The sequence below is a fragment of the Plutella xylostella genome, chromosome 3 (genome assembly GCF_932276165.1).
Source record: "Plutella xylostella chromosome 3, ilPluXylo3.1, whole genome shotgun sequence".
Lineage (NCBI taxonomy): Eukaryota > Metazoa > Arthropoda > Insecta > Lepidoptera > Plutellidae > Plutella > Plutella xylostella.
In genome coordinates, this window is record NC_063983.1 from 967778 (window position 1) to 1074457 (window position 106680).

Below are 106680 nucleotides of genomic sequence, written 5' to 3' on the forward strand. Positions count from 1 at the left end.
TGAATTGAAGTCCCTGTTCATAGGTAGTATACGAGTCGGAAAATGCATTTATTGTATACTATATATACTATAGGATACTTCGATCGAACGTCGGATAGTTTCTGGTAAAAGTTTCACAATAAGTACTACAAAGTGATACCAGCTTACCTCCAAAGTCTGATCGAAATGCATAATAATAATATTGAGTCAAGTCGCAGATAAACTATGTATTAAATAGTTTATTTGCATCTTGACTCAATATTATTATCATGCATTTTGATTTTCATAGTGTATATAATAAAAATACAAAATGTTATAAAAATTCAGGCCGCGCGACGTGGGTGAGCACGATGCAAAACTTTTGTCACATCTATGCGTGACTTGCGCCCCGTGCTAGCCCTGCAAGACGCACGACAAGACAAAGGAGTTTTGTCGCTCGCCGTGCTACGTACGTACCTACCCAGTACCCAATGGTCTTTGCTACTACAAGCAACGTTGAATAAACAATGAGGCAATCTCTAAGTCACCGCTCTAAGTTGCTTGTGCAATCTAAGTTGGTCCGCTTGGAAAGCGATTTGACCCGCGGCGTCCTAATTAATAATAAGAGATGCGAAGCTAAGCGCCGCGAGACAAACATTCTGAAAGCGAAAGCTGTTTGTAGTTTCTGAAACCTAAAATATAGATAGATAAATAGATAATTCTTTATTGCACACAAACACAGAAATTACAATAGAATATGCACAACATAGACGGTACAAATGGCGGCCTTATTACTAAGAGTAATTTCTTCCAGACTACCTCGGAGGAGAGAAACTATACAAGAAAAGGGGAAAGTGCAAAAAATTACAAACAGAACATAGGCCTATACAAGGAGGAAAATTACAAATCTATACCTAGTAGGTAATATAGTATTACCTACAAGATATCCTACTAATATTATAAGGCGAATGTTTGTGAGTATGTGCGTATGTTTGTTACTTCTTAACATCAAACCGGCTGAACCGGCTTAATGAAATTTGGTATGGAGTTAGCTGACAACCAGGATTTTAACACATAAACTACTTTTTAAGGTGAAGCAAAGCTCGCGGTAACAGCTAGTAAGTAACTAAATGTATATGACTGAATGTTACCATAGCCAACTTCCACTAACTAACTTCACCCATCAATTGTTCAATATTTGATTACACGATCATTAATCAATCATTGTCTTGTGTAGATTATTTGTTGTGATATTTATAGCTACCATTTGTATGATGTACTATGACATTTATGTCGTGTGTCATGTGTCATCATCACGTCATCATCAATTTGTTGCCTTAAAGTATACCTACAGTGCCACAAACTTATCTGTTCCGGTGACAGCTCACATAAATGTCTAATATTTCTTAATTCTATAAGATTTTAGTTTTGCTCGTATTGTTAATTCGCTCTTGTGGTGTTAATAAACCCATCTAATCTTTTACAATATACAATTCATTAGTAAGTAATGAGATATGGATCAATTTAGTTCGCTCTCACCGGAACAGATAAGTTTGTCGCACTGTAAACGGCCGGAAGCGGTATTCTTAGTTGTATTGTGTCATAGATTGCTAAATACAATAGTTCTTTACTTAGGTGGTGTAGATGGTTACATCCACCATTTCATGATAACGATTGAGTCCAGTTAATTGATTTAAAAATGTAGTTTTGCTATTGGGCTGTGTGTTTATATCTGTTATAAATATGTCGGAGGCGGGGGTGGAGCATGTGCACGTTCCTGGGGTGGCTGGGTGTCAGGATTGTCCGACATCGTGTTTCGTAGGCGTAGGAATGGCGATTATAAGAAAAGTCACTTTACATAATCACTTCGTTTAATTATCGCACAGTTACACAACACAATAACACTTAGCAATCACACAGCAAGCCAATACACAGAAAGGGTAACGTAATGTCACTAAGTAAGAGAAACGCGGGACAGTTCCTAGACGTGTGCGCAGAACGACGGTCAAGTACAGACTGACTCGACTCTACGTCGTCCCCCATCATCTAGACTCCGTCGAGCGCCACTAGAGGCGCTGGCGTTCCCAATGTCACTTGTTTCGCAGAGACTCCGCTAGGTGGCGCGACAGTTGACGTCCGTTTCCGACACGGCCATCCTGCTGGCACACGCCCTCGTGTGTCATTCTGTGAAAGAAACATTTTCTGAGAGTAACCCGCTCGGCCAATCTTCCTGACATTTAAAAAAAAACAAACTAAAAGTCTCTCTCTGTCTCTGTCATCTCTCATCTTTCATGAAAACTGAGTTTGGCAGAATCAAACTTTATGTAATCAACAGTATCAGCACTAACACAAATTTACACACAGACACAACTAGTACACGTCAAATCTTATGTACCTAGGTAACTTTCATCAGTTTGCCATGTACCAATCACAGACAAAAATATCATCACAATGAGTTATTCTGATACACCATTCGACTTCATTCGAGTAATCACCTATCACCACGGTTAATCCAAACCGAACTCAAAGACGCACCTCCACCTCATGTGGATTGCACGCGTGTATCACACGCTACGGTCACACAAGACCACGGTTAATCCAAACCGAACTCAAAGACGCATCTCCACCTCATGTGGATTGCACGCGTGTATCACACGCTACGGTCACACAAGACCACGACTACAACCAGAGCCTTACACGAGCACGAGCTCTACATCCACTCTCTCTCTTACCTCGGTTCAGCTACTGGTTAAGTCGAATTAATACGGTCAATAGTAACCACTCGAATCCACCCAAACTCAATCTTCATCATTCTCTACATAGTCTACATCATCGTCAATACTGATTGGTATATCGCTCGCTGGCATCTTTCTTAACCTATCGTGAGCATATTTGTAAGTTCGTTTTGAATTTAAAGCCTTTAGTCGATAACGATCACCATCTAATACCTCGATTACTTTAAAAGGACCTTTAAATTTTGCATCTAGTTTAGTTTGATTTCGCTCTTTATTTTCTAGCAAAACAAAATCACCAATCTCAAAATTCACTACTTTAGCCTTAGTTCTATCAAAACGAGTCTTATCGTAGTCAGCACTCCTCTGAATATTCTCTGACGCAGTTTCGCGAACGCTTTCAATATTGACTTCGTTATCAACCTCACTACACATCAACGACAACGGTCTTGCGACTTTACCGATAAGTATCTCCAGTGGTGGAGCCTTTGTAACGCGGTTCAAGGTACAATTAATTGCAAGTTGTACTTCACCTAGAGCATCTTGCCATGATTTGTTGCCACTGGTCGCTACTGCAATCAACATCGATGCGGCGTTTGTCTGCCAACGCTGCGACACGGCTATCATGTCATCTCACACGTCCTTGTGTGAGTTATCTGGAAAGAAAGAAAAACAACCGCAGTAACTGAATTTTACTCGGCCAGTCCTGACCTAGTCAGGGAAGAAAGCAGTGGGCTGATGAACTCTGCATTCATCACACTGATGAACTATGAAGCTTTAACTTGAACAGTATCAGACAAAACAAATCAATACTCGAAAGCTAATCCACTATCTTTAACTCTGTACTAAAGAAAAACACGGATCAGGATCTGATTACCAATGGTCCTTGCTCATTTGTCCGGCAACCTTCATCCGGTTACCCAAGTACTCATCACGAATGCACACCTCCATCCGGTGTCATTCCAGTGCCTCCATCCGGCACTCACTAACACTTCCATCCAGTGTTAGTCTGCTACTACCACTTCCATCCACTGGCATTAAACAATTGAGCAAGACACACCACAGAAACACACAATTCAATCGATTGCTTCATCATTACTTAGCATAAAAAAGATCATGATTAAAAAATAGGGAATCAACTTTCGGAGATTTACCTAATGAGGTCATGGACGCATGTTCATAACCCTACTTAACTTAAGCTCAGGATTTTGATCAACCTCCATGTCATAACCTTTTTTTTATTTTTAAAGTCAACAGGTCTGGCAACCCGACAGATTATCAGTTCCAGGACTCGAACCTCGAAAATAATTCCACGGTCACACTAACCTCATCCACGTAATGAAACATCTAGCCTCTAAACTTTGAAACTACAGTCATAGTTTAAACGAAAACAGCTCACCAGATTAATGCAACATCCCAGCAGGCGCGCTCACTACGCACAGATCGACCCTCTTCTCCTTGGCTGCACCGGATCCACTCGCTCCTCCACTGGCAGCACTGGTCCTGTCTGCGACACTTTGGGCAGCTGGATGCGTAGTATCCCTGGCTCTGGTAGTGGAAGCAAGTGACCGCAGGCTTCACTTTCAGAGCACGACTCAAGGCAATCCAAGAACGTGCGTCGTCATCGGATTTACTGGGATTGAAATCGCGTAACCTCAGCTCGGTCGACGACGACGGTGTCTTCATAGCTCGAACAAGCGTCAGGAAATTCCGATTCTGTTGTTCTAGAAGCTTCCGCCATTTTTCGTCGTTCGTGTCGTGGTGTGAAGCACGTGGGGTGGCGTCTTCTGATCCCACATCTGATGTCGGAAGCGGAAGTGGAGCATGTGCACGTTCCTGGGGTGGCTGGGTGTCAGGATTGTCCGACATCGTGTTTCGTAGGCGTAGGAATGGCGATTATAAGAAAAGTCACTTTACATAATCACTTCGTTTAATTATCGCACAGTTACACAACACAATAACACTTAGCAATCACACAGCAAGCCAATACACAGAAAGGGTAACGTAATGTCACTAAGTAAGAGAAACGCGGGACAGTTCCTAGACGTGTGCGCAGAACGACGGTCAAGTACAGACTGACTCGACTCTACGTCGTCCCCCATCATCTAGACTCCGTCGAGCGCCATTAGAGGCGCTGGCGTTCCCAATGTCACTTGTTTCGCAGAGACTCCGCTAGGTGGCGCGACAGTTGACGTCCGTTTCCGACAAATACAATTTTTTCAAACTTGTAATTAAAAAAATTAACAAAATATTATTGTTTTTAGTAGATTATATCCTGATGCTCTGTTAAATGTACTTAAATGTAATAAATGTAATTTGGTGTTTTTCTCAGTGGAAACTTTTCATTGCCCGTGAGTGTATCATTCTGAGAGGCTTTTATGTAATTTGTTTTACCATACTTTAGATCTACGAATAAAATACGGTAAGGTGCAGGTGGGTTATTCCGAAAGGTTTTTGGGTGAGTTGGATACATGTTCGTATTTTGTCAATTTATGAGGACTGGTTGGGTCATTTTGATTCATGTAAGGACGCTTTGTATACTTGAATATACTACCTAAAACTCTGTTTAACAGACTTCTCTATATACCCACGGAATTCGTGTATATTTTAGTTTCAAAAGCTGATATTTTTTTCTTTGTACGAGGGTAATTCCGAATAAATGCGGGTTATTCTGAAAAACATTTAAAATGAGTTTTAGGTAATTTCAGCTAAAGGACCATTTGTATTTTTCGATCATCTTTAACCTCGCAAAAACTCAACTCGAAATATTGCATAGAACTGCCCAGAAGTACTTGTACACATTTTTGTGATATTTATAATTCAGAATTACCCGATCCACAAAATTTCATAGTAAAATGTTCCAAAATTCAAATACAAAAAAATTAGAGCTTTTTAAACTCCGAACGTAGTGAACAAAAACGGCAATCTTTTGGATGAAAAGACAATCAGTTAAATAACTTAATTGATTTCTTAATTACCGATGTGCAGATAATTCCGAAAATTCAAAAATGCGGAAATTTGCATTTTTTTACTAGTTTTACATTTTAACACGAACGCTCGGTCCTAGCGCCCTTAGTCAACCCAAGCGAGGTAGAAGATTAAGTTGCCAACAAGGTGAATGGTTCCATGGGTAAAATATGGCTGCATTTGGAAGAAATCGGCAAAAATCGGAATTACCCGAAATTCGGCATTACCCACCTGCACCTTACACATAATAATATGTTTATTACATCCGTAAAAATACCTAAATTATACTGCATGGCACCTACTGTATGTAAATTAAAATTTACTTACAAACACTGTTACAAATGCAATAAAACCCGCAAATTTGGCTGTACTATGAATACAACTTTGTGAAGAAACAGAGGTAGGTAGAAGTGGTAAGGAGGGGGGGTTGTTTTATCGGCGGGACACATCTGAAATGGGCTACAGGAATACTTTACTATCTTGTGTTGGGCAATTTGCCGTTGATTGATTTTGTTGTGGTCTCCATTCCTTGAAGGTTTTGTAGTAAAACAAGGCACAAGTTTTTTTAAATATATATTATATCTATTTAATTTTAATTTCCTGTAGTTTTAAAGCACAATAGTTATGGTGAACCACTGCAAAACAAAATAAGTTTTTTTAGTTTTAGTTATCCAATAAGTATTAGGATAGTCTGTTATGACACGCATACTCCGCACCTACAATAAACAATACTCACACATCGACCCATTCCGCAACACAAGGAACTCATTCAAAAACTGTATTATAAGAAGTTAAATTTGTATTTACACTGTTAGATAAATATATGAATAATACCGGTAGGTGGATAGATGTATAATAAGTATGCTCAGTTCTTCACTAACTCCCTTTCAGTGAAGTAATAAATAAATATGTAAATTGTAATAAATTGATTATGTTTGTGGCTTTATTTAATAGGATTGTGTAATAATATGTATAAAATATTATATTATATGTGGATTTAATATATAGACTAATTAAGTATATAATTTATTTGTAATAGTTATCAGTTAGCTATTTTAAATGTTTTTTTCCCCATCCATGTAACTACTACTATAACTGAGTAATTTAACTTAATTTTTCCTTTAAAAAATATGTTTGTTTGCTTGCTATCATGTAATTAAGATCACTTATTTTTTCGTAGAAACGTGTTATTGGCCTTATTTAAGAATACTTACCTAATTAAGACTATATTTTGTGAAACGCTGTTGGTTTTTCTAAACAATAAATAAATAAAAATAGGATATACTCGTAGATTTTTCTCTTGTTGCATTGGTGATAGAAATAGCTATATACCTATGTTGCTTCGGGAGTTTTCAATCATTATTATGAGGTTAAAATGTTGATACGTTACAATGTATGTATGTATGTATGTTGTATGTCACTGTTTAGGTACAGTGCCACAAACTTATCTGTTCCGGTGACAGCTGACGTAAATGTGTAATATTTCTTCATTCTATAAGATTTTAAGTTTGCCAGTAGTGGTAATTCGCTCTTGTGGTTTCAATAAACCCATCTAATCTTTATCAATGTATAATTCATTAGTAAATAATGAGATATGCATCAATTTAGTTCGCTCTCACCGGAACAGATAGGTTTGTCGTACTGTACTTAGTTGTATCAAGTTACATCATAATTAATTTTGATCACACTTATCAATTATAGATATTGATAAGTGTGATCTCTCTGTACATTTTATTATTAGTTTTTTGACATTCGAATTCCCATGCATATTTGATGATTGCAAAGGAAAACCAACTTTACTTACCAGACATAAGGGAACGTCAAAAATGCAGTAACATAGTGGAAGCTCTATAGTTAGCTTAACAATTGAAGTCACTTTTCGAGCGTTACAGCTACATAGTGAATATCGTTGGTTTTTAACGAATACTTACGACCATTGATCATTACTTAAATAAAAAATCCGGCACCCATAGTTAGTATTTAAGTAATTACTTTATGTGTGCATCTAAATCGAAGACATTCCATCGGTCCAACCACAGACAAGGAGGCGAGTCGAAACTCCAACACCTTATTCTAAGGGTTCAGCGCTAGCACCCCAACGACAGCTTCTGATAAATTACTCTTTGAAATTACCCCTTTGTTGCCTTCGCAAAGTATTTTTCAATGAACTGTGAGAACCTGCTCACAAGATGTTACACGGTATTCGAAAATGTTGGAAAGTATTCGAGAAGCGTTTAGAAATTCAATTGCTTTTATTCGTTTTTGACGATGCCGCGAGGAGGTGCTGCCATTGATTTGACGTTTTTATGATTTTACGTCACTTCTTACTGAGTATTTAACAGGGTAGCATAGATTGTTATCGTATTCAGGATGTTACATAAAAGGTATTGTTACAACTCCTAATTCCTTGAGTACTTATATGAAAAAGATGTTCAATAAGCTTCGCGGTTTTACAGACGGTCAAATTCGTAAAATAATAGTTGTTTAGGATGACTCCCTGAGTCACCTTCTTTCGGATTCCTATACCACTTTTGTAACACCATTATAGATTGATTTATTTTTCGACTCGGCTTAAACAATAATGAAAAGATAAACTTACCCGTTCATTTTTAATGAGATCGCCTGAAAGTTGTAAACTCAATAAACAATCTAATCTCGCTTCGCTGATCTATTAAATTAAACTACTTCTAAAACTCTTCGTTCAGAAACCGCGTTCCAAATTTAACATTTTCACGAAGGACTACGATTTGTCCCTGTCGCGCCATTTAAAATGATAACTCTGCTTTCAGATTGTGTTAATTTAATAAAATAAGATTTCTAGAAATCATTTTTTTGAAAACAATCTAGAAATTTTATCAAGCGGAAATAACATTACATTATTGATTGAGTACTTTAATAGTAACGAATGTTAATGCAGTGTGTATTTATTGAATTCTGCACAGTCATGTTTAACGTAGGGAAAAACCAATATTAATAGAAAAAAATAATTGATCACACATATTGAAACAGGTATAAATTTCAGCGTTATAAATAGTCTGGGTAATGTTTTCCGTTTTGCTCTTGCTCTTATTAGATGTCTGTGAATAACACTGACGACCGAATGGCGTAGTGGTTAGTGACCCTGACTACTGAGCCGAAGGTCCCGGGTTCGATTCCCGGCTGGGGCAGATATTTGTTTAAAGACAGATTTTGTACTCGGGTCTTGGGTGTTGATATTTATATTTAGTATCTATCTATCTATGTATTTGTGTAGATATATCAGCTGTCCGACACCCATAACACAGGTTCTGCCTAGCTTGGGGTCGGATGGCCGTGTGTGAGATGTCCCCACATATTATTATTATTATTAACACTAAAGCTGAAAAGCGTTTTCACCGACACGCAAAGCGCTGATTTTCAGCAGATGTAGGTACTATTTGCTAGGAAATAACCAAACCAAAGTACTTGATACCTTCCAGTCGGATTTCAATATCTTTTGAAGCTGTTAATGGCAACACAATTTTTTTTTTTTACATTATTGTTTATGGTCACTTCCGTATCCTATTCTGTTATACCCCATCCACACGCTCGGCGAACAATGGCAAACAGCAAACAGCAAACAGCAAACACTGACGTGTGGATGGGTGTTTGTCGTTGTTTGCCTGTTTGTGTTTGTGTTCGCCAGTGTTCGGCATCGGTGTCGGTTTTTCTTGCCAGATCAAAGGATGTTCGGCAAACAGTTCGCTACGTATCCACACGTCTGGCAGCGGTCAGTATGCGCGCTAGCATTGCGGGAGGCGGACGTATCAACTTGCTACACTTTTTCGTTGGCGCGCATTTTTTTTTATGTATGTTCACCGATTACTCCGCCGTTAATGAACCGATTTTGAAAATTCTTTTTTTTTTGTATTGGGTTGAGCTCCCAGGTGGTCCCATTTTTTTCAGAATTTTATCTCACCCCTAAGGGGTAAAAATAGGGTATGAATTTCCATTTTGGACACATATTAACCGATTCTAATGAAATTAAAAACATAAATATAGTTCTTGTAACAAAAAAATATGATGGTGACCTTGAGCTGATCTGATGATGGAAACGGAAGGCAGTCAAGGGAACTCCTCAACGGTATATAGCAACTACCTCGTGTTTAGGCTTTAATGATTCGTATTGATTAGTAGGACTTTTTAGTATCATTTGATCTTACTTTTGATTAAGTAAAAATTATTGCAAATAAACTAAAAACTATAAAATAATAATTAAAAAGAAGAAGTCAGTTTTTAATTTTTTTTATTATTATTATTATTATTCCACCATCGTCTTTGCTTTCTTCTTATTTTCCTTTTTTCTTTCTCTTGCTTTAATTTATACAGGGTGTTGCAAAATTGGTATACTAAGCCGAAACCTACATGTGCAGCATGTTATATCTAAGCCCGAAACTGAAATCAGAATTTGAAAATTCGCGAAAAAAAATATTCTTTTTCCATAGAAACTTTGTTGGTCACGTGACTTTTACTATGGAAAAAAAATATTTTTTTCGCGAATTTCCAAATTCTGTTTTTAGTTTCGGGCTTAGATATAACATGCTGCACATGTAGGTTTCGGCTTAGTATACCAATTTTGCAACACCCTGTATAATAAAAATATGTCAACCCGAAAGTAATAGCTCGTCGTCCGCCGTGTTTGCCGGTTCGGAATGTTATGAGCGTTCGCCGAGCATGTGGATGGCTGTTTGTGTTCGGTGATTGTGGTTGGTGTTTGGGACTTTGTTTGCTGTTTGCCGTGTTTGTGACAAACAGCAAGCGTATGGATGGGGCTTTACAATAAAACTGCTGTACGGTGCTCTTGTGTTGTGATAAAATAAATACTGTCTCACTGTGAAACTTTGGTTTTAATAAAGAAGACCAGCCAGCCAAACCTACAGTCCACGAAACAAACAGAAGCTGCATACAAGGCGAACATATTTATTAGCTATCATCTAATACATTATAACATTTTCCCAAAGACACAGAACATTAGGTCCAATATTAGCACACATTTTCTATCTCAGGCCCGTTCACTACAAGATTTCCCTTGCTATTTAACTTGACACGATAAGCTTTTGACCCTTAAGCCACACGATATAGGACTCACATTCGCGTGTTAATCTTAAAGTAAATGGTCTCCACAGCGCCGTACAAAGAACCGAGGCGATAGATGTTCAATTTCCTGAATCCTCCAGGGTGACGGGGGAATATCGACGTAATGAGGATACTATTTAGTGGAGCATAAAGGCTATTGTTACTTGCTGATTAGCTGCTAATGAAATGCTGTAACAATCTCTAGTCTATTGCGCTTTATTGGACGAGTTCTGAACAGTTATTGCTAGAGCTAGAAAGGGATGGTTGTACACTGACGTGCAAAGAAACAGTTCCAATCACAAAAGACCGACACCAAACAACCCGATTTTTTTCAAACATTTAATTTAATATTTGAACAAAACTGCTCTGTTAAATGTACTTCAATGTTGTAGAAGACGAGCGAATAAGCTAGATTTTTCCGTTTTGGAAAAATAAATGTGTTTTTCTCAATAGAACTTTTTCATTGCCCGTGAGTACATGTTTAAAAAACTGTTTTTTTCTATATTTTCTAATTTAAGATGCGTTATTTTCTGGATTAATCTGAAACATCATTAACAGAAACCCAATTGTATGTTTATTCGATACTTGGTAACCGAAAGTTAATAAATTAAGCCTAGTGATCAGTATTAGTAACGCTACATTACTCTCTTACTTAAATTAAAATAGTTTTTATTTACTAATTGTGTATTGTTGGTATTCTGCTATATTATCGGTATCGTTTTATGTCAATTGTATTCTGAGTACAATCGAGTTCTCAAGTAAACGAGTATATTCTACTTTCGTCCTTTCGGCAGCCCACTGAATTCAAGCTACCTTCTCTTCTGTACATATGTAATTATAAGTAAATAGAACCCCAATAATTATAAAGGTACGATATAAAGTAGCTCACCGACATATTCTGCGGTACAATTAGGTGTACCGTGTAAACCCAGCTTTATGTTCGACCTGAATAATTTAATATTAATTCTGCGTCAAGGGTTTATGGGCAGTTTGAGGTCGTCTGTTAGGTGACTAATATGATTTTGTCAAGCGAAGATTTTGGTGACGAAGGGTGCTAAAGTTATTGTAAGCAGCTTGTTTGTGCTTACAAATTGTAGGCCTTTGTTGGGGAGGCTACGGTTTATCGATCGCTTGGGTTTGTGTCGGTAATGTAATATTGCTTGATGTTAAAATGGCGATACGGTTGGAACCTTTGTTTTAAAATATCACAAAAAAGCCTTTATATGTAGTTTTTTCCGACCCATGGGTTCTATGTTTATTTTATTAGGTAACTAGCTATTCCCACGGGAGACGAAAAAGTTTTCCCGTGAGAATTCTGGCCTAAAAAGTAACCCAAAGAGCCAGGGTGCCAGCAGTGGTGTCCTACAGAGGTACCAAATTTAATCAAAATCGACCCGTAGTTTTTGAACAAAAGAGTAACAAAAATCGTACTTGTATTTTAGTAGAACTAGCTTTTCCTGAATTCACATTTACCTTTAAACGTTTTCCTGTTCGTTCACTTTTACACATTTCTGAAATCTCCATAAGCCTCTTTCTTATGCCTCCATGAAAATATGACAAGAAGTTACTGGCGACATGGCCGAGCTATCTTGGCAACGTAAATTGCGGGTGATTAATTTTTATTTATTTTATTTTACTTTATTAGGAAAACTTACAGCTAAATCAGTACAATCAGACAAAAAAAAAAACAACAAGAGCCAATGAATAGTTTCCACATTATTTACGTAGGCATGTAGAGTATTTTGCATTTATTTTTCCAATATGGGTTGTTGCAAAAGTCTAATAAGAAACAAGCAAATCGGAAAAAAGGATTTGTTAAAAATGTATGATGAAAAGTCACAAGACTAGACCAACACAGATTCGCACTAAAAAATCGGGATTTTTCTGTTATCGTAGTAGTGGTTCAGAATGACTTTTTGTGTTGTGTGACCTTTTAACATCCTGTATAAGCAGAAATTGAATATGACTTATTCGTCATTGTAAACTGAAGTCGTACTTACATCAAAAGTTGCTCAGTTTGACCACCCTGCTCTTCTTTACTTTTCGGCGAACTTTACTATCAATCGGGCCGTTTTATGATCCAAACTTAACCAACAAAATTCGTATGCAGCTGTCAAGCTTGACACGTTTCTTGACTAACGGTTAAAATTAACCACGGATCAAAAACTGGCTGTAAATAGCCAGCTTGCAACACCCTTCATAGTGTGGCACCATGACCAACATACAAACTATTTAATACAACCAAGTCCGGCGTGGGCTATAATGAGCATTCAACCCTGTCGTGCTCACGTCGTGTCAAGGCAGGCGCTTATTAAAAAACTTTGTCGCTGCTCAGCGGAACTTGCAACGCAAGGGTTAGGCGTAAGGCCTGGGTCTCCTATTTACGCCGTAGGTCGCGTCCAGCGTTACGCCGTAGGCCGCGTCACGATGCTCACTATAGAAATGTACTGACGCGGTCTCCCTCACACGCCGACGTTGGCGCGTAGACGTAGTGAGCATCGTGACGCGGCCTACGGCGGTGACACTTGACGCGACCTACGGAGTAAATAGGAGACCCGGGCCTAAACAAACACGACGCTACTCTTGAGGGTCACTCTCTAATCTACGAACGAACGAGATTGCGTGAAAATTTTGGTTCGCTCATTCGTCGATTTAGAGAATGAATATACTAAAATGAATGAGTAGGTCTTATTGTATTATTCGTATATCGAGAACTACATAAAACACTCACCTACGTTATTATAAAGAAAGTAAAAAAACATCTTCGGGCATGTCATAAGAAGGTTTCACTAGAAATTCATCATTATTCATTAGCATTATACGAAACGATTCTCTGTAGTTAAGTAGGATAGCAATTTTCTCTATGGATGAAGACCTGGTGTCATTGCATGAGTTATGAAAAGATACACAGGTTTTTATCTATTATTTATCAGTGTACTTGGGGGGTCACTTTTTAACTCGACGAACGAACGAAGGAGATCTGTCACTCGATCTGCATTTTCACATCAATTTGTTCACCGGTTAAGAGAGTGGTAACCTCTCTCCTGTTACTAAGCCCCAATGCTTAAAAAGACAGAACGATAGTTAGTGGAATTGACCTCTCCAACACCACAGCTCTCTCCACAGGTCGAAGGTTAAAAATCGATCGTTTAAATGGACTTGCATAAGTTATAAAACCAAGTTTACGATTGAGATTGAGTGTTGGCTCAAGATTCAAGAGTAAGGGCGAAGGTGAAAGCCAAGTTTCGTACTTCCAACAGCGGTGTGGGGATTACATTCTGTGAATAGGCTTTGAAAGCAGAGATTCTGAGAGTTTTTCAAGCACTTAGGAAATACTTTAGACGAGAGGTGCTTAAGTGCGTATTCTATGTTGTTTTTTTATAATATACCTAGGTAGGTAGGTTTCGTTGCATTCACGCGGAGACTCCTGGGGGACGTGTCAACTGTACTTATGCCTAGTTTCACCATAGTCCGTTAGATCCTTAACATCCCTGTTACATTGTAATGTCATCAATTATACGTCATCTCCTAATAATTCTTGATAGATGTGTCAAAAGTCAACAACTAATCCCTTGTTATCTAAAAGAGTATGGTGAGACTGGGGCTTAATATACCATGGTACTGGCAGCTACTGACGCTTTTATACTTTGTAAATAATATAGCATGAACCCTATGACAGCTGTTAAATCCATACATTTTATTTGTCATTTTTTCTTTATCAAGGAAAAAACAATAAACCTTTATATACCAGGTATATGGATCTGTCAATTCAACGTCTCTTAGGGATCATATTTTACAAAATACATATAAATATGACTGAAAACTTTTCAAACCCTAGACTCGTGTTGGTCACCCACCGATAAGCTAAAGCTGCGTACAGACCGGCCCAACGAACGCCCAACTGATGGATATTTATCATACCTACATAATACAGGGCAGATTGCAGCAACGAAAGTCAACGAAACCCGTTCGTTTGGCCGGTCTGTACGTAGCTTAAGAAGTTTCACGAAGGAAAAAAAACCAAGATAATTATTTCCACCAGTTTATTGAACAATATTCCAAATAGTGTTTGTTTTTGTATTGTTCAAAATTGTATATTATGTATAATATAGAACGCTATAGGTACAGATATATTTAATACAAGCCCTGTTTATGTAATATCGTATAAAGCCTTACGTTTAACATTTTCATTGTGCACATGTAAATTATTTTGTAAATGTCGAATCAATTTAAAATTTTCGTTAATTTTGATATAAACGTAGGTAAAACTTATCAATGGGAGGATGCAAGATAGATCTGATCACTCCTGAAACTCAACAACCAACAAGAGGTTACACAACTGGTCATTCTAAGCAACAGTTATTCCGCAGCAGTGGAATATTTTTGTAAACAGTTTTACAGAAATAAAGGTTAAATTGGATGTAGATTATAATTTTAACGGAACTGTTATATTTAAGTATAATAAATATTTTGTTAATTCAGAAAAAACTTTAATTTAGGTAAATGCCAACTCAGATTTTCCATGTTACTTAAAATTGTTATGGTCCTCTCAAAGTCCTAACTTATACAAATCCAAATACAAGCAATTACAGATAGTTAGGTCCAGGGCACAGTACTTACATAATTTGAAAGGTATGTAGTTAGTGTGAAGCCATTTGATTTAGACCCAGTTTCTGACTTGAGTAAAGCATTATTCATCATCACGACCCATTACGTCCCCACTGCTGCGGCACGGGTCTCCTTCCAATGAAGGAAGGGTTAGGCCTAGTCCACCACGCTGACCTAGTGCGGGTTGGTGAACCCCAACAAAAGCAAGCTAGTTCTGAGAGAGTTGTCGGGTAAGTGGGCAACCCGGCTGTGAGATGTTTTCTAGCCGCCCGAAGGCCTCATTATTATCATGTAGGTAATGCGTACAGGACAACAATTTTCCGGTTCCTCCATGACCATTTAGATTTAAATTTGAGACCTATTTCAAATGGCGAACACACTAAGAAATATTTAAAAGGATAGTTAAAAACTGGAAGAGAATTCTAATTTTACGGCCAAAAAAAAGAGGAAAACCGCAAATGAGGGCATATTTTTACACTTCTAATTGGTACTGGTTACTGGAGGCAATTGTACCTAAAGTATATACATTGAAAATGGTATAAATAGTAGTTTTGTGCTATCTACATTAAGTAATAAAAATTATTGCATTTTATGCGTTACGTAATAAAATAACTAAAATATGAAACAGAAAGCGGCTTCTTCCCAACTGGGCTAGTGGCTACTCACCTCGCAATAAGGAGATACATAGTAGGTATTGGCTAAAGGGCGGGTCTGACATTACATGCCAAGTAGGGAAGAAGCCTAAAAATTAAACTTTTTTATGTCTCACTTGATTTGCTGGACAAGTCTTGTCAAGTTATTGTTTTATTTTACTAACTTACACGATAAATAAAAGAAATGCGTAAATAAATACGTTAAATTACTTTTTAGGGTCCCCGAATTTAGAAATTTGCAGTTATAAATATTAACATAGTTACATGTTTGCGCTAAAAAAGAAAAAAAAAACAGTATATGGATGCTATCTAAGTTTAGCTACACCTAGGTTTAAAAATATTTATTATGTAGTGCATTTATTATACAGGATGAAATCTTATCACTGACAGATCCAAACGGTGGATACTTATAATATCATACTGAGGAACAGCTGTTGAAAACTAATATAAAATCGTAAAAAAATTAGACCTAATTTTTTGGGAGCTATATCCGTTTAGCGAAAATAGTTCTGCATGTTGAGAAACTGAATAATATTCCACCCTGTATACAATAACAATATGAAACACCGATAATGACAGAAAGTGCTGATGATATGTGTTTTGTGTATATAAACTACATTCAAAATATGAACATAGTGGTCTATATTACCTAGTCACATTGAACTGTACGATTGTAGGGTTGAGCGCGCGCACATCCTTACATGAAAATAAATCATAAATAAGCAATAGAATTAAAAATAATCTAATGAGCTATATTTTATAAAAAAAACTCATATTATAATTATTTACTTAAAGAGAAACTTAGTAAAGTGAGTAGTGAGTAGTTAAAAGATGAAGATAAAAAACAACCAAACTCTCACAATATATTGATCTCTCAAAAAGGCACGGACATAAAGTCTGTGGAGTGATAATAAAATCTTAAAAAAAAAAAAAACTTAGTAAAGAAATGAATGTTAGTTGTTTTTTTTGTCTTTTCCTGGTTATTAAGACAATTTAACGGATGTTTAAAATTGAGGATATGGGTATAAATGGAAAAGGTCGTATTATTATACCTATATATTTGTGTACCCAACCAGAGTGGTTTATTTTACATAATATATTTTACCGTAGCTTTAAACAACGATGATGATACACTTTAAAGTACAGTTTGACGATTAGCGATTTGGCGATTAGCTCCGTGACTAGGTTCCTAAAATGAATGTGTCTTAATACGTTACGGGCAAGCTGTAGCTTCTGTGGGGTCCACGGGGTGAACCAATTTTGAAGTTTCTGTTTGTTGTTGGGGCATATTTTGCATAGTGTTAGGCCGTAATCTATGTCGTTCGATACTCAAGAACTACTATCCTGAATGTATAGGTAATATTAAGATAGCTTTTGAATAGCAGTATCTTCTTAATTTAGGTACATATTTTATTATATTTTCAATTTCATTTACTACATTGCCCGTAACGCAAATATCTAATGTTAGGTACCTTATACTATGGTTGAAAGATTTTAAGCACATTTGTGATCATACAACTAGAGGACTTACAATATTATTTTACTATTTTACTAACAATATAAAGTGCTTATAGCATTATTATCTTAAAACTATCACGGCCCTTAATGCTTGTATTTAACGTATTTTCCAATCTAACAGCTCAAACAATAATTATAGGCTTCTCGGTAAAACAAATTAAAGTACAAAATGTACAGAGATTTACACAAAATTAAACCATTAACTTCCTGATTTTCATTGTAACTTCAAAGTAACATCTAAGTGATAAATTTTATTTGCATCGTTCCGTTTCCTTAGCTCTATTGGTCTCGTCGCATTAAACGTTTAATTAAGCAGTTAAATTAACAGTTTTATCTTTAAGTAGAAGCGGACGATTTGCGTTTCTCAATTTTGTTCTCCCTCAATTTGGTCTCGTCCAGAGATTCAATTTTGTGGTCTTTGAGAAGCGGCGTGCGCGCATCCGTCCTCTCCTCGACGATGTTCTTCTCGAAGTATGTGTCGTTCTTGTAGTTATTGGCTCTGATGGTGTCGTGGTCTTCATCAGCCGACTCTTGCCTGCTGGTCGACTTGCTGGACTTGACGTCTTCAGTTCTGTCGGTGTGGTAGGCCAGGTTCTCGAAGCATTGTGCCGGCATGGGCATGATGTTCACTGACTTCATCATGGGCAAGGCGATGGCGAGGGCTGGACTCATGTCCCTGGGACAAGGCGACAGCCGCGTCGTCACCGACAGATCCATACCGGGCATCAAACTTGCGACTGCCAAGGATAATAAGGATATTAAAGAATGATATTGGTTAACAGTGAGGTTAATAGTTTGTAAAAGGAAAACATTGGCTAACATCAATAGATGGGCAAACGCATGCTTGATTAGTTCAAATCTATAAGAAAAACATTATGGTAATTATCGTTAGAGAACGAATTTGGATTTGTGTTAGTGTAGTGATAAAACCTAAATAGAAAGGTAATTAAATAAAAAATAAAATAAAATATAAGAAATTACATCTACGACAACACATAATATATAAAACGAAGACAGCACAGTATACAACATCCAAGGTACTAAGGAATTCCAAATCTTGAAAAAACACAAACTGATTTAGCCCCGATCAAAATATGTAAAAATACTATGGCGGGACAAGTAACAATCATAAAGTCTTTATCGCTAAGATAAAATTGAACCAATAAAAAATACCAATTACTTTGTATAGCAAATTGGCCAGTATACGGGAACAAATAAATCACAATTAAGTAATATGACCAAATGTGGTACTTTGAATACAATTTTGAATTTGAGACTAACTTACGCTCGAGAATTTCAAGCAGAAAACTTTTAATTGGTTGCATTCGGCTTAAAAGCCATTGTGATAAGGGTGTTAGTATTGGTAATTAATTTGTTATTTTAGCGGATGTGTGTTTGTCTATAGCACAATGTGTACCGCAGTGTTGCTTATTGACTTTATCACTTCGGCCGATGAATTTGTGTTGCCTGTGTTCTGTGCCGGTGTTTGGTGATTACCTGCAAAGAACTCAACTAGTCAATACAACTAAAAATCTATTTTCTATCACAAAAACTCCACTAGTTTCCACTCATCTAAATTGGCAGTAAAATTACAAGCTTTGTCAATCAACATCATCTTTTAATCTAAGATTTCATGTGAAAGATTCTGTAGCTTGTAATTTTATGTGTTCATTGATACTACAACAACATTGATCAAGCGGAAAGCGACACTAGTCAGGGACTAACGGGATAACATTCAGTGGCACATCACACAACATCGATAGAACATCTGTTAATCGAACCTTTGGCTTTGACCACGAAGCAAAAGGACCTAGTAGACGGCTGTATACGTGTGCATCTTGAAGTCGTCGTGTGCAATGATGATGATTCCGAAGCGAATGTTATTGTTAATGATAATGAAGGAACGGTGTACGACATAGATTCGCATGTTGATGCATTCCTTTAAGCTAAGTCCGTGTGCAGTAACATAAATGCTGGATCAACGGCTTCTTGGTATAGTGATGCTTTCTAAAGCATGTTTAAATTTTTTCTTTTGCAGTTGTTTGGTGTTGTTTGGATCATAGCTTCAAGCTCGCTACGATCGCCATCTGTGGAGGATTACATTGCATTCTACAGTTAGTCATGTGAGTAGATCTAATGTTTGTTTAGTTTGGGAGAGACATTCTCAAAATTAGCAATAAAGTCTGAATTGATGTAAAAAGTAAACAGAGGAATGAGTATTATAAAGAAAGTGTTTTTATTGTGGACTAAGATTTCTGAAAATGTCTCATCATGTTCTAGGTTAAATGCAGAAAATAAAGAATCGTAAAATAAGTAGACAAAGTTTAAAAATACAATGAAAAACTGACTTTACTTTAAAATATTAGTTAAGTCAATTTTTCAATGCAATTAAAATTGTTTAGTGTGTTGCAAATAATTAGTCACCTGATTTATAACCATGTACGTTCTGTTGTTAAATAAGTTATTCAAGTATTAGTTGCGGACTATTGTAATTATTTCAAGTATTTATATTACTAGTCTTAAATAAACAACAAAAGCTCTCATCACGTTTTGTTTCACCGTGAGATATTTATTTCTATACAAAAAATATTAAAGCATTAGTGCTTTGTTTTATACAGGCTGTGTAGGTAAATGTTTATTTACGAATCATCCATCTTCTTTCACAATTTTTGCGTCTAACATCAATAATTTTTCAAGTACTGCAATGACAAAGCTTTTACAGTGTACACTACTGTCAGTTTCATGTACATGTTCATTTACAGCTTCATTGACATTGATTTTACTCAATTCATCTTCTTCCTTATCTTTATTTCCTTTATCTGTATCTGTATCTGTATGTGTAAGTTGTATCTTACCCATGTTAGGTCCCATCATGTCCTTGGGGTGGTTTGTCTTGATTGCGTTCATCCGTCGGTTGACGGCTTGCTGGCCGACGCCCGGTGGGACCGGGCCCGTTCCCGGGGCCCCTGGGGCGCCCGGGGCACCTGCCATTAGGAAGAATATAGTGAGATGAAGATTATGTATCATTGAGGGACAGATTTTAAGAAACTAAGCTAGACTTTATAAATTGGGGAGCCAGACTTATGATTTTAATACCATACCCTTGATTTTTTTAAGTCATGCATATTGATAGGAAACATTTGATATTCCATTGTATCTTGTTCTATTTATACATACGAGTATATTTTGACATTATTCGGATCTTTTATTTCTTCAGATCATCAAGATTTTCTTGATGCCTGCAGAATATTCATAAAATTTTAATGCTCAGTAATTTTAAGGTGGAGCGTGCAAATGAGTAGTAAGTAGTAGGTAAAAACTTTAAAAATCTAGAAAGTGGCTAACAAAGCATTTGAATTGGTAGATATTATAAACTTTTGAAAAGTTTCCATCTCCGTGTTTGTTAGCATCAAAGTATTTCCTAGAAGCTTAAATATGGAATTGAGCTAAATGTTATTATTCGCGGTAAATATTTATGAGGAAAAAGTTAGTCGCTTATGTTTTCCAACTCTGTACCTAAGGCGCTTCGCCCACTGCAAGAGTCGAGGCGGCGTCGAGGCGCGCCTCTTCGTCGCCGCCGCCTCAACTGTCTTGCAGTGAGCGGAGCTCTTAAGTATGTGTGAGGAATATAATACATCCGTTGTTTGTCCTATTGTTTCTACATCATTTTGAACAACTCATACACCTACATCATCACTTTTATCTCCTTCACCTCATTTTTTTTTATTTTTCATTTCTTTATATTCAAGGTTGCCTATAAAAGATTGCTCTTCAGGTGGGTACTGACGAACGTTACGAGGTGAACATGTGCAGTACGGGGAAACCAGCGAGCAACGAGCAGAGTACAGTTACAATTATAGTCCGTAAACTTTACCAGTTACCAGTTTATTGTTCCTACGAGTATTTATAAATATTATATTATCATCTATCCAACTCACGTATAGGCGGCCGGGTGGGCTCCACGTTGATGACTCTCCGCCGCTTCTTGGGCAGCTTGGCGCGCGCCTGCGTGTGTGAGTAGTACATCGCGAAGTTCGACACTATAACCGGCACTGGGAGGGCTATCGTCAGCACCTGTTGTGGGAACGTTGTTTACTTCGTTTGCTATAGGGTTAGCTGTTTCAATTATAAGATTATAATGATGATGGTAGTGTTAAATAATGTTTAGGTTTGGAATTTGTCGAAAAATTTAATCTGAAATGGTTCATAAATAGTCGATTGGGCCATGAAAGAACGTGTTTTGTGCGTACGTTGGAAGAGAAAATGGTATGGGTAATGTGAGCAGTGCAATTCTTATCAACGTATTACTTACGCCAGCCAAAGCACACAAGGCGCCGACGAACATCCCAACGTAGGTCTTGGGCGCCATGTCGCCATAACCGACGGTTGTCATGGTGACCAGCGCCCACCACAGCCCCAGCGGTATGCTGTTGAAGTCGTTGTGAGGGTTCGTCTGTATCCTCTCCGCGTAGTACACCAGACTCGCGAAGATCACAATCCCGAGCACCAGGAAAAACACTAACAGCGTCAACTCTTTAGCTGACGCTCTGAACGTTTGAATCAAAATTTTCAGACCAGACGAATGCCTGGTCAGCTTGAACAGTCTCATGATCCTAATGATCGAGAAGAACTCGAGAATGTCGGCGTTCTCGACGTGCGACGCGTACTTCTGCAGCGTGAGGTCGATGTAGAAGCTCATGGTGGCCACGTAGTCGATGATGTTCACCGAGGACTTGATGAACTCGCACTTGTTTGGGGAGGATATGAACCGCACGAGGATCTCGAGCGTGAACCACGCGTTGCACACACACTCTATGTAAAAGAAGGCCACGTGGGCGTTTGTTTGCACTTTGTCCAACGCCCAGCTCTGCGTCTGGTTGGCCGTCGTCACTGTGTAGTTCCGTATCACTGGCACTCTCATGTCCGGATGCGTTTTTAAACAGAACGATATGATGGAGACGCATATGAAAAACACTGATATGACCCCGATTATCTGTGAAAGAGAAATGGTTCGGTTAATAAAGATCTATTTTACGGCAACCTTTTTCGGGGATCAGGTAGCCCTCGGATAAGAGGGTAAGGGCTTAAGTTTTATGCGATATCTTTCTTCGATATTATTTTTTAACACTCGATCATTATTTGAGTGGATGAATATCAAACTGCCATAAGTCACGTGCACGCAAAATTTGGGAAATGGAGGTTTTTGTTTTCTCTATTATTTAATGGTCATAGAACTTGCCCCATGATTTAATCAGTTGACTTGTGACCTTAAGAATGTATTTTAATAAACAAATCCATTATAACACTCATAGAAAGGCGTAAAAGTTAATAAACAGTTTGGACTTATAGCAGTTTGATATGCCCATACAAGACTTATGCTGTTTTGATATGAGTCATAAGGACTTATAGTTGTTTGAAAAATACTAATATCATGGGCCGGACTCAGTAAGACTAATATAGTCTATATTTTATTAAATACAATGAAGTTAATCAACCAAAATTTATCGGTAGAAAAGTACCTACCTACCGTATTATATTCTACCCGATACGGCCCTGTGTTTACTACGAAAATGCTTTGTGATTGACACGTGGGTTAGAAAAAAGGGGTTTTAAACTTACTTCGCCATAGTTTTCTGTCGTTTTTTTGCTACAATCTTCAATCTATTCCTTTTCCGAGCTTTATCAGGGTCCACAATCACAATTTCCCCAACATTTTCATTCATATTCGTTATAAAACACTGGGAGCACACACCACAGCCTCGAAATTCTCACCAAGACTGACGCCATGTTGAAAAAATTACGCTCTGTGATTGGCCGGAATGGACTTGTGAAAATTTGTAATGCGAAACGGTTAGACTTAAAAGGATTTGAAAAAAACTTACTTTTTTAACGGCTTTTTTCTCATGGATGCCTTGCACTTATTGGAACTTGAAGGGCATAGGCAAACTGACATTTTAACGGAGAACACGACCAAATCAAAAAGTCAATTTTTCGGGTAGGTGGACATCTGGCAGTTTGATATTCATCCACTCATTTGATATTAATATTGAGTTATTGCCGCACTTATCCGGTGACAAAATGTGACACTCGTAAAATTTATACAGTATGAATCTGAGATTTCAATTTGCTACTAAAGTAAGTAGGAATTTATAATGATTTATTCGTTTTGGAATATATAATACGTAGTTAAAAAAGTGTAAAAAGTACAAGTTTATAGGAAATAATTCCATTTTGTTTAAAAAACATATTCATATTTCATTTGGCTTTAACAATTTTCACAAACATGATAACCATAAAAGAGAGCCTTTAATAACGTGATCAAAGACGGGATAGATTCTCGTTACAGCCAGCCTGAAGGCATCAAGTTTAAAGGCCGAAAGGTTTGAATAAATGATTGACGAGAAACTAAATCCCTGTTATAACCTCGCAGATAAGTCTCAGCCTCATTACTAAATTATAATTATGAAGAGCCATTATCAAAGATCCTTTTAAACAGAAAACAGAGGGTGAATAAAATTGTGCTCAGCCTACAAGACTTCCTAAGCATGGAACATCAATAAAGGACTTAAAATTTTGTCCTAAGCAAAGGGTGTAGGATTAACATAAAATTTAAATAGGGCAGACCTTGTTGAGGCCCGCTACAATTCAACCGTTGTTTTAAGGTCAGCGAAAAATTTTACGCATATTTGCGAGTGTAAAAATATTTATTTGACGGTCGTGTTTGCGTTTTTTTCTGTTAATTATTTCGTTTTATCGTCCGCAGCAGCTTTGACGCATTTTTTGTTGGGTTGTTAATTGCCATTCTGTAATGAAGAAGGATTAAAAGCGTAGGTATATTTAGGGCGAAATGATTATTTTTAATAATATTTTTTTACCATAATATAAGAACAATTTTATTATTTGAACTTGTTCAACTATAACTTGTTATTTTTTAAATGCTGAAGTAACTTCTAAGGAACGTTTGAGTTCTCCTTGAGACGAAAAAGGAAGTGAACTGAACCAATCCTATACTTATGAACACTTCTATAACAATGAACAATCCTATACTAATGAACGCTAAATTGTAACTCGTATGTCCTTCTTCCAAATTACAACAGTATTTACCAAATATCGTATTTGTATGATTTAGGTTGGGAGATGACCTTGATATTTATCAGGTAGGTACTTCCCACAGAAATTCGCAGAATAAACTGAAGTTTTAGGTCCAATCCGTATATTAATAAAGCCCTCTCAATCGGATTACGTTAATAGAAAAGTGTTAATATCCATGATAAATAAGCACCGTATAGTAATTAAATTAATGGATAATCCAAACTAATTCAATTATTAATTAATAATTACAATCGTTTTGGTTTATGTAAATAGCCCATTACGGCTTAGGCCATTGAACAATGAACATGCACATCTAAATTAGTTTCAGAATACAGGATTGACTTTTATAATTGAAATCTGACATTTAACATTTTGCGTTCTAATCGAATTATCGAGTACATAATTATGTGTGAAACAAATACCTACCTAAAAGTTTTAACAATACACGAACAGGATGGAATGTCAGTACAATAACGTCCTGACAAATAACACCCCACTGCTACCACTGACTTCTTATTTTAAATTATAGTTAAGTTAGAATATTTGAGACTTTTCATTCATTCAATTTGGTTGTCATTATGTTGAACTTAAAACGGTTTCACAGTAAACAAAACACTGTGTGTTTCTGCTTTGTTTTTGTTTGTGCTATCCTGAAGGCAGATTTTTGACAGAAATTAAGGTTATGGCATCTCTTAAATTAGAATTTCCTTCAGAATCGACATCATTGTTGACCTAAATCCTTAACCAGCTTCCACCATACCTTAGCAGCATTAGAGCTATAGGGCTCGTCGAACAGCGACCACATCTGCGGCTTGAGGTGCTGCCACCAGGACACGGTGCCCTTGTAGTAGTCCTCCTCGAAGCCGAACTTGCGGGCCACCTCCTCGTCTGAGGGCTTCTCCGTGTCCAGGTCCAGACGGTCCAGGACTGCGAGGGTCTCTTGGGTGTCTCGATGCTGTTGGAAGAAGGGGAGTTTGGTATTGTCTGGTTGATGGTGGATCATTAAGCCCTAGTTTCACTTTGAAGATCATTAACACCCCTGTTGCATTGTTAAATAATGTCATCATTCTTGACCGATGTGTCAAAAGTCAACAACTATATCCCATTCCACGGGGAAAGAGAGCTGATAGAACTCTTTTAACCCGGTTTTTTTTTGTATCCGAAGTATTTCCCCGTGGAATGGGATATAATCCCTTGTTATGATGTAACAGAGTATGGTGAAACTAGGCATAAGGTAAGCTTCCAATCGGTACCTATCGTACGTATCGCACTAAACCGATTGTTATAAATGTATGGAGAAATGGCGTCGGCAATGCAGATGAAGTGGTCGCACTTGTGTGATTTCTAAATACAAAGAATGCGATACGGACGCTTACCTTTGACAGCGAAAGATGAAAGCACCGATTAAAATTGTAGTACTGTCAAAACTTAAATTTAGAACGGGAAATATTATAGCAGTAAATCATAAAATAGATAGGTATAATATTGTAATTGAGGTCAATTTTCGTTTTGTCATTGCTAACTTTGAAGTCTTTAGAATCGCTGCCATGTACCAATATCGTAATTTTGGTATAAACCAAAATCCTTCCACTCGAATAAGTAGAATGAGAGGAAAATAGGTACCTTATGATTAACACCTAATTGGCCATTCTTTAGATTTACTTAACACAAAACAGAACCTAATTGTATCTCTAATAATAGAGGCAGAACAATAACATAAATTTACAAGGTAATTACTAAAATTTATTATCTTACAAACAGGCTCGTAATGTTATGAAGTTTATTTAATAAACTTGTTTAATTTCTAAATAGGTTCCATTACCGTTGTGAGCGAGAAAACCCGAAAAACTAAATTAACGAACATTTCCGCTGTACAGCGGTACATTTAAGCTTCAAAAGCTGTAGTATATCCCAAAGGATGATCCTTTGTTCAAATATTAATTAAACTACACTTTCCGACGAAATGAAATGACAGAAAGAGTTACTATTATACGCTCTAATTACTAACATTACACTGTAAATGGGAGCTTTGTCGAAAAATATAATTAAATTCGTTGCTCGCTCGCAAAACTCGGTTTTTGGGTAGAAAATATCAAAATGGCGCAATATTTTCGGAGATCCAAACGAAACTAGTAATGACGTCATACTACAATATTTTTTTTAAAAGAACCAATAAGTAAATATAATGGTTACTGAATAGTACAAAATTACTTAGGTACTTTGAAAGGACAATTACTTAGAAAGTACAATTAATTAAAAATGCAGCGTTATTAAATTTGTAAAAGTTGTTCCAATCAGCCTTTGGGTAGAGGTACCTAAATATAATAAGCCCCTGTTTCACAATGTCTGGTTAGTCGCTACCTGTCGGATAAAATACATGCTGTCACTGTCTAAAAAATAATAACAGAGAGTGACAGCATGTATTTTATCCGTCAGGTAGCCACTAACCAGACATTGTGAAACAGACCCTAAAAATAAAAAAATAACGTATTAAAATATTATTCCCTATGTGTCCGTCAAGGAAATGTTGTAAAAAGCCGAATAAAACGACCAATAGTTTTTTGCAAACACGGACAGACCACGTCGTCTCAAAGAGAGTGCATCTGAAATTCTAACTAGCGACTGAATGGCCGCTCTCAATTTTCCTAATAGCCGCTGAATGAAGTCTGGCGGTGAATTTAAAACACCCTGTAAGTGCAAACTGCTCGCAGTGCCAGGTGGAAATTGAGATTTTATACCGGATACTTGGGAATTCAAACTGATGTAAACGTTGTTTAAACATCCTGTATGTGTTTTAGATTATTTACGTTCCAATATTTATTTTTAATACATTTTATTTATATTTAGCTGTTCCCGCGAGCTTCACTTTGCCTTTAAATGTTTTTCCCATGGGAATTCCGCGATAAAAGGTAGTATATGTATGTGTTAATCCAGGGTGTCAGCTAACTACATACCAAATTTCATTTTTAATCGGTTCATTCGTTTTGAAATGAAGAAGAAACAAACATACACACACACACATACTCACAAACTTTCGCTTTTATAATATCAGAAGGATATTTTTACAGACTCATAAAGTTTCAAGACCTGAACCAAAACTGTTTTTTTTTTCAACATTCTGTATATTTTAAAGCTTTACCCAGCAACTGGCCAGCTTGTAATTTAGAATGTTTCACGTAAAAGTGCATTTTTAACTCATAAACTGCTGAAGGGAGCAGCAAAAATTGTGAAAAATATTCTAAGCAAACATTGCAAGGTGGTTGAGTAACCTAATATTCCTTCATTCTCGCTTGCCCGCAGTTTAAAGTGGCGTGTTTTATATTCACCTCCACATGTATTTATTTTGTGTTATAATTTAATATAACGTTGGAGTAATTGCATTTTGAAACCGTATTTTAATTAAGTAATGCAAAGTTTTCTTTTGGATAATGGTGTAGGTAAATAAGGTTTGTAAATTTATATACCAACATAGTTTTATAAATTTATCACATTGTTATGTTAAATAGCTCGTTATTAGGTTAAAGAGTTGTAGTCATGAAATGGAGCTAAGTAAATAAAAGCTAGCCGCTAGACCGACAACTTAGGGCCAGTTACAATAAATATATCTAGCGATGACTGGTAAACAAAAATATATACTTGAACAACATAAACAGCTAAAGTATTTCAAAGCCGTTATACCCATACAAATTGAGAGAGGCCATGTTATGTTAACTCGTTGTAATTTTGTTTGTCATGTTTTGAATCTCCCTAAAATTGTTCAGGAACAAACCCATGTCAAAAGGGTTGTTCATAAATGTCAAATTATTAATTGAATTATTATTACACGATGGAAAACTGACGAGTCTATTACAGCTACATAGGTGGTTTATTTATTTATTTTTTTATTGCACAATATACGGAAGTAATTATGGTTCTGGAAATCCATCGATAAGTCAACGATTAATGCCAATTAATATCAAAAAGTCATATTATGACATTGGCAATGATTTACAATAGGCTATTTCTGAAAAAATTAAACAACGCTCACATAACGCTCATAATTTTTCTGATGATAGGAATAACCTCAGATCAACTACAAATAGATTCGCAATCGCCGTGTGCACTATTCTCTTTCTCACTCAAACCATAGATGTTGCCGACAAAAAAATAAAACCTAAATATGGGGAAATTTAACTTATCATAACAAAAACAAAACTTGAGTATATCGTCGGTTGATAGGAAAAAGACACTAAAGGCTAATTTTTCAATAGCCAGACAAAAGTTTTGATGGGAAATAATTTTGATGCTGTTGCGTCTCAATGTTTCTCAATGTTTGTATTACCCAGATATCATTTATCTGAATATTGAAAAATCAGCCTTAGTGAGTTTTTCCTGTCAACCGACGATATAAGAAAAAAAACTTTACTCATACTTATTTGATTTCAATATAATTATTTAATATACACAAACTGAGTGGATTGTATAATTCATTGTCTTCGTCCAATCGAAACAATCCTCTTCAAAATGTGCCGAACACAATTTTTGTATGTTTCCTTGGTTCCCAATTTGTGCGACCGGTAATGTCTATCCATTTTCATGATATTTTTTTTTCTGTCGGAAACCTATGAAAGAGATAAATGGATGAGCATGAGCATTATAATCGTGGGCCAAATATGTGATGGGGTTTTTTTTAAAGGAAACACGTATTTCGTATCAATACAATAAACTTTATATTATACAGAAGAAATCACACATGGAAGAAAAAAAAAGAAACGAACGTTTCCTCACAATGAGAGGCACCTCATTTGAAAGAGGAGAATGACTTCTACAAAATACAATCTTCACAAAAACCGAATTCGTGCGCCCCATTTGTAAACCCAACCCGAGTCCGTTACAATTTCTAGTATTTTCTTTGCATACTATAATATTTGTGGGTAAAATAAATTTTCCCCTATCACTATTTTTTTAAATAGTGATAGGGGATTTCAATGCCAAGGTCGGACGGGAAGAGGCATATCAGCCCACAATTGGTCTGTTCAGCAAACATCCAGTCTCAAATGATAACGGCCTGAGACTTATATCTTTTGCATCTTCAAAATCTATGGTCATCAAAAGCACAATGTTCCCGCACAAATCCATTCACCTAGGAACTTGGAAATCACATGATGGCAGAACAGTGAATCAAATTGATCATGTGCTGATAGACGAGAGACACAAGAGCATGGTTCAGGATGTACGGTCGTATCGTGGGGCCGACTGCGATAGTGATCATTATCTGGTAGGCGTTAAGGTAAAGGCCAAAATTAATTCCACTAATTTCAAACAACCCATTAGAGAACCTATGATAAATACAGATAGTCTTCAAGATAACACAACATGTCGGGCATTTAACCTAGAACTAAACAATAGATTTAGAGAGTTAGACAAAACAGTTGATATACACATGGATTGGGAACAAACAAAACAAATAGTCAAAGACGTAGGAATTAGAGTACTGGGAAAAAAGAAACGACAGAAGAGAAAAAAGTGGTGGAATGATAACTGCGAAACAGCAATTGAAAGAAAGCGGAAATACAAAGTACTGGCTGAACAAGACAACAGATGGGAAGAAAAACACAGAGAAGCGAGGAGAGACTTCAGGAGGTTAGTGAGAAGAGCAAAGAGGGATCATCTGGCAGGAATACTAAAACACATGGAAACGTTAATAAGATCGAACGAATCAAGAAAGTTCTACCAAGAGGTAAGAACTGCTAAAAAGGCATATCAACCTGCCACGCAACTCCTCGAAGACGAAGAAGGAAACCTTGTCTCGGATCCCGAAAAGCAGAAAACCATGTGGCGCCAGTATTTTCAGCAACTTCTCAATTGCCCACCGGTTACCAATGTAAACCCAGTAAACACAGAAGACTGTCGAGTAGACCACGACCCTCATAAGGAACCACCAGACTTCGAAGAGGTTAGGAGAGCCATCATGAGACTTAAAAATCATAAGTCCCCTGGTATCGATAATATTGCTGGAGAGCTTTGGAAGTATGGTGGGGGAGCAATGCAATCTCGATTGTACGAATTAATTCGTAGGATCTGGGAGGAAGAGCAACAACCTATGGAGTGGAATGTTGGCATTATTTGTCCGATACACAAGAAAGGATGTAGGAAGAAATGCGGAAATTACAGAGGGATTGCGTTGCTTCCAACGGCATATAAAGTGCTCTCGTATATTATCCTCGCCCGCCTAGAACCATATGCAGAGCAAATACTCGGCGACTATCAATGTGGCTTCCGCAGAAACCGCAGCACAGTGGACCAAATGTTTCTCCTGAAACAAATTATGGAAAAACGATGGGAATACGCCCAAAGTGTCCACTGTCTCTTTGTTGACTTCGCCAAAGCCTATGATAGTATCGACCGAGAGACCCTCTACCACATACTAACATCTTACCAAGTACCGAAGAAGCTAGTAAGAATGATTAAGATAGCTACGGGAACAAGTAGAATGCGGGTTAGAGCTGGAGGGGGGCTAACGGACGAGTTTGAAGTCGTGACCGGACTCAAGCAGGGTGACGCCCTTTCGCCTGTTCTGTTCAATATAGCTCTCGAACACATCATCCGAAAAGTGCTACTGATTGATGGGGGAGTAGAGTTGAACGGAAAGCACAAAATTGTAGGGTATGCCGATGACCTTGCGATCCTTGGGCAAAGTGAACAAGAAGTGGTCAAAATGACGGAGAAACTGGAGGAAGAGGGGAAAGGTGTGGGTCTCAGAATCAGCCACGAGAAAACCGAATACCTTCACATGAAACGATATAAAGACCGCTCAACAAAGCGAAAAGACCTTCACGTGAATGGTATAACTTACAGGGGTGTCGACAAGTTCAAATATCTCGGGTGCACAATTACAGACACAAACCGGAGGGAGGATGAAATCGACATCCGTATAGTTAATGCCCTAAGATGTACCGCAGCCCTTCACAAGGTGTTAGTGTCCAAGTTGTTAAGCAGAAGCACTAAAATCCGGATCTACAAAACTGTCATCAGGCCGATTTTAATGTATGGGTGCGAAACTTGGACGCTAACTTTAAAGGAGGAAAATAAGCTTCTAGTGGCGGAACGGAAGATATTGCGGAAGATTCTGGGGCCGACAATAGGAGAAGATGGGGAATGGAGGCAGAGGTACAATCGGGAGATTGAAAATATAGTGTCCGAGCCCAACATCATCGGAGAAATAAAATCTTCCCGACTCCGCTGGCTAGGACATGTAGAGAGGATGGGAGAGGATCGAGCCGTAAGAAAAGCATATCTTGGTCAACCTTCTGGGCGTCGCCCGGTGGGGCGGCCGAGATACCGCTGGAAGGACGAAGTCGCCAAAGACCTGAAAGAGCTGGAAGTGTCCGACTGGTCAGAATTGGCACAGAATAGAGAAGATTGGCGTACTTTAATGTCGGAGGCCAAGATCCACTTCGGGTCGCTGAGCCAGCGGAGTAAGTGAGTAAGTAAAATAAATTTTCAATAACTTGCAACACCATGTGATTTGTTATGATATGGTACCTCGTAATTTTTACTTAAAACTGATACTAAAAGACCTTACAGTATTAAAATTAGTATCGTTTTATATTAAAATCGAGCCAATAGATAGTACTATGATGAATGTAAGCTTGTTAAACTTGATAGTATCTACTTACATGTGAAAATATATCTCATCCATCATTCCATCGTGTTTTCGTTCAATATGCTCTATACAACCGAACAAAATCTACCCACCCATGTCACACACTCGTTAAGTGATGATAATAGTCTAATAAACTTAATAAACACCCACAAATCACTAGCAAATCAAAAATAAATAGCATTTAGAAAATTTTGTTGTAACTGTCAGCCTTTGTTTGGCAAAGATTTTTCATTTGTTTCATTGTTTGGCAAAGAGAACTGACGTAAACAGGCGCCACAGCAAAAAGGACAAAAAACATTTACAGCTTAACGTTTCTTTCTTACGCTTAATGTAGCTAAGCGTCTCTTTTTCGCAATGTCAGAACTGTCACGATTATACCCCTGTGGGAATAACCCTCCGTATCATCCTAAAAAAATCTCTGATTTTTCCTATGCGTCAGTAATTTTATAAAAATAAAAACACTTTAAGTTTCACAAAACGGGGATATGATGGCACTTCAGGACTTTTTCCATCGTCTCTATAGGCATTAAGAAAAAATATGACAGGTTTTGATGTGACGTTGTAGTTCTATGGATAGACGTGTGACCAAAGAGTATGTAAAAGCTGACGCCTGTCAATTTTTTCTTTTTTATTGCCCATATATTTTTATAGAGACGATGGAAAAAGTCCTGAAGTGCCATCATATCCCTGTTTTGTGAAACTTGAAATGTTTTTATTTTTATAAAATTACTGACGCATAGGAAAAATCTGAGATTTTTTTAGGATGATACGGAGGGTTATTCCTATCATTAGAAAAATTATAAGCGTTGTTCAATTTTTTCAGACATAGCCTATTGTCGTTGAAATTAGGAAATTTCTTTCTTAATTTAGGATGAGAACACTGAAAAAAAACACACAGACCGATTGAGAACCTCCCACTTTTTTCGAAGTTAGTTAAAAACTAGAAAACATGAGCAGTTTTCATGGAAAAAGGAACACAATTCTGATATAGGAACGTTGAAATGAAATGGTTTTACAAACAGAATTTCACATGCGTATTCTGCAAAATAGAATCCAATCACCGACGTGTGGAGTTTCGAAACAAAATAGCAAAACATCAATCAAACTACGCAAACAGAAACGCTCTCAGCCAGAGGTTCCCAAACTGTACACACGTGGGGCGTCCCACGGTGAAACGTAAATAGATACAAAAGGTCATCGTGAGGCGATACCAATTGATGCAATCGCACGTATTAATTTTGAAAATGTAAAAATAAATAAAATAAATAAAATAAATTTAAGCGTAATGTAAAAAGGTTGGAAAGCTCTAATCTAACTGTTTTTCGATGGACGAAATACTGAGTTTGTAACTTTTTATTTTGAAATTATGTAATAATCTTGAGGTACACTTAGGTACCTAGAAAAAAATTCACACTTTTGAAAAGCATGGAAAACAAAGAAACTAAATATTAATATTATTCGTTGCAAATATTTGTTGTAAAATGCCATCATCTGAAAGAAAGTCAAAAGTAAAGTGCGCATTAATTTATTACATTTTGTAAGTTTATGGCCGGAGCGGTGATGAGATGCGGGTTCGAATCCCGGCGCTGACTCTTACCAATGAGTTCTTTTAACTTAAGTACAATGTATACCATCGCTCTTACGGTGAAGGAAAACATCGTGAGGAAACCTGCATATCTACATTTAGCACATCTAGATATATGTGAACCCACCAACCCGCAGTAGATCAGCGTGGTGGGAAATGGTCCAAGCTTAGGAAGGCAGTTTAGACCTTGGGGACATGCACAAAGGTTCCACTCAAGAGAGCCAGGTGCAGGTACTTACACCCCCACAGAGAATAGAATAGAAGTTTATGGCCAAAAAATTCGCATACTGGTACTATATCAGAAAACGTACGAAAACGGCTGAAACTGTAACATGCTCTTAGCAACAAAAAGCGCACAACATCGGACAAATCTGTGTAAAAATTGAATCTTTTCAGCGGATTTTTCCTTGCATCGTAACTTACGCCGGTAAAACAAAGGTTCCGGACGAAAGCAAACCTTGCTTCCACACAATAAGGTTTGGAAACCACTGGCTAGTCAGCCACCATCTGTTTGTATGCCATAAAACTCTCAGACACGTTGTCCAAAAATGTTCCCGCAATGAGAAAAGTTGCTTGCACTAGCGAGGGGAAAAAACAGGCAAGTACGAGTGTGACCCACGCACACAGGATTCCGTTTAAGTGCCACTGGCTTACATTTTACTGTGGTAGGCATCTCACAACAGATCGCCTTTTGCGCTACTTATAATAATACTATTAATAGATTAATGTTGTCAAAAGGGCCTCTACATGTTGGCTTCGGCCCCATGCACGCCTTCCAAATGTCCGGGACCCTGTCTCGGGACCATTCCCGAGATGGAAAAATAACAACATAATAATAATAATAAAGGTTTCCAATTTCCACTCCTAATTCCTTTAAAATGTATACAGGTATCTGGTATATTTATCTTGTTTATCTATGTTCCAACCTAGTTCCAGCCAATAGGCAGTTGTATCACTGTTGACCAGAACAGTATTAGGTTTAATTTAAACATTTTTAGTTCAAAATCCTTCGAGGGTCCCACATTCTCTTGTCACTACTGTTACGGAACCCCAAAAAAGCGCAAAAAGTAGCTTTTCAGCGTTTCGTGATAAACGATGAATATTCTATGCATCCGTCGTGGCTACGTTACAACGTGGCCCGCCATTAATTAACGTGAAATACAGCTTCACAATTAGCAAGGGATACATTTTAATAATGTACCTATGTGTTGTATATCTTCAAGCTGAAATGTCCTAACATACAGGGTGTAGGTGGAATACTAAATAGGCCCAAATGGAATAACTCAGGGACTCGTCTTTAACAAGTTATGTATATTTTTTTCATTTTATTATTATTATTATTTTTATTCTCTAATCTAGGTAATGTCATTTATCTTTCACCCAGTTGTAGGTTAGCTGGAAGAAATTGCTTTTTGGCAATAAGCCCGCCTTTGTATACGTTTTGTGTTTTGATTTGTAACTGTTCTCTTTTGTGTTTGCTTGTGTATGTGTACAATAAAGTGTATATAAATAAATAAATAAATATTTTTAAATAATAATTGGTTTATTTGAAAAAACCAACCAAGACACATAAAATTTGTTAAAACCTTGATCCTCAAACTAGGATCCTCTGTGCTATGTTCTCATAAAGACTTATGGAAGTTCTAAACAGTCAACTAAAAACTCACGCAGGACAAAAAATCTATCCAACTTTAGATTGATTTTGCGCCCGAGTCTTACGGAATAAACAGAAATACTTGACTTACAAAACTTGCGCCTATATTCATCGCAATGCACTTTTTTTTATTTAAATTTAAAAAGTCAGTCGCTATCGAATGGCAGAAAGTGGTTTTTTATTGGGAAAAGATGAGGAATACTCCGATACTTGGCGAGTGGTGACCTTTTTGTGAATCGGTCCGAAGAAGAAAAGCGGGGCCAGTCCGGTAAATAACAGATACTAAGGGCGACTTGCACTAACAAATTAAATCTAGATTTAGTGTTAAATCTCAATTTAAGCCATACATTTGTATGGATTACACTAAATCTAGATTTAATATGTTCGTGCAAGTCGCCGTAAATTACAATGCGAAATGTCCTTCTACTTAAAGGGAATTCATGAATTTATTTATAAAAACCTTTGTTCTGTACAAAAAATGTTACTTCCGGCTTTCAGAGGTTGCCATTTTGTATGACTAGTAAAATTTGTAAATTATACATGAAAGAAAAGGCGGTTTAAATATCATAATAGGTATTCTATATTATGTGTGTACTATGTACAGGGTGTTGCAAAAAGGGTATACTTAGCCGAAACCTACATGTGCAGCATGGTATATCTAAGCCCGAAACAGAAATCAGAATTTTAAAATTCGCGAAAAAAAATAATCTCCATAGTAGGTTTTGGCTTAGTATCCTACCCTTTTTGCAACACCCTATATATTAAGTATCGTCTAAATATTATTATCGTTTTTGGGGCGTTGCAGTGGCCATAGCATGTTTCAGGCGAGATTCATAAAATGTACAGAACTGACTCCGTCTTTAGTGGAATTCGACCGAACCCACCGCCTATTTTAAATAATGCTCGAGAATTTCACAGCTTCGACTATTCTTATCACTCATTCTCAGCACGATCGCACCGCGAGGATTATTGCAATAAATCTTTATTACAACGAGGGATCAATAAGACAACTTGCGGAAAACGCAGAGGTATCTGTTAATAATGGCCATAGATTAATACTTACGTTCGTAAATTGGTAAAAAATTAGATGAAATAGTGAAAGTGACTGAGACGTCAGTGGTTTGGATGCAGCAGTGAAAGTGTTATACATATTAAGTTTTAACTTAAACTTATTCTGAAAGGCCATTTTATTCTTGAAAAATTCGCGAAACTTCATACTCCATAGAAAAGTTACTAAATACAGAATTTTCAAAAACACATCGCAGACAGAATTCACGCAGATCAAAGCTATTAGACATACGGTAGGTCTGCAGGTTAGTGTGGTAGTGTTACAAAAAGATTATACTAAGCCAAAAACAACTCAGGGGTCATTCAGACCAACTTTTGTTCTACTACTTTTGGAAACCCCCTTTCGTCTTACTACACTCTTTTTACACACCCTGTATCCTCCCAAGCTCGCCCAAAGCCCACCTACGACTACACATATAACTCAAGTGGCCAGCTCTTCTGCTACACCTGCCGAAGAGTATTCAAAACAAAGTTCGGGTTCGCCAGCCACTGCCGAGCACACGCCCGGAACTAGCTCGGTGTCGCCGTCGACGGATACGTCGTGGAGGACATCATCATCATCATCCTCCCAAGTTTGGAAACCCCCTTTCGTTTTACTACACCCTTTTGACACACCCTGTATCACTACACCTTTTCTGCAACACCCTATAGTTCCATTATATCCCCTCACCTGTGTGTAGGTCATCCAGCAGCACGGCTCCACCTGGTTGGCATCCAGCCCCCAGAACTCCAGCTCCTCCTCGAACAGCGGCCCGCACACGTCCGTCGGGTAGTGCAGCTTGCCCGTCCTGTGGGGGGCAGGGGTTAGAGCTGAGAGACTAGCACCACACATGTCTATTATACAAGACACCACTAATGCACACATTTCTATGAAAACCACGCGTGCCGATTTTTTAACTGTACCCGTATCACGAAAATTCGAGCTAACGAATAGAATCGAATGCGAGTGCGACTATTGTCAACTTGACAGCACTTTCGAACACTTTTTACCTTTCGAATGAGTTTCGAAAAGAATGACCACAGAGTACATAATATTATTCTGACAATGACCTATGGAATGATAGCTGTCAAACTTTCGCAAATCTATACACCGCCATTTTGTTGTTGACAGGTTGACAGCACTTTCGAATAGACTATCGAATAGAATGTGCTGCGTTTTTTTCCGGATCGCTCTACTGAAAATGACAGCTGGACGGAAGTTGAGAAACGCTCAACCTTTTGACTAGTTTTTGACACGCGCAGTACATACACTTGGGGAACCTAGTACCTAGTATGTACATATAATAATTTGATAATAATACACGTCTGTGACGGGCACTGAGTTTTTTTTCGTGAAGAGACCAGCGTTATGGTGAAAATTTAACCAATATAAAACCTTTATAAGTTGCATAATAGTTTAACATACCTATAGAATAAAAACAGTTTGGAAATATGTAGAAGGCTATGCCTAACAGAGCAAGATGATGTTGTTGCTGAAGTAACTGGTAAAGCTCCTCAAACCCAAGTAATAATTTAATGTAAGTAATGCCATACTCCACTGTTTGATCTTATCGTGAAGTAACTAAATTTTCCCGCAGTCTTGCCGTGTTATTTAACTTGAAACGTTCAGGTACAAATTATAATTAAATTAAACATAACTTCATCATTTACTGCGCAGAAAGGTTAGTCTAGCTTACGAAAAACGTGGTTTCGGAACTCTGCTGAGCTAACCGTGACTCTATCTCGTTGTACTAAACTTGTAAATAGCGTAACACCTTTCGCTGGTTCGTTTTTTGACAAGCTAGAGGTTTGAAAAACAATAAACGAACAAGATAGAGTTTAGGTGCAATGGAAACAATTACAAATCACTCTCCAAGTGAGCTTTTAGTTAGGTAAGAAGATTTTTGACTTTATTCATTCGTGAAATAGTTGCTATTATAAAAAAAGGTTAAAATTAAAACGTATATATCTTTGATTGCTTGATATTATGCAAATGTAGATTTATAAGTGCATATTTATACAAACAGTATTATCTTTGTTTCCTATAACGATACTCTATTTGGTTCGTTTATTATTTATCAAAGACCCCAAGGTAATGAACTGTCATTAGCAGCAACTAAAATTAGAGCTGCGGTTTCAACATAAACACAAGGTAAATGATGTTCGTTAAACTTACTTAATATGGCTAATTAAAATCTCATTTCATCCTGTAAACGAAAATAAAACAGTTTGCAAAACATTGCGCTTTGTGAAAAACAACACAATTACAGTTTTCTACTGTACTTAATATTATTATTTTTAATGAGTATACTGCTCACTTGGGATATATTAATTAGTTGTCTTCCTTATGTACCTACGTACACTTTTTGTATTATATATATGTGATTTGTTCGGATACACAATGAAACCTCAATGTAAATAAATACTCTACACGGAATTCGACTGAAAGCCTCGCCCCTCAAACGAGGCCGGAAGTTTAAAGAACTTGATCGAATATAGATAACAAACAAAACAACCAGGACAGGATAACCACGATTTTAAATCAGCCAATAACATGACTGCATTTCACACTGCGTCACCGCAAATCCACCAATCAGAATCACAGGTGCTTCAAATAACGGCCCGTATTTACCAGTCGTGTATTTATTTACATCGTCATACAAGCCTCAAAGCCGCAAATTAGCGAGTAACTATTACAGTTCCCTGCGTGCCCCACCGCACACACGCGGTCAGGAGCCAAAGTGGCCGATATATTTTAGTGTTGTCGGAAAATCGATAGTTTAATAGGTACCTAATTTTACTTTAATTACTCGTAAACTTTTATTTTTTATTTTTATTTTTTTTATGTAGCCTGTATCGTGTCCCACTGCTGGGCAAAGGCCTCCTTATAAAATGACCACCGTTCCCGATCCCGTGCTTCTTTCGGCCATTGAGGCAAAAACCTGTCGAGGTCGTCCCGCCATCTCCGTCTGGGTCTTCCGCGACGCCGACGTCCATCACTGGGCACCCACTCGGTGACAATTCTGGCCCACCGGTCCGGGTGCATGCGACAGACGTGGCCTGCCCAGGCCCACTTCAGTATTCAGTGGTATTCCGAAGCTGTTTACTGCCACACTGGAAGAAATCTTCAGAAAGCTAGCGGCCTCGTGGGAGCGCAAGGGAATAGACGTTGGTGGCAGAATGCTAACAAATCTACGCTTCGCCGACGATATAGTCTTGTTTGCTCCGTCCGCATCAGTTTTGACACAAATGCTACAAGACCTTAGCACGGCCAGCCTTGAGGTGGGGCTGAAGATGAATAGGTCTAAGACTCAAGTCATGACCAATAGCGTCAAAAGTAGGGTCGAGGTAGACGGGCAGGAAATAGGATATGTCGATGAGTATATCTACTTGGGCCAGATAGCATCCTTCGAAAACAGGCAGGACAAGGAAGTCGAAAGACGCATTACCAACGCCTGGAAGAGCTTCTGGTCCATGAAAGATCTAATGAAGGGTACTCTCCCTCTAACTCTCAAACGCCAACTCATCGACATGTGTATACTGCCTGTCCTAACCTACGGCGCACAGACTTGGTCTCTGACCGAACATCAGAAGTCCAAACTCAAGGTTTGCCAAAGAGCGATGGAGCGTACTATTCTTGGTGTACGAAGGATTGACCGAAAACTTTACATAAAACAATAAAAGTTTAACATTGAATTATTATTATCAATCACACAAACAGTATGCAACCCATCATTTTGAAATTGACTTTGACTGTGGTCACCTTATAAGAGCCAGCTGAAATCCAGTGCTGTGGCTTTGTGTACCTACAAATGTCCGTGTTTTTTGTGTACAAATAAAGAATATCTTATTTTAATTATTGGATGATATCGACGGTACTATCGATACTAATGCCGTTCTTTACTCAATGATATCGATTGAATATCGTTAGGTTATCGATAGACTATCGATATTGGCAACGCTAATACATTTATCGATTTATATTGCTGCGACCAAAGGCTGTTTTACAGGGAATATCGGTCACTGAAATAAGTACTTAGTGTTCATCTGTAATTTTGTATTCAAACGGATGGCATAATTGCAATTCGTGCCATGGTTTACAATTTAATCATAGATCAGTTGTCATGGAATTTCCAATGTTGTTAGCTGAATCACTTTGTTTTCTGATGGTTAATATGAAACTTTACCTGCTGTGATATAACCAGTCCTAGGTAAAAGCTTCTAAACATGAACCTAATAAAATAAGTAATTAAATAATATACAGGCAATATATTATAGAGTAAGACATGTCTATAAAACCATCAACCCAATCATTCTATACAGAAGTTTCAAGTATCCTGGATTATCTTTTTCATAAAAGCTTAAATTTTAATGAACTATCTTATTCGCGTTTTATTACTCGGCTCCGTTTATCGTCGGCAACAATCTTCTTAATTATAATGAGAGCATACATTTTGTATAATGTAATTACCTCGCAAAGGGTTTCATGGTCTCATTATGTTTGTTCTAATTTAATAACATTTTGATGTAAAGCCCGTAATTCAGAACGTCTAAAAGAAATATAAATTTTGTCGGAAAAATTGTAGGGCTTTCTTCTTTATTGAAAAAAGTTTATTTTCTCTAGGTATCCGTTGCCAAACACAGACGTTTTATTAGGTAGTAAGGAGTTATTACAGAGGTAATTGGGTTGGTACCACGTGGATTGGTGACCCGCAAACTGGAAATAATGAAGTAATAAGTTTGGCTTCGGTGTCTATGCTAAAATTGGACATCCAGTGAGCGATGCTTGCTTAGTAGTGCAATATGTTGCTTCCTACCTAGTAGCCTGAACTAGGAACCTACTTATTCCTAGTTCAGGCTACTTAAAACATTTAAAAAACTGTGCAATGCACTTATACTACTCTAACAGTGAAAGGAAGTAGATCCTCAGGATACCAATTTGATTCATAAAAAAATAATTACGATTTTTTGCCGTAAAGAATAAATCAAAACCCAAAATCATTTCGAAAATACCAAATACCTACTATAGCGGAAAATAAAACGGCAACGGTCCGCAAAACAAAAGACCCGGCTGAATTCTCAATAAATCAAATGAGATCTGGATTCGGAATACATCATACAGGATCCAATATAATGTAGGCACCTCCCTCAGCCCGGTATTGTATTGTTGTAGGCCATGTAGAGCAGAGGTCACGACTCACGATGTCCAATTTATTTTAGAGCACCCGAGAAATTTTACTGTGTATTCGTAATATGGTCGTTTGACTGTGTATGTTCCTAGTTCGCGGTGTCTGCATTTCACATTATTTTGGAAGCGATAAGTTTTTATTAGATAAAAGTATTAGGATTATTATTAAAAGTAGCCGATGGAAAAAGAGGCTTACTTATAATGTTGATTACTCAGTATACGTCTAGCCTAATTCTCGCCCTTTCTCAGAGCTTCTTAGCTACTTTGCTAAACTCGCTTTATTGCCTGCCTTCGCCTATAATGAACGAGTGCACCCCTCACCTGTAGTAATTCAGCACCTGCGCGAACACGCCCGGGTGCCGGTCGAAGAAGTACTCGTTGAGCACCGGGTCGTAGTTGGCCAGCGCCTCCGTGAGCCGCGACAGCCGCGTCGCCGGGATCTTCTTCAGCGTCGCCTTGTACGTCTCGTGTCGGATGCCGCCCACGTTGAGGACGACGCGGTTTTCCGCGTCCATGTTTAGGAGGTTCATCTCTGGGGGAGGGGAATGGGGGGTTATTGTGGTGGTGATAGAAGTTGCCGACCTCTGATAGGAGATGGTAAACAAAGAAAAAGAAGGTGATAGAAGTAACGTTGTTTGACAGTGTGTTTTACGGAGCGATGCGAGGTGAAAATGGACCAATAAAATTCCATGAGCAGGAGGTTTTATGCAATTTCATTGGTCGATTTTTACTTCGCACACTAGCGGAGGCTACTCCGCTCCGCTCTGGTGGACAGGCAGTAAATTAAGTTTGGGGGAATGTCTACATCCTAAATACTAACTCAGTTTAAAAAATATATATGTATAATTAAGTAAATCTTAGTAGCGATGCCCATTAAAAATAACGGATTTTATTTATTAAACTTTATCTTCTTTGATCACGAAGAATCTTCCGTTATCAAGATTAAAGTTTAAGCGCAAAAACTTTGACTGCAGAAATAAGTTACAAGAGTTCATTACAGAAAAATATCATCAAAAGTTAGCTAGTTAAAGCGTCGTTAAAATATACCTGCCAACGTACTATACCACTGGCGCTGAATGCAGATAGTTGATGAAAAAGTTAACGAAAACCGCAAAAAAACGCTACTGTGCAGTGGAAAATTCCGTAAAATGTTTCAGGATTTTTAACCACATGCAGGATAACATGTCATCTAGGTATTCACAAAATTGGCACTGTGTAAAGTTGCTGAGCTCCCAACAAAGTTATTTATGGTCTTCTGCTACCGCAATGCCGAGATACAGGGAATGTAGCGTACAGGAGAATAGAATAATATAGATTTCTAGTTCAAAGTCAATTTACAGTTTTATGATACCAATATTTTATGTTGGATAAGGAGTACTCTGTTGGTATTTTTTTTATTGAACCTACTTGAAATTATGCTATTCGATTAAGTATATAAATAATGCACTTTTTGGCCAATCCAAAAATATGTTTTGATATAATTTTTATAAAGGAGAATTTCTAGCAGTAATGTTAATATGGTTTTTGATGATGATGATACTAAAGTTGAATTACTGAGACACTTATTTTGGTGATTATGTCTTACTCTAGAACGGCAGATTCTACCAGCCAAAATCTTGACTTTGGAATAAAATATGTCTTTATTGGTCACCTCAAATAGCAAAACACACATAAAATACCTACTCATTAAAAACTACGAATAATGACCAATAGGAGGCCTTTTAGCTATGAGTCATCTCTTACAGACAACGTTGTTAATACCAAGATAACTCTAACTCACTGCGAGAGCCCCCCCATCAGTATCGCGTGCTGACGGCAACGACGCTTGGCGTAAGTTAAGGAGTGATTTGATGCTATTGCCACTCCATCTACCTCATAGCTCTTGAGTGTCTCTTTCAAGTTATGAATCCCGACTCTAGAGTAGCACAACTAGAACTCACTGCTGAAGCCCCCCGCTCAGTCCCTGTCGCCGGCCGCCGCGCGCGCATGCCATCTGATGCCCGGGGCTGCTGGAGACGAGATAGCGGGGCTACCATTGCCGACATATTAGTAATTAACAATGCTTTAGCTGCGTCGCTCGTTTGTCAAATCTAAAGTAACTTGCATGGATCTGACAGATGTTTGACAGGCGACGCTGCTTATGGATTGTTAATTGCTAATGTTCGGTGGTAACCCTACTGTCTCTTATTCCACAGCCCCATTTTAACAGCGTGCGGGATTAATTACGCATGCGGGATTGCACGCCTTTTTCCGCGTCTCGCTTGCAGATTCCACGCGTTACAATGAATGATAGTATGAACGCGTGCAGTGCGTGATAAAATCCGCATGCTGTTAAAAACAGCCTTAGGAGTAATTTGGTGCTATTGTCACTCCAACTCCTTCATTGCTCGCTGCATTTCGGAAATCATGAATTTTGCCTCTACAGTAGCACAACATGTACTCACTGCTGGAGCCCCCCGCTCAGTCCCTGGCGCCGGCCCCGGCGCTCGGCTCTGCCCGCGGCGCCGCGTCACCGCCACGCGGCCGCACTCGCGCCGCCGCGCCCGCCCCCGCCGCGCGCGCATGCCATCTGCTGCCCGGGGCTGTGGGAAGAGAGAGAGGTTAGAAAAGGAGTCTAGAGATTAAAAAATTCTGAAAAAATATGGACCACCCCAAAGTTCAACCCAATACATCAAAAAAAGAATTTTCAAAATCGGTCGATAAACGGCGGAGTAATTGGTGAACATACTTAAAAAAACATACAGACGAATTGAGAACCTCCTCCTTTTTTCGAAGTCGGTTAAAAAGTGATATTGTTTGCTGTCTTATATGTTGAAGAACCGATGACCGATGGGGCAAACAGGCAAGCGTAGCTTGGGACTCCAGACCGCTGGACCGACAATCGTAGACAGGTGGCCAATGGTGGTTGAATGAGGAAGGCCGAGGACAGAGTGTTGTGGCGCTGTTTGGGAGAGGCCTATTCGACGACTACGGGCTTATGATGATGATTTGCTGTCAGGTTTTTTCATTACAATTTGAAAAAGTTTTAGAACAAAAGTGGTTTGTGAACCCCTTGTGGCGGACTCCTAGCCACTAGTTCAGATGACGATCAACAGATGGCGCTCGGAACTCAATACAGAGAAGATGTATGGACACGGAACAAATTACTATGAAAATCCTACAACGCGCATTCGAAGTTTCTCACCTACTCTGCAATATATAGAAATCCTCAACGCTAACCGTTGGGCAGCTGCCCGCCAGGCCACACCACCCGGCCTGGTCGGAGGATCCTCCCTTTGCATGGGGATGCTCCAACATCTCCAGCATCTCCATACTGGTGACCCCGTGAAGAACATCAGCGCAGTCTTCTGAAGACCAGCAGAGCAGCCTCCACGCCATCTTTCATCAACTTCCTCTCCTCACCTCAACAGCCGCGCAGCAGAACCCTCAGCAAGCAGCCCCTGGAGTCAACCAGCCAGCATCCGGTCTCAAAGGGCATCATGACCACCAGCATGCAGCGAACGCGCAGGCCTGGTCACACCCTCGACCCACACCAGCTACTTGGCACAGCACACTGCACTTCGGCCGGTCAGCAAGCAGAGCCATCCTCTCCTGGTCGACGCAGCACTCCGTCACCATGCTCCACTGCAGGCTCATCCCGACTCACCGTGGACATCGCCACTGCAGCATCACCCCGACTCACTGGGGACTCCTCACCGCACTCACAGCCCCGACTCACTGCGGACTACGCGGCACTGGCTGGCAATCAAGACTCTCGGCTACACTGAAGACTATCGCCCTCCGGTCTCGGTGGGGGAGTGATGTGGCGGACTCCTAGCCACTAGTTCAGATGACGATCAACAGATGGCGCTCGGAACTCAATACAGAGAAGATGTATGGACACAGAACAAATTACTATGAAAATCCTACAACGCGCATTCGAAGTATCTCACCTACTCTGCAATATATAGAAATCCTCAACGCTAACCGTTGGGCAGCTGCCCGCCAGGCCACACCACCCGGCCTGGTCGGAGGATCCTCCCTTTGCATGGGGATGCTCCAACACCTCCAGCATCTCCATACCCTTTTGTGTGTGGAGTGTGGAAATCTTTTAGTTTACTTAAAGTAGTTTTGAATCACATGTAGGTGGGGTGTTAGTCAAAATTCCACCGGTAAACTAACTACTAACTAAAATAAACAAACTTTTTTGTGTTAATTCGTTATGAACATACAAATCTTTAATTTGTTTTATAATATTATAGGTACTTACTATGAGAGATTAGCAGGCTATTTGTATTACTGCCGGCCCATCGAGCGATCAAACGGAAAGATTTATTACACAAACTTCTCAGGGTCAAGACTCTCAAGAGTGACTAACAAAATGTTTGGAACTGAGAGAAAATCACAACATATTATGGGATTATGATATAAATATTTGTGTGACTCTTTAAATGATCAAGTTATAGATTCTCTTTATTTCACAAAAATAGAAACAGATTCAAATACATATATAACTGAAAATTAATAGCACAATCGGTGGCAAATAATTTAATAATGATTGAACAATGTTACAGAATACCTAAAATTCAATTTACACTAAGGGCCACTTGCAGAAACATGTTAAATCTAGATTTAATGTCATATCTCGATTTAAGAAACGTCAGTCCATATAAAATTTGACACTAAATCGAGATTTAACACTAAATCTAGATTTAATATGTTGGTGCAAGTGGCCCTTAGAAAGCCTACCAAACTTGATCTTAATCTACAGCAAAATTTAAAACCCTCCCTAAAGAGCTTTTTAGATAATGATCATATTTCATAATAAAGTCTCATTATGGTAAGTAACGGGGCAGGTTCATCCACGGTAACAAGATCTTTTCAAAAAACTTTTGTTTGAGAATGAAAATTACTCATAAAAATCTGCCAAGCCATAACTTGTGCGATATTTTTTAACTTCATATAGGTACTCACCATAACCTCTCAACGCTAACCCTAAACTATAAAAAGATAGGAGAGTACTTACCTACCTATTCCTAAACTAGACCAACATCATAAACTCAATAAAGACTATCGTGAACAAAATTGGGTTCAGCCCCGAGGGGACAGTTGGGAATCGGGTCGGCCACTTTACGCTTTCCTTTGTAACTGTATCTTTAACTATTGTGTCATATTCGCTAACTTTTTCTAACACACCCCCTTTTATAGACCCCTTTTCATATTTAAGTGGCGCTACTTATAGTAAGCAATTGTTACTCCTATTTTATTAAGTTTACTGTATTGTATCCTGTTGTAAAACGCATAAGAAAATGACCAGAATACATAACCATAAACTTAACATCCATTTTGATTCACAACATTCTCGAATAATAATTTAAAGATTTGTAACAACACAAAATGTTACAGCACGATACATGTGGCGTTTCAGGAACTTCTATCGCGCTTCATGTGACAAAATCCAAGAGACAAACCAGCGATATAACATACCCGAACAGCCAGCACGAAACAAATAATCGTTGGTATTTGTTACTTTGGCCTCTGCCCTGAAGGGTTACTCCAGCAAAAACGAACCAACGAGAGCTTTCATTTAATCTGCACGTGTAATACAACGAGAGTCGTGGTTAGCGCTGCGGCACACCAAAACTCTTTTTTTTTACCCTGGATAAAATAGAGGTTTTATAAGTTTTAGAGCGGTGGTAGCTCAGTCGGGTAAGCGCCCGCTTCTCACGCCAGAGATGCGGGTTCGATCCCGGCGCTGACATGTACCAATGAGTTCTTTTAACTTAAGTACAATGTATACCATCGCTCTTACGGTGAAGGAAAACATCGTGAGGAAACCTGCATATCTAGATCTAGCACATCTAGATATGTGAACCCACCAACCCGCAGTGGACCAGCGTGGTGTGGAAATGGTCCAAGCTTAGGAAGGCAGTTTAGACCTTGGGGATATGCACAAAGGTTCCATTCGAGAGAGCCAGGTGCAGGTACTTACACCCCCACAGAGAATAGAATAGAATAGAATAAGTTTAAGTGTCTGTGTATCGGTGTGTCTGTATATCTGTCTGTAGTAGCGTAGCTGCCAAACGGCAAAACTGATTTTTTGTTTTTTTTGGTCACAGCCTGTGACATGTGACTCAGAGGTAATTAAGTTTACGCCGACTGTTCTTAGCCATATTTAGTTAAAATTGGCTTAGCCATTCAAAAGTTATGTGACTTTGGTGTTGAATGTCGGCAGTTTTAAACGTTTGTTAGGTTTTCGTAAGATAGAGTGACCCCGAGTTGTTTTTATAGCTGCGGTTGAGCGGTTATCCTGGGTCGTAACGTCCCTGATATGGCAACGTTCAACTGTTTTATGTCATCCTGTTATTGTGAACGACAACGATAGTCCTGGAGGTAGGTCAGTGGGCGGTATTCTCAAATGATTTCCCGATGTATAACGACTGTCCGTGTTTTTTTGTAAATATACGAGCAGTGATTGTCGTTTAACCAGATGATAAACGACTGGGCGAGTTTATTTGGAAATATGAGCATTTTATAACAAAATCACCTCCCCAGTAATATCAAATTAGACATATTCAGAGAGATCAAAATACAGTGTTGAGGTGAGCCATATAAAAATGTAATTACTTTTTATTGTTAAAATTCGAACATACAGACACGAAATTTGTGGTATCTGTGCCAGCAATAACGGATTGCAAATATGGATATGGCGACATCATATAAAAATAAATTATTCATATATACGAGTAAATATACGTAAGTTACGTGATTCAGGCTTCGTATGAATGTTTATCGCAGGTACCCAGAGGCGAATTTGTAAAAGCCTTTGTAACTGAAACGTAAAATTAAAACGTAACCCCGTTAATAAAGCGGTGACCACACTGACAACTGAGATGGGTCAAATTTATAAGGGGTCAGATGGGTCATTCAGGGAGTATGGACATAGCATGCGCGTGACAAAAATACTCTTCTTCTAGCTCTATGTTTGTTTGATGGTAATCGAACCATGACCTAGACATTTAATATATTCTTTTTTTATAATTATTTACTCACCAATGAAACAGATATTATCTAAATTAAAAAAAAACTTTTTGTCATGAACTCATGACGAATATAAATGACATACTAAAATTCTTGAAAAAATCGCTTTAAGCGATAACACCGCCTTTTTTGTACATATGTATTTGTTTTTGTACATTGTAATTATTAAGTGACGTTTTTAGTTCTTTCATTATTTTATTTTTTTTGCACATCTTTGTACCAGTTTTCCTGTACCTCCTGTAGGTTGGTTGGTAGAAAATGCTCTTAGCATTAAGCCCACCTTTTGTGCATTTATTATATATTTGTGCAATAAAGAATTAAATAAATAAATAAATAAATAAATATGTGTTAAGATTTAAGTTTATTTTATGTGTGTGTACAAAGAAATAATATTCTATCTATCTTTCTATCTGAAAATGTTACGAATGTAAGTAACTACAAAACAACTTCAGATATCGAGCGAGCGTAAGTTGTTATCGCCCACTAGACTACGTATTGTTAGATCAATAAACCGTGTCTAGCAAATAGACAGAACAAACGGACCAGATACATAATAACTCTATATTTATGGCTCATAAAAGCGAACTGACTTGACCTTATACACTCACGAGCAATGAAAAAGATCCAGTGACGACTTAGCACCAAATTAGGTACTTTTATAGCCCCGTCTGCAAAGGAAATACTTTAACAGCGCATCAGAATATTATCATTAAGTTGAATGTTTGAAGAAATATACAGAGTGTTGCAAAATTGGTATACTAAGCCGAAACCTACATGTGCAGCATGGTATATCTAAGCCCGAAACTGAAGTCAGAATTTGGAAATTCGTGAAAAAATATATTATTTTCCATAGTAAAAAGTCACGTGACCAACAAAGTTTCTATGAAAAATGTTTTTTTTTTTTCGCGATTTTTCAAATTCTGATTTCAGTTTCGGGCTTAGATATACCATGCTGCACATGTAGGTTTCGGCTTAGTATACCCTTTTTGCAACACCCTGTATTTTAGTGTCAGCATTTTGTGAGTGATTTTTTTTCGTTACTCGTAAGTCTACTTGCAGGGTGTTGCAAAAGTGGTATATTAAGGGGGTGAATCAAAGGGTAGACTGTACCTAACCCGTACAATGTAGTTACATAATATTAAAACTATTGATTTTCAGCTACACAACTAGAGTCGAGGGCACTTCGCTGCAAAAGGACGAAGCAGAGAGGATATTTTTGTTATTTGTTACTTCTGGCGCGCTCTCCACGTGATTTTTCTAAGAAATTTTCGTTTGTTTTGGCAGTGAGCATTGACTTCATTAATAAATCGGATTCATACTACTAACTCAGATAAAAAAAATATCACAATTCCAATGGTTTTGTAGAGCATACATTCAAAACAATCCTTTTGATTTGTAGCTTCTTCACACACACGCACGGACACAACTAGACGTTATACTAAGAATATCGCTATTACTTCAAAAAGCTCCAAAGAAATTACGAAAAAAGGCAAAAAAGTTAGGTTATATTCTTGATAAAACAAACCGTCTGAGACTACCCGCCAGTAGCCAGTGATTAAGCTGAGGAAATCTTCGTTCAATTCTACTAAGAGCTAATTTCTTCTAGAATCCTTTTAAATACCCAGTTGTAACCATTTATCTCTGGCTTCGATAAAGATTAGTAAAATGGTGGCAGTAAGCGAACCTACATTTTACTATTTATTATACCTACTAAGGGCAGATTTTTCAATCAAAGTTGTCTGCTGAATATTTCTCATACTGTCACGTCAGAAAATAATTATTCCTCGGATAACAATTATCCAGCAATCCAGGTAATATTTAATTTACGATTTTATCACTAATGCAGCCATATTTATCAAATCATAATAAAATTATTATAATGTTTGATGGCCAAGTGTTTTTTTAACCCCCGAAATAAGAGGAATGTTTTAACCTTAAAATGTCTGTGTGTGTGTATCTGTCTGTGGTAGCTCCCAAACACCTGAACCGTTTTATTTTGGGTCATAGGTAAGAGTTAATGTTACCCCGAGTAGTCATGGCCATATTTTATCAAAATCGACTGTTCCAAAGTCGTGCAACTTTTAGTGTCGATTGTCGGGGGTTTTTAACGTTGGCTACGTTTTTTACAGTCATGATAGCAGAGGATACCTCTTACTTTTCCAGTTTTACTGTCCCACGGAACCCTAAAGCTGCTAACGTGAAATCGATGAGTGTTACGAGGTGATTAACACGAATTATGTGATTTCAGTTCAAACGATTATCTTTGATGGCCACTTTGCCAGACGGGTAAAAAAAGTTTTAATTTTAACCGCTAGGTACTGGCTGAAAATACACACGCAAGCAAAGGAAAAATATCCAGTGACAATAGCACCAAACTACTTCTAAACTGAAAAAGGCTAGCTCAATGATGCCGTCTGTAATATTGAAGTAAATTTAAAAGCGCATCAGATTATTAAATATTTTACACACACACACGCACTCACGCCTTTTACTAATGTACCTACTCCCTTGCGGGGTAGGCAGAGGTGCATTGCTGCACCCACTTTTCGCCAGAGTGTTATGTTAGTCCCAATGTAATAGGGGGCGGGCCTATTGCCATTTTACGGGCACATCCAAGACCCGAGAACAAATATTTGTGTTTTAACAAATATCTGCCCCGGCCGGGAATCGAACCCGGGACCATCGGCTCAGTAGTCAGGGTCACTAACCACTACGCCATTCGGCCGTCTTAAATATTTTGTACAAGCTTTAAATTAAAAGTTTGTAAGTGGAACTTTTTTATTGCTCAATTTGCTTAATTTTTAGTTAGTCTTACTTATGTGTGTAACACGTACACGTTTTAAAAACCTCATTTAGAAAACTGATAATAAGTTTATTATTGTTTAATTACTTTTATTATTAAAATCTTTATACGTCACCGCAGTCAAGAAAGATTAAAAAGCATAAATTAACAGCTCTTACCAAGTTAAGTAATTCTAACTAGAACTCAACTTTGCTGTATGAATTATTAACTAAGGTTTAACTATTATCCAGGGGAAACAGGACACGGCAATCTAGACTTAAATACGTTCGTAACAGTACTTCTTTTCCAAGAAAAATCTGAACAAAGATACTATTACAAGCTTTATGACTCTTTCAGTTCAGTTATCTCGGTCATAAATTAAGGTCTTATAAGTTAAACTAGTCTAGATGTAGGTTCTAGATGGCTTTACGGTCGCCTGAGTCCTAGTTACTCATAAATAACCATGTTTGCTTCAACATAAGGCTTTTGTTATAATTATTGTTATTACTTTAAAAAATTGGGCTTGTTACAGAAGATTTTATTTTTCTTCCTGACTAGATTTTCTTTTTCTTACTGATCCAGATCCTAGTTCAAGTTTTGATTTACGAAAACAAAGGTTTAGTTTTTTTTGTCATATGCATACATTATCTGTCAAAATTTTCATGATAATGAATCTCTACCGTAGGGAACTACGGGAACTTAGTTCCCTACGGTAGAGATTCATTATTCGTGAATCATGAGATCATGATACATGGGTGTTCAGCATTTTTTTTTGTGGCAGACTGTTACGATACACATACATAATATATTATGTTATGTAGGTCACTTTGTATATCACTTTGTTTATACTTTTTGTGGAACATAGACGGCCTTACCACAAAAACTTAGACAGTATCTAACAGATGTTTACCGCTGTCAAACGCCTACAAAATCTGTCAAATTTCGTTTTAAACACTAGCTAAACAGTGTTTAAAGATTTTTGTGGTAGCACAGTAAAGGTTTAAAAAGGTGAAGAGTCCATTGCCGGCTAAGATCTGTAATTGCGACATTGATAAATTACGGTTTAGGGCCCTTAAGAGGGGTGGCAACATGTTTTTTTTTGGTCTAAGGTATATTAAGTATACTTACTTACTAATTGCTTGCTGTGAAATGAGTTATGGATGGAGTTTAGTTGAAATAATTTCACTCAATGTAAGTAAACTTTCTAAATAAAAGCAAAAATAGTATATCTATTTCGCCTTACTATATTTACCCCCTTTTTTAATGAAACTTTTGAAGTTATTATAAATTGAAAATAATGGAATATTACTAACAAACCATTATGTGAACAATAATATTTTACTCATCATACGGAAATGTGAACCACTGATGTGTGTAAATGATTGAGTTAATGCATTTCAAACGACATCTTGATCGATTATAGCTTTTTCCCGCGAGCTTTGCTTATGGCGGTTCGAATCCCATACAAAAGCTTCCGAACAAATATGTCCAATGGAGCTTTTAACTGAATTAACGACCATGGGTATTGGTTTAGATCTTTATTGTAAAAGTAGCTGTTCCCACGAGCTTCGCTTCGAATCAAAAAGTTTTACCGTGGGAATTCCGCGATAAACTGAAGGACTTTCATCCCCTGTTTTCCAATCGTGTCACAAGTTCAGACGTCACAGCGAATCAACAGTCAACACTCCTGTCACTAAGCACCGATGCGATATGACATCTTATTATGACACATTCAGTTGACATGTCGTAAAAATATTATCTTTCAAACATGCGTCCCTCGGCGTTATGTTGATTGAGTGATGGAAGTAAGGGTGAGGAAATGTACGATTGAAACAGTACTTAGTAAAGTAAGTATACATTGATTGAGTGGTAAAGTCGTGATGTGATTTGTCATTTGAACCCACCGCGAAAAGGGTGCTGTGATATTGACGGATGGATTTCAATGTGATGGTTTTGTTTTTGAAATATAGGTACTTAACTGAAATGGATTCAAATTTAAATATTACTAGTTAGGTATGTCAGGAAACATAGCAATAAAAAGTAAGGCTCGAAATAAAAAGTAATAAATTAATAGATAAACCTACTCAGTACTCACGAACATGTAAAACAGGCTTCGTAATAAGAGCCCTTCTTTTGTCATTTCAAAAGTGATTAACCTTTTACAATCGTCCAGTTAGTACTAAAAGACAGCAGGAAAACAATAAGTGGCTGAACAGCCGACTGCGGTCCATTCTTCAAGTCAATTTCGTCAAGAAATACGAAGTTATTACAGCCCTATTGGCTGTTCAGAAACAGCTCTTGTGCACATTAAACACAGTCCAAAGTTACTAGTAGACGTTTACCAGGCGCACAGTGCGATAACGTTATCACAACGTCAAATCTTACGTCACTGCGTCGTGGCACATTCTGCGTTGCGTCACGGGCGCTATTTGTGGACGGGGAAATTTCGAACGCTTTGCCTTAATGCGTGGGTCTTGACTGATCAATATCGACAGATCATTGTTTACATAGAAAATAAAGAATCTATCACTTAAAAAGAGATAAGGAGAGTTTTTACATACTAATTTTATATTCAAAATTCAAATTCAAATGATTTATTGCATCCTAAAGTTTTGCTGTACTGTGTGTGTTTTGTGGCGTGAGGTGCTGTGATTGATGTTTTCATTATTATGGATACATAATAATTATAATAATAGTCAACTTAGCACTTGCAGTCTGATACTTATTTTATTCATATCACATTAAATGAACGCAATCTTTCGCCAACATAAATACGATACGTGATCGGATCACATCACATGATGATCAGTTCGGACACGACCCCTAATGCGTCCTAAATGGTCGACGGCGCACGGATTGATTTGCACGCATTGCGGTAGACAGAGGTCTTGTCGTCGACAGCGAAAGTGCTCACAATACAATACAAAACAATACTTTTTATTTGCACTAATACAAACAAATAGTTTCAGCCGTCTGGGAGCTATCTACCACACACAGAGTCACACACGTTAAACTTATCCTAACTAATATTATAAATGCGAAATTAATGTCTGTCTGTCTGTTACTCTTTCACGTCAAAATTACTGAACGGATTTGAATGAAATTTGTTATGCATATGGTCTAGACCCTGAGAAAGAACGTAGGCTACTTTTTATTCCAGAATTCCCATGGGAAAACTGTTTAAGACGAAGCGAAACTCGCGGGAACAGCTAGTAACTAATATATTTGTCGTTAGGTGTAAAAAACAAAATCTCCCATTTTTACCCGTTGCAAAGTTAGTGTTTCAGGGCCCTACTGTTTCTGTGGTACCCCGAAGCTTCGTGTTTCAACCCTGTGTTTTACCCAGTTGTTTTATAGTCGAGATAGGACGCCATTACTATAATTGGTGTCTAAAAGTTTTCGCGTGTCAATTCATCAAGGTAAAAGGCATAGTACAGTCAGCTGCATAAGTAGCTATACACTTTTGTACCTTGTCAAATTACCAACTAAACAAAATGACATTGTTTAAATGAATGAATTGGCAGTTTGTGAGTTTGACAAGGTTCAAAAGTGTATAGCTACTTATGCAGCTGACTGTACCAACCACAAAGCAACAACCTAACATGAACAAATAGCTGTTTCATAATGACGTATTATGTCAAGGAATGTTAATGAACAATTTTAGGTCAATAATAAAGTAACTTTTGTATATATACAGGGTGCTGCAAAAAGGGTATAATAAGCCGAAACCTACATGTGCAGCATGGTATATCTAAGTCTAAAACTGAAATCAGAATTTGAAAATTCGCGAAAAATAAAATTAATTTTCCATAGAAACTTTGTTGGTCACGTAACTTTTACTATGGTTTTTTTTTTCGCGATTTTTCAAATTCTGATTTCAGTTTCGGGCTTAGATATAACATGCTGCACATGTAGGTTTCGGCTTAGTATACCAATTTTGCAACACCCTGTATATATATACTTACCTAATTCCTAAACAAGAAATGTTTAGGTTGAGGAAAGCTGAGGACAGATTTTAATGATATTTTAAATACTTAATGTTGGATTATGCAAAGTGCAATACTTCTAAAGTTCTATTAAAAACCTACTTCCGTTTCAGACACGAAGCTCGACACGCAAGCACGCTACTCTAGTGAAAATAATAAAAACTTGTAAACATATATAACTACCAACTCACATTGACTGGATGAAGTAATAAAGAAGAGGTCATAAGAAACAAATTTTAATAAAACTTTCAATGATCTTATAATTACCACAACTCAATATCTTCCATCCAAATTTTGTTTGGTAGAGATTTCTTAAAGCAATAAGTCCGCCTGTTTGTACTGTTTTATGTTTAAGTTTTCGGTCTTGGTACAAATAACGTGTATTGTGGTGTATAATAAAAGACGATGACGGCTAGCGGTATTCTTCGGTGAGTAAAGTTGTCAAACGGAAAAAAATAGATTGATAAATTGTAAAAAAATATGAGCCCTTTAAACCTTCAGTAGTTGTTAAGGAGGTCCAGTTATACATTTATAATGTTTATTTCAAGTGGGCAACTTTTTGACAAGCAGCTTCACTAGGTGTAAAATATGTGCATAATTCATTTTACTTATGTATTTAAATTTATTTAAATTCATTCAGAATCTTACTTAGCAAGGGTTGTTATGTACCATCCAGTAACATTAATATTACTTAAAACCTGAAACATACCTTAAAATCTTAATAGCGAATCCTGTGAAATCCTCACAGGGACTTTCATTGCGGCGCCTTCGTGTTCAAATATCTGAAATAAATGAAACAATTTGATTATTTTATGTGAAAGGAAATAGAAACTTTTATGTTTTTTAATTGTGATTCAATAATAATAGTAATAAATAAACTTGTAATAGAGGGATGCACGGGAGGTGCCTCTTCTAGTGACTTATTTTTATACTGTTTCTTATATTTATGGGCATTGGGCAGTCAGCGACATTTTACTAGGTGACAAACCGTAATTTTATTGTTTGTCATCAAAACTATAAAATAATTAGGGTCACTTTTACCAAACGCTAAACGTATATAAAATAGTATTTAAATCAAATATTAAATACATTATGTACTAACTGACAGATGTATGACAGGCTACTAAATACGTTTAGCGTTTGGTGAAATTCCACCTAAGTCTTTAAATATAAACTCGTAACTTCACGCTAGGCAGGGTTGGAGATATTCACATAACGCAAAAATAACACAACGTTATTTTAGAAGAACCGCTATTTTTATAAAAACACATTCAAATATAAAACACTATCTCTAGTACTGAGTATTTCGATACAAGTACTTTACTCAATTGAGCGTGGATGGCATGACACGCTTCTGCTTTCAACAATAATATACAAAAGGGTACTTCTACCGGTTTATTTCACGAGTATACTCTAACTATTAGTAGGAATGGGTTTGCATTTTGTTATGAATATTTTTATTAAATTAGTAGGAGTAGGCTTACATTTTGTTCTGAATATGTTTTAGTACAAAAAAGATTTATTTGAAATTTTAACGTTTTGAATTTCTATTGACTGTAGCTTATGATATTTTTAATTAAATGACCATTGACCACGAGGATCTTAAAAGACTGCATTAGAAAAAATATTCCAGAGAATTATAGCTCTTTCCAGATTTTACAGATTACAGATTATATTTCTTTTCAGCTACGATAATTCCTGTGATATTTATTGTGTAGTGAGTTTTATGGTTTTAGATAATTATTAATATGCACAATGGTATTTGTGCATAATTGAGAAACCTATTAACCGGTACGGTAACCACTGGATTTTCAGGTAAAAGTCCATGCTTTTTGGAACTAGTGAGTGTCATTGACAGGTCGCTACAGACAGTCTATACTCCTCGTGTGAGGCCTTCTGAAACCTTTTTTTGGTCGGAGTTAATAATTGCACAGACAGAGAAAGAAAAGTAGCACACAAAAAAAACACGCGGCCTAAGACGGCAATTACGTAAAAGGAAAAAGATCTCATTTCACAGCTCAGGCAGAGACGAAGCGTGGATTTGTGAAATAAATGCATGTGTCGCGTCGTCGGCTAAATACGCACCCTTTCGAGCCAAAGTGTACAGACTTTTGTACAGAAATTTTATAACCACACCTCTTGATGTTTGGCGGTTTAGTGATACTTTTGCTAAGTGAAGGGGAAAGCCTTGGATGGCAAATTCTCTGCTTTAGTGCCAATTTCTCCATTGTCGGTTATCTAACCGACAGGGATTGACTTATAAATTAAACGTTATTCTCCATATAAAATTCATGACAGATGTGTCAAAAGTTAACCACTACTCCCTGGTTATGCTCTAACCGAGAATGGAGACATTGGAACCAAACCTTCTAAAAATTAGTAACCCCTTTTCGTAAATAAATGTAAAAAGTAAGGGTTTTTTCGCCCATTTTCAGTTGTGGGGACTTCTTGGACACGGCCGTCTGACCTCGAACTGGGCCTAGAGCCTGTATAATATGGGTATTGGAAATCTGATATAAGTATACATAATTAAGACCCAAGACCCGAGCACAAATATTATCTGTCTCTAAACATATATTATAATCTGTCCCGGCCGGGAATCGAACTTTTGGCATAGCAGTGACTAACCACTACACCATTCGATTGTCAATTTATTCTGTCTCTCCTAATCGCGCTAACCTTAACTTTTCACTCGTTCAGGTTACCGTACGGCGCCGTGGAAGCTCACCTACACATGGCCATTCACGGACGGCGCCACCCGGCAACCGGGACACGTCAAAAGGGACTTACAGCCTTTTCACCAAAATGCCCCGAATTCTACAGCCCGATTCAGTAGGCTTTTGTAGGCCTGGAAATGTACGCTAAGAAGTCTGCAAGTGACAGCGTAGACCCTGACCTCGTTGCGGGGTCATTATTTCTGAGACGAGCTTGTTATAGTTAAGGGTTACTTTGGGACAGAAAACAAGAGACAGTGAACATTGCGAAGGTTGCGAAGTGACATTGCAGATTCTTTGTTAGAACTGTGGGGCGTTTTGCATACACATGCCGCATGTAACTATAATGTACAAAAATACTGCTACCCTATTCACAGCAAAAAGTTCGCTCGTTTTCGTTACGATATAACTGTCGGTATCCTGACGTATTTTTATCATTTTTGAAATATCGAATGAACGAAATAGTCGACGTGATCAATGTAATATTAATTGGAAAAACATAAAACTGGATGGAATCCAGCAAATCTTGATTCTACTGAATTGTCCGGCTCCTTTTGTAATGGAGCTGGAGTGTGAGTGATGATAACATTGTGTATTATTTTCCTTGCAAAAGTCAATAATTACCGTGTCATATTATTTATTATGTAATTTGGTCCTGTTTTGGCATAGAACAACGCGGACTCGGGTGTACCCTCGGGAAGCGTCATAGCGATCTTTCTTGATACAAAAAAGTCTGCCAATTTTTGCGGGGGGAAATTTTACCGTTTACCATGATTATGTCTCATGGGACATATCATTATGAGTTTTAATTCCCAGCAATAAGGGTTACGTGAAGTGACATTTAATAATGAACACAGTGTCTTCATTTTTCTTGCCAATGGATGTAACAATTATCGATAAGTGTTATCGATGAATTCGAGAACATGGGTAAGAAATACTTTCGCTGTAAATTTATACTCACGTGATAGGTCGCGAGCCGTATCGCCGTTTTTGAATGAGTACAATGCACTGAAGTTGTCGAGTAAGTGGGCAACCCCTTCGGGCGGCCTCTAACTAGGCTTATCGACTGCTGCCGAAGCAGCAACCGGGACCCACGGCTTAACGTCCCGTCCGAAGCACGGAAGCGTCCAGAAAAGAACCATTTGAAATCGGTAACTCATGCTGTACCTACCAATGGCTGACCTGTGTCAGTTGTTGCTTAACCTCAGCGATCAGTTACGATCACTGAGGCCCGCTCGACTACGGACGCTTCTTACGGATGTTTTGTATGTCACATGCAAAATCAAAGCAAAAATATTGCGGTATTTTGTTTACTGTTAAACCGTATTAAGCTCAACCTAATGATAACCATTGTATACCATTAATAAGGTCACATCTACTAACCAAACTAATTCAAAATAAGAGTTCAGTGATAGCAACTGGGTATTATTTGTCGAGACGTTTCTTTTACACTGACACTCCATCTAGTCTGTATATTGTTAATCTAAGGTTGTGACGCTAGTCGGAAAAGCCATGTCCAGTGCAGCCGTTGACAATGCAAGAAGACATCACAATAGCACTGAAGATAGGCATTCATTATTCACTAAGTCGTGTCTTAGCCAACTCCACTCTACAAGACTACAAATGCATTGAATTCAATTGAAAACCTTGGAAACAATATAGGGTTATGTTCGTTCTCGTGAAAGCTTTCGCTGACTTGATTTCAGATTCGACGCTTCAAATTTTTATTTGCAGCTAGGATATAGTTTCAATTTAATAATGTATGTCGTAAATAATGAATTCTTATTCTTCATAGAAATTATACTATACAATGGATACATATATGTTCTACAGGGTGTTGCAAAATTGGTATACTAAGCCGAAACCTACATGTGCAGCTGGTATGGTATATCTAAGCCTGAAACTGAAATCAGAATTTGGAAATTCGCGAAAAAAAATCCATAGTAAAAAGTCACGTGACCAACAAAGTTTCTATGGAAAATGATTTTTTTTTTCGCGAATTTTCAAATTCTGATTTCAGTTTCAGGCTTAGATATACCATGCTGCACATGTAGGTTTCGGCTTAGTATACCCTTTTTGTAACACCCTGTATAGTAAAGCATTGAATTCTGAGTAGAATTCGGACCCGTACGACCCTCATATTCGGACATATTGGTCCCATGTGACCCTCAGGGAATACCGTATACCGTTTCGCGACCGTCACCCTTTGGGCAGGACCAATGAATAGAGCTGAATACAGAACATGTAATTTTACGGAAATTATAATGAAAACCGGATATAAAAATAATAATGGGCATATAGTATTTTTCATTCACTTACTCTTCATGTACTTTTTATCAATTTTCTAGTACTTTGTCAGCCAGTAGGTAAACAGTAAGTTGCTGCGCCTATTTGTATTTCACAATATTATGTACATAGAACAAAATTATAATTGGCACAGTTTGTTCCCAAAATAACCTCTGACCCCATTGTTATACAATATTAACGCTAGAATGAAACGATTAATCATTACTGGCATTATGAAATTACTTGAAATCCTTCAAACGTACCGGAAAGTCAAAGCCAAGTCAAGCCGCCATGAAACGAGTAACAGTCATTTCACTGTTTTGATTTTATTTTCAAAGGCCTTTATTTTATCAACAAAAAAATGATGATAATTCCTGTATTAAAGAAAATACAGTACATTGAAACCAACGATATATGAACAAGATGGTGGTATTTTGGATACTGGAAACTTGAAAAGTATCCTTTCTTATTTACCTACACTCTATCTTTATTCGTTTATTGTTCATCAAAGTCAAAATCAAGACTTTCCAAACAGCGCTGTCACTCGAGAAATGTAGGCCGTTTTATCTCCACTTTATCTCTAAACACAACACCAGGAATTGTTCGAACGCTCCAAATCTCCGCTCTTCTACATCAGGAGCCGTTGAATAATTTACCACCGACACGTTTTAACTGATCACCGATTTGTGTCCGGTATTCTGGGCTAAAATCCGATCATATCTTTCTGATATTTCCAATACATCTTCGCCTGTTTGTGGCGTCCAATCGTCAATTCGTCAACGACAACAATCTTTGTTTTTTCTGTAAACGTGAACGGATTACTGATACTTCAGCTTGCATAAAATATATCTAATTATAATACTTATAGATTGGACCTCCGTACGTAGAGTTCATTTGCAATGAGAATTAATCTACTTGAAAGTCGATGAAATTCAGACGTGATATGCTCAAAAGTATGTACTGTCAAAATATACCCTAAATGCTTATGAATAGTATACAGTTTTATTACATTTTTCTAATAACCGAGTATTATTTCTACCTTGTTCCATGATCAGTGAAGACCTCAGTGACATTCAAATGTGTACAAATCACGTCTTAATCCTCGGAACGGCCCATTCCAGACATTATTGTGAGCTGTAACAATTCGACGACTTGAAATAAACGGACCGATATATTTTTATTCTTTTTTACTGAGACACATAATTTCAGCAATTTGGATCTGAAATTGCACAATAAGAGGTAAGTACCTATAATGTTTTTCTTTCAGAAGTTTTCTTAAGTTTTTTAAGACCTTAGAGAATTATTGACTCTAAGAAGTTTTTATGAATATCTCTCTCTCTCTCTCTCTCACCCTAGATTACCTACATAAGAAAGACTAGCAAACCAAAGACTACCTACCATCTAAATAAATAAAACCTAAACTCTTACATAACCGGCAATGTTCAACCCCTATCCTCACTACAATTTAACCAGAGCCTTTGATCAAAAGCGATATAATAGTCAATCTATTAAAATATGTGCTACGTTACAAAATTTCTAAGATGCGACGGCTAATCTAAATTGGCTCCATTATTGCAACATCGATAAAGTCGGGTGTTCCTTAGATAATAGCTTCAGTGAGGTTCAGATCGAGAGAGCCAGGTGCAGGTTCCATAATAGAAGATCTATCTACCTCATCTACTTATCTATTTCTATCCCATAAAGCTAGCGTAGCATTGTGGCATGACACGACGGCTAAGGCTGTAGCACACTCTGCACAGTGCTACACCATAACGTAATTTAAAAATAACCTCACCTAACCTAGGTTGAAAAACCTCAACATTCAATACTAAAAGTTTAACATTGAACTTCTGCCGATTTCGACAATAACTTTCATAAAAATATGGCTAAGAACACTCAAGGTAAAAATGCCTATGACCCAAAATAAAAACAAATCGAAAATTGGTTCAGCCACATTGACATATATATTACTGCGTAAGGACAGGCCAAACCACTCAAGAAAATGGCACTCGCGCGTTGGCCCTAAAATAGTAATTTTAGGGCCAACGGTCCTCAGTCGACAGTTGTCTGTGACGGAGAGAAAGTCTTTGTTTCATGTGATAAATATGCCTATTTTTGTTGTGAAAGGCTACAAAAACTATGATACGAAGGTCAAAAAGGAATATGGAATATCTTATCATCCTTAATTAATAAATAAACACATTTTAAAGCGATAATTATTTTACTACCAAAGTCTACAATGGCCGCACGATGTAACCTTGCACGGACGTCCGCATGCAACTCACTCATATTATTATGTACCTACTGTCCGGTGACGGTAAAATATGAACGCACGTACAAGGTTGCGTCGTCAGGATAGTAGCTCGGCTCTGACATAGTTCCAACAAATTATGACAGATTGCAGTTATTTTGATTGTATGAAGAAGGTTTGAGTAAAATGTTCTGAAGGGCGTATCCTTCCTTTTGAAATCATTGTTCAGCCGCTACGCTACAGACAGATTAAACGTATTTCAAAAAGTCGTAGAACTTTCGCTGTTGAGAATGACCCTTTGAGTAACCCTCTTTCGGGTTACGATGCCACTTTTGCAACATCTTGTATATCTTCTTTAAAGCTTAAATTAAATATTCCTTATCACAAACACCTTTCAGTCAAGCAACTTAACAAAATTAAATATCCTATAGGTTATGTTATGTCTATAAAAGTAATGTAACTTCCTCCAAGTGTGTTCTCAACCTAAGCGAAAGCTCACTCCGAAAGTGCTTCAGAACCACATTGTATCGAGCGTTTAAGTTAATTTCCTTTACCTTGGGCAAAGTTTGTCTCGGTTTGTTTCCTCCCGGTTGCTATGGTTACCATCTCTCTGGCAACATTCACTTATACGATTTCACTCGACTGGGGGTCACTCTATATGACGAAAAACTAAGTTTCGGATCGCTGCTGGGTGAGCCACGACTGTAAGGGCCTTACCACAAAAACTTAGACAGTATTTAACAGACGTTTAGCGCTGTCAAACGCCTACGAAATCTGTCAAATTTAGTTGACAGATTTTGAAATTTAAAGATTACACTGTTTAACAAGTGTTTAAAGTTTTTTGTTTTTTGTAACAGTATGTCTTTGTGTTAAACACGCCGATGGGAGGATTTATTTTTTTATTTATTTGTTTTTCGCCAGTATAGAATAACCCCCCTGGTCCTCCCCAGAGGGGTCACTTCAGAAAGCGAACAAAGCTGTCGTGCAATCAGTAGGCAGTTTGCAGGCACGCTTGACTGGACTTTTTTAGATTTCTAAGGGCCAATTTCTCCATAGTCTGTTAGAGCATAACCAGGGAGTTGTGGTTGACTTTTGACACATCTCTCATGAATTTTATATGGAGATGACGTATAATTAATAAATCAATCCCTGTCGGTCGGCCTGTAGATAACCGACTATGAAGAAATTGGCACTAAAGCTCTGAACGAAGCTACGCAATTTTGATTCATGTCATCGTAGGGAGCGGTGGTAGCTCAGTCGGGTAAGCGCCCGCTTCTCACGCCAGAGATGCGGGTTCGAATCCCGGCGCTGACATGTACCAATGAGTTCTTTTAACTTAAGTACAATGTATATACCATCGCTCTTACGGTGAAGGAAAACATCGTGAGGAAACCTGCATATCTAGATCTACTGTGCTCAGTGTGACAGGGTGTTTAAGACGAAGTTCGGACTTGCCAGCCACATAAGAGCACATAACAGAGTGTAGCAAGAGTTGCTGTTGTCTGATACGACGAAGAGGACTATTCTATTCTATTCTATTCTCTGTGGGGGTGTAAGTACCTGCACCTGGCTCTCTCGAATGGAACCTTTGTGCATATCCCCAAGGTCTAAACTGCCTTCCTAAGCTTGGACCATTTCCCACCACGCTGGTCCACTGCGGGTTGGTGGGTTCACATATCTAGATGTGCTAGAAGACGAAGAGGACATCATCATCATCTAGATTTAGCACATCTAGATATGTGAACCCACCAACCCGCAGTGGACCAGCGTGGTGGGAAATGGTCCAAGCTTAGGAAGGCAGTTTAGACATTGGGGATATGCACTTTTATCCGACCATTGAAAAATCAGCCCTAAGTCAATGAATAAAACTTATTAAAATCGACCTTCTTTTAAAGTAAATTTTTGAGATCCAGGAGAGCCAGGTGCAGTTACTTACACCCCCACAGAGAATATAGGTAATAGGAGTATAATAATAATATAATATAATAGGATGTCATCGTAACAATAATAAAAATTAAAGTAGCTTTCCGTCCATCTTTGCTTTGATTTAAAAGGTATTCAAGTAAAGTTTATACTCAGGTTTTAATGCATGAAATGAATTTCGAAACCAACAATTTAAATGCATTTAAATATCGATCCATCCGTCGATTTCATAGCCAAAATATTAAACATAAACTCAACTCACCCTCAAAAAAAGAAAATAATAATAAATTAATTTTAAGTAATTCATTGCTTATTAAGACTTCCATAATTACTCCTACAATATGGCGTGGTGTTTCGTCAGCTTGTAAGTAAAGTAAAGCTCGACTGCTCACATTCGGTAAGCTACGTGTTAAGGGCAGGTCATGGGCGAGATTTTTCTTTTTAACCATTAGTTTTAATAATAGGGGAGTAGGTATAAAAGGAGTCTAATGCCGAGTTTTCAAAAATTGACTTTAAAAGAAGGTCGATTTTAATAAGTTTTATTCAGTGACTGATTTTTCAATGGTCGGATAAAAGTTATCTGTGGAATAACTCTGATGCTTCCTCGTCAGAATGCTTGTATGAGATCATGATTGTTACTTGTACGAGTACATTGTAGTTATTCCCCTTAACGTGAAAGTCGGCCACTCAGGTCATCAATCATCAATTTATTACTTCTTACGTGAGCCCTGAAAGACGTTCCTGAAGTAAATTACCTCACAATAATATAAGTCTACATTTTCGTAGCTTTAACAAAGACGTTAGGTCAAGTTTTTTTTTGCTGGTCTGGCTGGTTGTCTTCAGATAATTATCAGAAAAAATGTAGTTTTTTGATATTTATGAATTTGTAATTGTGACGATTATCGAGCGGCATCGCAATAGGGAGGTCGCTTTCTAAATTGAAGAACGAACGAATGATAATTGTAACGCAACCGGTAAGCTTACAACGAGAAAGAGTCGTAGGTTGCGCTGTAGTTTTGTTTTCCTGAAGTTTCGCAGTGCGCTAACCACGGCTCTTTCTAATGAGCCGTTTTCCTTGACAGCTGTCATATGAGCTTTTGGGTAAGCAGATAGATGTCGTGACTAACATAGTGTACAGAACTGTTAAATACGTCAAATATTGCACATAGAGATCAAAGAGATTGAAGTATTAAACTCAGAATAAGAACTTACTACTTTAAATAGTATCTCAATTTAGTCTCGTTTACAAGTCCAGAATGTTTATTTCATGTTTATTTTCCAAGCGTCGTTGCGTTAGGGAATTAACGCATGGGGGCAGATATTATGTAGAATTTTGTGCGTTGCAATAAGATGTGAGCTGACACAAAATCTGTGTTCTGAGGGTTTGACAGTTTGGTGCAACTCAAACAACGCCATCTTTATCTCCAAAATTGTAAACTTCTTTTTTTTTACAAACGGCTCATTGTGCGATTTCGAGACAATTATCGTTCTTTCCTTCGTCGATTTAAAGAGTGAACCCCCTGGCACTTAATAAAACCTAGGCATATATAGAAAAAAACTCTGCCACGCTACAAAAACTGCTACCATCAACTGTTCCAGATGTAGTAATTCAAATTCAAATTTTAAACATTGTATTGCAACATCAAACTTATTATAATGCCATCAAGTAGCCGTGGATTCCTGAACGTTTGATCCACAGAATACATCGACTATTAATGAAATCCGGCAACATTTGCTTAAACTGTATTCTGAGAATATGATTCATGAGTCACTATTCTGGTCCGCGATTCGATCGTGAATCTACTGAGATATAAAATATGTTCTTAGTCACTTATAAGAGCCGTGGTTCCCAAACCGGTGCTCTCCTTTGAGAGGCCGTTTAGTTGAAATGCTGGCTTGTACCATTTTTTTTCTTTAAAGAAAATTATAACATCATATGGATCTTATTACGATGAAGGAAAACGAAGGAAACGAAAACTGCATATCTGGATTATACTCTGGAGATATTAAGGTTTCCTAAGTGCATTTTACTCATTACAATTCCAAGATACCGCTTCTTATTGCTATCTTGTCAGAGCTTCTATTACGGGTTTTGCAATTTACAAAACCAAAAAAATTAGGTTTTCTTCGGTCATCTGCTTTAAATTACACAGAACAAAAATGTACTGAAAAAGTGGGTGTCTTTGTTACGAAGTAAAACCATTACTATTGGCTTTAAGCTTTATTTAAGTTTCAGCTTTTAGAAACCCTTATTGTGAACCAGAATAGGTCCTTCAAAGTTTATAGATGGGGAATCCAATAGCTACCGGTGTTTCTGTTACAAGCAGGCGGCAGAGTAAATAAATGAAGGAAGTTTATTTAAAACTCACGGCAATAAACTGAAATTCTGACGGTGGATCGAATATTACCGAATCGACGAATTAAAGTGGGTGTTATAAGTTTGTTTGTTAACTAAGGAAAAACTTTTGAAAGGAAAAAAAATGCTGCTGTTGTTTTTTGAAATTTGAATTGTTAGAAAATAGTGATGTTACCCATGTTTTATTAAAATTGGTTGAGCAACTATAAGAATATCAGATCTGCCTGCTGTGCCTAGGGTTCCGAGTTCAAGCCCCGGCCGAAGAAGATATTTGTTTAAAAGCCAGATAGAATTACAATTTTTAGTTATGAAAGGCTTTTCATTATTTATGTATAAGGTATCGCGTCCTTATTCCGAGGTAAATCACAACATTTGAAAGTAAGTAAGAAAAATAAGCATTTGTAACCATCAATATTGATGTGAAATATTGTCTTCTGTAAGAATATACGTTTAATTTTATATTTCTTAACACAGATTCATTGATAACACATTAATGATACTTAAAAAAATATAATTTATTACACATGTCGATTTGCCCTAATACCGAGGTAGGATTATGGTTTCTTCCATATACCGAGGTAGCCTGTTCCATATTCCGAGTTAGTCCTGTCAGTGGCTCCATGAGTGTGGCCATGAACATAAGGAAATTACAATCGAAAATATCGATATACTTTTTTAACCTTAAAGTACTCCAAATAAATTTAATTATTCTAAATAGTAGTAGGGGGGCTTGTCGCTCACGTCCGTAGGTACAAACCCTAGTTACCCTACACGTGCCCCCTGGGTGGTGCTAACGAGTGACAACGCCGAATGTCGGGCGGCGGTAAATCGACCCGACCTCCTCTCCTAGCAGAGGCGGCGATCTCCCGCCGTAAAAAAGGAGAATCACCAACACGCCTGCCAAGCGCGGTGATTATGGCAAATACACCTCCTAATGATGGAAAAAACAAAGCCCCGGCCCCCAGTCCCCGGCAGCCCCGCTATCCCGGACTCCGGTAGCGGTCACGGTAACGGCGGGGCAGGGGGTGCGAAGAATCTCCGGCAGAGAGTCGGCTACCAGCCCAACCGACCCTTGCACCTGGCAACATATAACGCACGGACACTGAGGGAAGACGTGAAGATAGAGGAGCTGGAAGAGGAAATCAGCAAGTTAAAATGGGACATTATAGGGTTATCCGAAGTCCGACGAGAGGGAGAGGATACGGAAATTCTCCAGTCCGGAAACTTGCTGTACCACCGGGAGGGCGACCAACTGTCCCAAGGGGGTGTCGGGTTCATCGTCAACAAGTCCCTCGTCAACAACATCGTTGAAATCGGAAGTGTGTCGACACGGGTTGCGTACCTCATCCTGAGAATATCTAAACGATACTCAATGAAGGTCATACAGGTTTACGCACCCACATCTAAGCACACCGATGATGAGGTCGAACTTGCGTATGAAGACGTATCGTCTGCCCTGCGTAAGTTCACTACTCATTTCACGGTGGTGATGGGAGACTTTAACGCGAAACTCGGAAAACAAGAAGGCGGCGAGACGAAAGTGGGGTCACATGGATTTGGAGTCAGGAACCATCGTGGGCAAATGCTGGCTGACTTCTTGGAGAAGGAGGGCCTCTATATGATGAACTCCTTCTACAAGAAGAAGCCACAAAGGAAGTGGACGTGGATTAGCCCCGATGGGAAGACTAAAAACGAGATCGACTTCATATTGACGGATAAGAAGCACATATTCAATGATATCTCAGTGATCAGTAGGGTTAAGACCGGCAGCGATCACCGACTCGTAAGAGGCACTTTGAATATAAACTGCAAAATAGAACGCTCCCGTCTAATGAAGTCCACGCTCCGTCCTACTCCTGCTCAAATCCAGGATCCCGAAAGCTTTCAGTCTGAGCTTTGCGACCGCCTGATATGTTTAGAGAATTGCGTTACAGTTGACGATTTAAACAATAGGTTTGTGGAAACTGTCCGAGAGGTAGGATCGAAATATTTTTCGTCCCGAACCAACCGAGGACCTCAAAAACTCTCAGATGGGACTCTGAGTCTCATAAGAGAACGGAGAGAAATGAGGTTGCAGTCTTCAGTTGATATGGTCGAATACAGACGTCTAAACAGACAGATCGCCAAAGCAAGACGTTGCGATATGAGACGCTACAATTGCAAGCGCATTCAAGACGCAATAGAGCAAAACAAGGGCTCCAAAGTCTTTGCTAGAGATCGATCTGTTCGGCAGACTCTGTTGACCCAACTGAAGACCGACACTGGCAACACCGTTTCATCAGTGCCCGAAATTCTGGGAGAAATTGAGAGATTCGAGAGGAGAGGAGTTGGGCGAAATGCTCACAGACCTCAATGATGCCTCTAAACAAGTTGGGCTGAAAATGAACATGGACAAGACAAAGGTCATGTCGAACGAACATGTTTCATCATCGCCCGTAACTGTAGGAGGTGTCACCATCGAAGTTGTTGATCAGTATCCCTACCTAGGACAAGTGATCCGATTAGGTAAATCCAACTTCGATAAAGAGGTAGCTCGTAGAATCCAACTCGGATGGGCAGCGTTCGGGAAATTACGACACATCTTCACTGAAAACATACCTCAGTGTCTGAAAACAAAAGTTTTCAATCAGTGCGTGTTGCCAGTGATGACTTACGGAGCCGAGACGTGGTGCTTCACCAAAGAGCTTATCCACAAGCTCAGAGTTGCTCAGCGTGCTATGGAAAGGGCTATGTTAGGCGTGTCCCTGCGAGATAGGATTCGTAATGAAGAAATCCGCAGGAGAACTAAAGTTACCGACATAGCCAAAAGGATTAGCACGCTGAAATGGCAATGGGCTGGCCACGTAGCCCGCAGAGCCGACGACCGCTGGAGTAGAAAGGTTCTGGAGTGGAGACCCCGTGTCGGCAAACGGCGTGTCGGTCGCCCCCCAACCCGTTGGTCTGATGATCTGCGGAAGGTAGCGGGAAGCCGCTGGATGCAGATGGCGGGTGACCGTTTGGGGTGGCGATCGTTAGGAGAGGCCTATGTCCAACAGTGGACTACGGAAGGCTGAGAGAGAGAGAGAGAGAGAGAAATAGTAGTTGAAAATAATGAAAAGAATTAAATACTCTCCATTTATATTGGTTTTCGTGATAATTTCTATTATTTATGTAACATTTTCATAATTCATTATTGCAACTGGTAACATTGGCTAGAAAAAATATTCATAATGCTTCTATGATGTTCTATGGACTTTTCCAAGCGATTAAAAAAAAATAGAGTAGAGATGGGGTAAATTGATGAAATAGTGACAGTAATCGAATATAATCGATTATTGAACTCGAATGATTTAAACATTTTTTACTATAGTTTTTATCTAAGTAAGGTCTAAAATTTTTCCACGATATTTTATGTTCTTACTTAAATGTTTAAAAGTTGATGATACGTAATAAAAGTAGATGTGTAAGGGATGAGGAAAAGTATCGAATACTTACAAAAGCCAAATACCTTATCAGTACTAATTTCCGATGAGTACCTAATGTATTTACCATAAACGAATATGATTATAATAATAGTATCTACCCAGGAATCGATCCAGCATCGATTATTTTTTCATTCAAGCATAGGTCGGAAGCAAGGAACATTGCACTAGGTACATCTCTATGGCGCATGCGCGCTGGACTGGAGGCGCGCCGGCGCCATGTTCAATTTTCCGCCGAAAAGTTTGCCGCTATTCTTTGAAAGTATTTTTGTTAAGTCTTTACATTACAAAACAAACATCTTTTATTAAATTATTATGTTTGTATTTGCAATATGCAATTGGAAAATCTATAAGGTAAGCTTGTGTGCGAATTATTTTAGGAAATTACGTACCTAAAATGGAAATATTTTTATGTTTTTATCAGTAATTTGGCATCAGTTTAGTTACTAACCTAGGTTTTTGTTCTCGCGTTTTCGTTTCTAAACTCACTAAGTTTTGTGAAAATGGGTACCAACTTATAAGGATAAGCTTAATTCTGTCAACTATCCATACAATTTACCTACTTACTTTATTTTTCAGTGACAACAACAAGAAAATGAAAAAATCAACCAGACCCCTCAAACCAAACATGAAATGCAGTACAGGACATTCATTTATCTGGGAATTCTGGGATAACAATATTACAACGGCCATCCTTCGATTATGCTCATCATTCCTGTTAACTGCATAGACAGGTTCCTCTTCATCAGATGATGAATCATCATAAAAAACCTAGCTGGTGGTACAGCACAGGGTCTCTATTTTGTTTACATAATATATTATGCATCTATGCCGTAGCCACAATAATGGGCTGCACTCTTCTTAGTTCTGTCCTTATTTTCATTGATATATTTCTGTATTTGAGTGATTGCAAAATTTCTGAAAACAAGGTTATTCAATTAAAGAGTTACGTAGGTTACTTTGATATTAGATTGCTGCGCTGGACCAGCAACCGGCAGGTAGCCGGTAGTGGCTGGATAAGGAAGGCCGAGGGCACAGTGTTGTTTCGCTCCTTGGAAAAGCCCATGGCTAGAAGTGGACGCTTATTTGGTGGTGAAGATGATCATTACACCTACAACATAATAATAGGTACACTTACTTCGTCGTTGGAGGCAGTAAGAAAGGTTCTAGTTTTAAAGCCAACATACGAGCCACATTTTTGAGACCTGGAACCTGCGAATCTATCAGTTCTCTGAAAGTACACCTTTCTCTTCATATTTCGTAAGTTCCGTACTTACTCCACCTCAATCTCAATTTCTGAGGAACTTGTTTCAAGCACTATTTCACGTAGAAGCGACATGATAAGAATTATTGAATATTAATATTTGTACGCAATACTGTTACTTTGAGGTTATACAACGGGTTTGACAGCTACCTGACTTTAACTTTAACAGTAACCGGCCAACATGGGGTGGTTATGGTTATCGTTAAAGTTATGACGTCATTTTAACCATAGTTGAATGGTGCAACCAATTTTTCGCTTAACCGATGCTTTGACAGACGATGTGACGTTTGTAATAGTTAAAGTTAAATGGTGCAACGCACCCTTACTGTTACTGAGTACCGCGTGCCTGAGTAGTTTCTTTGACGTTCTGGACAGCAATTTTTATTTTACAAAATAGTGACGTTTGTCTACGTCGATAACAAACTCGGGCGGCGGTAGCTAGTTCCATAGAAGCATCAGACAAAGCCGAATGAAAAAATAAACTAAGTACAACAACTGTACTGTAACTGTACACAAACTGTATAACAGTTTCATTATAAATTATGATACCAATCATCCACTGCACATACAATTTTGTTACGAAAATGTACCTCAAAATTGTATAATGAAGCAATTTACGAATTATTTCAAACTTTTTACCCACCTCTGTAACATCGCTTCAAGATGTTTTCAAACTGAAATAGCCCTTAAGTACCATTCGAGAGTTTTTTTTTCTGCTCAAGAATGCTTAAGTGGGCCTTCAGTCGAACAAGCTCAATCAATAACTTTGTTGAGTTACATTTAGATTTTTTCCATTGCATTTTAGATTTTATAATAATTTTATTCCCTATCTTACAGTTAAGTCTGTATGAAGGATACCTGTAAGTATAAAAACTATGCTGAAACTCTCTGAAATGGCTCTTTTTAATAGTAAAAGATGATGACTTCTTAGATATTAAACAGCCATTTTGCAATATAGTTATTCAGTTTTTGTGTGAAATATCCCACACTGTATAAGTACATAATAATAATAACCTTACTATCGTTAGAAACCACCGACACAAAATACTAAAAGTCGCATAATTTTTGAACTGCTGAACGGATTTTTATGAAACATGGCTAACACACTCGGGGTAACATTACCTAAAACCAAAAAACAAAACGATTGTTTAGCTGTTTGGGACCTATGTTACCAGATACAACACAAATGGATACCTACATAGACACGTTAAACTTATAACACTCCTTTTAACGAAATCTCAAATCTCTGCTCTTGTTTGTTCTAGTTCAAGTCTAGATTACTCCCTATGGAGGTTTTAAATGACGCTGCTCGCGATCGGACTTTGTACCTAGTACCTTAAGGTCTAACATCGCGTGATGCCTAGAGCCGAGTGCTCATGTTTCAATCCATCAAATCAAGTCAGTGCTCGCTACTGGGGGTCACTCTATATAACGAAAAACTAAGGCCGGGTCTCCTATTTACGCCGTAGGTCGCGTCCAGCGTCACGCCGTAGGCCGCGTCACGACGCTCACTATAGAAATGTACTGATGCGGTCTCCCTCACACGCCGACGTTGGCGCGTAGACGCCGTAGGTAGGCCGTAGGACGTTGATCGAAACGTTTACGTCAAAGTCGGACGCCGCATATAGCATAAAATAGGAGACCCAGGCCTTAGTTTCTCAGCGCTGCTGCGCGAGCCGCGACTCTATCTCGTTGTATTCAACGTGCCGATTACACGACAGCTCTCCTATGTTTGTTTTTGGCAGTATAGAGTGTACCCCCCTGAGCTGCGTGTGACGTCATGACCTTTACACAGCCTTTACTTGATACTGGCACAAGTTGACATAAAATCCTTTCCGCTGTCACTTCTAGTATAATTTTATAGAAAGTTTCCAAGAAAAGCTCGACTAAATCTGTTAATCGTTCTAAATAGAAACAGTTGATTATAGTTCACTACCTACATAAATTAGTACCGGGACCAATTTGACACATTTGACATTTTTTTCCATACCTACCGTAAAAACCTAAATTATTAATACGAAAATGTGATTTACGCAGATCTTCATTTTTTTTAACAAAGTATTCTATAGGTATTTTACAGATTTTCTGTATTCGTTTTGACATATTGAAATTTAAGAAAAAAAAATACTTAGTCAAATTGCCACACAATGGACAACATTTCATTTTCTTTACCCTATATTTTTATTAGCTATTTGGAAAATTTATAAAAAATTAGAGGACCCGTATTTTTTATTTTGTAAATACATTGATTTTTGCATGTTATTTTTAACTTTAAAGTTAATTATTTTAAAACCGGAAGTGATGTCACATATTAGGCTCAATTTTTATTTTTGTCTTTTGCCTTAGTCTCGAAAAAAAACATAAATGACACTGACAAATGACATTTAAACTTTGTTTATAGTGCCACAAACTTATCTGTTCCGGTGAGAGCGAACTAAATTGGTCCATATAATCTATGTCAATATGAAATTCATTTAGTAAGTAATGAGGTATGGACCAATTTAGTTCGCTCTCACCGGAACAGATAAGTTTGTGGCACTATACATGCCAACCAACAAATGGGTCATTTTCAAATGACATTGATATTTCTGATGATACAAAGTACGGTGGCCTGCGCCTAAAAGTATACAGGCGAAGTTTTTAAAATAGCGATTCCTGATGATGAAGGGACCAGCTACATCTGCTATAAATCCGAGGACGTACTGTGTGTGATGTGTGTAGCAGTGGTGTTTATATGGATGTGCTTGAGCAGCATGTGAGCTTAAGATCGCTATTTTAAAAACTCCGCCTGTATACTTTTAGGCGCAGGCCACCGTACCTACTTATCATGTAAAAAAATTTAGCAGAAGCAATTTTCAGAAACATTTTTTCAGCTGTGTAGGTGGTGGCATGCTCTGCGACATATTATATAGAGGTCATCTCTTAATACCTACTACCCATTTTAAATTCTAAATTAAAAAAATAGTCAGAAAGTCTCAGAACAGAATTTATGAAAATGACCCAAATAAACAACAACGTCACGATAAAACGTCAATCAAAAATGAAAGTGACAGTTACTTTGTTTTTAAATCTAAAGGCTTTGATCATCAAAATGCATCGCACCTGATGCATGACGTCATCAGCACTTTTTTTTACTATTTTATGATTTTCTCGAAAATTATACATCCAAAAAATAGAGAAACATATTTTTTTGGCCTTTAGAGCTAAATGTCGAAATGGTTTTCGATTTAACTATAGCAGCTTTAGTTTTTTGAAATGTTGTCCATTGTTGATGATTTATGATAAGTTTTGTGAGACCAAGTAATGATATAATAATAATACATGTGGGATGTGAGAATGGAACGTTATGACTTGAGTAGAAAGGAACGTAAGGTGAGTGAGTGAAAGGACCGGAAGAGCGAGACAGAATGAAGGAGACAAAAAAAAGATGGAAGACTGATTAGGCGCGTTGCTATTTAATAAAATTTTAAAGAGTTTAAAATAAAGCTTCGGTACTTAAACTGTATCCAAAAGTGTTTGTTCTTGACCACCAATCCCACAAATTTTGGGGGCTCGTCCGGGATTTGGTCAAAAACAGAAAAACGACGGACGACGCAACGACGAAGCACGTGCCCTAACCAACAAGACGAAGACGAAAATTTTTCATTTTGTGTTTTTACGACGACAAAACCAAAATGACCGGCAGAGAAAGGACGACCACGACGACGACCACCACGGATCCGATGGCTACGTACCTCGACGGGATGTTGAGTCTGAATAAATTCGACGGCGAAGACGACACCTACTCGTCAACAAAATGGGCCGAGGACATCGAAGACAACTCTGAAATATTCAGTTGGACGCCGCAACAAAAACTTATTATAGCCAGAAGATCACTATCAGGTACCGCAGCACTGTGGCTGAAGACAGAGAAAGTTTTCAAGACGTTTGAGGAACTGAAGACGGCCCTCCAAAAGGAATTCCCCGACAGCATTAACACCAAAGAAATGCATGAGTTAATGTCAGCTCGTAAGAAGCAGCCCAGTGAGACCTATCACCAGTACATGCTCGTCATGAAAGAAATGGTTAAGAGAGCAAAGTTCCCTGATTATGTATCAATACAATACATAATAGAAGGCATCAAGGACGCGGAGGTGAATAAAACAATCTTGTACGGCTCTACGACGTATCCCGTCCTGAAAGAAAAACTTAAACTATACGAGCAGATGAAGGAAAAGGCGGCAACAGCGGCAGCATCTTCAAGAGAGACGACGACGAGCGAGCGGACAAGGAGGCAGCCTGCAGCAGTCCAGCCATCCCAGAGAAGTCTTGCTATAAGATGCTTCAACTGTGGAGAAATGAACCATGCATCGCGAGAGTGTCCATATAAGAATCGTGGCATGAAGTGCTTCAAGTGCAATGAGTTCGGCCATATTTCGTCGGCGTGCGGTCATTCAACATGGCATCAACCTCAACCGAACTTCCGGCGGCGGGAATCACAATTTCCAGCGCAAGTTGGTCAAGTTGGCAGCACTGGAGGCGAGAGACCCGAGCGACATCTGGCGGCGTCACAGGACATACGGAAACGCGCCATGTTTACGAAGGAAGCGGACATGACATTGACAGATTTGACAGATGAAGACCAAAGACTACAATTTCAAGACGTAAACAAACAAGCATGGAAGTCAAACGACAACAAACCGACGAAAAAGTTGAAAATAAACGATGAATGGTTCGAAGTATTAATCGACACGGGTGCAGAAGTAAATCTCATGACGGAAGACGCATACAAGAAGATAGGAAGCCCTGAATTAACCTGCGAAAAGTTATTGTTGTGTGGACTTGGACTTGTAAACATTCAAAGTCGTGGAAAAGTTTTAATCAATGTTTCTATGGATGGACAGTATTATAGTGTTACTTTTCATGTTATGCCGAATGAAAGCATGCCGTATGATGTGATAATTGGGCAAGAGTTTTTGAAAGATGTGACTTTGGTGATGAATGAGGGAAGTGTGTTTTTCTGTTCGAAAGGAGAACAATGGTTGGGTAAAATAATGTGTGTTTCTCCTGTTATAGATACAATTGGCTGCCATGAGTATGAACAAGAGTTGTTGGACATAGTGGACCAGTATAACCCTAAACAAATCAAGGATGTGCCACTACAACTTAAAATTGTTTTGAAGGATGACATTCCAGTGTCTCAACGACCAAGGAGATTGTCATTGGCCGAGCAGAAACTAGTGGAACAACAGGTAACAGAATGGTTACAAGACGGTATCATTCAGGTGAGTTTTTCAGACTATTCCAGTCCAGTAGTGTTGGTAAAAAGGAAAGACGGACGTTTAAGACTATGTGTTGACTACAGGCTGATTAACAGGAAGATTGTTAGAGACGAGTATCCTCTACCGATCATAGAAGACTTGATAGACAAGCTGCAGCAGGCAAGAGTATACAGTGTGATTGACTTAAAGGACGGATTTTTTCATTTAAAGGTCGAGCCATCATCCGTGAAGTACACAGCCTTTGTAACTCATCAAGGACAGTATGAATTCTTGCGTGCTCCCTTTGGATTGTCAATATGCCCAAAGTATTTCATGCGATTTGTGTCAATCATCTTCATGAAACTGATAGCCGAGAATAAAGTTGTGATATTCATTGACGACTTGTTAATTCCAGCTGCTGATGAGAAAGAGGGTATCGAAAGACTTAAAGAAGTACTAGCTGTAGCCGAGGAGTATGGACTCCAAATCAACTGGAAGAAGGCAAAGCTGTTATGCCGTGAAGTGGAGTATCTTGGTCATAGAAGGAGAAAGAATTTGAATTTGGTGAAGAGCAGAGAGTGGCATTCAACGTGCTGAAGGGAAAACTGAGTAGCCAACCAGTTCTAAAGATATTTATCCCAACATTACCAATAGAACTGCACACAGACGCTTCCTGTATTGCATACTCAGCAATTCTTCTGCAAAGATATGACGATGGACTTCACCCAGTTCACTATATGAGCAAAAAGACGAATGACGCAGAGAAGAAATACTCAAGCTATGAGTTGGAGGCTCTAGCCATAGTAGAAGGAGTAAAGAAGTTCAGGCACTACTTATATGGATCACACTTTAAGATTGTTACAGATTGTCAGGCGTTCGAACTAACCTTAAAGAAGAAGGATTTGACAACCAGAGTGGCAAGATGGGTCTTGCTATTGGATGAATATGATTATGAGATTGAGCACCGACCAGGCAGCAAGATGAGGCACACAGATGCATTGAGCCGCATAGCATGTGTGACAAATGTCAGCGAACAGATAAGACAAGCACAGCAACAAGACGATGGACTGAATGCAATCATGAACATTCTGAAAGAAAAACCATACGAGGACTACATGTTAGATAATGGTATGCTGTATAAAGGAGAAAATAAATGTTTAGTAATACCCAGAAGTATGGAGCATGACATCATTAAGAAAATACATGAGCGAGGACATTTTGGGAAGAGGAAAATGCTAGAGTTGCTAAATAAAGACTATTACATGAAGAATGTTAACAAGAAGATTGAGGATTTCATTGTGGGTTGTATTCCCTGCCTTTTAGCTACAAAGAAGGAAGGTAAACAGGAAGGATTTCTGAACAGCATTGAAAAAGGCGGTCTACCATTGGAGACTCTGCACTGTGACCATATTGGACCATTCCTGGAGACTAAGAAGAAGTATAACTACATATTAACTGTCATAGACGGTTTCACCAAGTTTGTATGGCTATTTCCAACTAAAGGAACAACAAGTGCTGAGACGATTGATAAGCTACTCATTCTGCAGCAGACATTTGGAAATCCACGTCGTTATATTACAGACAGAGGATCCTGCTTCACCAGTCATGACTTCAAAGAATACTGTGAAAGAGAAGAGATACAGCATGTGTTGATAACCACTGGAGTTCCACGGGCGAACGGACAAGTTGAGAGAGTTCACCGAACTCTGATAGCTGTTCTTACAAAGATGTCTATCGCAGAGCCAGGACTATGGTATAAGCATGTAAGCCGTGTACAGATGGCTCTGAACAGCACATTTCAAAGAAGTATCAATACCAGCCCATTTGAATTGCTTGTTGGCACAAAGATGAGATGCAAAGAAGATATAGAAATCTACGACTTAATATTGCAAGAAGAAAGAGAAAATTTTAACCAAGAAAGAGAAGACCTCCGGCAGCAAGCGAAACAGCAAATATTAAAGGTTCAACAAGAAAACCAACAGCAGTATAATAAGAAAAGGAAAGAAAGTAATAAATATAAGGAAGGTGACATTGTGGCCATAAAGAGGACACAATTTGGTACCAGTATGAAGCTCAAGCCGAAGTATCTAGGACCATAATATCGAGTAACAAAAGTGAAACGAAACGACCGTTACAATGTGGAAAAGATAGATTTATCAAAAGAGGGTCCAATAAATACTAGTAGTAGTAGTGACTACATGAAGCCATGGCCTACTAATGACTCGGAGGAAGGTCTAGGTGAGTAAGGTTGTTTTACAGAGATGAATGAAAGAAGTAAAGATTTAAGTATGCAAGTAAAGTATAAGTTGAGTTGATGTATGATAGGATAGTATTATTAGAATAAGAATAGGATGTGTAACTTTAAGGTTTACAAGTTCAAGGTATGTTCAAGTAACTGTTATGTTGTAACTTTTATGTTCAAGTGTAACTTATATTACACGAAGTTAATTTTGTTTTATTTTATTAAGAGTAAAATATGTTTTAACATGTTATGTTTAAAGGTATCATTGTTTTTGTTATTGTAAAAGACTGTTTTCTATTACTGTATAAGACTGTGTTCTATAAATTTATAAGACTGTTTTCTGTAACGTTATATGACTGTTAAAGTATGAAAGGCTGAGGGCAGCCTTTGCTTCAGGATGGCCGAGTGTGGGATGTGAGAATGGAACGTTATGACTTGAGTAGAAAGGAACGTAAGGTGAGTGAGTGAAAGGACCGGAAGAGCGAGACAGAATGAAGGAGACAAAAAAAAGATGGAAGACTGATTAGGCGCGTTGCTATTTAATAAAATTTTAAAGAGTTTAAAATAAAGCTTCGGTACTTAAACTGTATCCAAAAGTGTTTGTTCTTGACCACCAATCCCACATACATTGCGTGTTAAGAGTAAGGGCAGTCCACCTAAACCAAGATTAATTTGTTCTCACTGTCTTTTGACTACGATTCATTTCATTTACCTCGTTGTTGCTACAGCACAATATTTACCGCCTCAATGTCGGCCATTTTGCTCTACGACTCGTAAACCTGTTGTTACTATCTTGTACTGTTACCGTTTTATTTGGTGCAGTAAATTTGTAATTGCTTGCAGTGTTAAATTTAACAAATAAGGGCGAAGTTTTACGAGAAAATGGGAGATTTTCAACAATAGACAACAACCATAGACAAAAACCGATTATAGATGACGCTAGTAAAACTTCATACTCAACAACAATGCATTTTTTTGGCCGGCATGGATTCCTCTTCTTTCTGCCAATACAAAATACCCAATGGATGTGAATCAACTATATGCAATAACTAGCTGTTATATTATGCATAATATTAAGTGTTAACTAGTTTAAGACAGCTTTGTACCATTTGACATCTTCCGTCCCGTAAAAAACGACAGGCCGGATGCCATCTATTAGTCAATTTTGGAACTTTTAAACGTTAGAAGAAAATCTCACATTCCATTCTGCTACATTCTCGAATGTTCCGCGAGGAATGGAAAGGTTAAAGAGGTCCCGTGTAGTAATGACAAGTACTTATGCTTACACTTAACTTCGGAGTAAACGTAAGTACGTACCTATAATGCATTTATTCTTACTTGGCACATTTTAATGTTGAGCAATATTAGTGTATATTTTCATTTAAACTAAGTTATGAAATAAAACATAATGATAAATGAAATAGGTACTTACAACCAAAAATTAATGATTTCGTAACTAAACCATTTATTTTGGCTGCAATTTATTTGTTTAATTGTCATCACGACCCATCACGATTCCACTGCTGGGGCACGGGTCTCCTTCCAATGAAGGAAGGGTTTTAGGCCTAGGCCACCACGCTGGCCTAGTGCGGGTTGGTGGACCCCAACACAAGCAAGCTTGTGCTGAGAGAGTTGTCGGGTAAGTGGGCAACCCGACTGTCAGATGTTTTCAAGCCGCCCGAAGCCCTCTGACTAGGCTTAACGACTGCTGCCGAAGCAGCAACCGGGACCCACGGCTTAACGTGCCGTCCGAAGCACGGAAGCGTCCAGACAAGCACCACTTGAAATTGGTCACCCATCCAACGGCTGACGATGTCAGTTGTTGCTTAACCTCAGTGATCAGTTACGATCACTGAGGCTCGACTACGGACGCTGTATTTTGATTAAAAAGACACAAAGTTTGTTTACCTTTTATGCTAAATAAGAATGAATATAGTATAAGGTGTCATTATTTTTTCAGTGGAATAGAAAATAATACATTATTATACTTCAGCACATCGTTCTTATAAGACTATGTTTCAGTGACAAACTTAGTAGGTACTTACGTATATTAAAAACACTGCCTGCTACAAATCCCATCTATTCACTCTCAATAAAGTAATGATTTGATCACGTTCCCAACAAGAAAACAATACAATTCGGTATTGATTTTACCGAGAATACCACCCTTGAATAATTGATCTACCCAAAGTGATTCCCTTATCTTTCAAGCAGGAAAATGTTTAGTAGGTCGGTAATCATAATATTCTACAACCCATTTTTTTTGTTAACCTCAGTTTACCCTTAATGGTTCACATTAGGGGTTTCCTATGAGAGTATATAGAAATGCGTGGCACAACAATTGTATCGTCTCGATTTCCTTGCCGTGGAGACGGCCCCTTACGTGGACTAATATAAAATTATTACTTATTTAAAAACATAAGTTTGAGACTGAACTTTTACCATGAACAAAAACAGGTATCTTAATTACTTAAATATCGAATAATAAATAGATCTTCAAAAAGGATATTCCAGAGGATATTCCATTAAACATTGTTCTTAATCAACAACTCACAGAACGAATAATACTAATACTTACAGAAAACCTCATGATTTATTTAGTTAGGGTAAAACTGCCAGTTATTGGCCATCTAAGCGGATTGGCCACTTCAAAGCTGAATTATTTCATACAGATTAAACCAAAATTGACAGATGGTGTATGAATGTAATCTAGAAAAGCTACTTTTGCCTCGCAGTAAATCAATAATTTATTTAGAAAACTATAACCGATAAAAATATATATATTATTGCAAACCTGTGTAAAATTGCAGTTATTGGCCAAAAAAATCACTTACCGGCCATCAATAGGCTGGTTATTGGCCACAGGAAATAATTTTATAAAAAAGATTTAAACCTCTAAAAAATATAAATAATGTGGTCTCCTTTAATAAAAACTTTATTAAAATCAGGTGCAGAATAATATTAATCACGGCTAAACTTCAAAAACAAAAAAAAACAATCAACTTTCTAAGAATAAAATACTAGGAATATAACATTTTCAATTACATGTTTTTTGTACACATAATTATATAATTACTTAATAAACACCGTTCCTGCGTACTTTACATACAACCAATCAAGCAAATCAAGATCTACCGACGCTGTACGTGCGTATTTTATTCATCGTCATAGAATCATCATCAGCCAATACTCATCCACTGCTGGACATAGGCCTCTCCCAAACATAACACTCGGTCCTCGTCCTCGGCCTTCCTCATCCAGCCACTACCAGCTACCCGCCTAAGATCGTCGGTCCAGCGGGCAGGAGGGCGTCCCACGTTGCTTTGGCCTGTTCGTGGTCTCTATACGAGAGCTCGTCTAACCCAACGGTTATCGGTTCTTCGGCAGAATCGGGAGATATGACTGCCATTTTATCTAAACACATTTTGACAGCTATATGTCGGTAACCTTAGTTCTTTGACAGATAACCCTATTTCTGATACGATCTATCAGAGCAACCCCAAGCATATAGCTCTCTCCATAGCATTTGCACTTTAAATCGGTGCACCATACGTCATCACTGTGCAGGGTGCAGTGGTTGACTAGACTTTTGTCTTCAGGCTTTGAGGGATGCCTACAGGTTGGGAAGCAGCATTTAGGCCACTTAGCATCCAGCTGAGTTCCGGCAGACATTCTGCCATATTTACGATGTCTTCTGCGCAGCGGAGGTGTGACATGTGTCCGTTCTAGTCCAACGTCTTAAAGACATCTTCTAATGCATCGGTCTTCAGTTTCTGAGATATCACATCTCCCTGTCTCACTCCTCGTTGCCTTTGGATAGGTATTTTCTTGTGGTCCTGTACTTGGACAGTCATAGTAGCAGCATTGTATAGACACCTCAACACCCCGATATAGCGACAGTCGATTTAGCATCTCTCCAAGGAGTCCAAAACTGCCCGTCTCGATGGAGACGAAGGCTTTCTCATAGTCTTCAAAGGCTAGACACAGAGGCTTATTATACTCTTCGGTCTTCTGTATAATCTGCCTTACTGTGTAGATCTATTGTACTAAAGTCTTTTCGAAACCCAGCTTGCTCTGGGGGCTGAAACTCGTCGAGCTTTTAGGCAAGACGGTTCGTCGATCGATATCCTTCAATAAAATATTGTTGAATTTCTGAAAATGTCTTGTCTTGTCTTGTCTTTTATGAATTTGAAGGCTTTATTTAAGACATCTGAAGAATACTGCCTTCGTTTAGGTGGCATCCCGTTGATGATGGTTTGCGCACTGTAACAAAATACATCGGTCGGATATTGGCCACTTCACCACTAAATACTGGCCACCTATGCCAGTAACTGAATTTAATTGATAAAAGTGCGTGATATTTTGACACACGATACTACAACTTATAAATATTGTGAAAACAGTCGATTTTCATCTAAATAGAGTACTTGCATTTTTATTTAGTTATTGGCATAGGCGGCCAGTAACAGAAAATTTGCAATATATTGATTCAATTATTGGCCACCTCCAAAAACTCACCTTCCCAAAGGTAATTGCATGAAACTATAATATATTAATAAAACTTACCATTAACACCATATAAATATGCTAAAGAAATCACTTAAATTGCGTTCAATCACCAATAATGTCAATTTTGAAGAAATGTGTTTCGTTAAGAAATACGTTACTCTGAAGCGTACACGCGGAAGTCCGACCGCCAACTGTCAGAAAAAGGCGGCATAGTATGGCGCTTTTTTTCATAGTGGCAAAAAATTGTACTAAAATCAAAGTCAGTTAGATAACAAAGTTCTATTAAAAAACACAGATGGCAGGTGATGCCTCATTCCTTATTTTATGATTTTTATGTTTATAGTGGCCAGTAACTAACGATGGCCAATAACTGGCAGTTTTACCCTACTTGTCTGTACAAATATTAATATATATCTTATGATTATTTCTGCCCGGAAAAGGCATAATAACATGTATCTAACATGTGGTGCACACCAGAATAAGCGAGGATGAAGGAAACACGAACAGTTGGCTCTGGATATTATGAATAGATTTGGGCTTTGAGTTATGAATGAATCTTATTTTTCGGTGATGGCCTTATTCTTATTAAGAGTAAATTTATTTGTCGTTCGTCCTGTTTCTTGTGATGGGAGCGTTTTTGTTTTATATTCAGGTTAACAAATTTATAGTATTACAGATATACAATTATTAATACGATGGCAAGTTTCTTCATATGTAATAAAATTGCGTTATGTGTTTGTTAAAGTATAGGCACTATATAAACAAATCACAGCTCTCTATTTTGCTTTTCTTTTGAATAGCGATTTTATATACAAAAACGCCTGTATTGAAACAAATAAGCACTTACGAATCTGAATATCTTGCACTAGATCTCTATATATATATATATATATAAGTAGGTATACCTAAACAAGCTCGCACAGATCACAAATACAAATAGAACTGTTAAACACAAAGTCTAAAATTTAAGCAAACTTGTTATCACAAATATTAGCGAATATCCTAATTATAAAAATACGATTCTAGCTAAAACGTGAATTTCAACAGAAATAAAGAGCATAAAACAAAAGGCAGACGAAATGTCCGACCATTTATCTATTTACCTCCCACTGAGTTCCGTAAGAATGAATTTTATATAACGCAGTTTAGGAAATAAGCCTTATTATGAGGTAAGGCCGTGGTAAGGTTCTTTTAGCGTAAAGAGTTGGGATTTAGGTTAGCATTTTTTCTGATCTCAATTTAGTAGAAACTCATTTCTGACATCAATAATGGGAGATGGGCGGAAGAAACTTCAGAGAAATGTCTCAAATATAACATTTAAAACAGTATGTAATAACAAAAAAGTGGTGAATTAAAAAAAGTAACAATAGGTTTTACCCTTACAATATTGATGAAATAAAAAAGGGATGCCCTAACATTATAATTAATTTTTAAAAAAATTGCTGCATTCGTTACCGCAGGTTGCAGACATTATACAAAGACTCACAATTGCTAAGAATCACAAACATAAATCACAAACAGCTTTTTGTTCGGTCGACAAATAATATGTGTAGGGATATCTCACACATAATAAAAAAGCTAAAAGTGTAAAAATTATATCAGCTATAAATAAATCTAATGTTCACACGTGTGGGGTAAATGTGAGAGGCACAGAACATGAAGTGAGTATATATATCATCTTTCAGGAGCTTCACCTAATGATCTTCGCTCGAAGGTAAATTACATTTTTATTGTATTTCTACCAAAAGCGACACGTGTTAAAAACACGATGTATCTAAAGTATACGGAAAAAAAAAGTCATGGGAATTGTGCACAATTTGAACGAAAAAAAAATGATCATTATCATTCAAAAATTGAATTTAGCTCTTACAAGAACTGGCGCAGTTCATCTCTGACCTTGGGTGGTCCACTCTCATGAGTTCTAAGTTCTACCCCAAAATAATTTTATCCGTTATTGAGCAGACATTATTATGCGTTTAAGTTGGTTAAAGTTAAATAATACCTCCTGTAATTACCTACATAGTTTTATTATTGTTTCCACTATTTTTATATTGTTCAATCCTCGGATATTTACAAAAATATTCTACGGGCAAGTAAAATAAAAATCTAAAACGTTTAGTTAAATATAATTGAAGGACGAGTGTTTTTTTGTCTGCTTATACTTAAGGGCCCTTACAGGGTGACGTGCCGCGCCAATTTTGGGTTTTCAATGCTCTTCACACAGCACACGCAGTGACACGCACACATGTTAGTTTGCACAGTGGGTCGATAAACTTTTACTCGCCAACTTTATTGACAATTATGTTCAAGTACATTTTGGGTGATTTTAGGGTAAGTAAGTATAATTCTTACTTACACTGGTAGGCACCAGGAAAGAGTAGAAATTAATAGGGGTGCCACTTTTCTCCATACTCGGAACCCGATTAGATTTCTAAACAAATGTGGTATTTAGGTACTTGTAGAAAGGTAACTACAGGTATTAAAGTGTAGATAATAAGTTATACTAAGGTATACTAAGCCGAAAGGGGATGACTCAAGGGGTCATTCTGAACAACTTTAGTTCTACGAGTTTTGCAAAAACGCGAAGAAAAAAAAATCGTTTTCCATGGTAAAAGGTCACGTGTCAACAAAGTTTCTATGATAAAGTTTTTTTTGGTTAATTTTTAAAACTCGTAGAACAAAAGTTCAGAATCAGTCTCACTTGTTTTAACCCGACTGCCGAAGGAGGAGAGTAATGTTTTTGATTGTATGTATGTATGTTTGTAAGTATATTTTTTGGTGGCAGAATAATATTTTTTCATATTTTTAGAGTTTCGTACCTCAAAAGGAAAAAAGCAACCGTTATAAGATCTCTTTGTTGTCCGTCTGTCTGACTGACTGTCTGTCACTGCCCTTTTTCTCAGAAACGGGTAAAGATATCAAGCTGATATTTCGCATAGATATGAGGGGTACCCAAAAAAAATTGGGGTACTCCCTCTCCCATACAAGTAAATTGGGGCTGATATTTTTTCCGGTTATTTTGATGGTGTAGGTAGGGTATCGTTGAATAGGTCTTTTAATATAATAGGTATAAAAAAGGTTAAAATATAATTATTTGGCTTTTACCCTTAAATTTGGGGACCACACCATAGACAAATCCTAATTTAAAAAATGTTTTCAATAGATAGCGTGATTTTATGTTGGGTAACTCAGAATAAGAAGTGATGATGTCTCAGAATAATAATGGTTAATGGTGCTATTCCGCTGAGCATCGAAACCGGTGGGACGCTAATGAAAAGTGGTCATGGAAATGCACCAGGGTAGACCCTGCTCCTAGAACAAGGCATGAGTTTGTGATTTGTGTGCGTGAAAAGCGAGGATGCAAACTTTGAATATTTTCTTGATTTTTTTATTATTGATGCAATAACATATAATTAGTAATATTCTGAGTTACCCACCGAAGTCACCCCGTGGCAGGTTGACTAGATAGGTACTTTTGCAAATCACGCCATATATCGTTGTTTTTATTAGTGGCTACTGTCTATAGAAGAAATTCCGTCATTGACAATTTTACGTTACGAATGAATTTAGTAAACCCAGTAAACCTAACTAATCCAGAGGAAACCTCAAATATCTTTCTCTCTCTCTTTGAAAAACATACTTAATAGCCCAAACTCGATTCTATTCTATTCTCTGTGGGGGTGTAAGTACCTGCACCTGGCTCTCTCGAGTGGAACCTTTGTGCATATCCCCAAGGTCTAAACTGCCTTCCTAAGCTTGAACCATTTCCCACCACGCTGGTCCACTGCGGGTTGGTGGGTTCACATATCTAGATGTGCTAAATCTAGATATGCAGGTTTCCTCACGATGTTTTTCTTCACCGTTAGAGCGATGGTATACATTGTACTTAAGTTAAAAGAACTCATTGGTACATGTCAGCGCCGTGATTCGAACCCGCATCTCTTGCGTGAGAAGCGGGCGCTTACCCGACTGAGCTACCACCGCGCCCAAACTCGATGCTTTTAGCTATTAAATCTTTGAAATAAAATTCAGTCACCTCCGTGTTACTGCCCTCATCAGATCCTCACGAGACCATGCCTCAACCAGCACCATGAGACTGTGTTTTTGAATCCTAACCTAATCTTCCTACGTATTGTCATCACTTAGATCCATTCACTATATTCCTGCTCCTCATCCCAGGGCCGTGGGGAGGCACGTCAGCTTTTTAAAGACATCAGCAGCAGACTAATAGAAGTCTCAAGGGACCCTAGGGCTGGCACTTACCTATCACAAAGGCTAAGCATCGCTATATAGCGGGGTAACGCGGCCAGCGTCTTGGGTACCCTACCCGACAGTGGCAGCGATCTGGCCAGCATCTTCTTTTTAGTTTAATTTTAATTTTATATTAGTGAGTTTTAGTTAGGCATTAATAATTATAATTTTATCAAGAAGTACCATGGACTTAACTAATAAAAAACATTATCATTTAATTTATTGAATATAGTATAAGAATTATGCTTCCTCAATTTCAAATCAAATTATGTTGGTGTCATAAAAGTTGAAAAAGTGCAATGACAACCAATGTGCAGTGATTTTGTGTCTGTACACAATAAGATCGCGAGCTGTCAGTGCCGCCTAAACCGACGTGACCCTTCTTTGGAGGCCACCGGCCGACTGAGTCAAACGTCGCTTGTGTTTATGATTTTATAACACAGAAAGCCGCCATAGATATTTGTATGAAGATTTGAGGGAAAAAAATTGCTCAAGTTTGGGATTAATTTACACAAAATAGGTGTGTGTTTATTAAAAAACAAGGTATTTAGCGCCTAGTCCAAGCATTTATCTTTATAATTTGATAAGAATCATATGAAAATTCTTGATAATTACGACACAGTTGTTACAATACGGGAGTGTGATTTACTGGTTTTTCGTAATTAATTTACAGCTATCCATAAGCATTTACTTAAATTCGAATGATTCAGCACCTAGCTAGACTCTTCGGCTACCTGTGTGATTTTTTTCAAGGCTGTAGAGCATCATTTACTACATAATTCTATGACAATGCCAACCCTCGATTGCCTATTGCCGACCCTTAAGGATATTTACTTTTTGGCTTGTCTTTCTCATTTCTTGCCTCCAAAATCCAACCGCTAATGATGAAGACTTAAGGTGATCTTCCACCAGATTTTGTTGCTATGTAGGTATGCATTTGATATCTACCAATCAGATTTATTGGTCTACATAGCATAGAACTGGTGGGAACGGATTTCAGATTTCAAATCATCACAGTAAAGCTTTTCTCCGATGGAAAGGCACCGTTAGGTTGCTAGACATACTTTTTTGTAACATGTGATTCAATACGAAATTTAGATGTGTGTAAAGTGTTATTTTCGAGCCAAATATATAATAGAATCGAATAGAATACTCTTTATTTAGCACCATTAAAAAAACATTACAATTTCACAACTTATATATAAAATAGTACAACAAAAGGCGGTCTTATTGCTTAAAGCAATCTCTACCAGACAACCTTTGGAATATACAGCTGCGGCAGAAAGTTTTTCAAGCAAGACGTGTTGAAAAAATCTTTTTTCCCACACGTGAATGCGGCAACGGAATCAGAAATAAAAAGGGAAATAGTATTCACGGTACAAATTGCGCTATTTATTTAGTCCTTTTCCGTGTCGTCTTTACCAAGAATTTGCTCGGCTTCGAATGGAAATAGGAATGTACATTGAACAATGTCATCTATTTTTCCTCTTTAATGATGGTTTAACCCACCACCAGCTGTTATTTCAAGAGGTTTTTTTTAAAATAGTATCACCTTTAGCTCGAATTTCACAATAGTCGGTTAAATCGTAACAAGGGATAGGTTGATCAATTATACGTCATCTCTATATAAAATTCTTGACAGATGAGTCAAAAGTCAACCATTCATACCTGGTCATGCTCTAACCAACAATGGAGAAATTGGCACTTATATAACAAGCTATTTGTTTGAGACATAATTTGTTATAAACACTATGCTCAAATCCTAAATAAACATACTTGTAACTTCACCAACTTTGGCGACGCTAGTAATAAACGCTACTTATTATTATTATCTACATCATTTTACATTGTATAAAGGACAAAAAGATATCATATTCAAACAATAAAAAAACACATACATAGGCTCCATAAAATTTTATACATAAATATACCTGATATTGTAACCCTTATTTGAAATATGATATGAAAAAGCCTCAAAGAGAGAGGTGTTCGTATTGCTAAACCACATAACATTTGCCCAATAACGAAATACGACACATGGAATCGTGAATTCAATCTTATCTTGACTGTGTAAGGTGGAATATTGGTTGTATTAATTTAGGCATAGGATTATGTGTGCTGAATATTGGTAACAGGATTTTCACAGGTTATACGTATAGAAGGAACATTTTGTTCAATATTGTTTTTAAGATATGAAAAAGGGTGTTGAAAGTTGGATGGGATGTATCAGATTACAGCGACGTCTTATACGTATGTTTTTTTTTTAATTTCTCTACATTTTAAGCGGATAGAAGTAATTTTAAAATTTCAGCATTTATATAATACAGTGGTCATGTAATGTTGGCTACGCCGCGCCGTAGCTAGCCAGCCTACGTGAGCCAGCTACGCCGTAGCCACCACTGTGGCTGATGGCTACGCGATCAGAAACATATAAACTTTTGATAAGACTTTTACCAAATTCAGAACAGATAAACAGTTATCTGCCCCGGCCGGCATTCAACTACGGGACTTTCAGCATAGCAGTCAGGGTCACTAACTCACTAACCATTTGGTCGTCTTATTATTATTTAGCAGAATCGGCCCGCGGTCGTTTTGTTTCACTACAACTAGAGACGAAGAAGGCAAATTACAAAATTGTCTTAGATTTCTACGTCAAAGGGAACAGACAACTCACTTATAATTATGTTTTGCAACAGTGTGCCTGGCTTTCGTTTTGTCGTCTAGTTATCTACTTGAATGTTATGTTTGTAAAGCTGACAGAAATAAGATTAAATTGTTTTGTGCACTTACATTGTTAGCTATATTATAATACTAACTAAATAACCTACATAATACTAACTAAATAACCTACATAAAGAATTAAATAAAACACATGTTGATAATTATGTACCTTACGCTAAATTAAACGATATCGTAAAATAATAATTAGTTTTAAATTGCTCTTGATTTCTATTAAAACATAATAAATTATTAATACCAGTAAAAAACACCGGTATAATTTTATTATTTTTCTTTTTCAAGTCTCAAATCTACACGAGGATCTAACTAGGGTTGTAAAAAAGTGTATTATTCGGTAAGGATATTTCATACCATATTCATGCCACTCTCCATTTCTATCGGTTTGCTAAATAGCAAGAAATAATTTCGCTCACAATGCCAAAATGGAATAGCAAATTCAAAAGCAATTAGTGCAATGATCCCTCCAGTCATAATAGCCGATTAGCTAGTGCGTCCATGAGGCTAATTGTGTTTCAGGACTTTCCACACATATTGTGTCCGACTAACAAACACATGATGTGTGGTCACTGCTACTGGATACGGTTACCACCACTGAACATTTGCAATTATGAATCCTATGCAGAGTCGTTCGCTTGTCAATTGTGACGTAACTTGTGTGGATGTGACAGCTGTTTGACAGGCGAGCGATGTTGCTTATGGATTGTTAATTGCTATTGTGTCGGTGGTAGTATGGTAGCTGTTTGATATTTTGGATTTGTGATGTAATAAGAATAGTCGCAAATAAGATATGGGCTCTTGGGCATATTTCACTAAGTTTTAATTAGTTTATGATATTTTTTATTGATTAACACATAATACCTAATTGACATTTAACAATCATTCAGTAACGATAATCATCTTGCATTATGATTATAAATAACCCATTTTATCAACATCCTACGGAAGACAGGAGCTTTGAACAAAAACATAGAATAATTATTTATATCATAACTAGCGGTTCCCGCGAGCTTCGCTTCGCCTTAAAAAAGTTTTGAAATAGCCAACTTGTAACGTAACTAATATGTCTTACTAATTTAATTGTAACCCAAATATTGGCAAATAAATTATTAATTATTAAATTAAAATTTTCCCGTGGGAATTCCGGGATAAAAAATTGCATATGTTCTTTCTCAGGGTCTAGACCGTATGTATACCAAATTTCATTCAAATCTGTTCAGTAGTTTTGGCGTGAAATAGTAACAGACAGACAGACAGACAGACAGACACAGTTACTTTTGCATTTATAATATTAGTTAGGATTAGGATTATTCAGAGGTTATTAATTCGTACAAGGCTAGTATAATACTGCGTTTTCACAGTGTATTAACAATCTCATAAGCCACGATTCTCTAGATTAATTCCGTTCTGAATTTGTTTGATTTCAAAACAATATTAGCTACGAAATTCGATTACCTTGCCTTGTTCAAACATAACATGCGATTAATATGGAAAAGCTTAGCGAGTTAGAGTACTGTAAGCTTTATTTTGTGAATTAATATCATCTCATTGATGGTAATCTTGATTTATAAACATATTAGCTGTTCCCTAGATCTTCACTTCGCCTTAAAAAAAAATCGCGTGGGAATTCAGGGATAAATAGTAGCCTATGTTCTTTATCATAGTCTGGACTATCTGTATACCAAATTTCATGCAAATCCGTTTAGTAGTTTTGGCGTGAAAGAGTAACAGACAGATATACAGACGGACAGATAGACAGACACAGTTACTTTTGCATTTATAATATTATAGTAAGGATAATTATGAATCACCCAAGAAATATGAGGTTGATATCAAATATTATTATGTATTCCTTACAGTATGCCTTTTTGTACATCTTTGTTTTCTGATATTGAGATTTGGGAGGTCTGAGACCTTCATGTAAAATATAAATTCAGTTTAACAGTAGCATAATGGTCGCACATCCTGTGTCTGTGACATGAGAATGTAAGCTCCGTGCGTGTGACTTTAAGTTTATTTCCGGTACCTATACGTGTAATCGTGTATGTTACTTGCTACTGTTTCGGTGTATTGAATCGATACCAACTATTTGTAGACAGAAGGCCATTGTTACTTTGTATTGCCGTATGTAAAGTAACCTTCAATGGGGCCATCGGGAGTATCATTATTGATCGAAGTATGTATTACTTTCAGTGTCTATTGAGTAGTAATAATTATATTCATACTTTTTTGGATGATATGGGTTTTTTTTTTTTACACGCACTCACGCCTTTTACTAATGTACTTCCTTGCGGGGTAGGCAGAGGTGCATTGCTGCACCCACTTTTCGCCAGAGTGTTATGTTAGTCCCAATGTAATAGGGGGCGGGCCTATTGCCATTTTACGGGCACATCCATGACCCGAGAACAAATATCTGTGTTTAAACAAATATCTGCTCCAGCCGGGAATCGAATCCGGGACCATCGGCTCAGTAGTCAGGTCACTAACCACTACGCCATTCGGTCGTCTGTATATGGGAATCTCGCAGATATATAGATAAGCAACATGTGTATTTATCATATAAGTAAAAGGGTTCTGACCCGGCATAATGCTATGATCACAGTGATTTTTCGTAAATAATAATGTATTCTATATTAATTATTGCTGTACTCATATGAGCGTGCTAGGTCAGAGCTTACTCTTATCTTTTAAACAAGGCTTTATCATATTTTTATTCAAGCTGCACACGTAGGTAGTTATTAAAAGCCATAAAGTCGTACTCCTTCACCTAATAAAAGTTTGGGTTAACTATACAACCGCAATTTCATTAAATCCTCAAATTATCCAGTGTTTGGTTTTTTATGACACCGTAATGTTAATCTGGGTAATGAAAACGGCATTTTTGTATCTTTACTGCCTCGTAAAGGACCGGGACAGGAATAGCCAAGATATGCATTCGGCTTAATGTTTGAAAAGATGAATTAGGTAGGTACCATCGCGAGCTATGAAAAAGTTCATTTTACAAAAAGACGAAACTAAGTCATTTAGCTAGCATTTAGCGAAGCCTCTCTCTGATTTATATTTTTTGACAGTGACAGCATGTATTTTATCTCACAGGTAGCCATTGTGAAACAGGGCCTAACCTAACCTAAATTGCTCAATTTAATGCATTTAATTAAAACATGTACTGACGTTTTTGGGTTGTAATACTCTGATGTACTGTTTAATGTACTTCAATATTGCAGACGGCGGCGTCATTAAGCTAGTCTTTACCGTTTAGGAGTAAAGGTGGGGACACATTATCGGACACGGCTGACGGACGCGGCTGTCAGTCGCGACTTAAAGGTAATAAATATACACTACGCTGTTCAAACTAATCGGGCGTAAGTCGCGGACGTAACCTTGGGCTGACCTTCAGCTTTCAAACGTCCGAGAGCGATCTGGCACGAACTGTCCCAAAAAACCGTGCAAACTTATCAGTCGCGGCTGACACCCGCTTCCGTAAGCCGCGTCTGATAATGTGTCTCCACCTTTATTTGGTGCTTTTCTACCTGGAACTTTTTCATTGCTCGTGAGTATATTTTTGTGTTCTGTTGTGTATTATAAAAAATAAAAACACGCACTCACGCCTTGTACTAATGTACTCCCTTGCGGGGTAGGCAGAGGTGCATTGCTGCACCCACTTTTCGCCAGAGTGTTATGTTAGTCCCAATGTAATAGGGGGCGGGCATATTGCCATTTTACGGGCACATCCAAGACCCGAGAACAAATATCTGTGTTTAAACAAATATCTGCCCCAGCCGGGAATCGAACCCGGGACCATCGGCTCAGTAGTCAGGGTCACTAACCACTACGCCATTCGGTCGTCTGTTGTGTGTTATAATTATATTGTATGCATTGAATGCTATATGGTATTAAAATTACGTAACTAAGCACTCTGTTTAGGGATTGTTACACTCCTAGATTTCCCTAAAAGCTTTTTTATCTTTTTTATCTACAAATCAATTGGAGTAGGCTGTCGAAAGCTTTATACAGATTATACTTTTACGCTTAATTAATTCACTTTCACTTATACGATACATTATTGCGGTTAATAATATTGCTTTTTGCATTCTTAATTTACATAAGTAACATAGTATGTATCTTATCATTGGTGGTTGTACTAACAAAAGCAGCAATATAAAGTAAAAACTCAAAACAAACACAAAGAAAAACCCCTGTTCTTTACATTTTCTTAACCAACCTCCAGGGTACGGTATATAGAATAAACAAAACTCAAAATTAAACAAATACTGCGGTGCAATCCAATTTCCAGAGCCCAACATTTTCACAGTTCATTAAATTGTGTTGGCGATGAAACTAGCGCGGTAAGATAAATATTTATTTCTTGTGTATAATTTTACTGCGGTCTGGAGCTGAGAGTAGGGCCCCTACTCTTGAAACGCGATGTAATGAGTCGAATTTGCTATTTCGTCATTCGGAAACCATAGTCATAACATAACATAGACGGTCGAATGGCGTAGTGGTTAGTGGCCCTGACTGCTATGCCGAAGGTCCCGGGTTCGATTCCCGGCTGGGGCAGATATTTGTTTAAAGACAGATATTTGTACTCGGGTCTTGGGTGTTGATATTTATATTTAGTATCTATCTATCTATGTATTTGTGTAGATATATCAGCAGTCTGACACTCATAACACAGGTTCTGCCTAGCTTAATGGGGTCGGATGGCCGTGTGTGAGATGTCCACACATATTATTATTATTATTATAGTTTCTTTTCGAAAGCATTTTTATGTTAAAATACGACAATATTCAACATAATATAACTTATTCTAACGACTGTAATTCCCGAAAGAGTAGTCAGAAGTGACTCGCAAGCGAGCCACCCGCGTTTAGCTGTGCGTTTGCACTCAATGATAGGTCGCGAGCCGCATCGCCGTTTTTGAATGAGTGCAATGCATTTAGGGCACATCTAGAATCAAGATGTGCAGGTTTCCCCACGATGTTTTCCTTCACCGTAAGAGTGCGTGATATAATACCAAATTATATGTAGATAGGTTCTTAAAGCTTAACAAGTTAACTTAACAGACATTAGCATAATGATGAATTTTATAGATATGCGAAATGTATGTATTTATTTATATGGGGAAATATTACCTACATTGCGTTTCAAGAGTAGGGAGCGGGCTTGGCGCGTTTTAATTTTGTCTGTGGTCTGATTTGAACAAAGAGGTTTGTTTTTAAATGTTGCCGTCGCCTCGCAGAGAACCAGTCACAAGATAGCACCAAGAGAGGAACTCGAAGACTTCTTATTGTAAACTGTGGGGTTATTGCTCAGTACCTAAGGGTCAATTCAATACATTTTGAATCCAAAAATGGTTAACATAACAATTCACAAAGCGGGTAGCGGCTATAAACAGTACCTATAAACCTCAAAGAGGTAGGTAGTCAGACGTATCAAAAAATCTCTAAACATACTTACATACATTCAATTTAAATTTAGACACCTTTTTTATCCGAAACAAAAGTAGCAATTGTTATTCTGGATTAATTTCATATTTACAAAAACACTGTGTACTAGAAACTGATTAACCCTGTTGCTATTACGTCATAATAACCTTCACTCACCGCCGCTATAAACCCAAAAATAAGGGTTAAGCACCAATGTCACATATTTATCCGATGTTGCCATAAAACAGCTAACAAATACCTATAAAATGTTACCATGCATCCATTCACATTAAAAAGTCTCCTGACGCAGCACTGTTAGAAAGGTCATAGAGTATTTTAATGGAGGACAAGCGAAGGTGGATGATCGGCCGCTCGCGTGGTCTACTAACATAAAGAACTTCAGATACTATCTTCAGGGAACTATGTATAATCGGCGGAGTAAATATGTATTCGTGTGCGATAATGGCTCTTAATGATAGAAAATAAGGCTGGAAATATGGATACGTTGTCCGAGATATTGATTTTGGTAGAGAACTGGTTGTTTCGTTTTAAAGCGTTGATAGCGTATGATTATACCGATCTTAATTGTTTAAACTCCGATAGAAAATGTATGTTAGAAACAAATGGTATGCATTTTTTGTGACTGGATTAAAATTGTTCTTTTCAACTCATTAAAAATGATTTAGGCGTTTCAAGATTATGACAATCTAAAGCTACCGGGAAATTGCAACCTATATCATGAAAACTATGAGGCAGTAAAGTAAATAAAGTCCAACCTAATTAGTTTTAGGGTTCATTGTTCCAATTTCTATTTTAATTGATAAATAAAAACACCTAAAATTGCACACATAATGATAACATAACGTCCATCGTCCTAGGATTATAATATAGTACTTATCTTAGTTTTTTTATGCATCGATTATTTTTACCTATTTAATTCAATAAATAACAAAAAATAATAATTATACTTTATTATTTATTTATTTGATACTTTATTGCACAAATATGAAATATTATTTAAAAACTTAAATAAAAAAATAATAAATTTCATACCTAAATAAATGCACATATTACTCAAACAAAGTCTTGCACCTCTTAAAAATGCTCTCAGCTCTCCATTACACAGTCGGGTCATGTCCCGGGAATAAAAAATGAATAAAATCTTCGAGTACAAGTCCATTTCATTCACTAATGCAGTGCTTTACTGCTGCATGCCGGCGTGAGTGCAATCGAATCGTGCTGGTATGCTATTTCATATCAAAGACGTTACTTGGGAGACTAGAAAGGGCTTTACTAGGGCCACAGATAATACAAATACAAGATTAAGATGGAGTGTCAGTGCAAAAGAAACGTCTCGACAAACAACACCACACTCCTGCTACTTATTTTGAATTAGTTCGGCTAGAAGATTTGTGACTTTATTCATTGGAACAATGGTTGCCCTGGGGTTGAAATTAAACCGGTTTGACAGTAAACAAAACAGGTAAAGTTTTTGTTTTTGTATGTGACAACTGACAACTGACACACCATCTAGTTCCTATATATTGTTAATCTAAGGCTAGGGCTAACGAACTAAAAAAGGGCAATTAAAAATATCATAACCTAGTGATTTCACACCTATTCACACAGTTCTTCCTATTCTGTTAACAGGATTTTGGAGCTTCTCCTTTCCAGTATTTACTTTTAAAACAGAAGCTTGCATACGTTTACTCAAAGGGCTTAAGATATATTATGATTAATAGCTCTCTGCTCCAAGCTGTGAGCCAACTCTGAAGGTTGTTAATGTAATCACTGAAGATTAAAACAGGCCTTCATGACAAAATGTTTATTTATACTTTGACGAGGATTGAGGCAATTATATTATACGGTTACGAAGATGCTTTGTTACGTGAGGTATAATTCTTACATCAGTAACACTTCAAACACCGCAGTTTTGTAATTAGTTACCTAATTATTTATTGCAGAAAATTATAGTGTGCTTCTATTCTATTCTATTCTATTCTCTGTGGGGGTGTTAGTACCTGCACCTGGCTCTCTCGAATGGAACCTTTATGCATATCCCCATGGTCTAAACTGCCTTCCTAAGCTTGAACCATTTCCCCACAACGCTGGTCCACTGCGGGTTGGTGGGTTCACATATCTAGATGTGCTAGATCTAGATGATGATGATGTCCTCTTCGTCGTATCCAACAACAGCGACTCTTGCTACACTCTGTTATGTGCTCTTATGTGGCTGGCAGGTCCGAACTTCGTCTTGAACACCCTGTCACACTGAGCACAGTAGATCTAGATATGCAGGTTTCCTCACGATGTTGTCCTTCACCGTAAGAGCGATGGTATACATTGTACTTAAGTTAAAAGAACTCATTGGTAAATTTCAGCGCCGGGATCGAACCCGCATCTCTGGCGTGAGAAGCGAGCGCTTACCCGACTGAGCTACCACCGCTCCAAAAGTGTGCTTCTTAATAAAAAACGAATTAATTTTTAGCAACAAAGTGTGAGTGGCTGGAGTAGATATTCTAGTAAGTATTCTGGATACAGGATAAGAAATCTTTGCAATGGATCTACATTAATATTACATTGTTACTATTTGTTACCCAAGGGGTGAAAGACTAAGCCCATTTTTATCCCTAGAACTACTTCTTTGCCGGCTTGAGACTAATACAAATAATATAAATAAATAAAAAACTTAGACAAAAAGTCGATTGTCATAAACCTACTTAAGTACCTCTACATCCTATTTTATCAGGTTTTTGCGTGGGCTGTTTACACATGTATTACAGGAAAACAAACTAGCTTAGCTTACCTATTTATATCTAGTGTTCGGAAAGTATCCATTAAATTAGATCTCCATTTACTCCGACATCAGTTTACATTTCGATTGAAAAAAATACATGAAACAGTTTCTAGGAAAGCACTTTATCTGCAATTTACGACGTGGGCGCATTCAATAAGAACCATGAGAGCTTTATAAATAGCTCAAAAGCTCACTTCAGGAACTCTTCAGAAGTTTACACTATAGAATAGAAAATAATACATTTATTTGATTCCAAAAACAGAATACACATATATCGGTGTTTTCGGTTTTTGTGGGTATTGTTAATGTTTGCATATACAAACAAAAAACAACGATAACATAGTAAGATGGCCAACCAATGGGTGATCTTTGGTTGCCTGTCAGTCATTAAGCTATGTATATGTATTGTCATCGATCGATCAAACATGCGATTATTTAGGGCCAGTTTTCTTTATCCATAGTTTATTCAACCATTAGATAAAATACATCTGTAATTCTTGACTACTTGACACATTAATTTGGATAATGATTGAGTTAGCAAGGGATAAAAAACTGGCCCTTAGTAATTTTGACCACAAACAACCCATAATAGAATATACTAGAAATAAGTTTACTAAACACTTTCACAGTCAAATGAACAAACGATAAGTCTTTGGTTTGATGTCAGGAAAAATACTGCTTGTGTTTTGTGAGCTTTCAAAAACAGATATGAGAATAAAGGGCCAAAACGAGCTTTCAAGCTCATAAAGCACCCTCTACACTAAAGGTTTCACAAAAATCCATGGTAATTTATGAAAAAACCCCTTCTCATGAAAAACAATCCCATTACACGCACGCGTAGAAAGTCGGAATAAAAATAAAAAAAAGCTTCTCGGCATTCACACGCGAAACCGTAATTTTAATTTATTAACATACCTCTTTATCGGAAGTAAGCCGCACTCACATTTAATTCCGCTCCGTACGCCACAGCCGCACTGCCGGTCAACATTAAAAATTCAGAAAAAATCGATGCACTAAATCGTCACTTCAAAAACTGCACTTGAAAAACTCACTTTCGGACACGGAACGCGGTCACGGCAGTTTCGAACGCGGCGCCCGCAGTCGAGCCAGGATTTCCATATTTGAAATTTTAGTTGTATCGCGGCCGCGAGGTGGCGCCACGCGTGCGTCCCGGCCGACGGCTGAAACGTCACTGAAGCCGGGGCGCCGCGCCTGCGCGCCGAAACAAGTGTGTGCTGAGCCTACACCTTCCAATTTCAAACGAAGTAACGAATCATTCTTACAAACAAAAACCAACTTTAGGCCCTCCACACTAAGCTTTAACACATCTAAGCGCCACCGTGAAGGGAAAGGCTTTGTTTGGAAAATGTTAATGTTTTTCGTCCTTTTCCCCCCTGTGCGTGTCGCATGCATTTATACCGTTCATTTGAATTTTAATTGAGCAAAACTGGCCGAGTTGTAAGCCGAGCTAGATATTGGATAGTGCTTTCAGACGCGTGTCAAAATAGTGACTGAAATAGCGTAGTGATAGTTCCTCTGTGGACAGGCGTGTTAAGGGGAAGCTTACAATAATAATAATAATATAATAATAATTTATTTATTTCAGACAATTTGTCCATATAAAAACACGGTTTACAACACTTACATTAAATATCTACTTAATAACTAAAACAGATTTTGTTCTTAAGACTAGTTGCCAGACAAGTGGACTGTCATTTCTTTCAGCTATAGCACTTAGGATACTGTTACCGCTCCCCCGCACTCTGCCCAAAAGAGAGGCCGACTTCTTGCGCCAGATTGCATTGAAGCCGTCTGTGCGTGCCTCGGCGAACATTGCTGAGGCACTGCAGAAGCGGGGTAGCCGCAACAGTGCCCTAAATGCATTATTGAATTGGATACGCAGAGCATTATACGCCTTTTGGGTATATTTTACCCACAAACTTCCCGAGTACAAAGATGTGCAGTATGCTTTAAAAAGCGCAATATATAATAGCTTTTATTACAAAATTCAATGCAAAAAAGCTGTTCTAAGGTATAGGCATTTGTCAGTTTTATTGACAATGTACAAAAGAGTATTTTGACCAAATTATGAAGGCTTACTTATTAAGGAGACAGAACCAGTAAAGTAAAGACCACTACTACTTAATTACTTTAGAAGGCGCCTTAAGTGATCTTCGAGATTTTTTACAGGGTAAAGGTTTTTCAGACACTTGATTGAAAGGTCACTTAACAACTTTCAGGAGTTTCGTGAAAAAAATATTACCTCCGCTTTTTGATCTCAAGTGAAAACTCTAAGATTACAATCGTTAAGAGAAATTTTCAGGTAATTCGATAAGTAACTTGACTTGAGCTTTTAAAAGTTTATCTTACACTGATGTTTGATACACTTTTTTGTTTATATAAAAGCTAAATTTATGACTGATTGAACTAGCGAGGTGAATTTTGCAAGCCTATGTACCCAACATACTGAGATACTTTCATTAACATAAATAGGTACATACATATAGTATATGATAACGATTCTTAATGTTTTGAAAGTTCTAGAATTAGAATGTATGCCTTCAGAATCGACCTCAATATGTATGTAAATATACGCATTTAACAATTTTAACTAGGCGTGATAAAGGTCTTTTACCAAAACTTTTTTTAAAATTTATTAGGTCATAATTCTTAACGGGCATTTTTCACATTCAGAAGACAAAGAGCTGCTAAAAGTCTAAACAAAGTAAATTTTCATAATTTCTTATTTGCAAGTCGCATCTGTTTCGCTGGAGACCAGTCAGGATGAATTATTGTTTCGTTTTAGACCCTAAATTGTAATTACGGAAGGTTTATTATTCTCTGTGGTGACCGAGCCTTGTTCCGTCGGAGCTTCCGAAGTAATTGAACAAAAAATTGGCCCATATACATCACACAGTATCAAAAAAATTATGAATAAATACTACTACAAAATACGCAGTATGTACACCAACTCTAAAGCCGCTCCTTCCGCTGTTAACGTAGATAAACGTCACTATATCGCGATACTTGATAAATACGGCACTGCGATTGGAGAAACACGAGTTTATCCACGTAGATAACGGACCCATGCCGCAGGGCCTGGATATCTTGAGCCGCACGATCGTAAGTTAACTTAACACTCTTAAGACAAGTTACCTGCTGCTTCCTGCATTACTTAAGAGTTTTATTTTACGCTGTTAACAGTTTCCAACTGCTAGTATTATTGGAGTTCATGTGTTTTTAGTCCCCGACGGAAAAAAGAAGGATGTTATAAGTTTAACGTGTTTGTTTTGTATCTGTCTCTGATAGCGTAGCTACCAAACCGCTGAACTGATTTTAATTTTGGTATTTTAAGGTCATTGTTATAGGTATTGTTACTCCAAGTGATTTAAGGCATATTTTTATCAAAATCGGCTTAGCCGTTCAAAAGTTTTGCAGTTTTCCGTTTTGTGTGTGAATGTCGGGGGTTTTTAATGTTGGTTAGGTTATTATTGTTCACATTATAGCCGTTTAGTGATGAAATCGGTGGGTCATTATTCAGTTTCCTTCTTCATGGTAGCGTGACGACGCAAACACTAAAGAAGGCAGGACTAGGCTTGGCGAATGGATTATTCACACAGATTAGCTATACTTCATTTTACTATTATAGTTACAGGACAAGTGAAACGTCTAAGGCGGAAACTAGAAGGCACCCTGAAGACAAGTAAAACAATATAAGTACCTACCTAGTTGCTTCACTCAAAGAGGCTGAAGTGATGTATTAATATTTTGAAAAGGCAGTAAAATAATAAAACCCGTCATACCCTGCGGACTACGAGTGGCGGCCATCATGTTTTATTCATACAATTATTTTGTACGTGATCCCGAAACTGGGTCCGCTGACCACGGGGCCAGTTCTGCTAATTAACTTTCGACATAAAGATCTTAAGGGCTTGCTTCACATTGTCTGGATAACGGCTACTCGTGGGATAAAATACTTGCTGTCATTGTCTGAAACATAATTATAGATAGTGACAGCATGTCTTTTAACCATCAAGTAGCCATTATCCAGATATTGTGAAACAAAGCCTAAATATATTTATTCATAGAAAAACTGCCTCTGTGGTCTAGTGGTAGAAGCTTCGCTTCATGACCCATAGGTCCCGGGTTCGAATCCCGGGTGGGACCAACAATTTGTGTTTCTAAATTGTGGTTCTAAGTTTGGTTAGGACATAGAAGGCTGATCACCTGATGTCCGAAACAGTGAAAACGATCCATGCTGTCGGATGGGCATGTAAAGCAGTCGGTCCTGCGCCTAGCTCTCTCCAGTCGTGTCGGTCAATCCGTCCCATTGGGCTATGAGAGTGATGGAACAGAGAGTGCTCCTGTGTACTGCGCACACACTTGGGCACTATAATCTACTCCTGCGTAGATGGCTGATCTCAATTGAGATTGGCCGCCGTGGTCGAAATTCGGCTAGGAGGACACACATAGAAAAAAAACCTGTCAGTTTACAAGACGTCTATAAAGACACAACGTTATTCACGAATTTTGACTTGACTACGCACGAACTCAAAGACTTGAAACTCACCTTACATAACGTCGATATCAAAATGTCCCCAATTTTTATGACATTTACCTAATTTAAAATTTGATAAAATATTTACGTTGTTAATTGGTAATGTAGGTTCTGTTAAGTATGCTTTCTTCAATATTGCAGACGGAGTCATTAATCTATTCTCTTCCGTTTAGGAGTAATTTGGTGCTGGAGCTATTTCATTGCTCTTGAGAGTATTACAGTGCGCCAAACTTATCTGTTCCGGTGAGAGCGAACTAAATTAATAATGAATTTTATATTTATATAGATTAGATGGGTTTATTGAAACCATAAGAGCGAATAACCACTACTGGCAAACATAAAATCTTATAGAATGAAGAAATATTACACATTTTCGTGAGCTGTCACCGGAACAGATAAGTTTGTGGCACTGTACCTACGTTACGACAATGATAACTACACTTCATCGAACTTACATTCCATAGTAGACTTGATACCAGTGCCGACTGCTGACCGTGAAAAAACATTGATTGAAATGACCATTGAATCATAAATATATTTTTATTCCAGATAAATAAAATGTATTTAAGGACTTCAACCGTGGCACAGACTAAGGCTAGACATGTGGGCGTTATGTAATAACCTTATTACCTACCCGAAATGTTTTATTTGAACATTAAGGTTTTGATGTTTAAAGGTAAGCGTGTACCTATTGGTATCGTACGTATTGGCCCAAACGGATTGTCATAAATGTATGAAGAAACGGCGCTGGTACCGGAAATGCCGATGAAGTGGACGCACTTGTAAGTGAAGAATACTGAATGTGATGCCTCCGTTGCATACGATGCCGAAAGGTAGACGCTTACCTTAAAAAGTATATTATAAGTCAATAATGAACTTACTAAAATTTTATGAATATTCAAAGGGCAATGTAAGAATTGAAAGACTTCTCCTGAAACGTATACTTCAGAAGACTAAAATGAGTAAAGCTCCTTGCAATGGCTTCTCAAGGAAAAATGTTTACCTTAAAGACTTGCAACATTTTGCGTCACCAACTGAACAATAAAAACGAAAACCTAACCAAGTTTAAAATGCAACCCTCGACATTCAACACTTTCACAATAGTCGGTTAAATCGTAATAGGGAAAGGTTGATCAAATTATATATATAGGTTATGCTCTAACCCACTATGGAGAAATTGCCACTTAAAAGACGCATAACTTTTGAACGGCTAAGCCGATTTTGAATAAAATGGGTAACATTACCTATGACCTGAAAATATAATCGTTTGTGAGCAACGGCAACGCTACCACAGACACATACACAAATACATAGACATCATCATAATAATTTTACAGATTTTCATGGTAATTATTGAACAATCTTGAGACAAAGGTCTTACTGGTAGAGGGTGGTAGTAGCTTACGGTGAAGGAAAACATCGTGAGGAAACCTGCATATCTAGATTTAGCGCAGTGGACCAGCGTGGTGGGAAATGGTCCAAGCTTAGGAAGGTAGTTTAGACTTTGGGGATATGCACAAAGGTTCCACTTGAGAGAGCCAGGTGCAGGTACTTACACCCCCACAGAGAATAGAATAGAATAGAATAGAGGGTGGTAGTGGTGGATATTCAGTGCACTTCCCCACCATTCCTTGCTCTCAGTTTGCAGGAATTAATTGTGAAAAAATGCCCTCAATCGAGTAGCAAAGGAAAGGAAATAATTAGCCTCCATTTTCTCGACGGAGATAAAAGTATATTTTTCTTGAAAATTCACATTTTCTCTGCAGAAGATTGCAAACAGTTTGTACTTTATTACGTTTTTTTATTTGCTCTTGATTCCGCAATATTGTTGTGTTCTAGAAAGGTTGGTACATACTTAGATGGTATTTGCTTCTGCGTTTGAAATGAGAGGAACTTTTTTAAATAGAATTTTGCTAAAATCCTTTCCATTCAGTTTTGAAAAGTAGCTTGAACGGCCATTTTTTTACTTAATTACAACTTTTTACTAATTTGGTTACACATCAACCTTAAAAGCTGGCAACCCTAGGGGTCCTGAACGTAGCAGTTATACAGGTTATGTCGTCATGTAGGTACTAAGTTTACTAGGGTTTACGATTATATCCAGTATGTTAAATCAATTAAAATAAAGAGAGTAAAATGTTGTTACGCAAAATCAAATAAATATACATACGAGTACATAAATGATCCTTTTTTATAATTTTCATGCAATTTTCACAAATGTATGGAATGTGAATTATTTATTACAGTTCAGTGAAAAAGCCCGAAGGCTAAAGTGATTTCCGAGATTCACTGATTCTGATTACTGATGGTGAATACGAAAATAATGATTACATTTATAATAAATTTCAATAAAACAGTAAGTATTCAGTAAACAATCACGTAAGAGTTAAGGGGTACCTGGCTTCTGTCGGTTTAGGAAACTTAGCTTCTACCGTAGAAGTACCTACACTTTGGAAAGTAACTAAGTACCAGATAATTTTATCATCAGTAAAGTTTCTACTTAAACACGTTGCATTGGCGTGATGATAATCGGAAAATTGAAAAGAAAACTGAAATAAGAAAATGTAAATATTTTGTGATCTTCTCTTCAAAGACTACTCATAATCTATTTATACGTTTCATACTTTATATTGGCTCAGTGAAATATAAACTATTCATTACTCTTCAATCGGCCGCTTTAAATTTTATCAAAACAATTTTCTTGGAACTCACTTCACAAATTATGTTTATTTTTAGAGTGAAATTTGCGTCATCAGTAAGTATATTTATTGCAAAGTAGTCAGTAGTGCAAGCTTTGCTCCAGGAAGAAGTCCTGGGTTCGACCCCCGGTTGGCAGCGGGTCGCATTTGCTGAAGATTCGTACAGACACGAACATTACAGTAAACATTAACGCTTTTACTAATGAAATTCAAATTCAATGCTTTGATAAATGGTCGAAGATTCAATGCGATATATTTTCAGCCACCTCAGATAAAACCCGTTTTACACAGCGAAGAAGCACTAAGCATTCCAGCTATAACTTCTTATGAGATTATTCTTCCAGTTCTTATTGTAATGAAAGATATGTTTATGTTTAGTTGTCCCGTGTTTCCTGCGGAGTCACTCTCTGAATCGACGAACAAACAAACAAGAAT

The 106680-nt window shown here is 37.7% G+C and overlaps 2 protein-coding genes across 9 annotated transcripts; one reads left to right on the top strand and one right to left on the bottom strand.

Annotated features, from left to right (window-relative positions):
* Window positions 1-17704: 17704 nt before the first annotated feature.
* LOC105390866 (potassium voltage-gated channel protein Shaw) lies at window positions 17705-100207 on the bottom strand. 7 transcript variants are annotated; one of them, XM_048623414.1, is made up of 11 exons: window positions 99932-100206; window positions 56239-56311; window positions 44186-44323; window positions 42063-42273; window positions 37245-37362; window positions 25383-25577; window positions 21843-22523; window positions 21469-21604; window positions 20386-20514; window positions 18948-19027; window positions 18112-18267 (listed from the first exon to the last, which is right to left on the bottom strand). In XM_048623414.1, the coding sequence occupies exons 4-11, from the start codon at window positions 42269-42271 to the stop codon at window positions 18256-18258; spliced, it is 1560 nt and encodes a 519-aa protein (XP_048479371.1). In that variant the 5' UTR covers window positions 42272-42273; window positions 44186-44323; window positions 56239-56311; window positions 99932-100206; the 3' UTR covers window positions 18112-18255. The 7 variants fall into 7 exon arrangements, 5 of the variants coding, with proteins under 5 accessions (XP_048479362.1, XP_048479371.1, XP_048479388.1 ...); XR_007266691.1 differs by lacking the exon at window positions 18948-19027 and adding an exon at window positions 19312-19617 and having other exon boundaries at window positions 18131-18267; window positions 99932-100205; XM_048623431.1 differs by lacking the exon at window positions 18948-19027 and adding an exon at window positions 19955-19976 and having other exon boundaries at window positions 18179-18267; window positions 99932-100204.
* Window positions 75106-77562, top strand: LOC119691286. Of its 2 annotated transcripts, none has more exons than XM_038108483.2 (2): window positions 75106-77015; window positions 77440-77553. In XM_038108483.2, the coding sequence occupies exons 1-2, from the start codon at window positions 75459-75461 to the stop codon at window positions 77482-77484; spliced, it is 1602 nt and encodes a 533-aa protein (XP_037964411.2). In that variant the 5' UTR covers window positions 75106-75458; the 3' UTR covers window positions 77485-77553. The 2 variants fall into 2 exon arrangements, with proteins under 2 accessions (XP_037964411.2, XP_037964410.2); XM_038108482.2 differs by having other exon boundaries at window positions 75107-77048; window positions 77440-77562.
* Window positions 100208-106680: the final 6473 nt, after the last annotated feature.

Bases quoted from the DNA above. Each gene is read 5' to 3' on its own strand.
- LOC119691286 (XM_038108482.2), top strand. From the start codon at position 75,459: ATGACCGGCAGAGAAAGGACGACCACGACGACGACCACCACGGATCCG. The intron at 77,049-77,439 runs GTGAGTTTTTCA...TGTTAATTCCAG, and splicing joins TACAAGACGGTATCATTCAG to CTGCTGATGAGAAAGAGGGT.
- LOC105390866 (XM_048623405.1), bottom strand. From the start codon at position 42,271: ATGAACCTCCTAAACATGGACGCGGAAAACCGCGTCGTCCTCAACGTG. The intron at 37,363-42,062 runs GTGAGGGGTGCA...TGCCCCCCACAG, and splicing joins CAGGTGCTGAATTACTACAG to GACGGGCAAGCTGCACTACC. The intron at 20,515-21,468 runs GTGAGTTGGATA...TCCTAATGGCAG, and splicing joins GCCCACCCGGCCGCCTATAC to GTGCCCCGGGCGCCCCAGGG.